Source organism: Oncorhynchus mykiss, chromosome 19, assembly GCF_013265735.2.
Source record: "Oncorhynchus mykiss isolate Arlee chromosome 19, USDA_OmykA_1.1, whole genome shotgun sequence".
Classification (NCBI taxonomy): Eukaryota; Metazoa; Chordata; class Actinopteri; order Salmoniformes; family Salmonidae; genus Oncorhynchus; species Oncorhynchus mykiss.
In genome coordinates, this window is record NC_048583.1 from 36,722,607 (window position 1) to 36,866,785 (window position 144,179).

The 144,179-nt window shown below is 42.3% G+C and overlaps 3 protein-coding genes across 5 annotated transcripts in view; all 3 read right to left on the reverse strand.

The window, feature by feature from the left end:
- The window catches only part of LOC110497751 (transmembrane protease serine 9), a 19,709-nt gene extending 2,686 nt beyond the window's left edge, over positions 1-17,023 (reverse strand). The window contains exons 1-8 of one of the 3 annotated variants that reach the window (XM_021574087.2): positions 16,913-17,023; positions 11,553-11,573; positions 11,268-11,427; positions 10,877-11,145; positions 10,530-10,675; positions 10,094-10,310; positions 8,091-8,268; positions 2,330-2,586 (exon numbers count right to left, since the gene is read on the reverse strand). In XM_021574087.2, the coding sequence (XP_021429762.1) occupies positions 2,330-2,586; positions 8,091-8,268; positions 10,094-10,310; positions 10,530-10,675; positions 10,877-11,145; positions 11,268-11,427; positions 11,553-11,573; positions 16,913-16,979 (1,315 nt within the window). In that variant the 5' untranslated portion in view covers positions 16,980-17,023. Of the gene's footprint in view, positions 1-2,329; positions 2,587-8,090; positions 8,269-9,910; positions 10,311-10,529; positions 10,676-10,876; positions 11,146-11,267; positions 11,428-11,552; positions 11,574-16,912 lie in introns of all 3 variants that reach the window. The other 2 variants (XM_021574085.2, XM_021574090.2) reach the window with 2 other exon arrangements.
- Positions 17,024-26,246: 9,223 nt separating this feature from the next.
- Positions 26,247-34,878, reverse strand: fam98b (family with sequence similarity 98 member B). The gene is made up of 8 exons (XM_021574091.2): positions 34,614-34,878; positions 34,156-34,304; positions 30,534-30,662; positions 30,202-30,368; positions 29,948-30,028; positions 29,711-29,827; positions 27,211-27,378; positions 26,247-27,061 (listed from the first exon to the last, which is right to left on the reverse strand). The coding sequence occupies exons 1-8, from the start codon at positions 34,649-34,651 to the stop codon at positions 26,783-26,785; spliced, it is 1,128 nt and encodes a 375-aa protein (XP_021429766.2). The 5' UTR covers positions 34,652-34,878; the 3' UTR covers positions 26,247-26,782.
- Positions 34,879-42,098: 7,220 nt separating this feature from the next.
- Positions 42,099-118,194, reverse strand: LOC110497753 (sprouty-related, EVH1 domain-containing protein 1). Its single transcript, XM_021574093.2, has 6 exons — positions 117,491-118,194; positions 72,841-73,054; positions 59,924-60,092; positions 53,686-53,729; positions 46,609-46,773; positions 42,099-46,420 (listed from the first exon to the last, which is right to left on the reverse strand). The coding sequence occupies exons 1-6, from the start codon at positions 117,520-117,522 to the stop codon at positions 45,725-45,727; spliced, it is 1,320 nt and encodes a 439-aa protein (XP_021429768.2). The 5' UTR covers positions 117,523-118,194; the 3' UTR covers positions 42,099-45,724.
- Between the last annotated feature and the right edge of the window lie 25,985 nt (positions 118,195-144,179).

Below are 144,179 nucleotides of genomic sequence, written 5' to 3' on the forward strand. Positions count from 1 at the left end.
TTGAGCTGAAAGCCCGATTTTCCCCCAAGGAGCAGAGCTTGGTCCTGGGGGCGTGGAGGAGCAGGCCATCGCTTGACCTGAGGGTGTGGGTGGGGTTATGGTATTTGAGAAAAGGAGTGGGATATCCATGACTATGCTGGAAAGTCAGCAAGAGGGTTTTAAAATTAAATCCGTAGTGAGATGGGGAGCCAGGGCAAAGATGCCAGGATGGGGGTGATGTTTCTTCACTCTCACCAGGATCCTGACAGTGCTGTTCTGGATGTAGTGGGGCTTTTGGAGACTCCTGCCAGGGATCACAATGAAGAGTGTGTTACAGTAGTCCAGGCTTGAGGAGATAAAGACATGGATGAGACATATGCATCAGACGGACTTGGGGTAGTTTTTACATACAGCTGGGTGTCATCAGCATAGCAGTGGAATGAGATTCCATTCCGGCTAATTACATGACCATGTACAGGATGAGCAGCATGGGTCCAAGAATAGATCCTTGTGGGACACCGCAAGTGACGTGGAGGGTCCAAGACCTGGATGCAACGCACCATCACTACCAGTGTGCTGCATTAAATATACAGCAATACAGTAATTTGTTGAATTGTATTGAAAAACTGCAATTGCTAATGGTGAATCCAGTGATATTACAGCATATGAACTTACAGTTTATTAGGTACACCACCCCATTCACAAATGTTTTGCTCCTTCAGACAGTGAGTCACATGGCCGTGGCTTGCTATTTAAAGAAGGCAGAGGCAGTGCTACTGTTCAATTCAACGTTAGAATGGGCAAAACGAGTGACTTAAGCGACTTTGAGCATGGTATGATTGTCGATGCCAGGTGCGCCGGTTCCAATATATCAGAACTGGCCGGCCTCCTTGGCTTTTCACACACGACAGTGTCTAGGGTTTATCAAGAATAGGGTAACAAAACAAAAAACATCCAGTCAGCGGCAGTACTGTGGGTGAAAACAGCTTGTGGATGAGAGGTCGAAGGAGAATGGCAAGAATCGTGTAAGCTAACAGGCAGGCCACAAACAGGCATAAAATGGCGCAGTACAACAGTAATGTGCAGAACGGCATCTCGGAACGCACAACGCGTCTGTCCTTGTCACGGATGGGCGATTGCAGCAGACGACCATACCGCGTTTCACTCCTATCAGCTAAAAACAAGAAGAAGCAGCTCCAGTAGGCACATGATCACCAACGCTGGACAATTGAGTGCATTGCCTGGTCTGACAAATCCCAGTTCCTGTTGCGTCATGCTGATGGGAGAGTCAGGATTTGGCGTAAGCAGCATAAGTTCATGGCCACATCCTGCCTGGTGTCAACATTACAGGCTGATGGCTCTGGTGTGGGGAATGTTATTTCCTGGCACGTTCGGTTCATTGACGCCAATAGAGCAACGTTTGAACTCCCCACCTTGTAGAATCCATTCCCCAAATAATTCAGGCTGTTATGGAGGCAAATAGGGGTCTGACCCGGTACTAGATTGGTGTACCTAATAAACACAAAACACTATATTTGGTGTTTTATGTCACTTGCACTTTATGCCTTAACAAAGGCTTCTATGCTGACAGTAACTACAGGCCAAAACAGATCAAAAGGACATGGCTAGCCATTCAACTATTAAAGGTTTGAGACTTGCTGCCACTGATTTGTCCCCTCTATAAATGAAATTGTTAGGGGACCACTAAGACCTACAGTTAAATTCGTTCAGGATTCACCCTGACGGGTGCAACAAATATAGCTCTTACAAGACATGCCTAAAAATATGTTAGTCAGAAACACAATACCATCCACCCACTATTGTTCAAAAGGTTTTTGGTGCTCCAAAAATGATGTATGGTCCAGGATTCTGAATTACAGTAAATAACTGTCAATTTTCAGGACAAGATTTGTAAAATTCCTAAAATGGAGTATATTACTGTATTCTGTGTACAGCATTCTCACTCACAGGTGCAACAAATATAGCCTCTTACAATGCACGCCTTCAATATATTTATGAGCCAAAGACAACTTTCCCTGCCCACAACATTTTCCCACAATGCACGATAATTACTGTGTATTATTCTACAGTGTTTTACTGTTGAAATTACAGAAACATCTTACAGTGCAGCCAGCTCCTACCCTAGGCATTTGTGTAGATCTGAGAGGCCTGGATAGGTTATAAGCAATATGGTGAAAATCTCACCTATCCTATCAGAAGACAGGTGGACCTACTACCATTGCTTACCCAATTATTTCAGATCTACACAAATGCCTTGGTGCTATAGGGTTTGTTTCTGAACAGGGAACATTTCTCACTAACACACAAAGACAGTAGTCCTTACACTCACCGCCACCCTGACCTGTTGCCCAGCCAGCTACCCAACACGGAGTCCCTGTGCTGAAGGTTCTGGTTCCCTTGTCCACACAGATAGGCTGGATGTAGTCAGACAATGTGGGTTGGCTGGCCAGTCGGAGGATGGCCACGTTTTTGCCTGTCACATTGCTCATGGTGATGTTGATGACGTTCTGGGTTACCTCGTGGGGATTGGAGCCGCTCTGCTTCAGACGACCCAGAATCACGGTCCACTCAGAGGCGTTGGCCTGGCTAGAGAGATAATGAGTTGCATCTCTGTTTAGTGATGTCCTGTGATCATTGGCGGTCAGTGCCCTTTAAAATGAGGAGGGCTATTTTCTATTCATGAGCATGGCCTTATTTTTCTATTACAGCATATTGGATGACTCATTCATATTCCATTCACCCAGTTCAATGTAACAGCGATAGGTTTAGGCTACTACAGTTGAAGTCAGAAGATGACATACACTTAGGTTGGAGTCATTAAAACTCATTTTTCAACCACTCCACAAATGTCTTGTTAACAAACTATAGTTTTGGCAAGTTGGTTAGGACATCTACATTACATGACAAGACATTTTCCCAACAATTGTTTACAGACAGATTATTACACTATCACAATTCCAGTGGGTCAGAAGTTTACATACACTAAGTTGACTGTGCCTTTAAACAGAAACAGAAACAGAAAATTATGTCATGGCTTTAGAAGCTTCTGATAGGCTAATTGACATAATTTGAAGTGTACCTGTGGATGAATTTAAAGGTCTACCTTCAAACTCAGTGCCTCTTTGCTTGACATCATGGGAAAAACAAAATAAATCAGCCAAGACCTCAGAAAAAAGATTGTAGACCTCCACAAGTCTGTTTCATCCTTGGGAGCAATTTCCAAACACCTGAAGGTACCACGTACATCTGTACAAACAATAGTAAGCAAGTATAAAAACCTTGGGACCACGCAGCCGTCACACCACTCGGACGGAGACTCGTTCTGTCTCCTAGAGATGAACGTACAGCAAAGGACCTTGTGAAGATGCTGGAGGAAACAGGTACAAAAGTATCTATATACACAGTAAAAAGAGTCATGTATCGACATAATCTGAAAGGCCGCTCAGCAAGGAAGAAGACACTGCTCCAAAACCACCATAAAAAAGTCAGACTACGTTTTGCAACTGCACATGGGGACAAATATCATACTTTTTGGAGAAATGTCCTCTGGTCTGATGAAACAAAAATAGAACTGTTTGGCCATAATGACCATCGTTACGTTTGGAGGGAAAATGGGGAGGCTTGCAAGCCGAAGAACATCATCCCAACCATGAAGCACGGAGATGGCCGCATCATGTTGTGGGAGTGCTTTGCTGCAGGAGGGACTGGTGCACTTCAGAAAATAGATGGCATCATGTGGCAGGAAAATGATGTGGATATATTGAAGCAACATCTCAAGACATCAGTCAGGAAGTTAAAGCTTGGTCGCAAATGGGTTTTCCAAATGGACAATGACCCCAAGCATACTTCCAAAGTTGTGGCAAAATGGCTTACGGACAACAAAGTCAAGGGATTGGAGTGGCCATCACAAAGCCCTGACTTCAATCCTATAGAAAATGTGTGGGCAGAACTGAAAAAGCATGTGCGAGCAAGGAGGCATACAAGCCTGACTCCGTTACATCAGCTCTGTCAGGAGGTATGGGCCAAAATTCACCCAACTTGTTGTGGAAGGCTACCAGAAATGTTTGACCCAAGTTAAACAATTTAAAAGCAATGCTACCAAATACTAATTGAGTGCATGTAAACTTCTGACCCATAGGGAATGCGATGAAAGAAATAAAAGCTGAAATAAATCTCTTATTTCACATTTCACATTCTTAAAATAAAGTGGTGATCCAAACTGACCTAAGACAGGGAATTGTGAAAAACTGAGTTTAAATGTATTTGGCTAAGGTATATGCAAACTTGCGACTTCAACTGCACATGATACTGGAATTTTCCCTATACCCATCATGAGGTTGCTACAACCTAGTTCATGAATGAAGGTTTACAACTTAGGTGCACACAGGTCGAGAGACAATTTGAGGTGACAGACAGTGACATTCAATACCGCCTTTCACACGCTTACCTGCACCTAGCTGATATTCGGTGCAATCATTAAAACCTGTTATGGCTAGACGTGGTGCTAGCGACCCACCTCAACAACATCTGGTGAAATTGCAGAGTGCGAAATTCAAATGGCAGATAGTCATATTTAATATTCATGAAAATACAAGTGTCATACATCAGAAAAAAAGCTTAACTTCTGGTTAATCCAGCCGCTGTGTCAGATTTCAAAAAGGCTTTACGGCGAAAGCACACCATGCGATTATCTGAGGACAGCGGCCCGCACACAAAAGCATTAAAAACATTTTTCAACCAGGCTGGTGCGCCACGAAAGTCAGAAATAGCTATAAAATAAATGCCTTACCTTTGAAGATGATCTTCTGTTGGCTCTCCAAAAGGTCCCAGCTACATCACAAATGGTCCCTTTGTTCGATAAAGTCCTTCTTTATATCCCCTAAAACTCAGTTTAGCTGGCGCGTTTCATTCAAAATGAGGGAGGGCTATCCACCGGTTTCCCTCCTTCAAAATGCATACAAAATTAATCCCAAACGTTATCAATAAACTTCTCCAAACAAGTCAAACAACACTTATAATCAAACCTCAGGTACCCTCAGGTACCCTCAGGTACCCTAATACGTTTTTGACATGCTTTTTTTTCTGGATTTTTTGTTGTTGTTATTCCGTCTCTCACTGTTCAAATAAACCTACCATTAAAATTATAGACTGATAATTTCTTTGTCAGTGGGCAAACGTACAAAATCAGCAGGGGATCAAATACTTTTTTCCCTCACTGTATGCATATCTGAGTAACAGGCAGTTTACTGTGGGCACGCTTTTCCTCCAGACGTCAAAATACTGCCCCTAGTCCAAAGAGGTTCCAACAGTTGCAAACAAGAGTTTACAAGCCAAAACTCTACACACAGCCTACTTCGTTGTCACCATATTAGCTAAAGTAACGTCATAGTTAATAGAACTAATGCGTTCGTATAGCTGCTACTATCATGCAGTGAAGTTAGTAAGCAGTTACACCGACAGGCCCCGGTGACAATAAATTAGTAATACCAAAAGCTTACCTTGATTTGGAAGAGTTCCAGTGTTGTGTTGGATAGTCATAGCCAGCTAGTTAACGTAGCATCCCTCTGTTTGAGCAGGGCGTTTCAGTAGGCTAAACTAGCTAGCTGCATTTGCTAGCTAAGTAAGTGAAACTGTCTTTTTCGATCTCTTTCTCTTCCTTCATTTAAGAATAAATTCATTTGTTAAAATAACTGTTCAACTATTGCCTTTCTCTGAGTTAACTACTCACCACATTTTATACACTGCAGTGCTAGCAAACTGTAGATTATGTTTTCAGTGCTAGATTAATTATCTGATCCTTTGATTGGGTGGACAACATGGCAGATCATGTTGCAAGAGCTCTGATAACTTCAGGAGGGTGTCCTCCAGCCTGTCATAATTACTGTGTATATCCATGGAAGGGGGTGAGAACGTGACGTGATTATATTTAGTATAGTTTCATCTAAAAATTATATAACTTTAATGTTTTACAATTTACATTTTTATAAAATTTACTGATGAGGATGGTCCTCCCCTCCCTTCTCTGTGGAGCCTCCACTGCCTGTGACAGACTAGCGTCCTGTCCAAGGGGTGTACATCAAGTGGCCTCACCCTGCTACTTTAGTGAGGGATACTAAACTCTTCATTCCAATTGTCTTATTAAATGTTTATTTATTGCTTATGTAATATGTATGGGTTATGTATGTGTTATGCCCTAGGTAGGCACCCTTCATACTCAACTCTTCATTCATGTTATCATCATTTGACATAATTCATTATTGTACTAAGTTGATATTTTCTTTGTCTTGAAGTTGACGTAATTATTAATTAAAGGGAAATTCAGACCTGAATTAGTCTTGTGCTGATCTAATTTAAATGAAAGCTGCACAATATTTAAATGGATTTGTTTGAGATAAACAGAAAAACTAATTGAACCAAAACTTTTTAATTGAATTACATTTATTCAGTGCGAACAAGGGAGCCACACCAGCAGAGCTCACTACCCCCCTGCACAATTATGTGGACACCTGCTCGTCGAACATCTTGTTAAAAAAAATCATGGGAATTAACATGGAGTTGGTATAACAGCTCTTCTGTTAAGGCTTTCCTCTAGATGTGAACATTGCTGTGGGGACTTGCTACCATTCAGCAACAAGGGCATTGTTGAGGTCGAGCACTAATGTTGGGTGATTAGGCCTGGCTCGCAGTCGGCTTTCCAATTCATCCCAAAGCTGTTCAATGGGGTTGAGGTCAGGTCTCTGTGCAGGCCAGTCAAGTTCTTCCACACAGATCTTGACAAACCATTTCTGTATGGAACTCGCTTTGTGCACGGGGGCATTGTCATGCTGAAACAGGAAAAGGCCTTGCCCAAACTGTTGTCACACAGTTGGAAGCACAGAATCTCCTTGAAAGTCATTTTATGCTGTAGCTTTAAGATTTTCCCTACGGGCCTAGCCCGAACCATAAAAAACAGCCCAAGACTATTATTAATCCACCAAACTTTACAGTTGGCACTATGCATTCAGGCAGGTAGCGTTCTCCTGGCATCATTTAGCTTTACACCACTCCAGCCGACGCTTGGCATTGCGCGTGGTGATCTTAGGCTTGTGTGCGGCTGCTCGGCCATGGAAACCCATTTCTTGACACTCCCGACGAACAGTTATTGTGCTGATGTTGCTTCCAGAAGCAGTTTGAAACTTGGTAGTGAGTGTCGCAACTGAGGACAGATGATCTTTATGCGCTTCAGCAGTTGGAGGTCCCGTTCTGGGAGCGTGTGTGTCCTACCACTTCGCGGCTGAGCTGTTGTTGCTCCTTGACATTTCACAATAACAGCACTTACAGTTGACCGGGCCGTTCTAGCAGGGTAGAAATGTTATGAACTGACTTGTTGGAAAGGTGGCATCCTATGACGGTGCCACGTTGAAAGTCACTGAGCTCTTCAGTACAGGCCATTCTACTGTATGGATATTGCATTGCTGTGTGCTCTGTTATACACGTGTCAGTCGAATCCTCATACTTTTGGCCATGTAGTGTAAGTCTGAATACCAACTACTGAGAAGTGCTTAAATCAAAACACGTAAAAAGTCATAGATATCCTAAGTCTGAATGGGCCACTAAATTCCTTGTGAAGGTAGCAAAACGTTAAACTGTCCAGCTGATTAGGATGGTAAAACAGTAGTGTGGAAGAGATGTTGGCTGGTGGCTCCCCCCTCTGGTACACTAGAGTAACTACTACAGTAAGTGCCTGTTGAGCCCATGGAGTCACCCAGACACTGGTTGGCATGATGATGACACCATAACCATGCTTTCTGAAGCCAAGGTTGTGTAAAACATGGGTGTTGTTTATAGACAGCTACCCCTCCTAGAATTTTCAGTAGCACAATGATTGTACAAATGTCATACGTATTCATCTTGGTTAACCTTTGCATTAGGGTTGAAAAGGAAACATTTCTATACGTCACTAACTGTTAATGTAATGGCACTGTAAAAAAAATCTAAATCCAATCAAAATGTAGGTTCTATGATTAGATTTCCTTAGAATCATGTAAGGAGTGACATTTCAATCCAGCTACTAACTCTCCCACTTTGACATACAGGTAGAGTTAACTTACCTAGAAAAGCAGCTGGCATCACTCATGACAGAGTCTACCGCCACTAAAGTGCCCCCACAGACGTGCGCTCCGTTAGTCTGTATGCTGGCTATCCAGGGCCACAAACCTGCTGTCGCCAACGAGCTTCCGCCACCAACATGGGAGTTCAAAGAGGAGCTAGCGCTGCCACACACCACAGCTGCAGAGGGAGGGAGAGACAGAAACATTTGAGAGACAAATAAAAGGGAATAATTCAGTAGTCAGATATGTTACAAAAGTAAAGATTCACATTAAGTTGTAGCCATAAGCACAAGTTAGTCTATACAGTGCCTTCGGAAAGTATTCAGACCCCTTGACTTTTTTCACGTTATGTTACAGCCTTATTTCAAAATTGATTAAATACATGTTTTTCCCTCAGCAATCTACACACAATACCCCATAATGACAAAGTGAAAACAGGTTTTCAAAAAACAGAAACACTTCATTTACATAAGTATTCAGACCCTTTGCTATGAGACTCGAAATAGAGCTCAAGTGCATCCTGTTTCCAATGATCATCCTTGAGATGTTTCTACAACTTGATTGGAGCCAACTTGTGGTAAATTCAATTGATTGGACAAGATTTGGAAAGGTACACACCAGTCTATATAAGGTCCCACAGTTGACAGTGCATGTAAGAGCAAAAAACCAAGCCATGAGGTCGAAGGAATTGTCCGTATAGCTCTGAGACATTGTGTCGAGTCACAGATCTGGGGATGGGTACCAAAACATTTCAGCAGCATTGAAGGTCCCCAAGAACACACTGGCCTCCATCGTTTGGAACCACCAATACTCTTCCTAGAGCCGGCTGCCTGGACAAATTGAGCTATCGGGGGAGAAGGGCCTTGGTCAGGGAGGTGACCAAGAACCGGATTGTCACTCTGACAGAGCTCCAGAGTTCCTCTGTGGAACGGGAGAAACTTCCAGAAGGACAACCATCTCTGCAGCAGTCCATCAATCAGGCATTTATGGTAGAGTGGCCAGACGGAAGCCACTCCTTAGTAAAGGGCATGACAGCCCTCTTGGAGTTTGCCAAAAGACACCTAAAGACTTTCAGATCATGAGAAACAAGATTCTCTGCTCTGATGAAACAAAGGTTGAACTCTTTGGCTTGAATGCCAAGCATCTTGTCTGGAGGAATCCTGGCACCATCCCTACGGTGAAGCATGGTGGTGGCAGCATCATGCTGTGGGGATATTTTTCAGCGGCAGGGACTGGGAGACATGGAGGGAAAGATGAACAGAGCAAGGTACAGAGAGATCCTTGATGAAAACCTGCTACAGAACGCTCAGGACCTCAGACTGGGGCTAAGGTTCACCTTCCAACAGAACAATGACCCTAAGCACACAGCCAAGACAACGCAGGAGTGGCTTCGGGACAAGACTCTGAATGCCCTTGAGTGACCCAGCCGAGCCCGGACTTGAACCTGATCGAACATCTCTGGAGAGACCTAAAAATAGCAGCAACGCTCCCCATCCAACCTGACAGAGCTTGAGAGGATCTGCAAAGAATGGGAGAAACTTCCCAAATACAGGTGTGCAAAGCTTGTACCGTCATAACAAAGAAGACTCAAGGGTGTAATTGCTGCCAAAGGTGCTTCAAAGTACTAAGGGTCTGAATACTTATGTAAATATGATATTTCCGTTTTATATTTAAAAATGTCCAAAAACCTGTTTTTGCTTTGTCATTATGGGGTTGATTGAGGGAAAAATATATATATTTTAGAATAAGGCTGTAACGTAACAAAATTTGGAAAATGTCAAGGGGTCTGAATACTTTCTGAAGGCACTGTAGGTATGTACATGCGGTTGTAGGGGCAGTTGTGGTGGTAGTGGTGGTTGTAGGGGCAGTAGGGGCAGTGGTAGGGGCAGTTGGAGTGGCGGTTGTAGGGGCAGTGGTAGGGGCGGTTGTAGGGGCAGTTGTAGGGGCAGTTGTAGTGGTGGTTGTAGTGGTAGTGGTGGTTGTAGGGGCTGAAAGACCAGTACAGAAGACACTGAGGTCAGAGTCAGTCCCACTGGAGGAGAAGGTGACAAAGCCAGGCTGGTCACTGCTGATCTGGCTGTTGATCCAGGTCTGGTACTGGGACACTCTGGTGTACACTCCTGGGAATTTTGCCAGGGCACAGCCTTTGCCGAAACTCACAACACCAGACTGGATCCAGCGAGTACCCTGATTGGTTACCATCGGACCTCCGGAGTCCCCCTATGCATAGACAGATTTACAGTGTCACTGAGATTGCATTTTCACAGGATTATGAAACAGTCGGTTTCCCAGATGAAGCACAGTCTCAGATGAGGAACCATTTTCAATGTGAACATGCTTTTTAGACTAGGATTAGGTATAACCTGTGTCCGGGGAATCGGACCAATATGTAATTGACCCACAATGTAATAAACAAAAAGGATAACCAAGAGAATTTACCTGACAGGAATCCTTTCCTCCTGCTGCTAGACCAGCACAGATCATGTTGTCTGTGATTGAACCTACTCCATAGTTAAAGTTACACTGCCTGTTTCCCACTACTGGCACATCCACCTCCTGTAGGGTCTTTGGTGAGGGCAGGGACACTGAGGAGATGGGAGACACATTCAGACAAGTAAAGTTAGTACAACATGATTTGAAATGCATTACTTGATTGATTCATTTTGAAGGTTTATTTGAGGAAAAGGTATTTTGTTACAATTGATCACTCCTATTATATTACAAATCTATTTTACATATTGACTATTGCCCATGCATTAGATTTAATCTCTCCCATCAGATCTCACCTCCACTGCGGATGGTGCCCCAGCCAGTGACCCAGCTAGTAGTGCCGGCATGAAAGGAGCTGCCTGGTGCAGCTAGGCAGACTGGCCGGATGTAGTTGGTAAAAGTCACAGGGGAGGAGAGCTTGAGAAGACACATGTCGTTGTCATTAGTACTTCTGGTGTAGTTGGGGTGGGACATGATCTGAGTGACCCCGCGGTTCACCTCGTTGGGGTTAGAGCCCTTCTGGTTCTGACGACCAACGTAGACCACCAAATTTGATGTACTGGGGCTGAGATAATATATGTATAAAAAAGATAACAGAAATGCTGTAAAAGGAGGCTCAATTGAGTTATGATTAGGTTTGGTGTAAGAGTTAAATGTTGGGATTCTAGCAATCATGCAATTCCTCACCTGGAGAAGCAGTGAGCAGCAGTCAGCACCCACTCTTTGTTGATGAGGGATCCCCCACAAAAATGCCTGCCAGATCTGTGCAGACTGGCCTGCCATGGCCAACTCCCTGCAAGAGCATCCTGACCCCCCACAATCCTAGTGTTGAGAGGGGTTCCGCATACTAACAGAGACACATATGGATGAAGGTTTACGAAATGGAGCACACAAAGGAAGTGAAGAGATTGAAACCTCACTAAGTTAGTGAATAGGTGCATGGTCATGTCATTCAATTAGAAAAATACTTACCATCCAACTGAGAGTGAGACCCTACAAACAGGAGAGGAGAAAAACAGTTGAACAGTTTGGTTTTGGCACACTGTGGGAAAACATGTAACTTAACTCTTTGCACCCTACTGGTTTTACAATAGCAACCACATAAGGAATTAGAATAATTGAATAGGATCTCTATGGTAGTAACATACAGTCTTAGAGCACAGCCAGCAAGCCTGTCTATCAATTAGTCAGTGCATTTAGTGTTGCTCCATAGTTTCCATGTGAGTGAACTTTGGATGCTGGATGCTTGTCATGAGTCTGTGGATTGTTTGACAAAACGCCATCTGTCAAAACGAATTTAATCCCTGTGTATGTTACCGAACATTACTGTACACTTAACATGATCCCGAATGTGCGTTTGTAACGTAATACACTGTGAGTCCGGAAACAGGTGCAGAAGATATGCTTAATAATAAGTCAATGCAGAAGAACATATGAGAAGCGTATATAAAGCGTAAATAAGGCCTTTATGGTAGAGTGGCCAGACGGAAGCCACTCCTCCGTAAAAGGCCTGCTTGGAGTTTGCCAAAAGGCATCTAAAGTACTCAGAACACGAGAAACAAGATTCTCTGGTCTGATGAAACTAAGATGGAATTGTTTGGCCTGAATGCCAAGCGTCACGTCTGGAGGAAACCTGGCACCATCTCTACGGTGAAGCATGGTGGTGGCAGCATCATACTGTGGGGATGTTTTTCAGCGGCAGGGATCGGAAGACTTGTCAGGATCGAGGTAAAGATGAACGGAGCAGAAAGATCCTTGATGAAAACCTGCTCCGGAGGGCTCAGGACCCCAGCCTGAAGCGAAGGTTCACCTTCCAACAGGACAGCAACCCTAAGCACACAGCCAAGACAACGCAGGAGTGGCTTCGGGACAAGTCTTTGAATGTCCTTGAATTGCCCAGTCAGAGCCCGTAATTGAACCCGATCAAACATCTCTGGAGAGACCTGAAAATAGCTGTGCAGTGACCCTCCCCATCCAACCTGACAGAGTTTGCGAGGATCTGCAGAGAAGAATGGGTGAAACTCCCCAAATACAGGTGTGCCAAGCTTAAAGGTGCTTCAAAAAGTACTGAGTAAAGGGTCTGAATAGTTATGTAAATGTGATATTTCAGTTTTGTTTTTTAATACATTTGCAAAAAATATATACAAATAATGTTTTTGCTTAGTCATCATGGGGTATTATGTGAAGATTGGTGAGGGAAAAAACAATGTAATCAATTTTAGAATAAGGCTGTAACGTAACAATATGTGGAAAAAGTCAACAGGTCTGTGTACGAATGCACTGTATATACATTTTAGGTGGTGTTAATGTTATGGTTAACTTTGTGCCAAACTGTTCATTCAGGTTTTTCGTCTGGAAACATTTCATCCAAACAAAACAATAACAAGAAGAAAAAAATCACAATCATCCAACAAAGGAAGCGTTGTGGTCACAACAGAGTCATCGTGGCTGTAGGACTATATGGGGATTTCACAGAAAAGAATACAAAGAAGGTAACCCAAATTGCCCTTCTATTGCCTCTAATGTTTTGAATCTTCCAAAGTGGCTTCCTCTCCTCGGATCTGAAAGAACTGGACAATGTGAAAGCAACCCTGGTAAACTTCTGCCTTAATAACACTTTCAACTACTCTGTCTTTTCATACCAGTGCAACTAAAGGAGAACAGACAAGGTGAGGGATCCACTGGACTGCTGATATTGGCAACCAGAACCGTGAGAGACTAGTGGACTACTGATAAGCACCCTAGTTCTGTGTGCTCTGTGGGTGTGTCTGGCTGGCTGGCTTCACATTCAGTCCCCACCCACTAAATTAAAATCAGGTAATGTTTTTTTTCACACAAAGAGGCAAACAACAATCGACAAATCAGACTTCTCTACTGCAAAATTATACATTTCTACAAATTCATTGCATGAAATATTGCATTACATAATGAACATATCAAACATTGTATTCCACCCAACTGTTGTGTGTGAGGACAAACATTTTGATTTGAGGCACAACTTTCCTGTCGACACCAATTTTGATACACTTTGGAACCTCAATTTCCTCCCTGTACTCTGTCCTTAAGATAACGACAACAAGCATTGATTACATTGGTGACTCAAGCTAACTGTTTCCAGTAAGATGGAATTGTCAGCTGAAGGTGAAGCATTTCCTTGACGTGTTGAAAAGCCATTCTATGGTCTTGCTCAACTCTCCATGCGCTTCAGAGGGAATGTTGCATGCACACAAAAACACACACACACATCAGTGATAGGCCTAATTAATTAAAGGTGCCTTTTTCACATCAGTTCCAGTGGCATAAACAGGAAGAAGTGTCCATCATTTTACAGGTGCACTGGCTTTACAGCTGTATTAGATCTAAGAACTAACCACCGTCATACAGGCCACATATGTGGTCCAAGTGTCAATATACATATATGTATTTTTTTAGAATGTACAGTTGAAGTCAGAAGTTTACATACACTTAGGTTGGAGTCATTAACTCGTTTTTCAACCACTCCAATAATGTCTTGTTAACAAACTATAGTTTTGGCAAGTCGGTTAGGACATCTACTTTGTGCATGACACAATACATTTTTCAAAAAAATTTTACAGCCAGATTATTTCATTCATAATTCACTGTATCACAATTCCAGTGGGTCAGAAGTTTACAAACACTAAGTTAACTGTGCCTTTAAACAGCTTGGAAAATTCCAGAAAATGATGTCATGGCTTTAGAAGCTTCTGATAGGCTAATTGACATAATTTTAGTCAATTGGAGATGTACATGTGGATGTATTTCAAGGCCTACCTTCAAACTCAGTGCCTCTTTGCTTGACATCATGGGAAAATCAAAAGAAATCAGCCAAGACCTCAGAAAAAAAAAATTGACCTCCAGAATTATGGTTCATCCTTGGGAGCAGTTTCCAAACGCCTGAAGGTACCATGTTCATCTGTACAAACAATAGTACGCAAGTATAAACACCATGGGACCACGTAGCCGTCATACTGCTCAGGATGGAGACGCGTTCGGTCTCCTAGAGATGAACGTACTTTGGTGCAAAAAGTGCAAATCAATCCCAGAATAACAGCAAAGGATCTTGTGAATATGCTGGAGGTAACAGGTACAAAAATATCTATATCCACAGTAAAACAAGTCCTATATTGACAACCCGAAAGGCCGCTCGACAAGGAAGAAGACACTGCTCAGAAAACGGCATAAAAAAGCCAGACCAATGTTTGCAACTGCACATGAGAACAAAGGTTATACTTTTTGGAGAAATATCCTGTGGTCTGATGAAACAAAAATAGAACTGTTTGGCCATATTGACCATCATTATGTTTGGAGGAAAAAGGGGGAGGCTTGCAAGCCGAAGAACACCATCCCAACCGTGAAGCACGGAGGTGGCAGCATCATGAGGCTGGAAAATTATGTGGATATATTGAAGCAACATCTCAAGACATCAGTCAGGAAGCTAAAGCTTGGTCGCAAATGGGTCTTCCAAATGGACCCAAATGACCCCAAGCATGCTTCCAAAGTTGTGGCAAAATGGCTTAAGGACAACAAAATCAAGGTATTGGAGTGGCCATCACAAACCATGACCTCAATCCTATAGAACATTTGTGGGCAGAACTGAAAAATCGTGTACGAGCAAGGAGGCCTACAAACCTGACTCAGTTACACCAGCTCTGTCAGGAGGAATGTGCCAAAATTCACCCAACTTATTATGGAAAGCTTGTGGAAGGCTACCCAAAATGTTTGACCCAAGTTAAACAATTTAAAGGCAATGCTACCAAATACTAATTGAGTGTATGTAAACTTCTGACCCACTGGGAATGTGATGAAAGAAATAAAAGCTGAAATAAATAATTCTCTCTACTATTATTCTGACATTTCACATTCTTAAAATAAAGTGGTGATCCTAACTGACCTAAGACAGGGCATTTTTTTACAGGGATTCAATGTCAGGAATTGTGAAAAACTGAGTTTAAATGTATTTGGCTAAGGTGTATGTTAACTTCCGACTTCAACTGTAGGTGTCTCTACTTGACAGTGCTTTAGCTTTTTTTTCTTAGGCTGTTCTCAAATGCAAATTCTCAGTGCATTTGTCTGGCTGGCTAGGAGAATCTTAGTTTGTATAAAGGTATACACATGACATGTAAAGGAACATTGCCTGTGGTCTTTTTTATTTCAGGGATTGCGTATCTCCTTTATGCCATCATCAGAGTTCATGACACCCTATAATCAAAGTGAGGTTTCATGCAGACCCTTTTCCTTTCGTTTCTTTCTTTCTCTCTCTCATAAACATTTTACTTAGCGTCAGATTGTAGTTTAATGAGTCTCATTACTTGAATGAGGAATGCTTTTAAAATGTTTTACTGTTTTTAACCTTTTTTTATCCAAGAAGTCCCATTGAAGTCAGCCTTCTTTTACGAGGAAGACCTGGCCAAGAGTTACTCTGTTACTCACCGGTTTGTATTTTTTCTGTCCCTAACTTAAGTTCCTTGTACGATTAAACTTTCATCTCATTAAATATCTAATTCTGTCCCTTTAACTGCTTTGAAAGATGACTTCAGCTTGTCCACTTCAACACTATACACACAGAACATTTTGCAGTGTACTTCAGTCATGTTCAATACCATTTCTGTTGTGTTGCTATGATGCTCATGTTAGACAAATGTAAACGTTCTGCCTCATTGCATGCACTGCGGCACCCTCAAGGCCCAAAACAGTCTAACAGGTCTCTCTCCTGTGTCATAAGGCACATGACATTGTATTGACTTTGACTGTCTTTTTTGGCTATGCTCACGGCCATCACCATTCCATAACCTGGCCAACTCCTTAAAGGGTGAGTGCAAGATTTTACCAAGCGTCAGATTAACTCATGGGATACCGTTTTTATGTCTCTGCTGTTTGAAAGAAGTTGTAGGTCGTTTTGCAAGCCACTAGGTTAGCACAATGACTGGAAGTCTACAGGTAGGTGAGAGTGGGGTAAATTGAGCCAAAGGGGTAAGTTCAGCTACCCTTGTTTCTAAAAGTCTGTGAAGGAAAAAGTGGTAAGCAAGTTAGGTAAAAAGAAACTTGATTTTCAACAAGTCAAATTAATTTGTGTTCGAGGTTACATGCATTCCAATTATTTACAGGGATACACAACTACCTGATATATAAGTAGATATCGTTTTTTTTAGAAAGAAAAGGCCTATTATTTTTTCCATGATGTAGTGATGCTGAACAGCTAGCATGGTCTCCCCTACAACTAGCATAATCACACTATCCCTTTAACTCCAGAGTCACCTGTAGAACTGTCCATAGACGTAAAGCAGTGGAATAATGGGAATCGTGTCTCTTACCTTTTGAAAGGAATGCAACTAGTAGATTCATCAAACAGAGTGCTTTGTAGACTTCCATTGTTTCCATGCCCACCACAACAGCCTGTTCTGTTTAGTGTTTATACTTTTGTACTCATCCCTGCCTTCACTCCTCCCCTATATATATATATATATATATATATATATATATATATATATATGTCTATAAAGTACCAGTCAAACGTTTGGACACACCTACTCATTCCATTTTTAATTTTTTTTTTTTTTTACAATGTTCTACATTGTAGAATAATAGTGAAGATAACAAAACTATGAAATAACACATACGGAATCATGTAGTAACCAATTTGTTTTTCAACAAATCAAAATATATTTGAGATTGTTTAAAGTAGTCACCATTTGCCTTGATGACAGCTTTGCACACGCTTGGCATTCTCTCAACCAGCTTCATGAGGTAGTCACCTGGAATGCATTTCAATTAACAGGTGTGCCTTGTTAAAAGTCCATTTTTTTGGAATTTCTTTCCGTCTTAATGTGTTTGAGCCAATCAGTTGTGTTAAGGTAGGGGTGGTATACAGAAGATAGCCCTATTTGGTAAAAGACCAAGTCCATATTATGGAAAGAACAGATCAAATAAGCAAAGAGAAACAACAATCCACCATTACTTTAAGACATGAAGGTCAGTCGATACGGAAAATTTCAAGAACTTTTAAAGTTTCTTCAAGTGCAGTTGCAAAAACCATCAAGCGCTATGATGAAACAGGCTCTCATGAGGACCGCCACAGGACCAGCATGGCTACCACAGCATTCTGCAGCGATACGTCCTCCCATCTGGTTTGTGCTTAGTAAGACTATCACTTAGTAAGGCTGTGTAAGGGTTATTTGACCAATAAGGAGAGTGATGGAGAGCTGCATCAGATGACCTGGCCTCCACAATCACCCGACCTCAACCCAATTGAGATGTTTTGGGATGAGTTGGACCGCAGAGTGAAGGAAAAGCAGCCAACAAGTGAACAGCATATGTGGGAACTCCTTCAAGACTATTGGAAAAGCATTCCTCATGAAACTCGTTGAGAGAATGCCAGGAGTGTGCAAAGTTGTCAAGGCAAAGAGTGGCTACTTTGAAGAATCTAAAATCTAAAATGTATTTTGATTTGTTTAACACTTGTTATTTCATCATTTTGATGTCTTCACTATTATTCTACAATGTAGAAAACAGTAAAAATAAAGAAACACCCTTGAATGAGTAGGTGTGTCCAAACTTTTGACTGGTAGCGGGGAGGGACAGGCGCCCTTCTCAAAATAAACAGTAATCTGTGGCGCTCGGTCATGTTGTCATGAAGAAACACACATCTATTTTCCATACCATATTTGTTCAAAATTCCAAACTAGTTTTTATTCGGAAGACAGATGAAGCGTTTTTCAAAAGCAATCACTTTTCGCAGGTGAAAACAGAATCCTACTTATTACTCCATGTACTTAACCTAAGTAACTTTTGTTTTGAGCCGACATCGCGGTTGGCCATGAGTGGGGCTCATGGCTGGGAGGTTCCAAAACGAATGCAATCACTTATCACCCAGTGCAAACTTCTTCCACTGGGGCAACCGGTGCCATACAGACACCCGTAAAAGACGCTCCCCATCCCGATAGACCTGTTCGTTCTCCGTCTTTCCAAGTCAAACGCTCTAGAACCGTTGGTTGTCACGAGGGCAAGATCATTGGTTTTCCATTGCTGTAATCTGTGATCATGTTTCCTATCTATCTATAGATCGGTAAAAGATATCTAATCTATTGAGCCTATTGTAATGTACCACGCGTTGCTCAGTTGGTAGAGCATGGCGCATGCAACGCCGTGAGTTGTGGGTTCGATAGCCACGTGGGACCAGTTAGAAAAAGTGTGAGAAGTGTATGCACTCACTAGTGTAAATCGCTCTGGATAAGAGTATCTGCTAAATGGGAGGGTGTGTTGTGCCATCATGTTCTAAGAGCGCACCCAGAGTAGGCTATCGCTATAGCGAATCATACAAACTTTGTAACAAAAGTTTATTTTTTAAAGTCAAATGACTAAAGTTGCTCAAATTGCTAGATAACCTCCAACGAATGAGAGAATATCTCCTATTTGACTTGAGTTTATGATTATAAAGATAGCAGATCAGCTCATCAATAACGGGGGGTTTGAAAAAGGGAAATTGTTTAAATATCAAGGTATTTTAACGGGGACCAACTCTGTTTAAAAAAATACCATATATCTACTCTCATACAGTTTGTTGATCACTGATCACACATTCTCTACCGAAGCTCTCATGGGAAGCAATTACAAGACAGCGCAGAGAAACGGGGGAAATGTTCAAGCTATTTTTACATACATAGGCGACATGTGCTTTGATAATGTAACCTATGTATTGCAGAATAAAGTTATGAATCGGGACAGGAGTCAGGATTTGGGGTTTCAGTGGGATTGGGACGCTAGGAAAATAGTACAGGCTCTATATAAAGCTATAAAAGGCAACAACGTGAGTCAATATGTGTGTAATATGTGTGTAATGATACACTTGATTTAGGCTACATTATTGCATGTTTATGAGCAGTGATAGATGAGCAAAGGAATAAACGAGCTCTTCCACTTGTCAAACCAGAGATTAATTCTATATAAAAATAGTTTTACCTGTATTTAACTAGGCAAGTCAGTTAAGAACTATTTCTTATTTACAATGATGGCCTACACCGGTCAAACCCGGATGACGCTGGGCCAATTGTGTGCCGCCCTATGGGACTCCCAATCACGGCCGGATGTAATACAGCCTGAAATCGAACCAGGGACTGTAGTGACACCTCTTGCACTGTGATGCAGCGCCTTAGATCGCTGCGCCACTCGGGAACCCTTTCGTTCAGAACCGAAAATGTACCTGATTTGAACTTCCTGGAAATACGTATTTTCATCTTTCATTCAGAACCTAAATTGAGTCTAACCTCAACGTCTGGAAAATATGTATTTCTTACATATTTTCTCTGTAATATCACTTACTGGGACTATTCTACTCTAGTTTTGTCCAGGGTGCAATATTTGTATCTTGCCTAGGGCAGCAGAATGACTAGGAATACAGGAGTAGTAAAGGCCCAGTCCACAACTTTTGTGAGAAATGTTTTCCCCTCCACTGCAGATGGCTCTATCGGTCTGCTAATACACAAGTTGTAAAGGCCCAGCGCTCTACTTTTGATAAGAAAAAAATTGAATATACATATTTTTTTGGGGGGGGGGGTGTATTTATATATATTATTTATTTATTTACCCCTTTTTTCTCCCCAATTTTGTGGTATCCAATTGGTAGTAGTTACAGTCTTGTCTCATCGCTGCAACTCCCGTACAGATTCAGGAGAAGCGAAGGTCGAGAGCCATGCGTCCTCCGAAACACAACCCAACCAAGCCGCATTGCTTCTTGATACAATGCACATCCAACCCTGAAGCCAGCCATACCAATGTGTTGGAGGAAACACCATACACCTGGCGACCTGGTCAGAGTGCACTGCGCCTGACCCGCCACAGTAGCCGCTAGTGCGCAATGAGACAAGGATATCCCTGCTGGCCAAACCCCCGTAACCCGGACAACACTGGACCAATTGTGCGCCGCCCCATGGTCCTCCCAGGCGCGGCCAGCTGCGACAGAGCCGGGGCTCGAACCCAGAATCTCTGGTGGCACAGCAGAGACCACTGCGCCACCCAGGAGGCGTATTTATATTTTTTATTTCTATTTTTCAGTATCACTACTTCCAGCAGCTATGGAGAGAAGAAATTACTTGAAGGTTGTGATGGGATGAAACCTGAAGGAGGAAAAATAAACTTGCCCTGTAACATTTCTGTGTCCATGATATTCTCTAAAGACTGAGCCACATATACACATTGTTTTTCTGTGACCCTCTTTGTTTCCCTCTTAAAGTAATTTCTGACAAATCTATTCAAAAGATTCCCCTACAGGTAGCAAGGTTTTTTCCCGAGCATTAGGCGTGTGTTGGTATTGTATGAGTTTGAGACAGCCACCATTCTATGCATCCGAAGTGTACTGTACATGGTACAATACTGTACCAGGGCTGAGGCCATTTTATTCAGGGAATTAATTGGAAAATCAATCGTTATATTGAGAATATTCTCATTGGAAATAATAGGGAATTCACTGATTTCGAAATAGTGATTTAATCAGGTGAGTGAACTGAATTGCGATGCATCTTATTGTGTCACACAAATCAGTCAACCTGAATGTGTTTCTGTATCACCCCTCCCTTTTCCTTGAACATAACAGTGAAGTGAATGAGGAAGGTATACAGATGAACAAGTTTGCAGTGAGCCAGTACTGAACATCTTCAAGTCCACTTTTCCTCTCCAGAAGTGAAGCGTTAACAGACACACTACCATGCTTTCCTTTGTTGTGCTGTAGGGAGTTAGACCCAAAATTGATATTGTAGAAAAGATAACTCCCGTACATGTGATTTTACCTCTGCCCATTTACTATCAATATTTCAGCCTGAGAAGGCCTTTCTTTATTTGTTCCATATTCCTGTCACGCCAGTATTTACAGTCCAACCCCTCATTTCCTCTGCTCAAATTCAAACTAAAAACAAATATGCTGTCGCTAGCTAGATCAGTTATAGAATGACCATGAAGCACCTTGAAATATGCTAGTAGGTGGTTCCACCACCACCAACAACCAAGGTACAAAAAGTTAATAGGGGCCTTTCTGGCCCTGTCACATAAGACAGAAGTTGAATGCCACGACTTTCGCTGAGATGACATCTGTGGTAACCTTGTTGTGACAATATAGTCCACTTTATGGAAACTGTGACAAGTCTTTCTGTTGACCTAAAAAGAGAAGTGAAGCATCGTGGGGGTTATTGATGGGTCCTGAGGAAAGACAACAGGTGGCCCGGTCACCTTCAAGGCACAAAACGTAAAACAAACAGCGTAACTTCATTGTCTACCCGTGGCTTGTTGCATCAACTTGGATCTTATAGCCTCCACCAATCACAGCACTAACCCTAAAAGTGTTCATTGTGCCATATGCACACCAGACCTGGGTCAAATATGTCAAATACTTGAAAGTTGACTACTGGGGAAACTCAAAATCGAGCGCAGCTCTAATATTTGACATATTCAGGTATAGTGGACACTCCACATCAACAAACATGATTTATTAACCATGATTCACCTTCACCGTATAACCCCTAGCACTACAATCCCATTGGCCATATCAGTCCAGAGACCCCAGAAAAATCTACTTTTTATTTATCTGACGTTCATTTATCTGCATGTCCAGCCCTTATATTTAGTCTCACAATGAAGTGTTTTACATGTACCCTGAAAGTGCAAACTCATCCTGGCATCATTACGGAAACAAGGAAACTGAGTTTGGGCAACAGACACGCTTTGAGTGCTCCACATAATGGAATATGTGTGTTGACAAACATCTCATCAGAAAAGATTTTTGGTATTTTCAGCATACTCAACATTTCCATGTCAACTGCACTGATATAAGTGTGTCTTCAACAAACTGTCCAAAATGGATTTTATGCATATGTTGCAGATCTGTGAAACTTAGTGCTTGATTCAATCTGTATCGCTGAAGTTCAGCATTATAGCGCAATTTAAATATAAAGCTAATTTTCAATTGAGCCGACATTAGCAGCTTTTACCGTGAATACAGTCTCCGCTAACGCAGGATCATTGCCTTCAAATGTCAATCACGCTACAACGGTGATCTTCAGCCCTACTGATTGAAACAAGCCCATACTCCCCAGCTTGAAGTGTCGCCCGTCTCGCCATTGAAATATGCCTTTTTCTGATGGTAAAGAACTGTGACATTGCATTAACACCAGTTTATAGAGTACAGCAGACCAGTGCAGATCACTGATAACTCAAGGTAAAAACCATGATCTCAGTTGAGCCAGGCTGTAACAATGGATAGGTGGATTAGACAATTTGAGGGATTTGCGTGCCATTGACTTCAGATGATTAAAACGATGATTATGACATGTCATTCATAATCTTGATTCAGCCCCTCAAACAGTTGCATAAATGTTATAACTTTGTTATCTTCTGTTTGATTAACAATATTGGGATGTTGACAAATTTGTTATTTGATATAAATAAAAGTGGGACACAAAAAAAGGTAGTGTAGAACACCGTTGCCCAAAATGCATTGCTCCAATAACTTTCAAAAGATTGTTCCGAAGTTTTCCCCCCCTAAAAATGTTTTCCTATGAAGTTGCACAAAAATGTGTTGCACAAAAAGAATGAAGTTACACTAAAATGTGTGTATTTTCCTACGAATTAAGTTGTACTAAAATGTGTGTATTTTCCTACGAATTAAGTTGTACTAAAATGTATTTTCCTACGAATTAAGTTGTACTAAAATGTGTGTATTTTCCTACGAATTAAGTTGTACTAAAATGTATTTTCCTACGAATTAAGTTGTACTAAAATGTGTGTATTTTCCTACGAATTAAGTTGTACTAAAATGTGTGTATTTTCACACAAATTAAGTTGTACTAAAATGTGTGTATTTTCACACAAATTAAGCCACACAAAGACAAAATCTGCTGAAATACTTGTACATATTTGCATGAATTGAGTGTGAGATTGTGTTACACCAGCACAGCCTACCCACTGTACCTGCGAGCTGTTGGCTAGAGCGCGCGTGCCAAGACCATAGTAGGCACATTTGCTATTTAACGCAACAGTTTTTGTGACAACAATTTTGTGTGTTTGTTGGCTAAAGCCCACCCCTCAGTAAATTTTAAACTGTCCCTAACACTTTCCATTGCTCTTGGTGTCCTACCGCTCTCATGCAGTTTAACCCCGGGGCTTCATGTGTTTGGTTTCCCAGGGAGCAGAGGGGAATATCAAGGTTAGCAAGCTATCTTGCCTGAAAATTCAGAAATAACTTTGTAGTTTTTTAGAAAGATAAGCTTGAAATGAGAATGTTCTAATTGACTTAACAACCAAACACACATACCTATGTTTAGCTTTCTTAAGGAACCAGAAAATCAACTGCTATTTCTGGTTGTTTATCAAAGTTAGCTGGCAAACTCATTGTTCCTGCTTCGTAGTATACCCCTCTGGCTTTCTTGGCTCACTACAAAACTCCCTAAAGTTTACTGTATGCTTCCCAGTCTAAAAAGTTTGCACATAGGCCTATATTATGACATTTTGTGACGTTGTTTCTAATATCAGAATCCCATCCATAGTGTTGTTGTCATTCAATGAGAGAGGACTTGTTTTCATGCAAATTCTTTCACTTGAGAAATACTGCACCAAATATCTTAGATATAAAATTGCACGACTAAGACCTCCTTTGCAAAAATGTCAAAATTACAGATTTTTCTGACTATTTTGAGGAAGTGTTCTGGCAATGTTGTTGCTATGGTGTCTTTCTGAAGGATAGAGAGATTTTTTCTAGCTTTTCAATCAAAGGTCTTTTAAGGGAGTATGCCAGCTTTTGCCTATTTAGGTTCTACTAGGAGCAGTAAGAACCTAATCTGCAGGCGCCTTTAGCACACTTGGTCTTGGGGATTTTGGCAACTCAGCTCAATTGATGGAGAACCCTCTCTATCGTGCTAACAGTCAGTACAGTATATCATTACTCATACTGTACATTCTCTGGTTTAAAGTAAACAAGGTATCCTTAAACATGTCTCCCCCCGGGCCAATTGGTGGTATGTACAAAATGTCATGTCATGTCATGACTGTAGCTACAACAGGACAGGAGATATACTTGTTCAAAGTTTGGAATTTCAGTTGATTACTACAGCACCCCCATTGGGCCAATCAGTGTCATTTTGTAAATGCCGGATTTCTATGACAAGACACTTCATACACCCACGTTTTGTCAAAATCGGGCCAGCGCTGTCTGAGATATCGTGTGTGACTAACGTACAAAGGCAGATCCATAGTCGTCCCCCCCCCCCCTATTTTATATTTGAGATTCTTCAAAAAAGACACCCTTTGCCTTAATGATAGCTTTGGACACTCTTGGTATTCTCTCAACCAGCTTCAAGAGGTAGTCACCTGGATTGCATTTCAATTAACAGGTGTGCCTTGTTAAAAGTTCATTTGTGGAATTTCATTCCTTTTTAATGAGTTTGGGCCAATCAGTTATGTTGTGACAAGGTAGGGTGGTATACAGAAGAGAGCCCTATTTGGTAAAAGACCAAGTCCATATTATGGCAAGAACAGCTCAAATAAGCAAAGATAAACGACAGTTCATCATTACTTTAAGACATGAATGTCAGTCAATACAGAACAAGAAGTTTCTTCAAGTGCGGTCTCAAAAATGGGCACTGTGATGAAACAGGCTCTCATGAGGAACGCCACAGGAAAGGAAGACCGAGTTACCTCTGCTTCATTAGTTAACTGCACCTCCGATTTCTGCCCAAATAAATGCTTCACAGTCCAAGTAACAGACATCTCAACATAAACTGTTCAGAGGAGTCTGCATGAATCAGGCCTTCATGGTCGAATTGCTGCAAAGAAACCACTACTAAAGCACACCTATAAGAAGGGACTTACTTGGGCAAAGAAACACGAGCAATAGACATTAGACCGGTGGAAATCTGTCCTTTGGTTTCATGTGTCCAATTTTGAGATTTATGTTCCAACCACTGTGCCTTTGTGAAACGCAGAGTAGGTGAACAGACGATCTCTACATGTGTGGTTCCCACCTTGGAGCATGGCGGAGGTGGTGTGATGGTGCTTTGCTAGTGATACTGTCTGATTTATTTAGAATGGACCACAGAGTGAAGAAAAAGCAGCCAACATGTGCTCAGCATATGTGGAAACTACTTCAAGATCGTTGGAAAAGCATTCCAGGTGAAGCTGGTTGAGAGAATGCCAAGCGTGTGCAAAGCTGTCATCAAGGCAAAGGGTGGCTTCTTTGAAGAATCTAAAATATATACACTTTAATTGATTACTGCATGATTCCATTTCATAGTTGTGATGTCTTCACTATTATTGTACAATGTAGAAAATAGTAAGAATAAAAACCCTTGAATGAGTAGGCGTGTCCAGACTTTTGACTGGTGCTGTATGTAACAGTATGTTTATGTATATTATTTTATATTTACCATGTTAAATTATCATTGTAATTGTGCACACATTGACGTCAGACATGCACCTACCCCCATGCTCGGTTGCTGATGACTTCAGGAGCAGGACAAGACACCCTCCTTTTAACTGATATAAGGGCATGTACGTGATAGGCCTATCTGGCTTGTATGATAATATGGTCATAATTTTTCTTGACAGTGTCATAAAGTGTATTTTCTTAGTCCAAGTAAAATAAAACAGGATGGTCCTATATCTTCATGACTGTCATAAAGACTATTTCCTACAAGTTAAAACATTTATTAAAAAATACATGACTAAACAAAAACAAAGAGGACATTTCTTGGCAGGGAAAATCTAATTTGAATAAATGTGGGTTTTGACACTTATGTAGGTGTCATAACCAGCAATAAAATAGCGCAATGTCACAACCGGTGTAAATATATGCATCATCACAGTATTATAACAGGTTATGACCGTGTCATAACGTGTTAACACTGGGTGTCAAGTAAAGTGTTACCAAAATAATAAAATAAATCTATAAAAAAAAATGGCCAGTGAGTTTGACTCGTTGCTTCTACAACGATCCTCAGCAGCACAGTTCATAACAGCATTGAAAATGAACACAAAAATGGGTGACAAATATTTGGGAGTGTTCCTACAGTAGCATTCTGTAAATCTCAGTCAAGTCCACATCACTCCAAATAAACAATGCCTTAGTGTTGCCCTTAGCGAAGCAGGTACACATGAGTAGGTTTCAGTTAACACTGTTTGGCTTTTCAGTCAAAAATAAATCATTGTTAGTATTGATAACGTCCCCTCTTTCCTCCGTGACCCCAACCAGCGCCCCCTCCTACTCCACCCCCTCCTCGCCAGCCACTCTTACCCCCTCCCCAACTACCACCCCCTCCCCAACTACCACCACCTCCCCAACTACCACCACCTCCTCGACCACCACCACCACCACCACGACCTCCAAAACCTCCGTCTTGTCTCTTCTGCCAGGCTGGCATCTCAGGGAGGGGGGCATCTATCTCAGAGGGCCGACCACCGCGATCTGGCACTCTCCCCATCAGGATCTATAGAAGTGAAATACAAATGGTAGGTCAATGACAGGACAATGGCTGGGGACCATGGACCCTCATTTGGTCAGTTACAATGCTTTGTCCTAAAGACAACACTCAGACATTTGTGCACACAATGAACTTTGGGTCTCATTCCACAGTACCTTATTGACGGCACAGGCAGTATTCTCTCTGCTTGAGCCACTGCTGGTCTTCACCACGTTGCATATGTCCTCCCTGGCTGCCAGCAGGTGAGCCATGCCCACAGACGACATCTGGGCCAGGGAGTGTCTCTTAGGCTGGTAGGCCCTGGCCATACAGTCAACTCTCTCCTAACAAAAAAGACAGATGGGTAGTTTGTTGAGCATAGGACATGCACAATGAGATTCGTCATAGAGAGCAGAAAGGGTGTAGCCTGCCAATTAAGGACAGTATCACCAGTAGCACTGTGTCCTGATGAGGAAAGGGCGTCACTTTAGACCAGGGATGTGCAGAAGGCGCCCATTTTGTTGGCCTGAAGATCAAACTTTTGAGGGGTGGGGGAATTGGACACACCTACTCATTCAAGGGTTTTTCTTTATTTTACTATTGTCTACATTGTACAATAATAGTGTAGACATCAAAACTATGAAATAACACATATGGAATCATGTAGTAACCAAAAGTGTTAAACAAATCAAAATAGATTTTAGATTCTTCAAAGTAGCCATTCTTGCCTTGATGACAGCTTTGCACACTCTTAGCAATCTCTCAACCAGCTTCACCTGGAAGGCTTTTGAAAGTTTCTTCAAGTGCAATCGCAAAAACCATCAAGCGCTATGATGAAACTGGTTCTCATGAGGACCGCCACAGGAAAGAAAGACCCTGCGTTACCTCTCCTGCAGAGGATAAGTTCATTAGAGTTAACTGCACTTTAGATTGCAGCCGAAATAAATTCATGTAGCAGACATCTCAACATCAACTGTTCAGATGATACTGCGTGAATCAGGCCTTCATTGTTGACTTGCTGCAAAGAAACCATTACTAAAGGACACCAATTATAAGAAGATACTTTCTTGGACCAACAAACACGAGCAATGGACATTAGACCAGGGGAAATCTGTCCTTTGGTCTCGTGAGTCCAATTTGAGATTTTTCGTTCCAACCGCTGTGTCTTTGTGTGAGACAGAGTAGGTGAACGGATGATCTCCGCATGTGTGGTTCCCACCTTGAAGCATGGAGGAGGTGGTGTTATGGTGTGGTAGTGCTTTGCTGGTGACAATGTCTGATTTAACCAGCATGGCTACCACAGCATTCTGCAGCGATACACCATCCCATCTGGTTTGCGCTTAGCGGGAATATGATTTGTTTTTCAACAGGACAATGACCCAAAACACACCTCCAGGCTGTATAAGGGCTATTTGACCAAGGAGAGTGATGGAGTGTTGCTTCAGATGACCTGGCCTACAAAATCACTCAACCTCAATCCAATTGAGATGGTTTGGGATGAATTGGACCGCAGAGTGAAGGAAAAGCAGCCAACAAGTGCTCAGCATATGTGGGAACTCCAAGATTGTTGGAAAAGCATTCCAGGTAAAGCTGGTTGAGAGAATGCTAAGAGTGTGCAAAGCTATCATCAAGGCAAAGGTTGGCTACTTTGAATAATCTAAAATATATTTTGAGTTGTTGAACACTTTATTAGTTACTACATGATTCTCTGTGTTATTTCATAGTTCTGATGTCTTCACTATTATTCTACAATGCAGAAAATAGTACAAAGAAAGTGAGTAGGTGTGTCCACTCCAAACTGTTGACTGGTAGTGCAAGTATTCAGACCCTTTACTCAGTACTTTGTTGAAGCACCTTTGGCAGTGATTGCAGCCTCAAGTCTTCTTGGGTATGACCCTACAAGCTTGGCACACCTGTATTTGGGGGGTTTCTCCCATTTTTCTCTGCAGATCCTCTCAAGCACTGTCAGGTTGGAAGGGGAGTGTCGCTGCACAGCTATTTTCAGGTCTCTCCAGAGGTGTTAGATCGGGTTCAAGTCCGGGCTCTGGCTGGGCCACTCAAGGACATTCAGAGACTTGTCCCGAAGTCACTCCTGCATTGTCTTGACTGTGTGCTTAGGGTCGTTGTCCTGTTGGAAGGTGAACCTTCACCCCAGTCTGAGGTCCTGAGTAATTCTGGAGCAGGTTTTCATCAAGCGACGAGTATGAAGCGAGGGCCAGCCAGGGTCTTGTAGATGACCTGGAGCCAGTGGGTTTGGCGACGAGTATGAAGCGAGGGCCAGCCAACGAGAGCGTACAGGTCTCAGTGGTGGGTAGTATATGGGGCTTTGGTGACAAAACGGATGGCACTGTGATAGACTGCATGCAATTTATTGAGATGGGTATTGGAGGCTATTTTGTAAATGACATCGCCGAAGTCGAGGATCGATAGGATGGTCAGTTTTACGAGGGTATGTTTGGCAGCATGAGTTGCGAAATAGGAAGCCAATTCTAGATTTAACTTCAGATTGGAGATATTTGATGTGAGTCCGGAAGGAGAGTTTACAGTCTAACCAGACACCTAGGTATTTGTAGTTGTCCACATATTCATGTGGTTATTTTTTTGTGGCCCCCACCCCCATCAAAGTTGACCATGCCTGCTTTAGACTATTGAGATGCACCCAAAGACTCCACCTGCCTTGGCTCTGTCTGACCAGCCGAAAGACTGCACAGTGACGTCCAGACGTTTGATCAGCAGCCTCCGCCGACACTCATACTGTGAGGACAGGACCGTGTTGATCTGCTCCAGCCTTTCCTGTGGATACAGACAAGGCCCAGAGTCAATGGACACACTTGACATCTCCTCATGCCTTAGCAGGAATTCTGAATTTTGCCTGCACATAAATGGGTTAAAGTCTGAATGCAGTCTGCTTACCCACTGTTCACTGTCGAGATTGTTCTTCAGCACAGGCTTTCCAATGTGATCATTTGGAAGCTCTTGAAACACTGCGTTTATCTGGAAATACAGATATACAATGCATTTGTTGAATACAAAGATAATGATAAAATCAAAGGCTATGCATTCGGCACTTTCTCACAGACTTTCTATTGGGTTAATGAAGGCCCTTTTTATACCAGATCTGAGCCTAGGGAGGAAGTATCGGGTGTGCAAGACTAACTTAGACACACCTTTTGTTCTATCCCGGAGAACAGCTCTACTACTTCCTGCCCTCTTGGCTGTGGGAGCTTCAGTGTTTCACAGATTGCCTGGAGATCATTTCGGTCTTTGTGTTGTTTGTCCTCAACAAGTCGGCTCTTCACAATCTGTGCAGCTTGTACCTCTGAGCTTAAAAACACTGCAGAATAAAGATATGAGCCACAGGTAAAAATCGCATTCATGTAAAATGGAAACTGTAAAATATATGTCAGAACCATGGCAGATCAGCAACACACCAAAAGGGTATCATAACATGAGAGTACTCAGACCCGTTTTCTGAACAAATGGTCGCGTCAGTACTTACATACTAGCTTTAGATGGTCTTCTTTATTCTGCAGCCCTCCCTGTAGAATCCCGGAGACAAGGCCTTGATAGGGGCACTCCAACTCCTTCAGCATACCACTCATCTCAAACCGAAGGCCATCAGTATCACCTAAACACAACGTGAAATGTTGTGGGCATTTAGTAGAAATCCACTTTTTCGAGCTGAAAGACGATGGCCAGAGCTTACCCATGATGTTGCACAACAATTTAAGTCAATAAGTCTGAGTTGTAGTCAAAGTATGATATATTTGAGCTTGAAGTGACAAATCTGAACTGATCACTTGGTGCAAATCTGTGAATGTGGTGTCTTTCCCTATGATATTACAAATTGTTTTCAACCTATATTTCGTTTCAGGGATGGGTTTTATTTAAATATTACCACCCACTAGCATGGCATTGTTTAATAATCAGAAACAGCTGTAATGTTATTCCTATTTGCGGCTGAGATGAGCCAATAAGCAGTGTTGTGTTGGAAACCACCTAAATCCAGACCGATTCCAGACCAAGACCAGAGCAAATCGAGTCCAAGCCAAGAACGGAGGGGGGAGCCGAGAGCGATTTAAGACCGAGAGGGGTCCAAGACTAATTCAAGACCATGATTGTAATTTTGTCAAATCACCACCATAATAAGAGTTCAAAATGTCCAGTATGTCGGTGTTCATATTTCAGAACATATGGATTGTTTAGACATTCAGAAAGGTTAAAAAAAAAAATGCATGCTGAGGGAAAATAGAGACACTAACCCAAATACAGTGGGGATGTTTCTGATGTCCTAGCCAATGGCTGACTTAGCTAGCTAGAATTGGTCAGATTCCGATGTATTGTATATTCCTAGTTTTTACCAAATGAACTACATAACATCGTAATAATTTAGTTGAATGGTAGATCTCTATTGATAAACTGGGTAAATCAAGTTGTAACCTAGGCCTATTATGATTGCATATTTATGATTGCATATTTAATAGGAGTGTGTGCATGCATTGCGTCCATTTGGGAATTATTTTATTGAACGGATCAACAGCATTTACAGTTGAAGTCTGAATTTTACATACACTTAAGTTGGAGTCATTAAAACTATCTTTTCTCTTTTTAACAAACTATAGTTTTGGCAAGTCGGTTAGGACATCTACTTTGTGCATGACAAGTAATTTTACCAACAATTGTTTAAAGACAGATTATTTCACTGTATCACAATTCCAGTGGGTCAGAAGTTTACATACAGCTTGGAAAATTCCAGAAAATTATGTCATGGCTTTAGAAGCTTCTGTTAGGCTAATTGACATAATTTGAATCAATTGGAGGTGTACCTGTGGATATATTTCAAGGCCTACCTTCAAACTCAGTGCCTCTTTGCTTGACATCATGGGAATATCAAAAAAAAATCAGCCAAGACCTCAGAAAAAAAACTGTAGACCTCCACAAGACTGGTTCATCCTTGGGAGCAATTTCCAAATGCCTGAAGGTACCATGTTCATCTGTACAAGCAATAGTATGCAAGTATAAACAACATGAAACCACGCAGCCGTCATACCGCTCAGGAAGAAGACGCGTTCTGTCTCCTTGAGATGAACGTACTTTGGTGCGAAAAGTGCAAATCAATCCCAGAACAACAGCAAAGGACCTTGTGAAGATGCTGGAGGAAACAGATACAAATGTTTCTATATCCACAATAAAACGAGTCCTATATTGACATAACCTGAAAGGCCGCTCAGCAAGGAAGAAGCCACTGCTCCAAAACCGCCATAAAAAAAAGCCAGACTACGGTTTGCAACTGCACATGGGGACAAAGATCGTACTTTTTGGAGAAATGTCTTCTGGTCTGATGAAACAAAAATAGAGACAGATTAAGTGAATTAATAAAGTTTTGGTGGCAATCAGCTTTGAAATCAGCGTATTTTGCATTATGGTTTGCACAAAGTACCAGGGTAGTGAATTGATGATAGCTTCAGCTGTAAGCCAACAAGAAAAGATAGCTTGGTTATCGTCGCTGCACAGCTATTTTCAGGTCTTTTTAGAGAAGGCAAAGTGTGGCTCAAACATAAAATCTATTTAGATTTGTTTAACACTTTTTTGGTTACTACATGATTCCATGTGTTATTTCATAGCTTTGAAGTCTACAATATTATTCTACAAAGTAGAAAATAGTCTAAATAAAGAAAAACCCTTGAAATAGTTGCTGTGTACAAACTTTTGACTGTTATTGTACATAGAGAAATTATAATTTTGACCACACAGGATTTTGTAATAATAAAATTGGTATATAAACTCTCCATCACATTTCCCCAAGCCCAACATGTCTCCGTCCAACCCCCCATATATATGTTTTGCTGCAGTGCTGCCTGCCAGCAGTAATCGTGAGAGATTCAATAAACTGTCATTGTTAAGTAACATAGTAGATGCAGTGAACAGTTGGGAGCTGTGAGTTGATGGTTCGGATTACGGGATGCCAAGGTCATATTTTCAGATTTTTCTGGTCCAGTTAAAGAGTTGTTCAGATTCACTTAGATCTGTGGACCATACTTTTGGTCAGAATATGAGATTTTCAAAAGTTGTTTATATATTATAGAGATCAGTCCTTTTGGGAGCCCAGATAATTTAGTTAGAAATCCCATCATTAGATGGTTTAGTAGTTGGGTTTCCCAAAAGACTCCGTACACCAGCATAAGCAGACCTAAATTGTAAATATAGAAAAAAGGAGTTGCCAGATAATGTGCGTGTCTTTCAAATCTTGGAGTGTGCAAAGCTGCCATCAAGGAATCTCTAAGTTAAATTATTTAAACACTTTTTTGGTTACTACATGAGTGTTATGTTTTACCCCCGTCAAGACCCAGGGTCTCAAGCTTAATGAGGAGTTTGGAGGGTACTATGGTGTTGAATATTGGGCTGTAGGCAATGAACAGCATTCTTACATAGGTATTCCTCTTATCCACTGCCCTATCCCATCTGGACAAAAGGAATTCCTATGTAAGAATGCTGTTCATTGACTACATTAGCTAGCTATATAAGGTTAGCATGCTAGCTACACTGACAGTGCCCTATTTGTTGGTGTTTATTACTTTAACATGGCAATCACTAAAGTATGAAATAACTGGAGACGTTGATTGTTTTCAACCTAATCTAGTCATGATCGCATAAACCGATTCATGGACCGTCTATATCCGGGTTGCATCCGGTTAGCACGGCTCAACTTCACAAGCACACTAGCGCTCAGTGCGCACAGGGAGCAGCACTGACGTGCTCATTATCATCCAAAAACACGGGAGACATTGGATGAATATAAAAATGGTATATCTTTGGCTGTGAATGACAGGGGAATAAAAAATAAAATAAAAAAATGGATGTTTAGTGCACAAAGGTAACGACTAAAGTGTTTAATTTTGAATTTTCAAACCTGACTTCTCTATGTGGTCGTCTATGGAAATTGTCTTTCTGGGTCGAACTTCAGTTAAACTGCAGTACTGAGCAAGACCGTATGTGCAGTCGAAACCATGCTTCTAGACCGGAAGCCTGGCCCATTGGTTACATTAACTGGGTAGTATGTGATTTAACAAAACAGTGAGAGGCAGTGAGAGGTGATGATGTCTGATGGTATTTTGGCTCACCATAACCTGATGTACTGCTCTCTTCCAGGTCACATAACGGTGTCAGACGGGATTTAAACCACATGCAAAGGTTGATATACTCAGGTGATGACAGTCCACCTTCACATGCTTTGACAAGCGTCTCCTCATCCTGCAGAGGTCCGTCATACCTGCGTACCAAAAGACAAATTTAGCTCGAGAACCCAGGGCGGCATACATACGTAATTTACTTCGTAATGCGCTAGTATTAGCATACCGAACATGCATGGATGGGAAAGCAAGCTAGCATCGAATCATGATAGGACTTGGATTTTGCATGGATGCATTTGTGAACTAATGAGCATATACTTTGAATACCACTGTCTAGGACGAATACACTATATTGACAACAGCCATGTACATTTGCTAGCTAGCGGTTAATAACTGATTGAGAAGCGTAATCCATGATGCCATCAGATGGCGGAGTGTGGTTTGCTTACCCGATTTGTTCCAGAACATCTAAAATATCACGTTCCATTGTGGCAGACAACAATATCAGCAGATTCCTTCAAAGTTATACATGTAACCGATATAAACGTGAGTGTATTGACATTGTGAGACACAAACATACATTATTAGCTTAATTCATCGGCTAGCTAAAACCATCCCGAGAGTCAGAAGTAACGGAAATTAAATCCGTAGTGGAACATTCATGTTGGTTACTTTTGTTCCGCTCAGTGTGTTCCCTTCATAGAGATAGATAGAGGACTCTACTGCCCAAAAGCCTGCTTTAACATGGGAAGGGTTTTGAAGTAGTCAAGTGGGACTAGTGTGTTATGAATAACATTAGCGTGAGCATGAGCAACAATAGGGGAATCGCTGATTTGCCGTTAAAATAAAAGTCCCCCATTGAAACTGACGCAAACTGATGGAAACATGCCACAGTTGGACAAGATAAGGCTAAACAAGACTGGAATGTTGTTATATAAATTAAAGAAAATACAATTATTAGTTAATCTGACCAAAGAAAATCTGTTTAAATCGCACTGTGGATGTATTTGGCTTCAGAATTGCATTGGAGGCTTACTTGTGGGATATTAGCCTACTGGTCCAACTCTCCTTGTACTTTAAAATGACCCTCCCCCTTGTACTGTAACATAAATTGAACACTCTCCCCCCTCATATAATTAACTCAAAATAATGTTTATGACCAAAAATAGCAATAACTGTAGCAACCCTGTGTTTATAAATGTGGAATTCTTCAGCATGCTTTTGTGGCACAGTTGATGCTACACAGGGATACAGGCCAGAAAGTTGAGGGTTCGCCGGCCTCCACATACGAGCTCACGCTCCCTGCCTCTTTCCTTACACTTCGATCATAGCCAGCTGCAGACATTGATCAGCTAGGGGGAGGGGGGCTTTTATTTGGAAGGCGAACTGCCGATTCCACTATTGTTGCTCATGCTAATGTAGTTCACAACACATGTTCATCTGGGTTGAACTTCCTATGGGTTAAAGGGATTCTCTGATACTTTTGTATACTTTTTAGCCAGTAGTTCTGAAAATAGTCTGACGAGCCAAAAGTTGTGCCTGAAAATTGCATACTACATCACATATGTGCAGATATGTGCACCACGTCATTGCTCTCTGTCTCACTCTGCTGTGTGTGCTTCTTGCTAGCTGTCACTCAAATGACGAGGGGCTGAAGCTCATTGACTAGAACTCGAATTGGGGGCTGGCCCAACTGGGGTAAAATGTTAGCTTTCAGAAAAACAGTCGCTTTCCAACTTGGGATTTCTTGGCTAATTAAATGTAACACAGTAATTTTGATCATAGATTATGCATGTATGAACTATACATTGATACATCAAGCCCAAAGTGGGAGGATAAAAAAATACTTAGTAGTCTAAAGGACTGTGCATTATTTATAATGAGGGATACCTGGAGAAAATCGGATCTCTCTGAAATGAAAATGGATGGCCATTGGCTATTGTTAAAAAAGAGGATAGTCTTAACAGTGCTAAAGTTGTCTATCAACTGTAAAAATGTAGGCAACAGAACCAGTTACAACTGAGGTATCTGATCATCAATGAATTCAAGAAAAGGACATTAATTGTTTAACACAGCAGCCACATATCCTCAGATATCCTCAGATAGGCCTACATGCACTTGTGGGGGAAAAAACTATAATTTTCTAATTTATTACATTTTATTCCACTATATTGTTGTTACAAAATAGATTTGTGTTGACTGTGATTAGGGCATGGGAATATAAGAGCACCTACTAGGCTAAATGAACAAACTAGGTATGCATAGCTCACCACATGATACTCAAACCAGGATGGCCACACTCGTGTTTCTAAAAGTGAATTCAAAGACACTGTAGAATGACCGTATGGCCTAATAAGGCATTTTCATTTCATTATTATGTCATTCTAAGTATGTAATGTTATACAGCCTAAATGCTAAATGCATAGGCATGTTGTTGAAGTGCTGTTCTTAATAAGTTGTTGAAATACTAAGCGCTCCTGCCAGCCTGTACTGTGTCACAAATGCTCCACAATTGGTTTCTTAAATGGCAGACTATATCCTTGAAATAATAATAATAATTTCCTTCTTAGGTTACCTGGCTTGGTCCTGACTTATTTAGACTTAGTATGTTGTTTGATAGCCTGTTACGACGCTCCCGCACTTTTTTTTCAATATGAGAAAAGCCGAGACCTTGGTGAATGGTCAAATTATTTCTGTAAAATTAATTCAGATAAATTCTAAATACATGATATTTAGGGCTAATTACCAGTAACATTCCATGAAAACGATACAATTACATTCTAAATGAATATGTAGTCTATAGCAGCCTAGAGGTAGGTAGCCTAAATGGTGGTTTCTTCCCTTTATTCTCTCTCTATGGCGGTGGCATGAATGATGAACTAACTGTTTGCTTGTGTGCAGAGGCGCGTCGCTCGGTGGCGTGACTACTTTGAGTGGGCCAAATCCGACATAACAAGAATAGCCACAGACGGAAAACTCTACCAAAGGGTGGCGAAAACGGCTGTCCTCAAAACAGTCTTGTGCGACGCACTTACATTTTCCCTACTCTCCGAGTGCTTAGCTTACAGAAACGTACCACCTCTATTGTACATGCAGACTATCTGATCTACTGCATTGACCTTACCATCACACCAACGAGATCTAGGCTCCAAATCCACTCGTTTTTGCCATGATGTTCATAAAACTCCACCGACCACCTTACGGATTGGAACCCAGAACGACACGTGACCGCTGCTGTCCTTTCAGCACCACAATTCGAAGGGCGCTCACGTCACTCAAAATAACCTTTAAGGTGTTGCCTTTGTCTAATTAGTCCAACTCATCACTTATTATTATTATTGTTGTTATTATTATAACAACTAGCAGATTATCACATCACACAATGGTACTCGTTTATTCTTATCTTTTTATTTAACCTTTATTTTGACAGTGGGTTATTGCTGTCATATTTTTTCTCCAGATTAGCCCTGTATAGCACCACAATACACTTTAGTTTGGCAGGATATATTAGCACGAGTGTTGTTAGGCCCAAGATGAAGTCGAGGGCCGGCAAACCGTGCCAATATATCCTCAAAACACCGGCTTTGAGGCCATTATCACTTTTATACAATAGGTTATCAACTTATTCAAATACTGTTTTACATATTTTCATTAAAAACGTTATTTTGATTAATGTATTCGTATTTCATTCTTCCACAATATATAGTCCTGGCACAAATCTAGGGTTGCTTCCCAAGCCAGCTGGTCGGTCGTTCTATTATTCGGTTGCCAGAGACTCGATCCAGTCGTTAAGTATTTTTGTTCTGTATCTATTGACGCGACCCATCTGGCACTGTGCTTATTCCTTGCTCACTAGCTAGCCAACTACGGCTAATTTACAGTCACGTCAAACAGTGCAGCCATAATAACAACAAAGTATTTGCGTTTGTATTTGTTTAAGCTGTTTTCTAGTGACATTTATTTGGTTACATCCATAGCATTGAGCTAATGATGCACAAATTCACTTGGCATAGAAAATGTGCTCTTTTGTCAGAACACTGTTGTCCAGAGGAGCTAGCCAACAACACAGCTAACACAATCACGTCACACTGGAGCTGGAAAGACTCCAAACTAGCTGCACTTCGTTTCGTTTGACCTGTTATCTATTGACATTTCTTTGTAAATATTCAGAAAAATCATGCTGATTCATGATTTTGACTGGCCGAGAAAAGCTGCCTGGCTGTCTGTCTCATCCAGACTTCCAACCCCTACACATTCATTATTATGGATGAGATTGAGATCGAATTTCAATACTGAAACAATTTTGCAGATGTCAGAGACAGACAGCAAGGTTTATACAAATCTCCACTATTGAAAACTCATTCCTAGTCTAAAATAAATGGGAGATGTCTAGATGCTTTTTTACAGTGGAAATCAAGTTTCTAAATTGTCTGGCTGGGTTGAAGAGACAGTGGATTGCGCTGTGAGATGGAACAGAGTCAATAGGCATTTCAATGTCATAGTGTTCGCCGGTGGTAAATTGTGGAATAGACATCGACTGGAATGCGGTTTTAACGAATCAGTGTCCAGGATTAGACCCACCCGTTGGATAAATTGAAATACAATAAACACATTAAACTACACAATAAAATACACATTATTATACACGACAATACTCGAAAAGCAAAGCACAATCATGAAAAACAGACACATTACTCAGTAAAAAGTTTCCCTAACAACCATCTAAAATGTCCTAGAGGCACCAATTCCTCAAATTTTAAAGTAGATCATTCCACAGGTTAGTTCTGTCTGTCAAACAGATAGGCCTGTCACTTATTTATTGAATACGAAGAAATAGGCTCCAACACAAATCACTCTTGTTGTTAGTAGCCTAAAGTCAAATTAAAATGACGTCTGTTTAAATTAATTTGGCCTTCTGGAATTAGCCTACTTTCAGCACCCATGCGCTGTCCATCTCCATGGTTGCTGTGTCATAGTAATGCAAATTATGTAGATTACTCGAGTATGGCTTATTGTGAGGTCAATAATTCTGACAAATAGCTTCATTATGGGCAACGAAACATATTGTTTTTCTTAAAATTAATTATAGCAGTAGGAAGCTTAGGACCCCAGGTAGAACTAATGGGTATCTGGAATAAAATACCATCTTCATGCTCTCCTTCTTAAACTGAACAAGACATCAGTAGGCCCAGTCCACGCACACAGATATAGCATTTTTGAACAAATCGACTTGCCTAGTGAAGTGCCACCGTATACAGCACAGTCATTGGTTAGGCAGTACAAAAGGGTATATTTACATCAACAAGAGCAGGGCAGGCCGGGGCTCTTGATTGGGAACTCATATCCATTGCGGTGTGTAATGCAGTTTTGCCTGGTTTAAATACACCATCCCACCAGCGCAAAAACTCTGGAAGTACATTTTCTTAGAAATATAACTTTGCCCTGTGCTTCTCTGAGCATGCTCTTCATATAGCCTAGGTCTATAGCCTACATGATCATTTGATTGAGACCACACTAGGCGCATTATACTTTGAGCCCAGCAGAGAATCAGGGAAAATATGAAATACTATAATAAGCAACTCATTCTTAAACCCTGATTAACATGACACTTAATCGATTACAAATTACATGACCCTCCCCTGGACTAAATTTAAATAAAAAATTACTACTCTCCCCATGCCTGAAATCGAGAAAGCATGACCCTCTCCGGGTTACAATGGTGTACATTTCTCTCCCTAAGGAAGAATCACATGATTCCATCCGGGTTATCAAGAAGGATTAGCAGATTAATTATACTGGTGAGCAAACATTCCAGAACTGCAGGTGGCGGTAAATCACCAACCTTGGCTTTATACCTGTTCAAACAACACTACCATTTTTAATTTTGGCCATTATTTTAGATTTAGTTTTCGTCCTAGTTTTAAAATATAATTTAGTCTTAGTCACATTTAGGTAATTTCATCCTTAGTTAGTTAATTATCAGTCCACTAATACTCTGGACAGTTTTTGTCTAGTTTTAATCCCAGATATTTTAGGTTTAGGCTACCTTTTTTTTTTAGGCTACCTGTAACTTCCATCATGTGCACATTCAGATAGCTCTGTCCAACTAGGCCTACTGTCCTCTCGTATACATTAGCTGGCAACATTGATATTGTGGCAGATTGTAACCAATGCCAGCCATAATTAAGCATACACGTTATAAAGCCTTGGCCACAGGTTGAACAATTTACAGCTCTGATTTTCTCTCGATCATAACCATCAATGGGGGTAAATAAGTGGTTTCTTTGAAAAGAGGAGAATTTGAGCTTGCCAAAAAATGCCAGAAGTATTACTTTACTCATAATGTGCAACAAATAGCATAAGCTTTTCACATAGGAAAAAAGCAACTGCAACTCGCATATGCGGACTGCAGTGCGAGAGCAGCAACACAGCGCATATAGGAAAATAGAGCTTCTGATGTGATCAAAGCAAAAATAGCCTATACATGAAAGTAAGAGAGAGAGAGTATTATTATTTCTAGTTGAGGTTATTTAGGCTTACAAGTGAAGCGGTCTGGTTTAGCATCAGTTCAGATTGTCGAGTGACTGAAGTGAAAGGCAGATCAATCCATAGAGATAGATAGAGGACTCATCTTTTTGTCTGTGCCATTATAGCGTCAGTGACAGCATGGTCAGTGACAGCATGGGCAGTGCCCTTGAGGCTACAACCCATAAGAATCCCCACCCAGTTGACTACTTTAAAAAGGTGGAAGGATGGTGGAAGCCCTCAATGGTGCTGCCCATGTTAAAACCCCCTTTTGGCCAGTAGAGGCCTTTATCATTCACTATAGTTCAATTAGACCTTGCAACTGAACTGTCAATTCTTCCAATGAGAGGATTGCATGCAATATTGTGCATGCATTCATTCTTATGATTGGAAAAAAACAGACGAAAATAAGCTTCTTGTCAACTTAAATGTCCATTAGTCTCGTGAAATTCTCGGCTCACATTTTCATAGACTAAAATGAAAAGTCAATTGTAATGGTTAATATTTTCCAGGGCTTATTTTCCCATTATCGTCATAGTCAGGAAAAATAGGTTGTTGACAAGTATTTTGTCATAGTTAGAGGAAATTTAGAAAATGGTCTACTTTAAAATGGAGACGGCCTCAATGGCGTTGCTCATGTCCTCACAGACGCCATAATGGAAAATCTATAATGATGTGATGTCTAAGTATGGTTCCCGCTAATAACCTCCCGGCACAGGTTGGTGGCACCTTAACTGGGAGGACGGGCTAGTGGTAACGGCTGGAGCGGAATGGTATCAAATCCATCAAACACATGGTTTCCATGCGTTTGATGCCATTCCATTTGCACTGTTCCGGCCATTATTATGAGCCGTCTTCCCCACAGGAGCCTCCCGGGTTTTATCTTCATATCTTACGTGGACTGAAAAGCATAATAAAATCATCAAAAAAATACTATTTGAAAAGAGTTACATGACATTCTGAAATGTTATTCTTACCATTCAAGTATGTGAATGAAACGTGTAATTTGTGTACAGCCATGACCTATGGATAATGTTATTAATCTTCTATATAGTCTAACCATAATTATATGTCAAGTGATTCAACAGAATACTATTATAGTATATGTGACATTCACATGGGGAAAACATTCTGGGATGAATTTCACTTGGTCCCGGAGAAGCTCAAATGGAAGGTGCTGTCATAAACTCATCCTGCTGATGAGCGTCTTGATATTTTCTCAGTGAAAAATAACATTAGCACTAGATACCACTAGCTAGAGGATAATACGTGAGAAATACTCCTGCCACGTTACGTAGAATTTGGATGTAGATATGCAAGGTGGCATCTCCCCCATAGAAATATAATTATATTACCTGAGGTGGCAAGATAATGATAGTGAAGTCTTGAAAAGAATCCCACAAGACAACAAGATTAAAACTCACCATTTTATTATGATAATGTTATTTGATATGTCAAATTACAAGTGTATGATGTAACAAAAACAGTTACAAACATATGTATGCATATTTACATGATATATTTATGAAAAGTAACAAGCTACATCTGTATGAAGAAAATACAACTATGACATGAGTTATTGAACTATACATTTTACATCATATACTTGGAATTTTCAAACCATGATAGAAATAGCTAGACATATATAAACCAATATAACCAGGACAAGAGCTGTTAAGTTTTAGATGGAAACTATGATGGACGTGAGGCACTTTTTTCCCCCCGATGGTTGTCAGGGTGTGAAGCCAATGGCACTAAGAAAACGAAAGAAAAGATGCACGAGAAAGAAAATAAACAGGCAGTGTTTACAGAACAACTAGAGTACCATTGTTACTGCAATTTTCAAAAAAAAAAACACAAATGTTTCCCACTATTTAGAACTAATCACATAAAATGTTACATCATCAAGCGCCGTAAGAAGGAGAAAAAAAGTCTACATATATCAGTGCACCAAAGCATCGGAGAATGTAAAAGTGACCACTCAACTGCTGTGAAAAGTACCCTTTCTAAGCAACACACTGAAGAAACACGTTTATATAGGCATTTCATTTGAACCGAGACAAAGTCGAGAATGTACATTTTGTATGCATTCCAAAGATATCCAAACATTAAGATTGAAGGAAAGAATAATAAGACTAGCAGCAGTGGTTAGAAACTGAAGTCTTACATTTGCAAAGTTAACTGACAGGTAAAAAAGATATATATTAAAGCAGACAGACGTTGCATATATAATACAGTACATGATAGCGAGTTGCACTGTGCTGGTTAATGCAGAATGAAACAGGCTATTTCAGTATCTCGCAGCTATACTTGTATAAATGTACATCCTACATTTTGCTTCTCAGCCAGCAAGTTTTTAAATCAGGTTCATCAAACCTTGGTTCAGCTTGCAATATGCAGGGCAATCCAAATTACAATATGGGATGAGAACAGAAAGGAAATGGACAAACAAACCAAAACGGGTGAACACACGCACACGCCTAACACACAAGAACACACACTCGTGGTCATGGTTATATGTTGTCAGAGAACTAGATATTGTTTTAACAGTCTTTCAGATCAGATCTTTCTCTCCCTCCCAACACAATAAACTTAGTGATTGTATCTAGCAGCTTTATATATAAACTTTTTAAAAATAAGTGGACTGCCACTACTTTGACACGTTAGCCCTCTAGCCTTCCTTCCTCGGTACAAAACTAGAAAGAAACTCTATTCAACGCGCAATAGTCATTTCAATCCTCAACGCCCTCTACTTTTCAATGTGAAGTAATACTAAAAGGTGACCTATGTGCATAATGCTGTCAATTGAAGCTACAGTATATGCTGACAGCAGTGATAAATACAGCTCTATCTTCATTTCCAAAAAACTAAAACGGGATTATTATCAGCTATTTCAATATAGTGTTACATATTTACAGGCATTTGGATTTTGGTACCTGGGTAACATCTATATAGCATTATTAAAGTGTCCTCTCACTGACTCAGTGTGGAGAGAGGTCTATATGTTTCCCATGGTCAAGAGTTTGCATAGAAAGTAAAGAGTGCCCAGCATGGGGCATAAGGGTGGGATTTGGAAGAAGTTGACTGCCCCCGTCCAGTCTGGAGAAAAGACCGAGTTGCCACTTCCTTTTCTGGAGGAGTGGCGGGCCGAGGGATGGGGTTCATATCTACTGGCCAAGGTACAGGGCGGTAATGACAAGGTTTTCAAATTGGGAAGGGCGATTTTCTAATCCATTTGATCTAAATGATCAAAGAAGACTCTTTGTACTCAAACATTATTCAGGTGCACAGGCAGACAGTCTAAAATCAACAGTTGATGCTGTTGTGTGGAATTAGCAATAACATACTGTCTTTTTGAGATGCAGCATCAAATTAATACAACTGGGGGTCTGTCTACAGTCATTCATTGGTTGTTATCGTGGCTATTGTTCTTCTGTGTGAAATACGGATTTGAACAAGGACCTTCATATCTACCAATCAGGCTTCAACCAAGTCTGTTTTGTTACAACTAGTCAAAACAGATAGCAGTTTCTACGATCCCTGTGCTTATGCAACAATCATACTCACATGCTTTAATAACCTATTTCCAAATGTACTTTCTTTCTGTGACCTTTAAAACGATGCATCCATTCATTCACGACTGGACAAATGTTAAATGATGTATTCTAGGAGTTACCGTGAACAAGCTGCAAAATGACCTAATAACAGCAGTACATTAAGACTCATTCTTACAAATGCTTCAATCACAAGGGGACAGACATACAGTACTTTTGAAACTTGGAGATGGTGCTGTAACCAAAGCTTGGAGCCCAGTGCTTTCAAGGTGGGTTTTTTTAAATGGGTGATTTCTTGTTGCCGACTAATTCAAAAACATTTAGTTTTCCCCAAAACTAGCCTAATTTTAGTCACCAAAATTACATGTAAAAACTTGCTGGTTGAGTAAAATTTCAGCTTTATAAATTCAAAACATAAAATGAGCAAGAAAAACAAAACAAAAAAAACACCAGTTTCACCACGAAGCAAACATTTGATTGAGTCAACATTGAAAATCTGGTTAAGTACATGGAATTGTGAAGTATTGGTCTCATTCGTGTCAGGTGATTCAAGGAGTGTTAACATTAACTCTTGACTTGGGAAAAACATTTGGAGGGGGGGGGGGGGAATACATTACCATGTTTTCCCTTCTGCTCATGGAATCGATCCCTTTATGTTGGAATGCAAATAAGTGGTCCAAATCGCCTTACCAAAACAAGGAAATAATTCTAACATTATCTATGGTGAACGTCAAAATCTATGTCATACTGTACCCGTCTAAAGATAAACGCTCTTTTTTTGTTCAACATTCGATGAATAGTACAAAATAAGGAAACACGTACACATCCACCACAGCAACATCTCTGAACTGTTAAATGACTCTGTAAGAATGGTCTTATGGTTAACGTACCATTAGAATTGTGTGAAGTTTACCTTTATGGGGGGAGGGGGAGGATAAAACATGTCTGGTGCACTTTCTCTGTCTAATAATTACACTGTCGGCCAATGCTCGAGTCAAAGAAAAGGCCACTGTTACCCAAACGCAATTTCACAAAAATGCAAGAAAATATCCCTTTCAGCATACTGGAACACTAAGTATGTTTTCTTTCCTTTTTGTCGTCATTTGTTATTCCTTCATAAAGTTACACATTACTTTTAGAGAGAGTCTGACATGGTGGCCTGCCTGTGTGTATTATGTACGAGTGTGAGTGTGTGTTTAGTAATATCACCATGTCTGTTAATCACAATGCCTTCTCCTCGCGTTCAGCTCCTGAACTTAACTTCACACTCAGAACCCGTAAAGCACGAGGTCGGTCTTCCGTTGCTCTCTGCGTCGGAGGACACAAACATCTCCAAAAGACATCCAGAGCCAGGGGTCTATAACAACATGTCACCCCCCTTTGAGAGGTGAATGGAAAAACAAGCTTCCGCTTTCCTGTGTTAGCTAGCTGTGTTGTGGGTAGGTCGTCCCGGGTGAGGGGGGGGTCAGAGTTCAGTCAGGTCACCCGGCGGCCTTGTGCTTGCCCCCGCAGCATCGACAGGCCTCCCCACAGTGGTGGCAGGCTCTCAGCGGCAGGTAGCAGCACATACAGGGAGCGATGAAGGACAGTGCCGTAAGGGCCAGCCAGCGCAGGCAGAACTGCTCGTCGGCCGTGTCACACGAGCACGGGTCCGAGAAGTCTCCCTCAGAGTCGGACATGCAGTGGTACAACATGCTCTCGGCACACAGCATGCAGCTGACTTTATAGATGCACTGCTTGATGGGGTCTGGAGCGTCCTGGCACTGCCCCCGCCGGTTGTCCTCATGATTGAACATTTCCCGACAGTAGATACAGCGTGAACGCTCACCATCCTCCCGCCGCCGCCGCCCTTTTTTGGACTTGAGCAGCGGCGAGGGCTGGGTCTTGATGGAGGAGTCTTTACCCAGCCCTCGCCCTGTGTCCATACCCATACTCCCAGGGCCCGAGTGGGACTCCATGCCCGGCCCCTCGGGGAAGAGGTACTCACACTTCTTGGTGTCCAGTTTGTGGAAGGAGGCGGGGAAGTCAGGGTCCTCTCGCTCCACATCATGCTTCCACATGAAGGGGTGGCGGTAGTCCTCGTAACCGCGGATCAGAACGTCCTTACGAGGGTTGATCCTAACGATCTCCTCCTCGTCCATGTGAAAGCTCACGTGGCGCGTCGACTTGAAGGAGACCTAGTGGAGACAGTTATTATAGTATTTGTATATTCAGTTCAGGAGGGTGCACAAGACATTTTAGCATGTATGCATCTTGACTGATCTTTACTGTTCTTCCATACTTAACTAGGTTTAATCTCCATCAGTGATAAAGGGCGAATGATATACAATAATATAGAGTAAGTCTAGAGACGTTTGATACTGACCTGAGGAGGCAGGTAGCGCCGGTTGCTGGAGGGGAACTCGTCAAAAGGCTGAGCGCGGACATAGCAGCCTCTGCAGGGCTCAGTGGACACCACACTGTGGACACTCAGGGGGGAGAAGGGCTCCTTCATGGGTGTACAGATGGAGGGCGGCTCCTCACACAGGGGCTGCAACAGAACCACACACAACCAGTCAGACATCGGCCACATTTATCAACTTCTAAACTCAGCAAAAAAAGAAACGTCCTTTTTTCAGAACCCAGTCTTTCAAAGATAATTCGTAAAAATCCAAATAACTTCACAGATCTTCATTGTAAAGGGTTTAAACACTGTTTCCCCATGCTTGTTCAATGAACCATAAACAATTAATGAACATGCACCTGTGGAGCGGTCGTTAAGACACTAACAGCTTACAGACGGTAGGCAATTAAGGTCACAGTTATGAAAACTTAGGACACTAAAGAGGCCTTTCTAAAGACTCTGAAAATAAAAATAAAAATGCCCAGGGTCCCTGCTCATCTGCGTGAATGTGCCTCAGGCATGCTGCAAGGAGGCATGAGGACTGCTTATGTGGCCAGGGCAACAAATTGTTATGTCCATACTGTGAGACGCCTAAGACAGCGCTACAGGGAGACAGGACGGACAGCGGATCATCCTCGCAGTGGCAGACCACGTGTAACAACACCTGCACAGGATCGGTACATCCGAACACCACGCCTGCGGTACAGGATGGCAACAACTGCCCGAGTTACACCAGGAACGCACAATCCCTCTGTCAGTGCTCAGACTGTCCACAATAGGCTGAGAGAGGCTGGACTGAGGGCTTGTAGGCCTGTTGTAAGGCAGGTCCTCAGCAGACATCACCGGCAACAACGTTACCTATGAGCACAAACCCACCATCGCTGGACCAGACAGGACTGGCAAAAAGTGCTCTTCACCGATGAGGAGTCGCAGTTGTCTCACCAGGGGTGATGGTCGGATTCGCGTTTATCATCGGAGGAATGAGCGTTACACCTAGGCCTGTACTCTGGAGCGAGATCGATTTGGAGGTGGAGGGTCCGTCACGGTCTGGGGCGGTGTGTCACAGCATCATCGGACTGAGCTTGTTGTCATTACAGCCAATCTCAACACTATGTGGTACCCTTCCTGCAGGCTTATCCTGACATTGCCCTCCAGCATGACAATGCCACCAGCCATACTGCTCGTTCTGTGCGTGATTTCCTCCGAAACAGGAATGTCAGTGTTCTGCCATGGCCAGAGAAGAGCCCAGATCTCAATCCCATTGAGCACGTCTGGGACCTGTTGGATCAGAGGGTGAGGGTTAGGGCCATTCTCCCCCAGAGATGCCTTGGTGGAAGAATGGGGTAACATCTCACAGCAAGAACTGGCAAATCTGGTGCAGCCCATAAGGAGGAGATGCACTGCAGTACTTAATGCAGCTGGTGGCCACACCAGATACTGACTTTTACTTTTGATTTCGACCCCCCCTTTGTTCAGGGACACATTATTCCATTTCTGTTAGTCACATGTCTGTGGAACTTGTTCAGTTTATGTCTCAGTTGTTGAATCTTGTAATGTTCATACAAATATTTACACATGTTAAGTTTGCTGAAAATAAACACAGTTGACAGTGAGAGGACGTTTCTTTTTTTGCTGAGTTTATATTAAACACATCTTATTCCAACTTATACAAGGCGTCTTTATTATACTTCTAAATAAGAAGCGTAACACTGACTCACATTAGCTACAGATGCCACTGATATCCTAACTATATGAATTCCAACATTTGTCCACCAGGTGGCAGCCAGAGCCCACATTTCTCCCTGTGCTTCTGCCTGAGATGACTCAAGCCCCGTCTGTTGAGAACTCAGAGTTCCTATCAGCCGCCCATGTGTTCCCACAGGCATTTTTATTGCTGTGAGATCTACAAACATGGGCCTGATAAACACATAGCCACTTCTAACCCTGTAGCCAGTTTCGCAGTCCCGTGTGGCTCAGTAGGTAGAGCACGGCGCTTGCAAAGCCAGGGTTGTGGGTTCAACCTCCACAGGGGGACCAGTACCAAAATAAATGCACTCACTACTGTAAGTCACTGTGGATAAGTGTGTCTGCTAAATTAAAAAGTAAAACATTCCCTCCTCTTTAAGGCTAAATGTGTCCTCAAAGGAGTCTTTTTTTTCCCTTTGAAAAATTTGTCTCAGAAGGTATTAACGGCATCATCCACAGACAGCTCCTAGTCAACTGAAAATGACAAATACTGTTAATAACTACGTAACATACACACACCAAATACATTCATACATGTTCAGACACACACCTGTTAGGTGACAATGGAGTATGAGCCCAACCCCAGCAGGAGAGGCAGAAAGGTATGGAGGAGAGGAGATGGATAGGCAGCCATGACAGAGAGAGGCCTTATGGCCAGCACATTTCAGCACTCACACAAGCATGGTATCCCATCTGTGCACATGCCAGTACACGCATGCAGACACAGGCACACAAATTCTCACACACACACACACAATATATATTAGTACGCAACCTTACACGCAGTCACACAAAGATACATATTCTCACACACATAAGCATACACTCCCTGGCTCCATCCAGGCTTGTCCATCTCTCCCTCCCTCTCTCTCCCTGCGTGTGGAGGAGGCTGCTGGTTAGTCAGTGCACTGTGTAAAGTAGCCCACGCCAGTGTTTTAACGCACAGCGGAAATCTGGTTTGCGCCCAGCTGCTGTTACAGTAATTACTGTCCTGTGGTTGCTAAGAGATGCCTCTCTCTCTCAACAAAGTGTGTGCGTCTTGTTTCCTCTCTGCTTCTCTGAATGTTAAAATACTGTGTCACACACACCCAGTGTGTTAGACGTCTGAGCAGGAAGGACAGACTAAGAAGAGGAGTGGAAAGAAGAGAAAGAACAGAACAGGATAAAATAAGTGCGTGTACGAGAGCATATGTATACGTATGTATGTATGTATGTATGTATGTGTGTGTGTGTGAGAGAGAGACAGAGAGCACGGCCAACGAGTCTGCCGAGAGAATGTCATAAACCAGCTCCAGCTGGAGAAATGCAGCCCATAACTTAAAAAGACAGATGACAGCTGTGTGTGTGTGTGTGTGTGTGTGTGTGTGTGTATGTATGTGTGTGTTTTAGGGGAGTGAAATGGGAACCAGATTTGGGCTTCCTTTTAAAGCACTGGGCTGAGCCCCACCATTCAAAGGCATGCGTGGGGGCCAATCTGGTTCTGATCTGACCCCAGAGATGTCGAGGGGGAGATGGCGGGGAGCAACTTGGCGCAGGACCAACATCAGAGCTTCAAGCGCTCCCACCCTCCCAGGCACACACACGGGGGAAGGGGCTTGGCTGCTCCACATGCTGGAAACCCCATAAGGCACAGGTGTGTTGAATCAGCGACTCATAAGGAGTCACAGGTCCAGGCATCTGCATGACGACCTCTGAAATATCTGGGTCCTCTGTTCACAGTATTTCATTGTGAAACATCCCAAGCAAAAACCATTCAGATGTGTGTTAGAGAGAGAAGCAGAAGGGGAGAGAGTGGGATTGCGTATGACGAGTTCTTCAGTGTCACAGACGATGACTCATTCCTAGTATGAATCCTTGTAAACGCTGCTCAGCCCTGCTCTACACTGATTCTACGGGGGGCTTCTCTTCAGTAAGCTTTCTCCTCAACCAAACTACCTTACTTGGACTAAAACATGCACCGTTTGACCACCCACCACTGGGGTTTGCTTCTTTAATCTCTCTTGAACTATATCACCCCACCTCCTCTCAAATACGTGGCTGCATCAAAATCTCTGCAAACACAAACTACATCTCCCACAAGTCCTATCTTCTACATCCATTTGAGATAAGGAAAGGCTCATCCATCCCCCTCAGCTGAGGTCATGCAGTAGATGTGGTTTTTCTTCTTCATAAATCTGTCAAATGTTTCATCTAAACAAGGTTCTGCAAAGGCTAAGTCAAGGACAGCAGCATCTTGTCAATGAAGTGTGTGAATGGCTATGAGAGTGTGTGTGGGTGGGGGTGGGGGCATTTTTGCAGTATGTCAGCCTTTGACAGTGTCGACTGTGCATGTGTGTGTGTGAGAGAGAGACTGGCAGTGGGTGTGAGGTGTCAGGGTGAGGGAGGGCAGGATGTGGGCTGATGAGGGCCCTACACCACACACAGGCATACACAAGATACAGAGCCGAGCATTACACACACACACACACACACACACACACACACACACACACATCTGGACTGGGGGTTAAGAGGTTCCAGATACCAAGAGACCTGGATGGCCATTGATGTCTGCATATGCTCGGAGTTTCAGAGTATCAGGGGAAAACCAGACATCCTAAAACGCTCTACATGGCAGACATGTTACAAGTCCCGTCAAGCTCATAGAGAGTGACTAGGCTAAATCCAATGAAAGGCCAAACAAGCCTCCAAAGTGCCCTACCTCCCGTGTCAAAGTGCCCTACCTCCCGTGTCAAAGTGCCCTACCTCCCGTGTCAAAGTGCCCTACCTCCCGTGTCAAAGTGCCCTACCTCCCGTGTCAAAGTGCCCTACCTCCCGTGTCAAAGTGCCCTACCTCCCGTGTCAAAGTGCCCTACCTCCCGTGTCAAAGTGCCCTACCTCCCGTGTCAAAGTGCCCTACCTCCCGTGTCAAAGTGCCCTACCTCCCGTGTCAAAGTGCCCTACCTCCCGTGTCAAAGTGCCCTACCTCCCGTGTCAAAGTGCCCTACCTCCCGTGTCAAAGTGCCCTACCTCCCGTGTCAAAGTGCCCTACCTCCCGTGTCAAAGTGACTCGTCTCAAGGATCTTGGCTGGGCTACAGCACAAGGTCACTTTCAGCTAAATCAATTCATGTCAGAGTTTCGACAAAGAAATTCAACTGGACAAAACCCAACTTATTTCTATGGCTTACTTAGTCTGCGCACACACAGTTCTCGCCGTGCGAGTTAAATTCTGGGATGGAGCACAGCACATAGTGATGGCTGAAACGTGTCCAGTTAACGTCACACAGTAGATATGTTTCCAGTAACTTGTCCAGTTATTTATTTGTAACTTTTAAAAAGTTTGCGTAGAAAATAGATGTGACAATTGCCTGCTAGGGTGCGTTTCCATTCAACCCTCTTGTGTCGATGAAAACAGCTGGACGTAATGACATCACACCTACAAATAAATAAAAACATTTGCAGTGGTTGAAGGGCTTCCATTAGCTATTTAGGTCAATTGCGCATTAATAAATTGGCAACAAACAGCCTGTTTGCCCTTCCACCTATCCGCTTCATGTCTCAGGTAGCCCGCGAAAGCCAGCATAAAAAAGACTCATATTTGACATGTTCTAATAATCCTCATGTGCCAATGTGTCGCCACGGTCGATGTCTTGGTGAAACCTGCACTCCTGTAGAGCTGAAATAATTGGATGGTGAAACTTTCCAGCCAACCAGAAAAGCAAGAAGAAGCAATTCAGGCCTTCTTGAAAGTCAGGACAATCCTTGTCCTGCAAAGAAACATGATTTTTATACTAAAAAATGTTTTTTGCAAGCAGTAGACAAAATGAAATGTTGGAGTGGAGCTTTATAGTTAGGCGGTGACATCACGTGCGTCATCACCTTCAAAATGATTCGGCAAGGATAAATATGTTGTAGATCTTAAGAACGTTTCTCCTGTATCTGCCGTTTCCATTACACATACTGCAAAAACTGTTTTTTAGTTATTTATTTTACGTTGCTTTTGTCAAATAAACCTGGGTCAATGGAAGCTTGCCTAGCGTGTGGTGGCATTTGAGTCGAGTGTTAGTTAGCTCCATCTCTTTGGCTGCGTGGCTTGGTGTGAGAGTGTGACTAGCCTCACAGTTTCTCGCCCGTGTAGCCCACTCCCAGGTCTCAGACCGCAACACTCTGATGCCAAATTACCATGGCGACACCCTCGGTTGCTCACTTACTGAACCCCCCCTGCTCCTCCCACCCACCCACCCACCGGCCGCCCGCCGGCTCCTTTGCTGCCTGGCAACAGCTGTCATTGGACTTCCTGTACGGCTGATTTCTTAAAGAGGAAGCTGCTCTCCACAGGAACAGGAACAGATCCTCTCGTTCCTCTCACGCCCTCTGACCTTCTCTACTCCATTCTGTGAATCAGGTCAGATACTGTGGGGTCAAAGGTGATTGCAGCCCAGCCACCAGGTCACTGGTGGACACAAAACCCCCAGATACTGGGAATTAAAGAGCAGCAAGGGATACTAAATCATTAGCTTAGCAGGTCATCTGAAACAATGCCTTTTGGAAAGAGGTTCAGTTTGCCATGTATACTTTCACAAATACAACACATTGGCCCTTCGTGTCACAAATCTGATAGGTTTGTCTACTTGTGGTGTTTCATAAGCAAAACTTGAGCAAGGAGCAGTGGTGTTTTTACAGCACACTCCATATCTAAAGCAAAATCAGCTTGGGTGTGCAGGTCTTTACCTTCACTCCCTGTTGATGAGATTGAGAAAACTTTGCTATCTACACTGCCGAACAGTACCAGTAGCTTGTAAAAGGTCATACTAAGGAGGACAAAGAGAGCCAACTCCTTTATCAACTTACCAACACACTACACCTCAGCACAGCTCAATCTATCAAGAGATGAGGAAATACGAGTGGTTTCAGATAACCCACAAAGACAAACTGGAGAAACGTACCATGTTGACTTTTTTTGTTTTTTTTAGGAAACTTGGTTCCCAGGTATCAGTTTTGACCGGGTGACAGATATGCACACCTAAGCCGTGGGCACACTCGACAACTCCCCAGCAATGAAAGGTAAGGCAAGACCCTGGCTGTTCCAACAGACCCATATCCTAAAGACAACTGTCAGAGGAAAAGACAAAGGGCCTGAAGCAGTACTGGGATAGAGTGTCGTGTTGAGCCACTGCTCAGATTTACCTCGGCCCTGCGTCCTTGAATCAAGCACAGGCAACAGAACTGAATTACACTAGACTGGTGGGAAGTCAGGTCAGTCCGACAGAAATCCGTAGTGCTACCAAATAAAGCCATGGAGAATATACGAGGACCCTTGTCCCTGGACTCACCTGTAATCCATCCAGGGAGTCCGAGTCACCAAACGCAGGACAGCCTGAAAAGAGAAGATTGATTAAAGTCAGAAATTCAATAAGAATTCCAGCATGTAGCTACACAGACACAACAGACAGTTCACATAACATACTGTACATCCCCACGTCACCACGTCCCTTTCTATCAAAAGTCCCTAAAATGTTATAAGTCCCCAGACGTCACACATCCCCACAAGCATGCCACTGGTGATAGATGGGAAGAGGGAAGCCATTGAGGGAAGTATGGTAGGCCCAGACTTACATTGGCCATCACAGCTAAATGGGGAAATGAAAGCTACTCTGTGTTAGTAAGGCACATGGCCTAATGAAATCTGCTCTCTTCTTGTATAAGTACAACTCGGGTCGGGGATAAAAAGCCATGACGATTTTGAAGAAAGTAGACTTATGATAAGAATACTACATTAAACAAAAATATAAAATCGCAACATGCAACAATTTCAATTGAAATTCATTCAAAATCTATGGATTTCACGACTGGGAATACAGATTAGAGGTTGACCGATTAATCGGAATGTCCGATTAATTAGGGCCGATTTCAAGTTCTCATAACAATCGGAAATCTGTATTTTTAGACACCGATTTGGCCAATTTAAGAAAAAAAATCTTTACACCTTTATTTAATCTTTATTTAACTAGGCAAGTCAGTTAAGAACACATTCTTATTTTCAATGATGGCCTAGGAACGGTGTGTTAACTGCCTTGTTCAGGGGCAGAATTAAATTTTTACCATGTCAGCTCGGGGGATTCAATCTTGCAAACTTACAGTTAACTATTCCAACTACCTGCCTCTCATTGCACTCCACGAGAAGACTGCCTGTTAGGCGAATGCAGTAAGCCAAGGTAAGTTGCTAGCTAGCATTACATTTATCTTATAAAAAACAATCAATCAATCATAATCACTAGTTAACTACACATGGTTGATGATATTACTAGTTTATCTAGCGTGTCCTGCGTTGCATATAGTCGATGCGGTGCGTATTGTTGCTCCAATGTGTACCTAACCACAAACATCAATGCCTTTCTTAAAATCAATACACAGAAGTATATATTTTTAAAAATGCATATTTAGCTAAAAGAAATCCAGGTTAGCAGGCAATATTAACCAGGTGAAATTGTGTCACTTCTCTTGCGTTCATTGCGCGCAGAGTTAGTGTATATGCAACAGTTTGGGCCGCCTAATTTGCCAGAATGTTACGTAATTATGACATAACATTGAAGGTTGTGCAATGTAACAGGAATATTTAGACTTATTGATGCCACCCGTTAGATAAATACGGAACGGTCCCGTATTTCAATGAAAGAATAAACGTCTTGTTTTCGAGATGATAGTTTCCGGATTCGGCCATATTAATGACCTAAGGCTCGTATTTCTGTGTGTTATCATGTTATAACTAAGTATGATTCGATAGAGCAGTCTGACTGAGCGGTGGTAGGCACCAGCAGGCACGTAAGCATTAATTCAAACAGCACTTTTGCGCGTTTGCCAGCAGCTGTTTATGACTTCAAGCCTATCAACTCCCGAGATAAGGCGTGTGTAACCGATGTGAAATGGCTCGAACCAGGTGGGGTGCGCGCTAATAGTGTTTCAAACGTCACTCGCTCTGAGACTTGGAGTGGTTGTTCCCCTTGCTCTGCATGGGTAACGCTGCTTCGAGGGTGGCTGTTGTCGTTGTGTTCCTGGTTCGAGCCCAGGGAGGAGCGAGGTGAGGGATGGAAGCTATACTGGCAATACTAATGTGCCTATAAGAACATCCAATAGTCAAAGGTTAATGAAATACAAATGGTATAGAGAGAAAGTCCCATAATAACTGCAACCTAAAAAACTGTTAAAAGGAACCACCAGCTTTCATATGTTCTCATGTTCTGAGCAAGGAACTTAAATGTTAGCTTTCTTACATGGCACATATTGCACTTTTTTATTTTTGCATTATTTAAACCAAATTGAACATGTTTCATTATTTATTGGATGTATTATATTAAGTTAAAATAAGTGTTCATTCAGTATTGATGTAATTGTCATTATTACAAATAAATAAAATAAATTGGCTGATTAATCAGTATCGGCTTTTTTTGGTCCTACAATCGGTATCGGTGTTGAAAAATCATAACCTCTAACACAGATATGCATCTGTTGGTCACAGATACCTTAAAAAAAAGGTAAGGGCTTGGATCAGAAAACCAGTCAGTATCTGGTGTGACCACCATTTGCCTCATGCAGTGCAACACATCTCCTTCACTGAGTTGATCAGGTTGTTGATTGTGGCCTGTGGAATGTTGTCCCACTCCTCTTCAATGGCTGTGCAAAGTTGCTGGATATCGAAGGAAACTGGAACACGATGTCGTGCGCGTCGATCCAGAGCATCCCACACATGCTCAATGGGTGTCTGGTGAGTATGCAGGCCACGGAAGACAGGGACATTTTCAACTTCCAGGAATTGTGTACAGATTCTTGAGACATGGGGCCGTGCATTATCATGCTTAAACATGACGTGATGGCAGCGGATGAATGGCACAACAATGGGCCTCAGGATCTCGTCACAGTTGCTATGTGCATTCAAATTGCCATTGAGAAGATGCAATTGTTTTATGCCTGCCCATACCATAACCCCACCGCCACCATGGGCACTTGTTTCACAACGTTGACATCAGAAAACCGCTCGCCCACACAACGCCATACACGTGGTCTGCCATCTGCCCGGTACAGATGATACCGGGATTCATCCGTGAAGAGCACACTTCTACAGCGTGCCAGTGGCCATCGAAGGTGAGAATTTGTCCACTGAAGTCAGTTACGACACCTAACTGCAGTCAGGTCAAAACCCTGGTGAGGACACAGAGCATGCAGATGAGCTTCCCTGAGACAATTTGACAGTTTGTACAGAAATGACTTGCTTGTGCCAGCCTCACAGTTGTCAAGCCCCATCAGCTGTCAAGTTGGCTGGTCTCACAAGATCCCGCAGGTGAAGAAGCAGAATGTGGAGGTCCTGGGCTGGCGTGGTTATACGTGGTCTGCAGTTGAGGCCAGTTGGACGTACTGCCAAATTCTCTAAAGTGATGTTGGAGGCGGCTTATGGTAGAGAAATGAACATGAAATTCTCAGGCAACAGCTCTGGTGGACATACCTGCAGTCAGCATGTCAATTGCACGGTCACTCGAAACTTGAGACGTTTGTGGCATTGTGTTGTGAAAAACTGCACATTTTAGAGTGGCCTTTTTTGTCCCCAGCAAAAAGTGCAACTGTGTAATGATCATGCTGTTTAATCAGCTTCTTGATATGCCATACCTGTCAGGTGAATTATTATCTTGGCAAAGGAGAAATGCTCACCAACAGGGATGTAAACAAATATGTGCACAACATTTGAGGGAAATAAGCTTTTTGTGTGTATGGAACATTTCTGGGATCTTTTATTTTAGCTCATGAAACACTTTACATGTTATACGTTTATATATTTATTCAGTGTAAGTAATAGTACTGTTGAACTTGTACCCAACTCTTAACAACAACATGTCTAAAAACAAGCTTTGATTGAAATGTTGGGGGAAAGAAAATTTGTCCAAAGTTAAATGTTGGCAGTAGTGTAGAAAACAGAGATTAGCTCCTTTCCACTGGGACGGACGAAGAGGAAACTGTTTGTACCTACGGCATCAAGAGGCTCTTTTAAGACTCCCAGTTCACTTAATTAGGATCACCAAGATCTCATTTAAAACAAACCAGGCAAGCAGCAGGAGAAGCCAGGCAAGCAGCAGGAGAAACCAGGCATCTGTCTGTCTCTCCGTCTCTAGTTTAGAGAAGAAGACTGTCGGGTGGAAACGTAGCAGAATCAAACTGCGGAAGCATTCAACAGTGTGCGTGTATCTTTGTGTCAGTCTCTGTCCATTGTTAATGTTATTTTTTCCCTAACCTTTATTTTTCCAGGCACGTCTATTAAGAACAAATTCTTATTTACATTGATGGCTTGGCCAAACGTCTGTCTGTAGCACATTGAGACAGAGACTTTCTGCAGCACGACTCTGCCAGTGCTGGGCCATGGAGCTGCCTGAACCATGTACCCACCGTTGTCATGGCAACAGAGGACTGCAAGGTTGAGAGACACACACACACACACACTCAAACACACACTGCAGTCCGGCAACAGAGCGATGCAACGGGAATACAGAGGAACCTGCCTGTGTGGAGGAGAGGCATTACACAACACTGGAGGAATACAGAGGAAGACAGAACACAACAGAGGATACAGGGAGGAGAGGAGCAGAGTAGAACAGGCACTGGGAGCCAGGCAGCACTCTTATTATACAGCCATTCCTGACAAGACCAAAGGCATAGGCATGTGTGCTAATTTACAGCAATGATATTTCTGCTAATACACTAGTATTGACTGTTATTTCTACTGGTTTATCAGTACCTAAGACATTTTGAGATAGAGTTACATACACATTTTGGTATAGGCTAGCAACCCTTTTTCATGTTGTTAGACCCCATCAGTTTCCCCCCCAGGTCTACAGGGCCAGGAGGTGGAGGAGGTATCCATAGCACCCAAGCCAGGTTTGAGTCTTGAGTAACACAGGCCAGGAGGCTGGATGGCAGATTGCTGAGCTGGCGCCTCTCCTGCTAATTGGATGCCGTTGCTACCTCTGGCACTACCTCTACTGGAAACTCTTATCAGAGCCCCGAGCTGCTGTATTAACATCTGCCCATCTCCAAACACTTAGCCCGGCCTACACTAGCCTCAGCCCATCTGTAACCAGGTTGGCCTAGCAAAAACCAGGTTAGCCTAGCCCAGCTTCTGCCCACCAACAACCAGGTTAGCCTAGTCCAGCTCCTGCCCATTAACAACCATGTTAATCTAGCCTATCCCAGGTTCAGCACATCAACAACCATGGTAACCTAGCCCATCTCTAACAATGCAAGCCTCACTCTCAGCGGAGTCGGTAGAAAGTGGTTACCGTTTTTTTAGGGATATTTTCAACCCAACTTCTGGAAGTGGGGACTCCGCTATTCCAAACTCCACCTAGCCTATTCCAAACTCCACCTAGCCTATTCCAAACTCCACCTAGCCTATTCCAAACTCCACCTAGCCTATTCCAAACTCCACCTAGCCTATTCCAAACTCCACCTAGCCTATTCCAAACTCCACCTAGCCTATTCCAAACTCCACCTAGCCTATTCCAAACTCCACCTAGCCTATTCCAAACTCCACCAAGCCTATTCCAAACTCCACCTAGCCTATTCCAAACTCCACCTAGCCTATTCCAAACTCCACCTAGCCTATTCCAAACTCCACCTAGCCTATTCCAAACTCCACCTAGCCTATTCCAAACTCCACCTAGCCTATTCCAAACTCCACCTAGCCTATTCCAAACTCCACCTAGCCTATTCCAAACTCCACCTAGCCTATTCCAAACTCCACCTAGCCTATTCCAAACTCCACCTAGCCTATTCCAAACTCCACCTAGCCTATTCCAAACTCCACCTAGCCTATTCCAAACTCCACCTAGCCTATTCCAAACTCCACCTAGCCTATTCCAAACTCCACCTAGCCTATTCCAAACTCCACCTAGCCTATTCCAAACTCCACCTAGCCTATTCCAAACTCCACCTAGCCTATTCCAAACTCCACCTAGCCTATTCCAAACTCCACCTAGCCTATTCCAAACTCCACCTAGCCTATTCCAAACTCCACCTAGCCTATTCCAAACTCCACCTAGCCTATTCCAAACTCCACCTATCTTAAAGCCCAAACTCCAAATTTCACCAGACACAGACTGCTGCAATTTTGAGACTGCCCCTATCCTCTAACTCAACTGTCTAGGCTGCCAGTCTGTACAGGAAGTGGTGCCCTTATCTCCTTCACAACTGGCAAAGATAAGATAGGAGGGCCAATCATGGGTGAGTGAGCAGGGAGCAGGGGAAGTTGTCACAGCTAATCAATGCTATGCATCAACCACCTGGAGAACAGGTCAACCATTACACGCCAGATATAAACCAACATAGAATCACACGCAGAAATGTACACTTTCTCACACACACACACACACACTAATTCATACAAACAGACACATACACACACACACTAATTCATACAAACAGACACACGCATAATGTCAAAGGAAAGGAGTCTACAAAAGCACAAGTTCCGTGAGGTGAGACTGTACTGAACTGAGGTGAACAAAAGCTCAGGGATTCTTCCTAACCCACCTTGGTTGATGTCCTCGATGGCCCTGCGGATCCCTCTATCAAAGGCCCTGGCATCGGCAGGACGCTGGAAGGTCAGGCCAAACTTCTTGTCGTTGATCCTCCAATGGTGGAATATGGGGTTGACCTTGTTGTAGACCAGGTCCTTCTTTAGAATACACTCCAGAACAACCTGACCACACAGACGAAAATCTCTGTTAGTGACTTGAAGTTCCCAGATAGTAAAACGTTGGTCCCACAACTTTAATGCAAAAAATAATATGATACAGAAGCACACAGATCACAATCTAGTCTAGCTATCTCCAGAAGCAGAAGAAAACCCCCAAATAATGTATATATCCAATAAGCAAAGCCATTCATGGTTAAAGGGATACTGCGAGATTCTAAGGTTTTATGCTACTGTACAAGGTACCTGTGGACTTCGTCATTGCGCTAACGCTAATTAGCATTGGCTTGCAAAACAACCTCTACCATCACACTGCACACATGGGCAAAGAAAACAGTATCCACAAGTTCACCTGACTCGAGGTTAGTAGAAAAATGTCTGAATTGCCAGAATCTTGCAGTCTCTCTCTTTAAGTAGAAATCCATCTTGAGAGGAGTGTAAAATCACTAAGTGGAAACTTCGTTATTTATCCCTGTCCGAGGGAGCCTTTGAGGAACAGACATTAACCGCCATCTTACTCCTCACCCTAAGACGCATAATTGTCTCGTTCAAATACAACACCGAAAAACGAAACAAGTGGAGAAAGAAAAGCCCCAGTCCTGTCCCGACACTGGTTATGAAACTTCGGAAAAATATAAACAAGTCCAACAATCATTTTAGACATCCCCCCCCCCCCCCCTCATAAATGTGTAAAACACATAACATAAATGGGGTTTAATTACAAATTATGATAAAGCAGTAGAGGGGGGTAAGTTTTGCAGGCATCCACAGAAACTACAGAGCCTTCAGAAAGTATTCACAAATCTTGACATTTTTGTTTAACATTTTTTTTATGACTACCTCATCTCTGTATCCCACACATACAGATAATTGTAAGGTCCCTCAGTCGAGCATTGAATTTCAAACACAGATCCAACCACAAAGATCAGGGAGGTTTTCCAATGCCTCACAAAGGGCGGTGCCTATTGGTAGATGGGTAAAAAAAATAAAAAGCATTATTATTCTTTTGAGCATGGTGAAGTTACCAATTACACTTCGGATGGTGTATCAATACACCCAGTCACGACAAAGATGTAGGCATCCTTCCTAACTCAGTTGCCAGAGAGGAAGGAAACCGCTCAGGGATTTCACCATGAGGCAAATGGTGATTTTAAAAAACAGTTAAGAGTTGAATGGCTGTGATAGGACACAACTGAGTATGGATCAACAACAATGTAGTTACTCCACAATAAATGACAGAGTGAAAAGAAGCCTGTACAGTATAAAAACATACATCCTGTTTACAATAAGTCACTAAAGTACAAAAATATGTCAAAGAAATTTACTTTATGTCTTGAATATAAAATGTTTTTTGGGGGGCAAATCCAACACATCAGAGTACCACTCCTCATATTTTCAAGCATGGTGGTGGCTGCAGCATGGCATGCGTATACTTGTCATCCGGAAGCCTAGGGAGTTACATGTTTTTATTTTAAATTCAGAATAGAGCTAAGCAGAGGCAGAATCCTGGAAGACCTGGTTCAGTCTGCTTTCCAACAGACACTGGGAGACAAATTCACCTTCCAGCAGGACAATAACCAGTGTTGTAGTACTTGAGACATGTCTCGGTCTGGTCTCTGTGTAGGACAGTGAGGACTCGTAATTTCTTCCAGAGACCAGAGTAGTAAAAAACAAAATGATCAGCTTCCATTCAGAAAGCACATAAAATCACTTTGCGAGCCCAAATATATACACTCCTTTCTTTAAACATTAATAAAGTATTCTTAACAGCCTTTATATCTATTGCAAACATGTTTTCACAGTGGCGAACCTATGACCTTCAGTGTGTGACAGGTTAGCACAGTGGTGAACCTATAGGCCTTCAGTGTGTGACAGGTTAGTACAGTGGCGTACCTATGACCTTCAGTGTGTGACAAGTTATTACAGTGGCGTACCTATGACCTTCAGTGTGTGACAGGTTGGTGATTCTGAAAGGACAGCAACCCTAATACCAGCACACTCATGTAGGAGAGTGCACTTTTTGTAAAACACAAAGGGCCAGTGATGTAGTGGAGGCTATATACACACGTATAGGCCCTACACTCACTTTCTTTCAGTGGGTATTGTGTATTTTCACTTCTTAATTCCTACTGATGTGTATCAAAGTAGTGTAGTGGAGGTATACAACTTATTAATGATGTAGTACAATAGAGAAATCTTACACAAAGTAGCCTACACAATCCCAAAGCATGCGAAATATATTCACGAGCGCCGTGAAACGGCCTAGATTCAGTAGAATATCATCTGCTAGCAGCAAGTGTGCAGTTCAACTGGTTTTGGCATGGAGCGGTTCACAAAAGAATAGCATCGGTAGCCAGTAGGATAAGAAAGACGTTTCAACTTATCTACCAGTAAATGCTAACTAAGGCAATAATGGGTATGCAAACCAGATACTGAAAAAGTTTAGTCCGAAGTGTTGGTTAGTAGGCTATTTGTGATGTGCAATTGTCATCATGTGCTGTTTGCATCAGATGCATAGACATGGACAGAGGCCAACCCAATCAGATGTATGTTGTTTAAGCTTTGTTGTGGACTTCAAATTTTTGTCTTTTTTTGAGGGTAAAAATCTGAAACATCTATAGGAAAACTAATTTTTTTTAAACATAGGAAACATAGGATTTTTCACACAGGGTGCCTTTCCTGGGCGGGCGGTTAGGGAAACCTTTTGGAAAAATGTGAGTATTCCCACTTCTCCAGGCACCACTGCATAGGGCGGGTGGAAAGACAGCAGTAAGACACAGCATGATGTTAAAGGATAAGCAGTCCATAAACTCAGACATAATAAGCCAGTAGTTCCAAATCATAAGAATACTAAAACACAAACATTAAGCATTTCCCAATTGAAATGTACAACTATAACTTCCCAACGCAAAAAAACATTTCATGTTTAGCACACAAAGTAACCAGTGATGTAAAGTTTAAAGTGGAACTGACAGAGTTTAAACTACTTTGCACAAACAGACATAATCACATAATATCAAAACATAATATCAGTCAAAAAATATTCAATTCCCAGTTTAAGCTACAACACCAACTTTATAAGAGGTTTTAAAAATGGGATCTATTTGACTCAAAGTTCCATGATGTACATTAAGGCATTGTTGGCAGAATAGATGGATCTGGTTCAATTCATGAACGTCCCAAAAATATTGCTATCAGGTTGTAAATCACAGCTGGCATTGTTTGCTGTCTGCATTCGGGATGTGATGCACTGTTTTTAGTGACTCAAAATTCTGGACAAAAACGGAAGAATATAACTAAGTCTGGGAATGTCAATACAATCAAACTAGCAAGGGCAATGATCACAAGTCAGTCATAACGTGGCTAATAGGCTAGCGTATCTATTTATGTAGCAAGCTAAAAACACGGAGCTTAACGTTAGTTAGCTGCTAGGAGGATGTCATGCCATTGGAGGAGTAGTTGAGTGACCAACCTTTTCCCCTCAAGCTTTCAGTGTCTATATGCAGCTAGAGATGCAGGAGTCATTCGGTTAGCTAGCAAGAACTTGAACAACTGTTATTCATTTAGCATCTCTTGCGTTGGCTAATTCACTCTGGCTATCTACCCCAATTTCAGAGCACTCTCGTCTGAGTGTGCCAGAGCGGAAAACAATTGATGAATTTACAAACGCGTAACACTTGTTGAATATGACCAGTGTCAGTAAACGTAGACAAAAATAATAATATAGTTAGTCAAGAACGCTCTAGATAACCAGCTCTGTTACGGAGAGTAAAATTGTCAGTGAAGTGTGCTCTCATTTGTGTCTGGAAGCTAGCCAACAATGCAATTATCAATGCAATTTTGACGGCCAACTAGCTGAAAAAGTTTGAGGGTTTATATAATGTTCCTTCGTTAGATTTTAGCTTGCTCTGGCTAGCATTAGTTGTTGACCTTGTTGTTTATTTGCATAACTGAGAGAGAGAGAGAGAGACTACCTTTTCATGCTTGCTTGATCAATAGGACTGTAAAGTTCCCAAATGTAAGAGGACTCTGGCGGTGTTTACATATTTGCAGAAATCCATTCAGAAGTATTTTGTGGCTTTTGGCAAATGGTTTCAAGTGATCTAAAGTCGCACTGTTGCAACTGCCTGTAAACACACAGTCCAGTTCAAAGTGAATGATGGCAGGCCCATGAGGCAAATGGCTTGTTGTACAAAAGGGCTACTGTAGCTCTGACTGGCTAGACCGTGGGAAGACTACTGCTTGTATTTGGAGCTGTGACTATGTTGGCCTTCAAGAAGGCAGAAGTTTCCATATGGTTTTGTAAAAATGTTCCCATCCATTAAGTCAAAATGTGATTGGATGATTCAACTGTCAGTCCAAAATGTTGCCCTAATATAGTTGAATGGCAAATGCCTTAATCTAATTTTTGATGGCCTAGCCAATGGCTGACTTTGCTAGCTAGATTGATCTCCCCAGAGAACAGCAAAGAAAAATCTTTAAATCAGATCTTTTTTTTCTCCTCTTCAGTGTTAACCATTTCCTTTCCAATAAAAACGGAATAGATTAATTCAGAACATCATTGAAAATAATGTAATTATAATTGCTATAGTGCTATAATTACTATTTCATAAATTCATAGCCCTTATCTGAAGGTGTAGAAGGCCCATTGTGTGTTGAGGTTAGTAATATTTTGTAGAGTGGCTCTATTTTCTCTGAATTTTTTGTCATTCTGAAATATGAGCACAGAATTAGTGGGCATTTTTAACTCTTATTATGGTGGTGATTTGACAAAATTACAATCATGGTCTTGAATTAGTCTCGGACCCCTCTCGGTCTTAAATCGCTCTCGGCTCCCCCCTCCGTTCTTGGCTCGGACTCGATTTGCTCCGGTCTTGGTCTGGAATCGCTACCGCTTTAGGTGGTCTCGAACACAACCCTGACAATAACCTAAAACACAAGGCCAAATATATACTGGAGTTGCGTACCAAGACAACATTGAATGTTCAGTTACAGTTTTGACTCAAATCGTCCAGAAAATCTATGGCAAGACTTGAATATGACTGTCTAGCAATAATCAACAACCAACTTGACAGAGCTTGAAGAATTTTAAAAAGGCTAATGTGCAAATATTGTACAATCCAGGCGTGCAAAGATCTTAGAGACTTACCCAGAAAAATTCACAGCTGGAATCACTGCCAAAGGTGATTCTAGCATGTGTTGACTCAGGGGTGTGAATACTTGTGTAAATTAGATATTTCTGTATTTAATTTTTCAATACAACATTTCTAAACATGTTTTCACTGTCATTATCGGGTAAGATAATTTTTTTGTTTTAATCCATTCAGAATACAGTCTGTAACACAACATAATGTGGAATAAGTCAAGGGGTATGAATACTTTCTGAAGGCACTGCAAGTGTGTGGCAGAAAGTCGGATGCTTCCAAAAGCCCATTATTAATCAAGCGTGCTGGACGGCCTCCAGCCCTTCCCCTGGGCCAGTGGTCGCCAATCGACTTGCCGATCTTGAAGGCATTCCTAGTCGATCACCAAACATTTCTGTAGAAAAGCGAACGATAAAGGCTTGCTCTGTTGGCGGTAGGTGCATTTGATTCAGAAGTCCTGCGCACCAGGTAAGAAAAGTGTTCCCATTTTGAACCATTTAATTTGTCAGAATATACAAACTCCGCCTACCCAGCAGACTGGGATATCGGTGGCTAAAACGAGTGCGCCTAATGCGCTGGCCAAATCAGATAGCTCAAATCTCCATGCATACAGAGCTTCCACAACCTGGCCACAGCAAACTTTGATACTAGCCTCTATGCAAGATTGAATTCATTTTAAAACCATGATCACAGAGAGACTGACAAAGAATACAGAAAAGAGCTGCTGTTTTTACAAGTTACTTTAAGTTTTAATTTAACACTATTACAAAACATAAAACGAGTAGCCAAGTGTAGATAGCCCTGCGTTATTATTGTTAGCAGCTCGTCGTGTCTATTTTAATATCAAAGAATATTTAACTTTCTCTGGTCATAGGAACAACATGAATTTGTGCATGAGGCAGATGCGGTGCGACTCGAGATTCGCCATCAGGTGAAAGACGGTGTTCCTTCTCTCTGATCAGTCTCCCCGGAGGAAAGGAAGTAGAGGGCAGGGCCCGTCGTGACAGACGGAACCTCTGTTGCTCCCTGCATAGAGACTAATGCAGTGTTCAAAACAACTGGAAACTCTGAAATCTCTGACTTCAGACTACGCTGCATTCAAGACAACTGGGAACTCGAAAGAAAACGAGATCAGACTGCAAAAAAATAGTTTTGAACAATCATCCAACTTGGAATTCCACGTAGGAAACTCAGTCATCTTTATAGAGCTCCAACTTTCTGACCTGAAGATCACTGACGTCATGATTTGACCTAGTCCCCCCCAAGTTCCCAGTTGTCTTGAAAGCACCGTGTGGCATCAGATGCAGGTACCATCAGTACAGTAAAATAAGAACGCTAATTGTTTACATTTATGCTCCACAGTGCCTCTGCTACACCAACTGATCTATTTTGTTGTCAAAGCTCGAGTTTTTATATATAACATGGTCTGAGAATAACAATATTGGCAGGCCAGGCATATAGCCAATTTGCTGTGATAATGTATTAGGCCTGCTGCACAAACCTTATTTCCTACAGAACTGGTTATATTAGGTTAATGTTAAATTTTTTGTTAAAGTATTGTTCAAATAAATAATCTGAGTGGTAGATCTCAGCTTGCTGGGAAAGTGACCTTGACACAGAAAAGGTTGGTGACCACTACCCAAGGCAGATTAAATGAAATGAGGTGGCCATTGGTCTGAGGTTGTGTGCGAGCGTGCACAACGAAGAGGGCCAAGTGAGTGAGACGGGGCACGTGCACCTGGGGTTGGATCAGAGAGGGAAGGGAGGGACGACACCTGGTAACTTGTGCATTCTGTTTGATGTGCATGTTTGAATCCCTTATATGGGAGCAGTCTATAACATGGTAATCTGTGTTGATGGTATTTAGTAAATGAGATGAATCAATAAAACAAATAAGTGAAATATTCTTACCAACGCAAGAACAATACTATAGAAACCCCTAAAACAAATCAACATTCAAAGAAAGTCTAGCCCTAATTGCACCATGACAGTCGCTATCTAAATCACTGTCAACCTGTGCACCTTTGTCGATGTTTGATAAGAGTGCATACGTGGCAGCTGTATGTGACGGCATGTGGATGTGTGATATACCTGGTGTGTGACTGTGGTCACATGAATAGGCAAGGAAACATATTTGGTGAGTTTGTGAGTGAGGGAGTATGACATTAGTGCATGAACACATTCCCAACAGGCCTAGCAGGTGTGTAACAGACAAGGTGTGTGTGTGTCGCTCCCAGGGAAAGAGAGGAGTAAGAAAGACAGGGGTAAGGGTTAAGCCCTTGTGTTCACAGAGCCTGCTGAGGGATAGAGGGAGGGAGAGAGAGAAGAGGGGGCAAGAGGTGTCTGCCTCTGGGGCTGATTGTGGGAGGCGAGACTGAGCGGAGCCGGAGTGGGTAAGGTGAGCCCGGGAGGAGGAGGAAGTATCTCCACTAGGAGGAATGACGACAACGCATTCTACACAGGGGAGATAGAGCGAGAGGAAGAGAGGTGACGCGAGAGAGAGAAAAAAAATAGGAGACAGGAAGCGAGAGAGAGAGAGAGCGGGATCAGGAAAGACAGTGAGAGATGAGTAAGGAGCGAGAGGATTCATGGAATTAAGATGGTCTAAACAGATTTGGGGAGTTTAGAGTTGCACTCTGGCTTTTGTGACAGGAGGAGGGGGACTGATTCCACTCCGGGATGTTATCAAAAGGACAGGACTGTTTCTCTGTGTGAGAGCAGACACCAAACAGCAGACACACACCACACAGAGATGGATAGATACCACATCCATCCATTCAGGTATCCCTTTGGTAATCTACCAAGCAGCAATGCTAGCTAAAAACGAATTCCAAAAACAACTTCCGATGCACAGAGTACCTGGGGCTGAGTCCTCTTAGATCGTATGATCTATTATTTGTTTTCATTTATCAGTTAAAGTGAGTGATGGTTGCTGATAATGGGCCTCTGTACACCTACGTAGATATTCCACTTTTTTTTTATTTTTTTATTAAAAAACTTTGCTGTTTCCAGCTACAATAGTCAATTACAACATTAACAGTGTCTACACTGTATTTCTGATCAATTTTATGCTATTTTAAATGGACCAAGAAAATGTGCTTTTCTTTCAAAAACAAGGATATTTCTAAGTGACCCCAAACTTTTGGACGGTAGTGTACAGAGGGGCAAAAAAGTATTTAGTCAGCCACCAATTGTGCAAGTTCTCCCACTTAAAAGATGAGAGGCCTGTAATTTTCATCATAGGTATACTTCAACTATGACAGATGAAATGAGAAAAAAAATCCAGAAAATCACATTGTAGGATTTTTTATGAATTTATTAGCAAATTATGGTGGAGAAAAAGTATTTGGTCAATAACAAAAGTTTCTCAATACTTTGTTATATACCCTTTGTTGGCAATGACAGAGGTCAAACGTTTTCTGTAAGTCTTCACAACTTTTTCACACACTGTTGCTGGTATTCCTCCATGCAGATCTCCTCTAGAGCAGTGATGTTTTGGGGCTGTTGCTGGGCAACATGGACTTTCAACTCCTTCCAAAGATTTTCTATGGGGTTGAGATCTGGAGACTGGCTAGGCCACTCCAGGACCTTGAAATGCTTCTTACGAAGCCACTCCTTCGTTGCCCGGGCGGTGTGTTTGGGATCATTGTCATGCTGAAAGACCCAGCCACGTTTCATCTTCAATGCCCTTGCATCAAAATCTCACGATACATTCATTCTTTCCTTTACACGGATCAGTCGTCCGGGCCCCTTTGCAGAAAAACAGCCCCAAAGCATGATGTTTCCACCCCCATGCTTCACAGTAGGTATGGTGTTCTTTGGATGCAACTCAGAATTCTTTGTCCTCCAAACACGACGAGTTGAGTTTTTACCAAAAAGTTCTATTTTGGTTTCATCTGACCATATGACATTCTCCCAATCTTCTTCTGGATCATCCAAATGCTCTCTAGCAAACTTCAGACGGGCCTGGACATGTACTGGCTTAAGCAAGGGGACATGTCTGGCACTGCAGGATTTGAGTCCCTGGCGGCGTAGTGTGTTACTGATGGTAGGCTTTGTTACTTTGGTCCCAGCTCTCTGCAGGTCATTCACTAGGTCCCCCCGTGTGGTTCTGAGATTTTTGCTCACCGTCTTGTTTGTCTTCCATTTCCTAATAATTGCTCCCATAGTTGATTTCTTCAAACCAAGCTGCTTACCTATTGCAGATTCAGTCTTCCCAGCCTGGTGCAGGTCTACAATTTTGTTTCTGGTGTCCTTTGACAGCTCTTTGGTCTTGGCCATAGTGGAGTTTGGAGTGTGACTGTTTGAGGTTGTGGACAGGTGTCTTTTATACTGATAACAAGTTCAAACAGGTGCCATTAATGCAGGTAACGAGTGGAGCACAGAGGAGCCTCTTAAAGAAGAAGTTACAGGTCTGTGACAGCCAGAAATCTTGTAGGTGACCAAATACTTATTTTCCACCATAATTTGCGAATAAAGTCATAAAAAAATCCTACAATGTGATTTTCTGGATTTTATTTCTAATTTTGTCTGTCATAGTTGAAGTGTACCTATGATGAAAATTACAGACCTCTCATCTTTTTAAGTGGGAGAACTTGCACAATTGGTGGCTGACTAAATACTTTTTTGCCCCACTGTATATATGGGGGCAGGGGTGTATGTATACCCATTGATTCTTGGAGAATATAACTATACACCCAATAACATTCATTTATAAGTCTAAGTATTAACTAAGTATTCTAGCTTTAAGAACTACATCGGTTAAGGAAGAATGACTTTTTATCTTTCTTAAAACACTCCAATACAAAAGTAGCCTATTAGGCAGGCTACACAAATAGTAGACAGAAATAGGAAGTTAGGTTCAATCTAGCAGTGGAGAAAGAAATGTATTAAGAGTCAAAAAGCTTAAAACTCTTTACATTCGTGGGAATTGAAACATTTCTTCCAGAAAAAATATGAAAAGCATATGCATAACCATTGTAGCAATTGAAAGGGAACAATTTGGAGATAATGGGAACATTATTAGAAAATACTCTGGATAACATAAGACTATTCATGGAAAACGTGGGGTAGGCGCAACATAACATTTAGAAAGGTTTGAGTGAGAGGGCTAACTGGAGTCTCCAAGTGGCACACACCTCTCCAAAATGTGCACAGTTCTTAAGCAATTTCACTGCACTTATGACTCACAAGAAGTCTTCAACTATAAGGTACTGTTTTGAGCTCTCCTAGCTGTGCCGCTGAGGAAGCAGAGCAAGCACACTTGTAAATGTTACATTTAAAAACACTCCCCTGCATCACCAAATTACTTTTGTAGTTTACGCAATCCAAAAATGGTCAAGTAAAAATCTCGATCTGGGTCAGGCGGGCATGATTTCAAAGCTTTTTCTATTGCCAACATGACTAGCTAAGTTCTAAAATAGGATCTGACAGTGCTAGGCTTGCACAAGGCAGTTCAGAGAAACAGACTAATGTTGGTGCGTATATAGAAAGGGGTCATGAGTGTATTCAGGTGCGTGTGCCGCGCCAAATATTCTTCACAATGAACAAACAACGGCTCAACTCTGTTCAGAACAACCCAGGGTTTGACAACACGTCATCTTGTAACTGTACAAACATAGTGATCATAAACGTTGACACTATATATGACATGGGTTTTATGATTTGGAAATGTGAAGAGCCCATTTGGACTCACAGGTGTTTGGCTTGCTCGTATGACATCAAAACTGTATTTATTATAATTCACAGTGTCTCATCTTTCAAAACACATGGTCCTCTTATTTACACTATGCCCCCAAAGTTGCCCAATTACAGGGAGGGAAGGTGACAGCTTCTTGTCGCACATCAAATCAAAGTTCATTTGTCACGTGCGCCGACTACAACAGGTGTAGTAGACCTTACAGTGAAATGCTTACTTACAGGCTCCAACCAATAGTGCGGAGGAAAAAACGTGTGTGTGTGTAGGTAAGTAAAGAAAAAAAACAGTAAAAAGACATTTGAAAATAAGAGTAGCAAGGCTACACACAGACACCGGTTAGTTTGGCTGATTGAGGTAGTATGTACATGTGGGTAGTTAAAAAGAGAGCGCTGTTATAATCTGAGACCTGATAATTCAGCAGCCAATTAAAGCTGTGTTCTTTAACACACACACAAAGAGAGAGAGACCACAGAGAGAGAACAGAGAGAGAACAGAGAGAGAGGAGGCCCATTGGTGGCTATATCAGGAGCCAGCTGACTCATCAGTACACTCTGTGCCGCATCACTGCACTGATAGCCAGATCCCCCTCCAACATTGCAGTCACCACCTCTTCTCTCTCTTTCCCACTCCTTCTCTCTTTCCGTCAAATGTTTTGTTCCACTACCTCTTGCAATTTGACTGGCCATTTCGCTCTCATCCTTCTCTCTTTTTCCCTCCTCTCCATCTCTTTCACTGCTCCCTTCTTTCTCTTGTTTTCTGGCTCCAACTCTTCCCATGTTTCACCCTCTTCCTTCCCTCGATGCATTTCTCTGTGCCCCTCTCGCTCTCTAGTGTCCTCAATCTGCTGGTGGCACAGTGGGTAATGCCAGCTGACACCCTGGCACTGGGTGGCATGCCCCAAACAGCCTACATATGGTGGGGTGTTTGTTGTGGTAGCCGGGGAAGCCATGTTTTACTACATGAGCCACCCAAACATCTGAACTGAAGACGTGCTGTAGGTCTGACTGTACAACACTCCGAGAGCACGCCCTGTCCCACCGCGTAAACACACACGGGGTGGGAACTATGAGTGTCAGTCTGAGGTGGAAGGATTGTCTCTAGTAAAACGGCGGGTTGGACCTCCTGCTTTAACAAGCCACTGGGATTGGTGACATCACCATATTCACGCTCCATGTTGCACAGTGGCCCAGGCTCAGAATAGACAGTTACACTTGAAGTGACATGGCAGGGAGGAGCCACGTATCCGCAAAAATGAATTAATACAGTCATCTCTTAATTCTTGTCAAAGGAAATATATGTTTTTTTACATGAAAAAAGAGAAAACGGTATCAGAGTTTTAGGGCAAGAGCATAGGTATATATATAGTCATGAATTGAAGCAGTGCTCAGAGCATGACTATCCATTCATTCATTTATTTCCTTCCTTTTCCCTCTGATATAGTTTAACGTTTAATTTCCTACATCCCCCATTCTCTTCTCCTGAGCAGTCTGTCCTTCTCTTCTCTCTGATGATGTCAGCATGTATCACACACTCAGTCAGCCCTGCTCCTATTTACAGATACCTGCCTTGCAGTGGAAGAAAGACAAAACAATCACTTCCTGTGTGTGTGTGCGCGTGTTGATCTCATCCCACGACCCCCTCAGTGGTCGTTGCGTCACAGGCTGAGTCGGTGCATAGTACATAGCGAGCATCCTTGCACTCCATTGTGAGCGGCGAGTGTTAGGTGTGGGTGAGGTCCTCAGAGTGAGCAAGAGTTGCAAGGTGAGGAGTGTGAGGTGTGTATAAAGAGTGTGTAACCCCTTGAGTGGAAGGTTGGTATAGTTTTATAAGAATCGCAGGCTACATGTCATACATCTTAAATGGGGAGAGTTGTGCTTGGTGTGTGTGTTTAGAAAGCCAGTTGGACCTTTACCGATTTGTCTTTCAGCCTCTCCCCCTTGATGAGGAAGTCTGCTGTGGTGTTGGTGGTGGTGGTGTTTGGGTCTGTGGTGCTGCTGTTGCTGTCCGCTGTCTGGCTGACTTTGTAGACGGTAACGCAGCTGAGGCCCCCGCCTCCCAGAGGCAGCCACCCACCACTGGAGTCATCCCGAGTCATGACCACTGCTCTCACACGCGCATAACTGTCACTGCAGAGAGAGAGAGAGGGAGAGAGAGAGAGAGAGGGATAGTTAGGGTGGGACCGCAACAAGACCATGGCATCAACTACCTCCACATATAGAGAGAAGTTGAACACAACCATGTTGCCTCATGAATATAGGGGTGCCATTGCACACAGACAGAACATGGTTAGACATAATGACTGCAACACATTCCATGACCACTGCTTGAACACACACTTTATAACTGACCGTGATGTGACTCTCTCACAACTGTCAGTAAGTGAGAGAGGGAGAGAAAGAGAGAGAACCAGAGACAGGAAGACAGAGTTTGAGGTGTCAGAGAAAGACAAAATCATTTGAGCAGACGGGTCATAAAAACAAACGTTTAAACATCTTGGCCATCTATTGTTATAATCTCGACCTGGCACAGCCAGAAGAGGACTGGCCACCCCTCAGAACCTGGTTCCACCTCTAGGTTTCATCCTGGGTTCATGCCTTTCTAGGGAGTTTTTCCTAGCCACTGTGCTTCTACATCTGCATTGCTTGCTGTTTGGGGTTTTAGGTTGGGTTTCTGTTTAGCACTTTGTGACAGGGCTTTACAAATACATTTGATTGATAAAAGACAATGGCAGGAGGACCTGGGAACCCAACACACCCCAAAAACAACAGGATATTAAACTCTTGAATAACCATTTACAACCTCCATATCCCATGGGCTTCACTGACATGATTTTGACAGGACTTATCCTACTGGTTAGAGTTGAACAAATGGTAATAGCCAAGGATACCCAACCACAATCAATAGGTATTGGAGAGAAGCAAAAAATGAAGCATAAAATGCAAATCTGTTAGAGTCTATAAAGATACCAACTGAAAACTCAATCCCAGGTTACCATAAACTAAAACGCACTATGGTTATAACTAACTAGCACCACATTAAAAAGGCCCCTACATATGACAGAGGCAGAAAGTCGGTCTTTTGTGTGTGGTGTGCGGTATGTGTGTGTTGGGGGGGTGTCAGTCAGTGCATATGATGTGTCCCGCCCCTTTCAGGTCAAACAGTGGGTGAGTGACCACGTGGGCAGGCTACAGTACCAGGCTCATGCTGTGGCCTCACCTTTCCCCTACAGCAGGCCAGGCAGGTAGTTACTGTAGTGTAGTAAATGTATCCAGCCCTCTCCCTGTGCTCTATGGCTGCCGTCTGATGGCTCTCTGATTAGATAAGAACATTCCACTGGGCCACCGGAAACGACAAAGGTCAAAGTGTGCTGAGGGTAGCACTTTACAGATCCTACTAGTAACATATTAAAGGCTGGGAGGAAGAGAGAAATGAGGGAGTTTGACCGCGAGACGTCTCTCTGTGGCACGGTGCACCCTCACCGAATGATGACGCCAGTATGGAGGACCAAACCTGCCATAATTAAAAATAAACAAATAATGAAAAAAATTGACACAGAGCAACGAAATACGAAAACTGACCCAAATTAAATGCATTTCTCTCCACATACCTGTATGTATTCAATTATTGATCTATTATCCAATTATTTACACTTTTCATTTCTGTATGATAATGACAGGGTGTCAATGACAGGGTGTCAAATGTCTGTGGGTGGTATCTAACACACCATTGGTTGTCACGGCGTGTTGCTGTATTGCTTTTGCCTGGCTCTGATGGTCCACAAAGTAAAACTACACATACTTGAGAGACCAACCAGTAGATAGCTACAGTAGCCCAGTTCTTCTGGCATGTAGTATGGCTGCAATCAGATGAGCGGTAACCAGAGACTTGGCGGTGCTGGCTAACACTGCTGAAAACATTACCTCTCCAGATGAACTGTTTTCAGTGTGGAGGCATGCATTAAAAAATTGGGTCAGCTAGCTGCTACAACAGACAAAAGTGAACGCGTTAGTTCTTAACAATTTGAAGGAAGTTGCCCGAGGACTTCAGATTCTGGCTGAATGAAAGCAAATCCCTGCAGCAATGTTTCAACATCTAGTGGAAAGCCTTCCCAGAAGAGTGAAGGCTGTTAGCAACTAAGGGGGGGACCAACTCCATGTTAATGCCCATGATTTTGAAATGAGCTGGCCGACGAGCAGGTGCCCACACACTTTTGGTCATGTAGTCTGTTTTCTTGACACCCCCTTATTATCATATTGGAAGAAGAAATAAGGCAATAAATAATATCAATTAATAAAATGAATTAGTGGGATTACATTCTTTAAATCATTATTGATCCATTGGTGTGCATTTACTCATCTATGTATTCATCTATTTGTGTGTGCATTTATTTATAATTATGGCAGGTTTGATCCTCCATTGCCAGCGCCACTGGGTTTGGTTGGGAACATGTATTTACCCCCTCCTGTTAATTGTGATCAATTGTAGTAGTCAGTGAGCCCGGAATGAGAGAGGAAATGCCAAATGACGCTTGATGACTGAAAATGTACAAAACGTTTACAAAGAGACTGCCTATTCAAGTACTGTCAAATAGGCTAACGGTCTCCGTCAAAAGACAGTTCCTGTCCGAGTTCCGTTTTCTCCACTCATACCAGTGTAAAGTCTCTCCACTGCAGCAACAACTCAAACAGGTGCCCTTTGCCCTGCAGCCACAACTCTTGGCAAACCTTTATGCCAAGGTTATTAGTTATCAATTAATCCATTTTAGTAATCGAGCTTAAACATATTTTTTCCTTGCATCCAAACTTAGGTAGACCTGCATACAAATGCTAGCCAGCCCTGGTAATAGTTGACCAAAGTTCCTTCCAGGATCAATGACCAAAGTTAATAACTACAAAATAAATTAACTAACAAAATAGGAAAGTTGGTTTAAGCAGCCTTGAAGCCAAACAGTCAATTCTGGTCCCGGTGGAAGGAGGGATGAGAGGTGGGAGAAGGCCTACTGCATTACATCACTTGTGCACATAATGTCGTAACACACTCCTGGTCATGCTAATCAAAAGTAGCCTTCCTTCCTAGGAAGATGGATTCATACAAACATTAGGGCTTGAAACAAACAGGAGAGATGTGAGCTAAGATTTTTCCTGTGCGAGCATTTGGCTTGAAGAGACAATTCTCTTTACATTCCACTGCTCAGAGGGGGTTCGAATCTAGGGGTAGAGTCGTACACTACCTACGGGGGTAGTGTACGTGACGTGAGATATGAATCAAGATTTGCTTCTTTACAATACAGTAATATTTCTATACCAGTGTTTCCATTAGCTGGTAATAAAATTGCCCCCAGCCAATTGTCTGGGAGAAGAACAAACATGCAATATATGGCACTTTAGCCTGTTCATTGACTGAAATATGTCAATGTAGCACGAGAGCTGCTGATACAGCTCAAAACAATGGTTGTTACTGCTGGAGTAAAATGTGCTTTAATAAGCCCAATCATTGAGTAAAACCATTCTAAAGGCAATTGCACGTGTAAAAAATAAAAATAAAAAAAAATAATAATAATATAAAAATAAAAAAAACTATGGCCACGATTAAGCGGTACTATTTTTTAAACTGGTAATTGACACTTCCCATTCAAGTGCAGAGACAACTAGGCAGGCTTCAGCGTGTCACACACCACTTTGCAATGAGCTGGAGGCAGTATGCATTTTGAAAACATATACATAATTTTTTAAAACCTGAATGTTTTACTACATATTATGATGCATGTCTTACCTTGCTTCAAAGTAGCCAAGCCAAAATCTAACCAAACGTGCAGGCAATTATTTTATACAAATATTGAAACAAGTAGCCCCCCCTTTATGCTGCTGCTCCTCTCTGTTAGTATCTATACATAGTCACTTTAATAACTCCACCTACATAGTACCTCGACTAACTGGTGCCCCTACACATTGACTGTACCGGTATCCCCTGTATATAGTCTCGCTATTGTTATTTCACTGCTGCTCTTGAATTATTTGTTACTTTTATTTATTTTTTTGTTAATCTTTTTCTTAAAACTGCATAAGGGCTTGTAAGTAAGCATTTCACTGTAAAGTTCACTGTTGTATTTGGCGCATGTGACAAATAAAATGTGATATGACGTCGCAGGTTACTACTTCACAGGAGAGCCATTTGAACGTTAACTTTTTTTTGCTGTTGATCAAAATGCGTTTTTGGGCAGAAATGCCTTCTGGAACATGTGAACTTTCATGTGCCTTAATAACAAACATGTATACCATCTGTAAATACGAATACAAATTGTTAAATTACGATTCTAGTAAAGCAGAAACCTTCCTGCTAATGAATGGACTGGACATGCCGAGAGATGAGTTCAGATGGGTCTGCCTTGTAGCACCTTCTGTTTATAACATGATCTGCTCTGTACATGTAGATAATCCTTTCTACTGCAGCTTTCTTGAATGATGATATGGAGAACTGCAAAAGTGTTTCTCTGGATTACATCTTCAAACTAAAGGCAACCATGGCATCCGTGACAAAGCGGGAGAAAGATCAGATGACATTGGCATTGCACACGGTCAGTGTGAACCAGAGTGACTTGTACAAGAAAGCTGTACAAACAAAACGGAAATGACAAAGTACGTGATATTTAATGAAAAGGGTTGCAGTCTGCTGCGAAGCGTTCATCCATGTATACAGGTAAGAGTCTAGCTACATTTTCAGATATAAAAGTTTCTCATTTTGCCAGAAAGCTATAAAAATCGGTTTGTATTGCTAGTACTCCATGGATTGGGATTATAGTTCATTATTTAGCTAGCTAGCTAGCTAGCTGTCTAAACAAAAAGACTCCAACTTAAAGCGTACTGTTAGCTTGCTAGCTAATATTAGCTGGCTGGCTCACTAGCTAATGTTACATGTGTGATCTGTGAAGCAATATTATTCGTATCTCAGGAAACCATTCACATTGCTAGTTATAGCCTAATGTTAGCTAGCTAACTAACATTGAACCTAGTTGGGTAGCTTTAGCTAGCTATGACAATCGGTTTGTATTGCTAGTAATCTATGGGTTGGGATTATGGTTCATTGTTTAGCTCGCTCGCTAGCTAGCTACATGTCTAAACAAAAGACTCCACTTCGCCAGATGACATAACCCATCAAATTAGCCAGGAGTGTCTGGCGGTGATTACGGCCATTTATTGTATAATAATGCTAATGTATTTGCACCTGGAATTTGTCTTTCAGCATCAATAGAACACGCCCGACTCTCCTCAATCATTCATACAAGGAGAATGGTCTAATGCCTCCCATCAATAGAGCCGGCCCAAGCAAGCACAGGTTCCACCTGAAGCATGGGGAACTTGCAGCGAGTTGTGAACTTCATCAACAACTATGCAGAAGATTATTATTATTACCAGGACACCACCCAGGAAACAAACCCTTTGGTGGAAAGCTGCTGCTATCTCATGTGACAAAATCAGCGGTGTAGTGTCTACTAGGGATATGACAACACTTGCATAAAGCATAAACAAATATTTTGTTTATTATTTTACCTTCAACATGATTGGCAATACTTTTCTAGATCTCAAATTATTTGTGTAGTCAGGCTGTCTTCCTTCAGGAATCTGTGAAGAGACTGCTGGTGTAGTGAAGGACAGCACTGTGACAGGGGTCAACATTCCACAGCTAGGCCTCCCGGGTGGCGCAGTGGTTAAGGGCGCTGCCAGCTTTGCCATCAGAGTCCCTGGGTTCGCGCCCAGGCTCTGTCGTAACCGGCCGCGACCGGGAGGTCTGTGGGGCGACGCACAATTGGCCTAGCGTCGTCCGGGTTAGGGAGGGATTGGTCGGTAGGGATCTCCTTGTCTCATCGCGCACCAGCGACTCCTGTGGCGGGCCGGGCGCAGTGCGCGCTAGCCAAGGTTGCCAGGTGCACGGCATGCCAGCTTTGCCGTCAGAGTCCCTGGGTTCGCGCCCAGACTCCGACACATTGGTGCGGCTGGCTTCCGGGTTGGATGCGCGCTGTGTACGGCTGGTTGGGTATCGGAGGACGCATGACATTCAGCCTTCGTCTCTCCCGAGCCCGTTAGTTGTGAGTTGTAGCAATGAGACAAGATAGTAGCTACTACAACAATTGGATACCACGAAATTGGGGAGAAAAAGAGGTAAAATTCAAAAAAATATATATATAAAAAAATTAACATTCCACAGCTGGATGAATTTTCATTCCATCGTATAAGGTTATTCTTATTATTATTATTATTATTATTATTATATTAACTTGGGTGATGTTATGTAATGTCTTCCATTTTTTTGTCTATTTCCTGTTGTTGCCAAGGAGCGTTCGGACTCAGTCAGTACCAGGTTTCAGCTGCTGCATATAGCTGATGTCTTTCCTCCCATAGATGATCTGCCTGTACAAGCACCACCTGGACTGGACACAACTAGACAAACTTATCTTTTTGAGAAGATCGGGAGTTGTGCGACAAAGATGGACATCACATACCCTGCACCAAAGTCAAGGGCAGAACAGAAACAGGCTCTCCGAATATAGATTCCCTTGTTCATACGTGGTGTGAACGGACGGGTTCATCACTGGAGGCAAGTTCCCAGTCATCCGGACTATCTTCAGTGCCTCTATGCAAATTACCATGAATCTCTAACATAAACATAAAAGTCATACGTTGCTGATAATATTTGTAATATCCTGCTGCTCAGCCACTACCTCTTAATGTATGCATATAACTGAACTTGTCTCACCAGTTTCACTGAGATCGTTATTGATATTGTTATTGTACATACAGTATATTATTTTGTTCTTTCTCTACTGGCATTGACACTGTTTTTACCATTTTTATATTGACACTTTCTATTCTTGATATTGCTAGTAATCATTTCACTGTACCATTTAAACCTTCTGTAGTGACCCATTTCCCTGAACAAGATGTGGCTGGGGGTTACATAATTTCCTTCACATGACCCATCAATTTAGACAAGTGTGTCTGGGTAAGCGTCATCTAAGATCTATAAAATATGTTTATCTGGACACTTTTTGATATTGCTACTATGCAAGTAACCATTCAACTGTACAGTTGACACTTTCTGTAACCTGCGCATGTAACAAATACTTTGATTTGTGTTTTTTTATATACCAGAGACAGTAATGTGAACAACAACATGACCAGCACCAAAGTTAGATTAGGATATAGGCCAAGTACTAGATAGTTTATTTCTACCTGGAGTTTCTTTTTGTAGGCTACTATTTTTAGTCTTAATCTTTGGTTGTTTACTACACTTTTCACTCTGTTTAGCACATGGCCTCACATGTGAACCCTTAAGGAGATGGGTGGGACTAAGGCTTAAGAGGGTGTGAATGATGCTGAAAGGGTGTAGACAAAGAGCTCTCCAGTAGGTGTACCATTTTCTCAAAAGTGGGGTTACAAGTTTATCAACTATAAAAGCAGAATGACTTTCCCATTGTTCCTCAACTGCAGTCTATGATATACCATTTTGTAGCTTTGAGTCTTTGCTTCTATCCAATGTAAAAACCAAAATTGGTCAGTCACATTTTTTGCTGGTCACAAATGACCATTTGAGTTATGCCGGAAACCTGGTAACTCAATATCACTGAATAATGCAGATGGTTTCATAAACCGAAGAACATCCATATTTCTGGAGGTATCACAATCAGGTGCTACACATACACTCGCTCTGCCCTTCAACCGCTTACTAAAGTGTTGTTCCAATTCATTTCAATCACTTTTTAACCGCAGCCCTTTTGATTTGAATGAAACTTGCCGTACATATTTGCCCTTGGTAGAAGTAGTCAGAAAGTTACTGTTTGTACCTGAATGCCAAAACATTTTAGGAGATTGAGTAGAGCTAGATGATATGGACAAAATATAGCACTGTATTTTTCACATTTGACGGTATGACAGTATTTTATGTTTTGGAACAAATTTGCTTTGAGTAGTGTGTGACCCTAGGGTGGAAACAAAGTGATTTCAATGGGTCTATCTCCATTTTGATTGGTTCATGTTGAATTGAACAGTATAAAACAAAAATATCAATTTCTGCATTTCCTGCACTCATTTGAGATCATTTACACACTGGCATTGTATTTCCAAACAAATGTAATGCACTTTTGATTAAATCTTCAGCGCTCATTGACAATGCATTGAGTAGAATGCTCAGTTGGGCATCAATTAGGGATGCACGATATATCGGTGAACACAGCATTCCTAACTTAGCCCACAATGTCTGCTGTGTGGATCGAGCAGTCAACAAGTCGATCAGTCATTTGAAAGAGTAAGAAAGTTTGAGCGAGACAAGTGAAAGGCGAAATCCATTAAAGCCAATATAATGGAATTCATTGCCCTTGACAACCATTCTGTCGTGGGTGATGTTGGCTTTCGCCGACTGGTCGAGTACCAGTACACACTACCAAGTGCGCTACTTTTCAGATGTTGCCCTACCGGAGTTACACAGTAATCGTGTCACTGCTATTAGCTTCACGACATACATACTATGGAACGCCGTTTTTGCAGTCATTTTCATTATACATAGCAATGATTTAGGAATCCTTGACAGTAAGTATTAGCTAGGTTGCCACGTGTTGTTTGCCTATTGAAATGTAACTACAGTTCATGAAAATAAATAGCTAGCCAGCCACTTAACCCCGTTACCCAAAACTAAGGTTATATGCAGCCAGTTAGTGAGGCTCAACCGGACCGGGTTATGTGTTGCGAAGCTAGCCACAATAAGGATTAGGCACAATAGTGGAATTTGCGGTTTGCCTTCAAAATAAAAGTGTCATTGACAGTGATGCAAATGAATACAAATAGCAGAATTGTGCCATACTTTTATTTTGAAGGCTAACCGCAAAATCCACTCTTGTGGCTAATCATCGGGGCTCACTTCACAGATTGGTCTGACTACCATCAATCAAATAAGAACTGTCTTATAAAATTATTTTAGATGACACCTAGCTATATAGGTAGCTACTGAAACAGCTATAGCTACTGAAACAGATATCGTTTTGCTATGTTTTTGGGGAAGATCATTGTTTGCATCCATGAGCTAGCTAGCTTTTCTTTATGACCAGCACTGTAGGTGCGCTAGACAACTACCAGCATCATAGCATATGCATCGATGAATCGATGAATCGTTGTGACATATGAAATACGAGTGATAGTGTAATCAATGTGTAATAACTACATTAAAATTATGAACGCGTTAAATTATTATGCGACGTGCAGTCATATTCAGGTCCTGATTGGTCAAATAGACACGTCAAATAGTATATATTTTGACACGCAAAGACCCAAACGGCGTTTCATAGAAATCCTGGTTGAGAATGAAACGACTGACCAAATGAACAAAGAAACAGAACAGCAAATAAGTAAAATAAATAGGTTTTGATTATGTCTTACTGGTACTGGGAACATACGTAAATGCCAAAAAAAGTACTTTTTGTTCAGTGTGGTGTGCGTGTGTGTAACCTTTATTTAACTAGGCAAGTCAGTTAAGAACAAATTCTTATTTACAATGACGGCCCAGACGACGCTGGGCCAATTGTTCGCCGCCTTATGGGACTCCCAATCACAGCCTGGATGTGATACAGCCTGGATTCAAACCAGGGACTGTAGTGACACCTCTTGCACTGAGATGCAGTGCTTTAGACTGCTGCGTCCATGTTTGTGTTTTAACTATTTAACTGTACTAGAATGCTTAAGGCAAATAACATTTTTAATATTGTTCATCGGTTTCGTTTTTTTGGCAAGGAAAATATTTCGGATATCGGCCAAAAATGTAATGTCGGTGCATCATTAGCATCAAAACAATATTGTGATGAAACATGCAACCCATGAATAGTTAGAATATAAATAATAGTGGGCACTTTGAATACGAATGAAAATATACGATACACATCGCATATCACATTTAATAAACCAAACATTCAAATACTGTTATAGAACATCAAGTAAAAACCCAAACCGGTCCGTGCATCAATATCGGAACATAGTAAAACACGTTATACCACCCAGCCCTAAGATTGAGGTGCTTAAAGTTGACCCATTTTGCATACCCCACTCCACCATGAGACATCTATGTCTTCATCACTGGAAAATATACACAATTGATTTTGATATAATTTAAAAGCTTCCAAACACTAACAATTCCTTGAATTATAATTTTTTTAAATAAAGAATTATATCATTATTTTAACATCAATTCGCTAAAAACGCGTCAACTCTGTTTTTCACATTGTAAGTTAAACCCTATTTGACATCTGAGGTGTTTGTGTTGTGCCTGTCATCAGTTGAGACACAGTATACTCTTGAATACAGGTGGGTGTCATTTCAAACATTTAAATACAATGAACATAGTGCATTCAGAAAGTATTCAGACCCCTTCCCTTTTTCCATATTTTGTTACGTTACAGACTTATCCTAAAATTGATTAAATAAATGTTTCCTTAATCTATACACAATACCCCGTAATGACAAAGCAAAAACAGGTTTTTAGACAGCTTTGCAAATTTTTATAAAAATAAAACAGAATGACCTCATTTACATAAGTATTCAGACCTTTTGCTATGAGACTCGACTCAAATTGAGCTCAGGTGCATCCTGTTTCCATTGATCATCCTTGAGATGTTTATACAACTTGAGTGGATTCCATCTGTGGCAAATTCAATTGATTGGACATGATTTGGAAAGGGACACATTATATAAAGGTCCCACAGTTGACAGTGCATGTCAGAGCAAAAACTATGCCTTGAGGTTGAAGGAAAGGCCGTAGAGCTCCGAGACAGGATTGTGTCGAGGAACAGATCTGGCGAAGGGTACAAAAACATTTCTGCAGCATTGAAGGTCCAAGAACGCATTGGCCTCCATCATTATTAAATGGAAGAAGTTTGGAAACACCAAGAAGCATCCTAGAGCTGGCCGCCAGGCCAAACTCAGCAATAGGGAGAAAAGGGCCTTGGTCAGGGAGGTGACCACAAACCCGATGGTCCCTCTGACAGAGCTCCAGAGTTCCTCTGTGGAGATGGGAGAACCTTCCAGAAGGACAACCATCTCAGCAACACACCATCAAACAGGCCTTTATGGTAGAGTGGCCAGACGGAAGCCACTCCTCAGTAAAAGGCATGACAGCCCGTATGGAGTTTGCAAAAAGGCACCTAAAGGACTCTGACTATGAGAATCAAGACTCTCTGGTCTGATGAAACTAAGACTTAACCATTTGGCCTAAATGCCAAGCGTCACGTCTGGAGGAAACCTGGCACCATCCCTACTGTGAATTATGCTGGTGGCAGCATCATGCTGTGGGGTGGTTTTTCAGTGGCAGGGACTGGGAAACTAGTCAGGTTTGAGGGAAAGATGAACAGAGCAACGTACAGAGAGATCCTTGATAAAAAAATCTGCTCCATAGCACTCAGGATCTCGGACTGGGGCAACGGTTCACCTTCCGACAGGACAACAACCCTACCAAGACAATGCAGGAGTGGCTTCTCTGAATGTCCTTGAGTGGCCCAGCCAGAGCCCAGACTTGAACCCGATCGAACATCTCTGGAGAGACCTGAAAATGTGCCACATTTTTCTAAAAACCTGTTTTTGCTTTGTCATTATGGGGTATTGTGTGTAGATTGATGGGAAACATGTATTTGACCCGTTTTAGAATAAAGGTTGTAATTAGAGGATGACCGATTATGATTTTTCAACGCCAATACCGATTAGTGGAGGACCAAAAAAAAAAAACGATACCGATTAATGGCCGATTTTTATAATAATGACAATTACAACAATACTGAATGAACTTTTATTTTAACTTAATATAATACATAAATAATAAAATCTACTTAGTCTCAAATAAATAATGAAACATGTTCAATTTGGTTTAAATAATGCAAAAACAGTGTCGGAGAAGTAAAAGTGCAATATGTGCCATGTAATAAAGCTAACGTTTCAGTTCCTTGCTCAGAACATGAGAACATATGAAAGCTGGTGGTTCCTTTTAACATGGAGTTCAATATTCCCAGTTAAGAAGTTTTAGGTTGTAGTTATTATAGGAATTATAGGACTATTTCTGTCTATACCATTTGTATTTCATTTACCTTTGACTATAGGCTGGCCAGCCTAACCTCGGTTGTTGATAGGCTTGAAGTCATAAACAGCGCTGTGCTTCAAGCATTGCGAAGAGCTGCTGGCAAACGCAGGAAAGTGCTGTTTGAATGAATGCTTACGAGCCTGCTGCTGCTTACCACTGCCCAGTTCGACTGCTCTATCAAATCATAGACTTAATTATAATAAACTCAGAGAAATACGAGCCTTAGGTCATTAATATGGTCAAATCCGGAAACTATCATTTCGAAAAACAAAAATGTTTATTCTTTCATTGAAATACGGAACCGTTCCGTATTTTATCGAACGGGTGGCATCCCTAAGTCTAAATATTGCTGTTACATTGCACAACCTTCAATGTTATGTCATGTCATAATTATGTACAATTCTGGCAAATTAATTACAGTCTTTGTTAGGAAGAAATGGTCTTCACACAGTTCACAACGAGCCAGGCGGCCCAAACTGCTGCATATACCCCGACTCTGCTTGCACAGAACACAAGAGCAGAGACGCAATTTCCCTAGTTAATATTGCCTGCTAACATGAATTTCTTTTTTTTGAATTTTACCCCGTTTTTCTCCCCAATTTCGTGGTATCCAATTGTTTTAGCAGCTACTATCTTGTCTCATCGCTACAACTCCCGTATGGGCTCGGGAGAGACGAAGGTTGAAGGTCATGCGTCCTCCAATACACAACCCAACCAAGCCGCACTGCTTCTTAACACAGCGCGCATCCAACCCGGAAGCCAGCCGCACCAATGTGTTGGAGGAAAGACCGTGCACCTGGCAACCTTGGTTAGCGCACTGCGCCCGGCCCGCCACAGGAGTCGCTGGTGAACGATGAGACAAGGACCCGGAGCCGGCTCTTGATAATTGAGACCATATGCTGGTGCGGTTGGCCCTGGGTTCCTCCTAATGCAAGACAATGCTAGACCTCATGTGGCTGGAGTGTGTCAGCAGTTCCTGCAAGAGGAAGGCATTGATGCTATGGACTGGCCCGCCTGTTCCCCAGACCTGAATCCAATTAAGCACATCTGGGACATCATGTCTCGCTCCATCCACCAACAGTTGCACCACAGACTGTCCAGGAGTTGGCGGATGCTTTAGTCCAGGTCTGGAAGGAGATCCGTCAGGAGACCATCCACCACCTCATCAGGAGCATGCCCAGGCGTTGTAGGGAGGTCATACAGGCACGTGGAGGCCACACACACACTACTGAGCCTCATTTTGACTTGTTTTAAGGACATGACATCAAAATTGGATCAGCCTGTAGTGTGGTTTTCCACTTTAATTTTGAGTGTGACTCCAAATCCAGACCTCCATGGGTTGATACATTTGATTTCCATTGATCATTTGTGTGTGATTTTGTTGTCAGCACATTCAGCTATGTAAAGAAAAAAGTATTTCATAAGAATATTTCATTCATTCAGATCTAGGATGTGTTATTTTAGTGTTCCCTTTATTTTTTGAGCAGTGTATATTGTTCGCTTTCTGCCGTGGTTGAGAAGGCCAAGCCCTTTGGATGAGTTATCTGTACAGCTGCCAATGCTTGATTTCCTTGCATTTTTCTCCCGTCTGCTCCTCCCCCTCTTCTCCAAGCAGAGCAGGCAGGCCCATTGCCCTAGCAACTCCAGACGCCACACAGACACAGCGTGTACACATGCTGCTTCAAAGCCTGTACTGTTGGTCCTTCAGACTAGCATGCGTCAAAACAAATTTAATTTGCACAATGTCTCTCGTTCACATTTGCTTGTAAATGTCCAAACGCACCAAAAATGACATTCGCATTCGGTAGCTCCTACCTATACATGTATAGCTTTATGAGCTGGTTTGCCTGTCTTTGCAATTTGATTATTTTCATTTGCGCTCTTTAGCATATTTAGGTACCAGCGTCCATGCAAATGTGCTATTACTTTTGTTAGCATTCTGGTAATAGACAGCCAATGGCCTTTTCTTTTTTTGGTGCCCCCTTGTGTAGTACTAAGCCAGTAATACTGTAAATCCCAGGATGTGAGAAGGACTGTATTACAATATGAAATTCAGGATACCACCCAACTCTACTTCAGACCACTGCAATTTAGCTGGTACATCATTGAAATGTACATTGAATTGAAATGTTTACTTCCAATTACTACCACAAAGATGGCCATCAGTCCACCTACTGTCAAATGTCAACTTAAAAGGGGAATGCCTATTCTATTATATATTTTTCTATGACTTCAATAGGCTTCTTATGGAAGATTGACAGTATAATTTAAAACAGTTGATATTCTCATCCAAGTCAACATTCTCTGATGTGTGGACCACCAACCACCTTTGTGCTACCATTTGAAAGTTACATTTCAAATTGTATTTATCAGCCAAAACATGACACCCACCCTGTATTTAAGAGCATGCTGTGTCTCAACTGATGGCCGGCACAATGCAAACACCTCAGATGATGTTAAACAGGCTCTAAGCTACAACATATGCGAAAATGAAAAATATCTATTTTTTAACGCTTTTCTTGATAATTGATGTTAACCTGTTGATCCTACTTGAGACGCAGACGTCTCAAGTAGGCACCTGGAAATGCAAATGCGCTACGCTAAATGCTAAATGTACTCGTTAAAACTCAAACGTTCATTAAAACACACATACAGGGTATTGAATTAAAGCTACACTCGTTGTGAATCTAGCCAACAAGTCAGATTTTTAAAACGCTTTTTGGCGAAAGCATGAGAAGCTATTATCTGATAGCATGCAACACCCCAAAATGCCTGAAGGCGACGTAAACAAAAGAATTAGCGTAGCCGGCGCTACACAAATACAGAAATAAAATATAAAACATTCATTACCTTTGACGAGCTTCTTTCTTGGCACTCCTATATGCCCCATAAACATCACTATTGGGTCTTTTTTTCGATTAAATCGGTCCATATATACCCAAAATAGCCATCTATGGAAACTGTGTAATTCAGAAAAAAACATTGTTTCAAAACGCTGCGTCATTTTTTAAAATTAAAAAAGTTGACGATAAACTTTCACAAAACACTTCGAAATACTTTTGTAATCCAACTTTAGGTATTAGTAAACGTTTATAATCTATCAAAATGATCACGGGGCGATGTGTATTCAATAGCTCCACGTCTTCAAATCATGGTCGAAAATCTCTCCTCCAAAACATCCTGTCGGAGACCGGAAGAAATGGAATCTCTTTCCTTTGTTTGACCAAGAAATAACTCAGGAAAATGACGACAATGGCGACATCGTGTGGAATCTGTAGGAATTGCATCCTTGGCCCTATTTAATTTGGTGTCCTTTAAACAATACATGCAGGTGGCGCATGGATATTATTTTCAGCTTTCAGTGAACAGTTTTTCTTGCGCTTTTCGATGAAACACACGCTCTGTTATAGTCACAGTTTTAGAAACTTCAGAGTGTTTTCTATCCACACATACTAATCATATGCATATACTATATTCCTGGCATGAGTAGCAGGACGCTGAAATGTTGCGCGATTTTTAACAGAATGTTGGAAAAGGGAGAGGGTAGACTTAACAGGTTTTAACGGTTTAAAAATTATATCTTTTGAATCCCTTTATTTTGAATTGTATGTTTAAATAGTTTTACAACACTGTTTGTCGATGATATCAAACTCAACTGTTTATCTTTTACAGCAGGGATGGGCAACTTTGATGGGGCGGGGGCCGCAAAATCTGAAATGATCATGAGGGGCAGCAGTGGCTCGTGGGTCTGCGTACCCACACATGCAGTCAGAGCCGGCTCTAGCGTTCTATGGGGTCCTAGGAAAAAATGTGTTGCCCCCCCTCTCATACCTTGTGAGCAAAACATTTTAGCAGACCCCCTCTTGATAGCTGAGAGAAAGTTTTTCAATTAATTTCCTGCAATTCTACACATTTTGCCATAGGGTAGAGAGAAATATTTGCAGTTTTTAATGAGATTTGAGTCAGACTGGCTGACAAAAATCAATGGGGGCCCCTCGACCATGATTACTATACGTTTAAATAGCTGGCCGCTAGACTAACTTTTTTTTGCTGGCATGGGCTAATTGATTGAATGTCAGTGACTGACATAAGAGAACAACTGCTGATACACAACCACATTTCACAATTGCACCTTCTGTATTCTACAATTTTACAACATTAAAGTTGAGACTGACTGATCCGTGGGCCTGCAAAAGTGGGTCCCACCCATCCCTGTTTTGCAGTGATGGTAGAGTGGGGTATATAAAAATGGGCAAACTTAGAGCACCTCTCCCCTTTAAATGTTTGGGCATTCAGGTCCAAAAAGTTACTCTGACCACTTCTATTGTGGGCAAATATGTATAGAAAGTTTTGTTCAAAGCAAAAGGGGTGTGGTCAAAAAGTGATTGAAATCAAATGGAACGGCCCTAAAGCAACATGACAATGAGCAGCATTTGTCTGGAAAAATAGGCCTTGCACTGTCCAGACATTAAAAGATCTACAAATTGATTCACTTCCTTTCATTCCAATTCAATTCATATTTCTCCTCTCATGCAACAACTCCTACACCCCTGCTTAAAAAGAGAAACCCACAATCTGCTAAAAAAGCACGTGCTAAGCCTAGACACCAACTGCTCCACTGTCCTCACACACACACACACACAACCCTCCTGTCCAGAGCGGGACGGTCTGTGGAGACAAAGGTTGGGCGCCGTGCTCCTCACTGGGTGCACACAGTCCACTGGACATACAATGAGAGCGGAAGCAGATCAGCTGGCTCAGGCCTGCAAGGAGAGAGAGAAAGAGAGAGGAGCCCCCCCATTCCAAATTTTCTGCTGGATGACTGACTTCATTTCCGACAAAAAGGAGAAGAACAAAACAAGGGAGTGAGTGAGCCCGGGGTAGAAAGAGGGTGTGGGGGGGAGAGAGTCTTCAGCTCTCTTCCGGATTTAAAACCCCTCAAGTTCATCACCAAACTAGGACATGGGTCTCCTCTTCTCATGTGAGGGCATACATGTGCATTTCAGGATTATATCATCTTCCTCAATATAGGCTAGCCAAACAGGTTTGTGTAGTCAGGTCATTGAGAATGTTCGCTCAAAACAATCTTGTTGGATGTGAGATTTGAAACCCAAAATAAGGTTATTTTACTCCAAGGTTTGGAAACTATGTATTTGTCAACAAAAAAATGCATAACTTCAAAATATGTAGATCTCATGTACTGTCAGTAAGGCCTTACATCCATAGGTCAATTTATGAATTTGAGTGGTTACATTTCTTGAGTCTCTCAGCCAAAGTTCCCTCTTATCTATTGCATTGACAGGCACAAGCAGTCAGGAGTGTTTCATGGGGGTAGGTGTAGTCAATGATGCGGTATTAGAAGCCAGAGACCATTTGCTTTAAAGATTATTTTCTGCAATTCTTCGCATTTTGCCATCAGTCTAAGAGAACATTTTAAAGCTAATTTCCTGCAATTCTACACATTTTGCCATGGGGCTGAGAGCATATTTGCAGATTTAAAACCAGTTTCCTGCATGGCTTATGCTGTGTTCTTATGCGCTCTGAGTGACTCCAATATAAAAATCAATGGTATGACAATTTTTGAATGTTAGATTCTCCCTGACTGTCTAGTTGTTTTTTTTTACCCCCTTTTCTCCCCAATTTTGTGATATCCAGATTGGTAGTTACAGGTCTGCAACTCCCGTACGGGCTAGGGAGAGGCAAAGGTCAAGAGCCATGCGTCCTCCACTAACTTGTCGGAGGAAACACTGCATAACTGGCGCCCGAAGTCAGAGTGCATGTGCCCGGCCCACCACAAGGAGTCGCTAGAGTGCGATGGGACAAGAACATCCCAGACGGACAAACCCTCCTCTAACCCAGACGATGCTGTGCCAATTGTGAGCCATCTCATTGGTCTCCCAGTCGCGACCGTTAATGTTATGGAAAAGTATATTGTTCCATTATATTTCTATATTATTTTTTCTAAATATTTGGTTTAAGTTATTTAAGTTTACACTGAAAAATATTAAGTATTTTTTTATACTTTTTTTGCATTGGCAAACAATTGAGCAGTGGTGAGATGTCAGCGCGAAAGCCTCATGCGTGTGCTCAATTCTTTATATTCTTTGCTAGTTAATGAGTCATTAGCCCTATAATTTCTGGTCAGCAACGAGGGAATGATTGCCTCCTACAAGAGCACAAAACTTGTTTTATTCTAGCCATCTTTGAAAAGCGAGTCAGGAAAATAGCTTTTTTTGTTTTAAAAAGGCAGTGTTGCATTTTGAGACGGGCTTGAATAAAGTAAGAGGCCAATAGGCTGAGGGTAACATACAGTTGTCTGATTCTTTGTTATAAATCAGTCCCTTCAGGATTCCACAGGAATCTTGTGATATTTGTGGCCAAAAATGCTTAATTTGTCTCCAGCAAATATCTGACATTTTGCATTGGAATATGCAATGATTTTGTCAAATTTGTGGGGGAAATGCACTGAAGAGGGATTTTTCTTTTTGTGTGGCTTGATTTAACCACAATGGTAAATGTGCATTGATTTGTAGAAATTGCGAACCCTCTTTTTGTACTGCGGTGATGGGTCAGTTTTATGCAATAATTTTGCTTTGATTTGCCTGTTGTATGTGAAAATAGTGAAGTGATTGGTGAAATTTGCAAGCACTCATAACATACAGGGAATTGTTGATTTTGGTTTCTTGCATCAAACAACATTTTCAGTCACCTCCTTGTCTGAAGGACAAGTGGCTAAACAGGTTAATGTCAAGACCTGCATGTTTTCAGAAATCTCGTGGAACATGGGCCCACATTGAACACCACACATTGGCTGCTACTGCAGGCTGTATCATAGAACAGTTTTTGCCATGTTAAAAAGTAATGGTATGCATTTTCTCCATAGTTTTTGGTGGTAGGCCACTCAGGAAGGCCTACATTATGAACTTCTGTAGGCTAAGGCTGTACTTGAGAGCAAGCACGTGCTGGCCAGGCCTGTGTCCAGAGGGCCTGGCTGCTTCAGTGTGTGGTGGAGAAGGGGGATCCTGGGACAGCCATTTCCTGGCCTGACAAAGTGTCCGTTTGTCTGTGGCCCCGGCCCGTGGCTCACAGAGCTCCAGCATGCCATCATGCTTTGCTTCTGCCTCAGCCCTCTGGCTTCCCAGCCCCTGAGGGGAGAGGAGGGGGGTGAAAGACAGGAGAGAGAGAGTGGAGGAAGAGTGGGGGAGGAGGAGAGGGACGATGTGGCCTGAGCCCTGGGTGCTCGCCAAGTCACCATCCCCTCCCACCCCTATCCATCACCCTCCCCGACTGCCTCTCTCTACACAATGGCCGCTTCTCTGCTGAAATTTCACGTTATTGGATCCCGGGCCTGAAGTTTTGTACTCTCACAATGTCCAGGCAGTGGAGCATGCTGCAGGAGAGACACACTCTGCAAGCTAAAGGCGGAAAACCGTTCCTCTTTTCATTAGCATCAGAAAAGGGGAGAGATGACCCTCCCCAAATTCCCCCTTTTCTACCTCCCTTGTGCCCAAACCGGAGGAAGGCCGTCAAGCTCCAGCAGTCCACTTTGGGTAAAATAAAAATAATAATTTGCTAAATAAACAAGCTACTTACCCCAATCGGATTCTATAGATTATCCTTCTGCAGAGTGGGAAACGAACCGCTTGCTTTTCACAGTGACTCATTCTTTTTTTGTGGCTGAATCGTCTACCTTCTTCCACACAAGCCAAGCTACCGTTAAAGGACAAATATATAATCACACATCTTTATGCTTCCAAAAGACAAATCTAGCCTACTGTTTACATTTTGTTTACAAATAGGCTACACAACAGGCATTCAGACCCAAAACAAAAGACCAACACAATCCTTTGGATGTTGGACAAATGACTGAATTCCACCATGACCTTCTAAACTAAGGCTTCTAATTTAGCGTAAATATCAAATAGGCCTACACACATCTATGTACAGCAAGTATCAGGTTAGTTAGCAATGAGCCTAGCTATCCTAAAAAAAGGGATAATGAAAGGTGTCCTAGCCACATATTCTCTCAACATGGTAGCTAGCTACCTCAGCCTGGTGCTAGTGGTGACTCATCTCCATCACTACAACACTGCTTAGCAGAGACAGAAAAATGCAACGTGCCTTCCGCACAAGAGCAAATCTACCCATCAAGGTGAGTATAAATAGGCTAGAAGAGTAACAAGGAAAGAGAGTGGTTGAAGGCCACCCTTTGTTTACGCCTAATCACAGAAAAACAGCCAAATAATTAAAAAATAAACCAGAGCGTCATGTTAAGCTACACAGGCAACGCTTTTTGTAACATTGATTTTATGCCTTGCGCCGACGCTAACCAACCTTTCATTGCAGGATTGGGACTGCAACCCCAACAACAATGTTCTGGGTACCGCAGCGCCAGGGTAGTGTAATAAATCAAAAATAATCCCACATGTGTATCAAAAGCCCCAAAACTATTTGTCAAACATCAGTCAAAGCCCCACATATTGAGATGATCTTAATTCGAACCGCAAGCATTTGGAAAATTAAAACCTTGCACTCACCATTACAAAAAAAGAGGAACCGCAAATTTGGACTGCTGCGGCGTCTCCGGGGCGGCTTTGATGTGAAAGTAGTCTCTGGAGACCCTGCTTCTAAACGTCATAGTTACAGTCTGAAACGCAAGACTGGGGACTGTTGGGAAAGAGTACCATGACAAGGCTGAGAAGAAGCCATCATTACAAGGAATCCACCATGCTGTAAAGAAGCCATCAACCATCCACCATGGCTGTAAAATCACAGAAATGTAACTATCTAGGTTGCAAACTATCCCTGTAATCCAGACTGTTCCAGCCATTCGCGCCACCCTCAACTTCCGGACTTGTCTGTGCTGTTGTGCGGTGTGTTGCTACTTGGCTAACTGCCAAACCTTTCTAATGTTACTTTTAATACATTTACCAATGTCTTAGTTTTTTCATCGCTCGAAATTATTCATTCAACTTTTTCACCCCAGACGCTTTATCTGGACATGGTTCTACAGAACCTCCACCAGCCAAAAAAGCTAGGTAGTAACATTAACACGATGCCATCCAATTGCAGTCACTGTACTCATAATATACAGGAGAACTATCGCCTTATGGTGAGGATAGCCATGTTGCAAGCACAGTTTCAGATGCAATTGTTAGGCAAGGGTCATGTAAGTGCAGGAAAGGATGAAACAGTGTCTGTAAGTACAGGGAGTAGTTTAAATCCCCCCCGCACAGTCCCCGCAGCTGGACAATTTTCCTCAAGTCTTCGGGAAAGAAATGCTGTCAGCATGCTCAACCTGTGTCGCTCATTCAGCCGACAGAAACTTTCAACCGGTTCTCTCCATTAAGCAACAAGTCGGAGTCAGAGGCCGGGCCTTCTTGAGTCTCTCCTCCTCCCGTTACGGGGTCTGACCAGCCGAAGCCTCCCACCATTAGCTTGGACAAATTAAAAATCCTATTCATTGGTGACTCCATTACCCGCAATATTGGACTTAAAAAGAATCATCCGGCTATCATACACTACCAGGGGGCAGGGCTACCGACGTTAAGGCTAATCTGAAGATGGTGCTGGCTAAGGCTAAAACTGGCGAGTGTAGAGAGTATAGGGAGTATAGGGATATTGTTATCCACGTTGGCACCAACAATGTTAGGATGAAACAGTCAGAGGTCACCAAGCGCAACATAGCTTCAGCATGTAAATCAGCTAGAAAGATGTCGGCATTGAGTAATTGTCTCTGGCCCCCTCCCAGTAAGGGGGAGTGATGAGCTCTACAGCAGTCTCACAACTCAACCACTGGTTGAAAACTGTTTTCTGCCCTTCCCAAAATATAGAATTTGTAGATAATTGGCCCTCTTTCTGGGACTCACCCACAAACAGGACCAAGCCTGGCCTGCTGAGGAGTGACAGACTCCATCCTAGCTGGAGGGGTGCTCTCATCTTATCTATGAACATAGACAGGGCTCTAACTCCTCTAGCTCCACAACGATAGGGTGCAGGCCAGGCAGAAGGCTGTTAGCCAGCCTGCCAGCTTAGTTGAGTCTGCCACTAGCACAGTCAGCGTGGTCAGCTCAGCTATCCCCATTGAGACTGTGTCTGGGTTGAGCAAAACAAAACATGGCGGTGTTCGCCTTAGCAATCTCACTGGAATAAAGACCTCGTCCATTCCTGTCATTATTGAAAGAGATTGTGATATCTCATCATAAAAGAGGGCTACTTAATGTTAGATCCCTCACTTCCAAGGCAGTCATAGTCAATGAACTAACCACTGATCATAATCTTGATGTGATTGGCCTGACAAACATGGCCCAAGCCTGATGAATTTACCATGTTAAATGAGGCCTCTCCTCCTGGTTACACAAGTGACCATATCCCCCGCGCATCCTGCAAAGGCAGAGGTGTAGCTAACATTTATGACAGCAAATTTGTATTTACAATGTGAGCTTCTAGTCATGAAATCTATGCAGCCTACTCAATCACTTTTTATTGCTACTGTTTACAGGCCTCCTGGGCCGTATACAGCGTTCCTCACCGAGTTCCCTGAATTCCTATTGGAATTGTCCTTACAACAAGGCAAGCCTGCCTCCCTACAAGCTATGGGTATTGATCATGTTCCGGCCTAAATTAGAAAAGGGGACCATCTTAAACAGCTAAACCAAAGGGAAAGTTTTGAGATTTACAAACTACAGGCCACTAAATACCTTGGTTTAAATTAAGATATGGATTTCTCACCTTTCCTGTAGGGTCGCGAGAGGTCCATTTGCTGTCATCTAGTGGACTTTTTGCTCTATTGCCCTCAGCTATGTTTAGACAGTTGTGGTCCACGTTTGCTGTGTTCTAGTGTACAATAAAATAGATGGCGCCCCTATTCTTAGCACTTTGCCTAGTCATATTCAAATCTAATTTATAAAGCCCTTCTTACATCAGCTGATATCTCAAAGTGCTGTACAGAAACCCAGCCTAAAACCCCAAACAGCGAGCAATGCAGATGTAGAAGCACGGTTGCTAGGAAAAACTCCCTAGAAAGGCCAGAACCTAGGAAGAAACCTAGAGAGGAACCAGGCTATGAGGGGTGGCCAGTTCTCTTCTGGCTGTGCTGGGTGGAGATTATAACAGAACATGGCCAAGATGTTCAAATGTTCATAGATGACCAGCAGGGTCAAATAATAATAATCTCAGTGGTTGTCGAGGGTGCAACAGGTCAGTACCTCAGGAGTAAATATTCAAGGTTAGAACTACCTTTCAATGGGCTCTGCATTTTTATAACATATCTACAGTGTTTCACTTTTGCATGTGTATAGTATTGCTGACTAGGTATTGTCCAATGAATTATGTAACCACTCCCTCTTCAAAAGAGGACATTGTATTATCACATCTTTGTACTCCCTGACGAAGGCCATGCAGCCGAAACGCGCCAGATTTTTTAATCTTTGTTTCCATTAAACATGCAATACAAATTAGAGGTTGACCGATAATGATTTTAACACCGATACCGATTAATCGGACGATTCTTTTTATTTGTAATAATGACAATTACAACAATACTGAATGAACACTTATTTTAACTTAATATAATACATCAATAAAATCTATTTAGCCTCAAGTAAATAATGAAACATGTTCAATTTGGTTTAAATAATGCAAAAACAAAGTGTTGGAGAAGAAAGTAAAAGTGCAATATGTTCCATGTAAAATATGTGCCATGTAAGAAAGCTAACGTTTCAGTTCCTTGCTCAGAACATGAGAACATATGAAAGCGGGTGGTTCCTTTTAACATGAGTCTTCAATATTCCCAGGTAAGAAGTTTTAGGTTGTAGTTATTATAGGAATTATAGGACTATTTCCCTCTATACCATTTGTATTTCATATACCTTTGACTATTGGATGTTCTTATAGGCACTTTAGTATTGCCAGTGTAACAGTATATCTGCCGTCCCTCTCCTCGCTCCTCCCTGGGCTCGAACCAGCAACACAACGACAATTAGCGCACGCTAACTAGCCAGCAATTTCACTTCGGTTACACCAGCCTCAGCTCGGGAGTTGATAGGCTTGAAGTCATAAACAGCGCAATGCTTGACGCACAACGAAGAGCTGCTGGCAAAACGCACTAAAGTGCTGTTTGAATGAATGTTTACGCGCCTGCTTCTGCCTACCACCGCTCAGTCAGATACTTGTATGCTCAGTCAGATTATATGCAACGCAGGACACGCTAGATAATATCTAGTAATATCATCAACCATGTGTAGTTAACTAGTGATTATGACTGACTGTTTTTTATAAAATAAGTTTAATGCTAGCTAGCAACTTACCTTGGCTTACTGCATTCGCATAACAGGCAGCCTCCTTGTGGAGTGCAACGAGAAAGAGGCAGGTCGTTATTGCGTTGGACTAGTTAAGGTTGCAAGATTGGATCCCCCGAGCTGACAAAGTGAAAATCTGTCATTCTGTCCCTGAACAAGGCAGTTAACCCACTGTTTCTAGGCCGTCATTGAAAATAAGAATGTGTTCTCAACTGACTTGCCTAGTTAAATAAAGATTAAATAAAAAGGTGTTAAAAAAATATATTATTATTCATTTTTTTAAATCGGTGCCCAAAAATACAGATTTCCGATTGTTATGAAAACTTGAAATTCCGATTACGATTAATCGGTCGACTTCTAATACAAATAAAGGCATTTTTATGAAATATATGAAGAGTGCCTTGGTCCTCCATTCTTTTTGAGGACCTTGTAGTCATGGCAGATATTCACATTTTTAGTGACTTTAATATTCACTTGGAAAAGTCCACAGACCCACTCCAAAAGGCTTTTGGAGCCATCATTGACTCAGTGGGTTTTGTCCAACATGTCTCCGGACCTATTCATAGCCACAGTCATACCCTGGATCTAGTTTTGTCCCGTGGAATAAATATTGTGGATCTAAATGTTTAACGGAAGTGGAGTTTGGCAAGTGTTTTAAACTCAGACAAAACAGAGACGCTAGTTCTAAGTCCTAAGAAACAAAGAGATCTGGTGTTGGATCTGACAACTAATCTTGGTTGTACAGTCGTCTCAAATAAAACTGCGAAGGACCTCTGCGTTACTCTGGACCCTTATCTCTTTTGACCAACATAGAGTATCAAGAATATTTCAAGGACAGCTTTTTTCCATTTTTGTAAGATTGCATAATCTGAATATTTTTGTAAAATAAATGGATGCAGAAAAGCTAATCCATGCTTTTGTCACTTCTAGATTAGACTGCAATACTCTACTCTCCGGTAACCTGGATAAAAGCACTAAATCAACTTCAGTTAGTCCTAAACAAGGCTGCTAGAATCCTGACTAGAACCAAAAAATGTGATCATATTACTCCACTGCTAGTCTCTCTACATTGGCTTCCTGTTAAGGCTAGGTCTGATTTCAAGGTTTTACCGCTAACCTACAAAGCATTACATGGGATTGCTCCTACCCATCTCTCCAATTTGGTCCTGCCGTACATACCTACACTACGCTCACAAGACACAGGCCTCCTTGTCCCTAGAATTTCTAAGCAAACAGCTGGAGGTGGGGCTTTCTCCTATAGATCTCAATTTTGATGAAATGATCTGCCTATCCATGTGAGCGAGGCAGACTCGGTCTCAACCTTAAGTCTTTACTGAAGAGTCATCTTCAGTAGGCCCTACGATAGAGTGTAGTCTGGCTCAGGGGTGCGAAGTTGAAAGGCACTGGAGGGACAAACTGCCCTTGCTGTCTCTGCCTCGACGGCTCTCCACTGTGATTCTCTGCCTCTGACGGGGGCTAAGTCACTGGCTTACTAGTGCTCTTCCATGCCGTCCCTAGGAGGGGTGCATCACTTGAGTGTGTTGAGTCACAGACGTGATCTTCCTGTCCGGTTTTGCGCCCCCCTCAGGCTCTTGCAGTGAAGGAGATCTTCGTGGGCTATACTCAGCTTTGTCTAAGGGTAGTAAGTTGGTGGTCGGTTGATACCCCTCCAGTGGTGTGAGGGCTGTGCTTTGGCAAAGTGGGTGGGGTTATATCCCACCTGGTAGGCCCTGTCCGGAAGTATTGTCAGACGGGGCCACAGTGTCCCCCGACCCACCTCGGTCTGTCTCCAGTATCTATGCTGCAATAGTCTATGTGCCGGGGAGCTAGGGTCAGCCTGTTACATATGGTTTAATTCTCCTGTCATATCTGGTGTCCTGTGTAAACTTAAGTATGCTCCCTCTAATTCCCTTTCTCCCTCCCATCCCAGATCATGCCTCAGGACTAGCTGGCCTGATGACTCCTCCTGGCCCAGTCCACCTGGTCGTGCTGCTGCTACAGTTTCAACTGTTCTGCCTGTGACTAGAGAACCCTGACCTGTTCACCAGAAGTGCTACCTTGTCCCGAACCTGCTGTTTTCGAATCTCTCTCCCTCGCACCTGCTGTCTCGACCTCTGAATGCATCGCCACTGAAAAGCCAACTGACATTTACTCCTGAGGTACTGACCTGTTGCACCATCTACAACCACTGATTATTATTTGACCCTGCTGGTCATCTATTAATGTTTGTTCTTCAAGATGTTCAATCTAGCCTTAAAATTGCCATGTACACTTATAATCTCCACCCAGCACAGCCAGAAGATGACTGGCCACCCCTCAGAACCTGGTTCCCCCTCTAGGTTTCTTCCTAGATTCCCGTCTATCTAGGGAGTTTTTCCTAGCCACCGTGCTTCTACATCTGCATTGCTTGCTGTTTGGGGTTTTGGGCTTGGTTTCGGTATAGCATTTTGTGACATCTGCTGATGTAAAATTGTAGACAAATTCTGTTTTATTGAAAATGTATGGCCGAATTATCTTTCTTTTGTCATAAGTACTATCTGTTTAAAATCAAAATACAATGTTAATGGTCTCATACACATATTTAGATGTTGTGTTTGTAGAGAAATGCTTGTGTTCCTAGTGCAATAACATTGAACAATTCACAACACACACAAATAAAAATAAAAAATGGAATTAAGAAATATAGAAATATTAGGATGAGCAATGTCGGAGTATGTGAGTGAGTGAGTGAGTGAGTGAGTGAATGAGTATGTATGCATGCATTAGTGCATTCAAAAAGTATTCAGACCCCTGGACTTTTTCCACATTTTGTTACGTTACAGCCTTGTTCTAAAATTGATTAACTTGCTTTTTTATCCTCAATCTACACACAATACCACATAATGGACAAAGGAAAAAAAATAGGCTTATAGAAATGTACATAAGTATTCAGACCCCTTACTCAGTACTTTGTTGAAACACATGGGCAGCGATTACAGCCTTGAGCCTTCTAGGGTATGACGCTACAAGCGTGGCACACCTGTATTTGGGAAGTTTCTCCCATACTTCTCTGCAGATCCTCTCAAGCTCTGTCAGGTTGGAAGAGGAGCATTCCTGCACAGTGATTTTCAGGTCTCTCCAGAGATGTTAGATCAGGTTCAAATCCAGGCTCTGGCTGGGCCACTCAAGGACATTCAGAGACTCTTCTTAAAGCCACGCTTGCATTGTTTTGGCTGTGTGCTTAGGGTTGATGTCCTGTTGGAAGGTGAACCTTCGCCCCAGTCCGAGGTCCTGAGCGCTCTGGAGCATGTTTTCATCAAGGATCTCACTGTACTTTTCTCCGGTCATCTTTCCCTCGATACTGACTAGTCTCCCAGTTCCTGCCATAGAATGCTTCACTGTGGAGATGGTGCCAGGTTTCCTCCAGATGTGACGCAGTCAGGCCAAAGAGTTCAATCTTGGCTTCATCAGAACAGAGAATCTTGTTTCTCATGGTCAGAGTCCTTTAGGTGCCTTTTGGTAAACTCCAAGTGGGATGTCATGTGCCTTTTACTGAGGAGTGGCTTACTTCTGGCAACTCTACCATAAAAGGCCTGATTGGTGGAGTGCTGCAAAGATGGTTGTCCTTCTGGAAGGTTCACTCCTCTTCACAGAGGAACTCTGGAGCTCTGTCAGGTCACCTCCCTGACCAAGGCCCTTCACCGACGATTGCTAGGTTTGGCCGTGTGACCAGCTCTAGAAAGAGTCTTTGTGGTTCCAAAGTTCTTCCATTTTAGAATGATGAAGGCTACTGTGTTCTTTTTGGTACCCTTCTCCAGAACTGTGCCTCCACACAATCCTGTCCCGGAGCCTTACAGACAATTCCTTCGACATCATGGCTTGGTTTTTGCTCTGACATTCCCCAAATACCGGTGTGCCATACTTGTAGTGTCACACCCAAGAAGACTCAAGGTTGTAGTCGCTGATAAAGGTGCTTCAACAAAGTACTGAGTAAAGGGTCTGAATACTTATGTAAATGTGATATTTCCTCTTTTTTTATAATTCTAAAAACCTGTTTTTGCTTTGTCATTATGAGTTATTGTGTGTAGATTGATGAGGGGAAAAAATGTATTTAATACATTTTAGAAGAAGGCTGTAAAGTAACAAAATGTGGAGAGTCATGGGGTCCGAATACACTGTACATATGAAATGAGTAAAACGGTATGTAATATTATTAAAGTGACCAGTGATTCAATGTCTATGTACATAGGGCAGCAACCTCTGGAGTGAAGGGTTGAGTAACCGAGTGGTAGCCGGCTAGTGACAGTGACTAAGTTCAGGGCAGGGTACTGGGTGGAGGCTGGCTAGTGATGGCTATTTAACAATCTGATGGCCTTGAGATAGAAACTGAAAAACAGCTTCTCAGTCCCAGTTTTGATGCACCTGTACTGACCTCGCCTTCTGGATGATAGCGGGGTGAACAGGCCGTGGCTCAGGTGGTTGATGTCCTTGATTATCTTTTTGGCCTTCCTGTGACATTGGGTGCTGTAAGTGTCCTGGAGGGCAGGCAGTGACGCGTTGGGCAGACCGCACCACCCTCTGGAGAGCACTGCGGTTGCGGTCGGTGCAGTTGCCATACCAGGATGCTCTCAATGGTGCAGCTGTAAAAGTTTGTGAGGGTCTCCGGGGACAAGCCAAATTTTTTCTGCCTCCTGATGTTGAAGAGGCGCTGCTGCGCGTTCTTCACCACACTGTCTGTGTGGGTGGACCATTTCAGATTGTCAGTTATATGTATGCCGAGGAACTTAAAGCTTTTCACCTTCTCCACTGCGGCCACGTCAATGTGGATGGGGCGTGCTCCCTCTGCTGTCTACTGAAGTCCACGATCAGCTCCTTCGTTTTGTTGACATTGAGAGATATTATTTTCCTGGCACCACTCCGCCAGGGCCCTCACCTCCTCCCTGTAGGTTGTCTTGCCATTGTTGGTAATCAGGCCTAAAACTGTTGTCGTTTGCAAACTTGATGATTGAGTTGGAGTCTAGGATGAACAGGGAGTACTGGAGGGGGCAGAGCATGCACCCTTGTGGGGCACGTGTTGAGGATTAGTGTAGTGGATGTGTTGTTTCCTACCTTCACCACCTGGGGGGCGGCTCGTCAGGAAGTCCAGGACCAAGTTGCACAGGGCAGGGTTCAGACCCAGGGCCTGAGCTGTATGATGAGCATGGAGTGCTGCAGGGCAATAGTAATTTAGTTCAGTTACCTTTGCTTTCTTGGGTACAGGAACAACGGTGGACATCTTGAAGCAAGTTGGGACAGCAGACTGGGATTGGGAGAGATTGAATGTTCAGCTGGTCTGCACATGCTCTGAGGACACGGCTAGGGATGCCATCTGGGAAGGTAACCTTGCAAGGGTTAACACGCGTAACTGTCTTACGTCGGTGGCACTGTGTTATCCTCAAAGTGGGAGAAAAATGTGTTTCTCTTGTCCGGGAGCAAGACGTTGGTGTCCGCGACATGGCAGATTTATTCCTTTGTAAATCAGGAAAGGCAGGGTCTATTCCACATAAAACTTGTGATTATTTTATATCATTATTTTTTGTATCCCACTAGCACAGCAGCAGAGATGGGTAACAACTGTGCATGTGCACCCTCGTAAGGGAGACCCTGCCATGTAGAAACATCACGATATGCCCTTATATGGAGCTTGCAAGCTGATGTTCAGTCCCTGGCTGCACTTTATAGAGGAAACCAAGGAAAATAGGCACTAGATTTTACAGTTTCTCAATAGTCGCCTTGAGTATGGACTGGTTAACTTATGCTATGCTCCAAAATGTACATTTTCTCCCAGACTCGTGGATAGACAGCAGCCCTAGGCGATGAAGTTGGTTGTGCAGGAAGATTTTGAAAAGCCTAGCAATAGGGAAGGTTTTACATTATCATAATTAAATTGGGTGGCACATCCTTTATTCCTTTCTGGAGCTGGCAGAGGGGCTGTCAGCTCCAGAAACAGTTTAGTAAAATATGTTTCATTGCAAAAACCTTTTACTATCGATGTTCCCGGACAGATTTCACTTGGTTTTGCAAATTAAGCACTAGGCAGCTGCAGGAACAGGGTTGGAGAGCCCATGGCATACATAGGTTGGGCATAATATCACCTGTCACTCAGCGAGAAAATGCTCCTCAAACAGTGGTTGATGGGTGGAGTAAAATAAGTGTTCTTATATATTTATTTTTTCAGCTGCTTATATTAAGCGCATGCTCTGCTATAAAACCAAAGTAGCCTCCTGGCATCATTGAAAAATGGACGCGCAGATTCAATTCGCTATTAGAGTGCATACAGATGATGCATACAGCATCAGCAGGTCTCGAGATAGTTAATATAAACACATTTAGTAAAATAACGGTAAATTACCATGAGACCATCTTTTGCATGACACTAACCGGCTGACAACATTTCATGACCACCACAGCCATAGTTGAGTGACATGTTGTCACCTAACATTGCAGAATAGAATATCCCCAAAACATTGTGATATATAAACATAGGCAATATAGTGTTTTTGGCTAATGTGAAAGCATAAACCAACTAAAATAGCTAGTTCATAGAGGTTTGTGATAAGCGAATAAAGTAAAGTTTAGCAACTTACTTGTTAGATAAGTGTCCATTTGGACATTTGCATCTTCAATTAGTTTTTGTATTACAGACTTTTGTAAAACTAACTGCTCATCATTACATTCTTCCATTTCTAATTAAGAACTGTAGTCACGTACACAAATTATTTGCAGCAAAAACAACTGCACCACCAATCTGGTCTGTGTTGATCCTGGTGATGGGTTGGGGGTGTTATCCAGCTACCAGAATACCTCAGACGTTATCCGGGACTTCTCTCTACCTCTCCCTTTATCAGCTACGGTTAATAAAGCAGATTAAAAAATATATAATTTTCTGCTGTTTCCCCCACTCTAGTTGTCCTCGGATCTGTTCAGAACGGGTCTCTATATGTATTTATGCATATCGGGTACAGGTTGAAAAACCCCAGGTCCATTTTGGACCCCTGAAGGCCTTTATTAGCTACTGCTGCGGTGGGCCATCCATAGCTTCATTTTCCACAAATCTTTGTTTCAATACTCCGGCTCAAATAAATATGTTCGATGACACAATGGGCTCTCCTCCCATTGTTTTCTTCATGACTCTTGAATTTGTCACCAGACATATTTGTAGGTTGTTGTTGTTTACTGTAAAATAATGTGTAAAGTTAAACCTAGCATCTATGAATAACGGCATAATAGCAGTTTCTATGTGGCAGGGATTCCCCCACATGCGCAGTTGTTAACCATCTTCGCTGCTGTAATCGCAAATGTTTTAGGTGGAAGAGTACACATTTCCTGACTCAAAACGGATCCTACTTTGCTCAAAATAGCTAATTCGGCCATATGCTTTCAATAAAAACCAAATGTCCACACTTCGCAGATTTCTGAATCATGGATTCACTGGCAATGGAGCAGAGCGAGGACGGCATCCAGCAACGTCACCAGTCACGTGACCCGTTTTTGCAGCCGTTTCATGACAGCGCTACAGAGAGAGAGGGTGAGAGGGCAAACTCCACTGAACTAGTTTCAATGTATGGAATCACTTGGGAGTTTCTGGATTTTGGGTCAATGTTTCCTTTAATAGGCTACATACCCTGTTAAGAGTTTGGTTCATAAAAGATTAATTTTATAAGATGATGATGTGTTTGCTTAAATCCCCTCATCTAGCCTATACCTACCTATCTTTTATAGACACAAACACACTCACATACATAGTTGAGCACAAACACAGGCCTACACAAACCCACACACAGGCCCCAACCCCTTCCTGTTTCAAAGAGATTGGTAACTCAGACAGGGATTTAGGTCTGTGGCCTCGAAGGAAAGAACCGTCGTAACCCAGCTGCAGCACCATCCAACAAGGCTTAGCCTTCATGCTCCTGCATGCAGCAGTACAACTGAAAACAATATGTACAATTCAGACATTATACTGCTCAAATCAATTCTTAGAAGCAATGAGATATGGCCAGGGCAAATTAAAGAGAGACGGGCTCCTTGAAAAAAGACGTAACATTGTAGGCCAGGGATATTCAACTATATTCTTACGGGCCAGATGGACAAAAAAAAGAACAAAAAAAAAGAAAAGGTTAACGGCAGGGGCAGGTTAAGGTTAACGGCAGGGGCAGGTTAAGGTTAACGGCAGGGGCAGGTTAAGGTTAACGGCAGGGGCAGGTTAAGGTTAACGGCAGGGGCAGGTTAAGGGCAGGGGCAGGTTAAGATTAACGGCAAGGGCAGGTTAAGGTTAACGGCAGGGGGGGACATTTTCCACATGAGATTATACTTTGGAATAAAACTGTATAAAAAAGCAATGCACACACACACCAATAAAGCACTTAAATATTGCTACAAGTAATTACGAAAGAAGTGGAGGGCACTCAACCAACAAAAGTCGAGGCGCAAAAATAATATTTGCTAATTCAAAAAGGAAAAAGGTGCAACCCTCATTCACCATTTTAACTATTAAAAGCTTCTTAAAAATCTGAAAACTAAGCTCAATATTAACACAATGATAAGTCAAATCATCCAATGCCAAATTCCAGGAAAGTGACATTTTGGCACTGAACATAAGATTTTGGCGGGATTTTTTTGCAGATATTTTATTAATGTTCAGAATTGATTTAAGGGCCATTCTAAATGAATAACAGCCCAGATCTGGCCAGCAAACCGCTAATTGAATTCCCGATCTAGGCCTAACAAAAAAAAAAATGGAGGATTTTTTTAGTCTAAGACACAACATAGCCTAATCAGTAGCATTTTCAAAGGCAAAATGGGCATTTCATATGTGTTACCTATAATTTGTCTTCAATGTTGTGACCAACTAAATAGGCTAAAACATATTTCACTGCACAGTTTTATTTGAAGGAATACTGTGCTTTAAGAAAATAAAAAATCTCCAAATACACTGGGAGACATTTACAAGTTTAGTAATAAGTCTGCTGCTAAAATACTTTTAAGAGGAAATGAGAATTACAAGAGGGAAGTGGCTCAGGTTTAAAATATACTGCATTATAACTCTGGCCATGGGAAGATAACAGCCAAACCAGACAACATTTATACTGTACAGGGCCTGCTCAGTTACACAGTAACACACGGTCAGTAACAAACCATCCCATTTGCCAGAGAGTTAGAGGATTGTCATTAATCATGCAAACAATTCAACACCCTCTAAAAGAACAAACTAAACCATAAATAGCCGGTACATGGGTTCATTTCACAGATTATGAAACTGCTCATCTCCATTACCAATTCTTAACATATGGTAATTAGTTAAGAACAAAGGATGATATTGTGGCAGGAAAGATTGACAAAAAAATTCAACATTTGACAAAAGAGATCGAGACAGTTTAAGTTGGAAGTTTACATACACCTTAGCCAAATACATTTAAACTCAGTTATTCACAATTCCTGACATTTAATCCTAGTAAAATCCTAGGATTGAAGTCAGGGAAGTCACATCTATTTTGTGAAGTGCTCCACTCCCTCCTGCAGCAAAGCAACCCCACAACATGATGTGTCACCCACGTGCTTCACGGTTGGGATGGTGTTCTTTGGCTTGCAAGCCTCCCCCTTTTCTCTCCAAACATAATGATGGTCATTATTGCCAACAGCTCTATTTTTGTTTCATCATACCAGACAATATTTCTCCAAAAAGTACGATTTCTGTCCCCATGTGTAGTTACAAATCGTAGTCTTTTTTTAATGGCGGTTTTGGAGCAGTGGCTTCTTCTTCGTCTTGGCTGATTTCTTTTGATTTTTCCATAATGTCAAGCAAATAGGCACTGAGTTTGAAGATAGGCCTTGAAATACATCCACAGGTACACCTCCAATTGACTCAAGTTACATTAATTAACCTATCAGAAGCATCTAAAGCCTTGACATAATTTTCTGGAATTTTCCAAGCTGTTTAAAGGCACAGTCAACTTAGTGTATGTAAACTTCTGACCCACTGGAATTGTGATACAGTGAATTATAAGTGAAATAATCTGTCTGTAAACAATTGTTGGAAAAACTACTTGTGTCATGCACACAGTAGATGTCCTAATCTACTTGGCAAAACTATAGTTTAACTTCTTACGGATAGTTGGGAAGCTAATGTCCCATCTCGACAACATCCGGTGAAATTGCAGAGTGCCAAATTCAAATTACAGAAATTGTAACATTACAAATTCATGAAAATACAAGTGTCATACATCATTTAAAAGCTTAACTTCTTGTTAATTCAGCCGCTTTGTCAGATTTCAAAAAGGCTTTACGGCGAAAGCACACCATGTGATTATCCGAGGACAGCGCCCGGCACACAAAAGCATTACATACATTTTCCAACCAAGCAGAGGCGTCACGAAAGTCAGAAATAGCGATAAAATCAATCACTTACCTTTGAAGATCTTCATCTGGTTGCAATCACAAGGGTCCCAGCTATATAACAAATGGTACTTTTGTTCGATAAAGTCCTTCTTTAGATTCAAAAAAAGTATGTTTCAATGGCGCACTTAACTCGGTAATCCACCGGTTTCCCTCATTCAAAATGCATACAAATGAATCCTGTACCAATAATCTTCTTCCAAACATATCAAACAATGTTCCTAATCAATCCTCAGGTACCCTAATATGTAAATAAACTATAAAATATAAGACGGAGAATACCGGAGACCATTACCGGAGATAAACAACGAAGTGCACGCCCTCACCGGAACGCGCAACAAACACTACAGCTAAAATGGGAGCCACTTAGAAAAACTACAAATTCTAGCTCATTTTTCAAAAAAACAGCCTGAAACTCTTTCGAAAGACTTGACATCTAGTGGAAGCCCTTGGAACTGAAATCTGGGAGGTCTTCATGTTATATTCCCATTCCCAGCCATTGCAATCAAAGGTGAGCTGGGGAAGAAAAAAAACTATTCTGGATGGATTGTCCTCAGGTTTTCACCTGCCATATCAGTTCTGTTATACTCACAGACATTATTTTAAAAGTTTTGGAACCTTTAGAGTGTTTTCAATCCAATACTAATTATATGCATTTCCTAGCTTCTGGGCCTGAGTAACAGGCAGTTTACTTAGGGCACCTCATTCATCCAAACTTCCGAATACTGCCCCCTAGCCCGAAGTTAACAAGAAATTTGTGGAGTGGTTGAAAAACTAGTTTTAATGACTCCAACCTAAGTGTATGTATACTTCCGACTTCAACTGTAAGTGTGAGCTAGCTTTACGGCTGCACGGTTAATACATTTATCTAAATTGCAATATTGACATGCGCAATATCCATATCGCAAGAGGCAGTGACAGTTTCAAAACGCCACTAGGCCATCTGTAAAGCCTGTTTTTTGTTTGTTTTTTACTATTGATTTATTCCTTGAGTTGACAGAGTTCTCTCTCAGTACGTCTATTTGTCCGCTTCCCAGTCCTACACACACACCAATCCCCGCCACTCAAGCAGACAGTTCCTAGTGCGCAACATTCTCTTTGCATTTTTATTTTATTTCACCTTTATTTAACCAGGAAGGCCATTTGAGAACAAGTTCTCATTTACAACTGCGACCTGGTCAAGATAAAGCAAAGCAGTGCGACAAAAACAACAGAGTTACACATGGGATAAACAAACGTAGAGTCAATAACACAATAGAAAATCTGTATAGTGTGTGCAAATGAAGTAAGGAGGTACAGCAATAAATAGGCCATAGTGGCGAAGTAATTTCATTTTAGCAATTAACACTGGAGTGATAGATGTGCAGATGAGGATGTGTAAGTATAAATACAGGTATAAATACCGGTGAGCAAAAGAGCAGAAAAAAATATGGGGATAAGGTATGCAGTTGGTTGGATGGGATATTTACAGATGGGCTGTGTACAGCTGCAGCGATCGGTAAGCTGCTCTGACAGCCGACGCTTGAAGTTAGTGAGGGAGATATAGGTCTCCAACTTCAGTGATTATTGCAATTCGTTCCAGTCATTTGCAGCAGAGAACTGGAAGGAAAGGCGGCCAAAGCAGGTGTTGCCTTTGGGGATGACCAGTGAAATATACCTGCTGGAGCGCGTGCTACGTGTGGGTGTTGCTATGGTGACCAGTGAGCTTAGATAAGGCGGAGCTTTACCTAGCAAATAATTATAGATGATCTGGAGCCAGTGGGTTTGGCGACGAATATGTAGAGAGGACCAGCCAACGAGAGCATACAGGTCGCAATGGTGGGTAGTATATGGGGCTTTGGTGACAAAACGGATGGCACTGCGATAAACTGCATCCAATTTGATGAGTAGAGTGGAGGCTATGTTGTAAATGACATCGACGAAGTCAAGGATCGGCAGAATAGTCAGTTTTACGGGGGTATGATTGGCAGCATGAGTGAAGGAGGCTTAGTTGTGAAATAGGAAGCCGATTTTAGATTTAACTTTGGTTTGGAGATGCTTAGTGTGAGTCTGGAAGGAGAGTTTACAGTCTAGCCAGACACATAGGTATTTATAGTTGTCCACATATTCTTAGTCAGAACCGTCCAGAGTAGTGATGCTAGGCGGGCGGGTGCAGGCAGCAATCGGTTGAAGAGCATGCACTTAGTTTTACTAACGTTTAAGAGCAGTTGTAGGCCACGGAAGGAGTGTTGTATGGAGTTGAAGCTTGTTTGGAGGTTTGTTAGCAGTGTCCAAAGGGACAGATGTATACAGAATGGCGTCGCCTGCATAGAGGTGGATCAAAGAATCACCCGCAGCAAGAGCGACATTATTGATATATACAAATAAAACGGTTGGCCCAAGAATTGAACCCTGTGGCACCCCGATAGAGACAACCAGAGGTCCAGACAATAGGCCCTCTGATTTGACACATTGACATCTGAGAAGTAGTTACTGAACCAGGCGAGGCAGTCATTAGAGAAACCAAGGCTGTTAATTCTCTCCTTCTTTCTCTCTCTCGGAGGACCTGAGCCCTAGGACCATGCCCCAGGACTACCTGACATGATGACTCCTTGCTGTCCCCAGTCCACCTGGCTGTGCTGCTGCTCCAGTTTCAACTGTTCTGCCTTATTATTCGACCATGCTGGTCATTTATGAACATTTGAACATCTTGGCCACGTTCTGTTATAATCTCCACCCGGCACAGCCAGAAGAGGACTGGCCAACCCACATAGCCTGGTTCCTCTAGGTTTCTTCCTAGGTTTTGGCCTTTCTAGGGAGTTTTTCCTAGCCACCTGCTTCTACACCTGCATTGCTTGCTGTTTGGGGTTTTAGGCTGGGTTTCTGTACAGCACTTTGAGATATCAGCTGATGTACGAAGGGCTATATATATACACATTTGAAAATTTGAAATTTGTTGAGTCTGCCGATAAGAATACGGTGATTGACAGAGTCGAAAGCCTTGGCCAGGTCGATGAAGACGGCTGCACAGTACTTTTTTTAAAATCAATAGTAGTTATGATATCGTTTAGGATCTTGAGCGTGGCTGCGATGCACCCATGACCAGCTCGGAAACCAGATTGCATAGCGGAGAAGGTATGGTGGGATTCAAGATGGTCGATGATCTGTTTGTTCAGTTTGCTTTCAAAGACTTTAGAAAGGCAGGGCAGGATGGATAAGTCTAACAGTTTGGATCTAGAGTGTCTCCCCCTTTGAAGAGGGGGATGACCGCATGCATGGACCAAACAGCATGCAGTCAACAGAACGACGCAGCTTTCCACTTTGCTTGTTAATACAAATCCACGTTTTCTATATTATACGATTAGTTTTTGTAACTTGCTCTCTGCAAAATGCTAGTTAGTCGCTCTTAAGCTCTAAATGTGCCTAAAAAGAGTGTTAGCTCCTAATGCTAATTGCTAGCTAACAAGCTATCGAAATCCACTGAGCTAGGGCAAATATTGCTAGCAAACCTTTGCTTTAATACAGGCCAGTACCAGTGGAAGTATATCAGCACTGTTTGTGAAACAGCTTGTTCTTAATCAGAGAGAAAAATATGAATGTACTATTTAAAATGCATTTAAATAAATTATTTAAACCTAATTAGGGTCCCATGGGAAACACTGACCAACACTTTGATTCATACTCGGTCACAAACATCTCCTCCCTTACTTTTCCATTCGTTGTCACGCCAAACAAAACTACATTCCAAGTGTCCACTGTATTCTAACCATAAAATTAGAATGATCATTTTATTTATGACTCCATCAGTTTACCCAAGTGTTCCGATCTCTAAATCGCAAGTAAAAACGCAATATAATGGTAAAAAAAATAAAAAAATCACAATTAGATTTTTTTGCTCGTGTTGTGCAGCCCTAGCTAGTATCAGTGATCGTTTGACAATCTACTAGGACAGCCAGCTGACATAGTTACAAAAGAACAATTAGCTCTGACTGAAACCAAAGTGAAGTCTTTACGTAAGACCAAAACTTCCTTTCGACATTGTTTACAGAGACAAGTTCCAATTCAGTCAATACAGGGCAGTGGCCAAAAGCATTCAAAAAGGCGACTTCCTAAAAAGATTACAGAAGCAAAACTACAAACAACTGAGAACCTCTACTGAGCCTGACCACTACACACCAATGGATATTAGGCTCATACACCATGGCTATAGAACTAAAGGTGGTGTTACGTAGGCTATCCCAAAAATGTAGTTACATATCGCAATATTATTTTGTGACGACATTATATTGTTTTTGCTACTGTAGGTAGCGTTAGCTGGCATTAGTTGGCTGCGCCAAAACTTCTGTTTTTTTCATCCTATAGCTTAATTATCCATGCTCTTTTTAAATAGTTAAATTTATTTCCCTGGCTGATCTAAACTCATTCTCATGCTCTCTAGTGAGAAATATGTTTGCAACATACTGCGATTTGAATTCTATTGTATCGAATCGCAATACATATAGAATTGTGAGAATCGCAATACACATAGTATCGGCAACTTAAATACTTGCCTAAAAAGATAAGCATTATTTCACAGAGCAATTCCAACCATAAACTATTTGCCAAACAGTTGGAGTAGCTATGCGCTGTTGTCAAGACAAGATGCTCACATTCAAATCAGTGGTTGTTTGGGTTGAATGTGTTTTGGAAAGCCTGAAAGAAGAGATTGAGGGGCAGAACAGACCCCCAGGTGATAAGATCACAACAACCCACATTGACAGACAAACGCTGAGCTGTCAAATAAATCACCCTGATAGAAAAAAGACTGAGGAATCACTTGACTGGCGAACAACTACACTAAACAATCAAAATATTAGACTAACCCTAATCATTCAATGACTTTACCAATACCAGACATAAAACAAATAGCATCAAATGGCTAAACTTAGTAAAATTATTTTGGCTAACAGTAAATTTACAGTTTGTAGGTGTATATAGCCTGTAGGCCTATTTGTTGAGTTACAATTGTTAAAAAAAGGAAAATAACTTAGTGAATGAATGTTCAGCACAGTAGTACACAGACCTAGATACTCCCTCATAAGGATATGAATGAATGCTATTGTGTACATCTATAGGAGACACAACGGCATACACGTGACCTACTTGTTGTGTGTATGTACTGACAAGGCTGTGCAACTGATAAAAGCAAACACACACTACATGTTAAGGTTTTTAAATGTACGTAAACTGTAAAGTCTTGTCTGTAATGTCTTGGACCCCAGTAAGACTAGCTGTCGCCATTGCATCGGCTAATGGGATCCTAATAAAATCAAAGAAATATAATCAAGTCCAAGACAGCTAGACACACCCTGATTCATGTCCTTCCCTATGTTTGATTAAATTTTGCGTTTTTGGATAACTAGGCTACCTTCTTCAAACACACGTTATACCTAGTCCTTCCTCTTTTCAGTGCAACATGCAGACCGGATATTTAACATGGTGGTATGTATTTCACACTCAGGAAAAAAAGCTGTTAATCCTTAAGAGTCGATTGACGCACCCCAGTTATAGCTCTGTTTGTCAGACCAAGGAGACATCCCGAAAATCAGTCTTCTCACAAAAAGCATCTGAACGGTTTGGTGTAAAAGACAAGACTCTCACGAACACAATGGCGTTTTCCATGTTGCTCTACGACCGCCACAACCCCACGGGACTGAAGGTAGCCCAGTACCATTTAACTTTTTTATTTTATTTTATTTTTTTAGAAGTATGGAAGTAGTTTTGTACCCGGAAAAAAGGGGGTTAAATGTGTCTAAAACATATATACACTGAACAAAAATATAAACGTTACATGTAAAGTGTTGATCCCATGTTTCATGAGCTGAAAAGTTCTATACGCACAAAAAGCTTATTTCTCAAATTTGTTTACCTCCGTTAGTGAGCATTTCTCCTTTGTCAAGATAATCCATCCACCTGACAGATGTGACATATCAAGAAGCTAATTAAACAGCATGATCATTACACAGGCGCACCTTGTGCTGGGATCAATAAAAGGCCACAACAAGTTGAGGGTGCGTGCAATTGTCATGATGACTGCTGGAATGTCCACCAGAGCGGTTGCCAGAGAATTAAATGTGTCTACCATAAGCGTCCAACGTCGTTTTAGAGAATTTGGCAGTATGTCCAACCGGCCTCACAAACACAGACCAAGCCAGTCAAGGACCCATGTCCAGCTTCTTCACCTGCAGGATCGTCTGAGGGGGAGGGTTGGCGCTGAGGAGTATTTCTCTGTAATAAAGCCCTTTTGTGGGGAAAAACTCATTCTGATTGGATGGGTCTAGGTCCCCAGTGGGTGGACAGTCACGTGAAAACCATAGATTAGGGGCTAATGAATTTATTTAAATTGATTTATTTCCTTTTATGAACTGTAACTCAGCAACATCTTTGAAATTGTTGCATTTATATTTTTGTTCAGTATGTATATATATGTATATATATATATATATATATATATATATATATATATATATATTTATTTATTTTTTCCTGAGTGTTCTTATATCTTCTAGATATACGACAGACACTTCAAAACCTTATTACTTAAAAAATGTTGACGCTTTGTTCTGCTATTTCTGAATGAGTTATTCAATGCGTTTCTATGGGCAACAGTAGTAAAGGCCAAACTCAATATTATATCCACACATTGTTAAATATATTATTTATACCTACATGGGTCCTTAAAATCTAAATCAAATAACTACAATGATCAATGGTATAACCATCTTAAACCCCAACGGTTTAGACTTTTAGGGATTAATAACCTGTACGAGTGAGTCTTTGCAGGTGTCAGTGAGTAGCGCACATATTCCTATTCAACCACATGTTTTTCGTCAGACAGCTTTGTGCTATTTTGATGAAGGAAAAAGCTGTGGAACTTTATACATTTGCTATGCGTAATAAAAGCATATTCATCACACGTGACCCATGATGCGAACAGAGAAGGGTCAGCAAATCAGCTCCAAGTGATTTACATTTGGGAAATCTATTGTTTCAAAGTATTCCTACACGTAATAGAGATATGTGATCGTATACAAATGTAAACAATGTTTGAAATGACTATGTTTCAGTCAAATGTTATATCTGTTTGGGCTTCTTGATGTCAATTTGCAGTATACAAATTATTTGAAAATTATGTTCCGACCCCCTGACCATCCTTTAAGAAAAAAGAAATGTATCGTCCCGAGACGCATTGACATGGTTTACTATAATGGTACTGTGAGGAGAAACAGTAAGGTATACATGCTTATAACCTAAAACCACCCACCCATCCTGATACAAAAACACAGGGTTGTGTTGTGCAATTCCTTTTCACGGTGCGATTGCATCCAAAATTCTCCCCATCCTCTCAATTCAAACAAAACACCACTAATAGAAAACAAACTGTAAAATATATGAAAATGCAGACAAATAACAAAATTGGACTGTCAGTTTGTGAGAAGATGTGTGAATACACTGATCAGATCCATAACAGATGACATCAATGGGAAACAATATATAGGGTTAGGGTTCCCACACGGAAAACAGACATAAGACAGAGGTGTACCTGTGCTAATTAGCTATCTGTGTCTGTGAACACCTGTGAGTAAACAAAAGACAGGCGCCACAAACGTGTTGCCACTGAAAAATACTGTCGGCTGCAACTGTGTTAAAATAAGTTAAAACAGTTTGCAGTAAGTGTAGATTTAGCATTTGTGTTTTTTTATTTTGTATATATGAAAGTAGTACCGCAATTGAAAATCGATACTCGGTTTGATGGAGTATTTGGCCCTTTTGACTGCCAGAGCCAATTCGCCTCTACACAGAACATGGAAGGTCCATGGACAATAAGGAATAACATTAGGCTCCTGGCGGGTAGGAGCATTGGGTCAGTAACCAAAAGGTTGCTGGTCGAATCCCTGAGCTGACAAGGTAAAAAAAATCTGTCGTTCTGCCCCTGAGCAAGGCAGTTAACCCACTGTTCACCGGGCGCCAAAGATGTGGATGTTGATTAAGGCAGCCCTCCACACCTCTCTGATTCACAGGGGTTGGGTTAAATGCGGAAGACACATATCAGTTGAATGCATTCAGTTGTACAACTGACTAGGTACCATCCTCGATCCCTTTCCTTTAGTCCATTGTTGGGCTCGACTGATTGCTAATTCCAGCCAGCATGAACATAAAAAGGGATCAGGCGGGTCTTACTGATCCGTTCCTACCATCTTCCTTTACCTTCAATGAATAATTACCAAATACATTGGATCATATGTTGGCCATCTTATGCGCTGTGCTGCTGTTGTCACTAGGAAGAACAAACACACAGAACCACATACATCATGGTCCTCGCTTATGTAATATATTGAATATGAAACACATGCCAAGTTCAAGGACAAAGCCTCCCTGCAATATATCAATCAACTCGAGGTGTGCTAGGCAGAAAGATTGAATGGAGAACATCGCCGTCTTGGGGCACAAAACTGTGGAAATGTCAGCGTATGAACGCATTTCAACCGTCTAGAATAAGAAATATGGACGCCATTCTTTTGAGAGCATTGGAAGTCTGCAATAAGAGCGAAGCATCCTTGCCTTATCTATTTGTTTTTAAATTAATGGCCATCTGGATTAAGCTGATTCCAAATGCAGATAAAATGTTTGCGTAATCGCCAATGCGTTGCAAGACACTGTACTGCACATCGTACTGTGAATGGGCACCCAGGTACTTTATGAATGGAAGTGGTCACATGACCGCACCACCTCCCGACCAGATATTTCTCACTGACTGTCAACAAGCGCACGCAAGCGATCAGTCCATTAAAACAACACGGATTTACAGCGATAAATAATTGAAATGTACACAAATGACCCTATTTCAAGTTCACAATCACATAAATACTGCTTTCCGGGTTCAGGCCAGTGCATTTGGAACGTATTACGTCCATTACAAAATATATATATATGAATGAGATTGTAATATGCAAATGAGTGTGATTGAGAAAAAAATATGGCGTCTTCTACTTCTGGATTCTGACATTGCAGCAACCAGTTTACAGCCACATTAACATTGAATAATTTTAATATTGAGGGAATATTTTTTTAAACCACATTACTATTTTATGATACTCTCTTAGTACATGTAGAGGAGTTAGCGTTAACCTGTTATCAAATGCCAAGAAAACACTATCGTATATAATATTGAATCTTATGACAAGATCATTTTAAAGCGGATAAGCATAGGGTCTTAAATCATATGTACAAACAAATAATCTAGCCACAGTGACTATGTGTGACTACATCGTGTAATTTATTACAGTCTGAAATAGCAACATATTATCCAATTGCAGTCAAATCATAAAGGTATTCTTCAAAGACAATATTGATGAAACAACTACCATATATTGCATTAATTATAAGGCTATTGTTATAAAGTGGACTGTATACCATTTTCTGTACAGTTGTCAAAATTACCTATAGCATCTCTCGTTGCCATAATATAATAAGAGGCCTCTATTTCTATTAAATACAGTCCCAAAACACATTGGTTTATTTTATATTATCACAACAAACTAAATAGATGTTTGTCTTTTGTATTACTTCAATAGTAATCTAATTTAAATATGAACGTGAGTAGAACCAATGTGTAGAAGCAATGATCCTAGTGGAACAGAGTAGTCATTTAGAATCCTGCAAATCATTGCAGTGAAGATTAGACATGAAGGACATCGTTGCATTCTAGAATGTGGGGTAAAATGTACTCACTCGTTGTTTGGATTTGTCGAATCTTCGCTCATCTTTCCTCAAGGGGATCCAAATCCTGGCAATAGCATCGAGGACGCAGTGACGGCGGGGAAATAAACCGCAAATATCACCATTTTCTTTTGCATAAAACACCCAGATATTGGATAAAAGTAAATGGTCTTACAGTGGTGCATGCATAAGTGAGCTTTATTTCGGAAAACCAAGTAGCCTAGCTAGCTGTAACTAAATTGCCAGGAGGAATGACAACCGATGATTCATTTTATCTTCCCTGGAAGTAAAATCCAACCAGAATAAAATACACAGCTTCGTCATCCTCTTCGCCAACACGAAATCCAATGTGTTCAGATGCTACATTCTTTTACAAAATAAACCCGACATTTGGCACGTTATTCGTGTTTAGCTATCGAGCGTTCCCTCGCCAACTTCAGGTCCAGGACAACACTTGAAAAGCGCTGCAGCGTTGATCCGTCAATGTGTCGGTGTACGTTGAATTATAACCTCCACAACTGGGGGAAAAAGACAGGCCTACAAACTAATTTCAATGATGAAATTGAAGTACATTAGGCAAAAACGGTGAGTAAAATTTTCTCGAAGAAGTTGTTGGACATCTGCTTTAATCGAATTCCATTTTCAACTCGGGCAATGAACATCGGAAAACTGGGCGGAAGCGTCGACCCAGCTCGAGAATGAAATCCTTCCGCGTGGCCGCAAAAACATATATGTCAAAGGGGTCTCAACTATCAATACAATTGCTTACATCTACTCGAAACATATTTAATTCGTTTTCATGTTCAAATATGCCTGTGTCATTTGGCATATACATTGATTATTTATATCCAAAGTTGACTTAAAGTAGTCCCTGCACTTCCCGAACGAAGTTTCCTTTCAATCACGCATTGATACACAGAAAAGGGAAGCGTCTGTGTGATAGCACGCAAAATAGAAAATAATATGTAGGAAGGATTGTGTGTGACTGTGTGATAGCACCGCCAATATCAAGTGTAGATTATGTTAACTTGCGTTGCATTTCAAGCATTTAATATCACAAAAAACAAGCACTTTCAATTCTGGATGACTAGTGCTTTAAAATGGAGGAGATAGTTTGGACATACAGTATGAGCTGAATACATGGTGCAGCACGTGGAATTACATCAGATTCCCTTCATGATTTCAAATAGCAGAGAAGGATGGCTATAGTTGTATTCTTCAATCTGCTTCTCATTTATTGGCTGTAGGCTTGATCTTAAATTTAGGTCTGAGGCCCGATATGTGAATGGTGATTCTTGTAATTTGTTTGACTTTGAATTGTATACAATTATTGAATCATGTTCAATGCCAGGAAAATTAGGCCAGGAAAATTATCCTGAGTATATTTACTGGGACCAGAATATAATTTTCTCAAAACTGTTACCTTTTTTTCTTGGATGTAAAAAGGTGATAATAATACACAATAATATGATTTTTTAATCTAAATTATATTTGAAGACAGGTAATAATGTTAGCCAGGTATTTAAGCCCTTCACAGCTATGGCTTTAGAAAATAATAGATTCTTGAATGAAATTCCATTAACCAGCAAGTGCAGGCCTTTGAAAAAACCTACTCCACTCAGCATGTTTACAGATCTTTAACTTTATTATAAATATTGTATTGTTCTAGCCACATGTTTCTCTAGAAAATAGTGTGAATGTAGCATAATGTGCTATTACATTGGCATTCCGTGGACAACCATTGGAAATTGGGAAATATCTCTGAGCTCTCCCTGTTGGATTTCATTCGTGTATTTTGTGAGATAAAGACAGCTAGAAAACAAATGCAATACCAATTGACAAGTTAACTGCAAATCCATATGGCATGAATTCATCTTATTCACTAGACTAGTTGAAGATTTGTCATATGCAACCAATGGGGTGGTTATATAAGTCTTTATGCTATTGGATTTCTGTGCTGTGTGGAATGGCAAGAGATCAGGCTAAATGATTCTACCCGGTTGTCATAGTGACAGTATGTTGTGTGAGAAGTTTCTTTGTATTTTACTGGCTCCCATACAGCTTGTGCTACGGCCTATGTAGCAGCTGTATAAAACAGCCCCAATCAGTAGATAAAGTACATTGCTCTATCTAATGAGATGCATAGTTTAACGCATTTTGAACTGCTCTCAGGTGTTTGAAAATATTTCCTATCTGTCATGACAGTGGGGGGTGGAGCTTATCAGTGTGACACAATGGTCTGATTTGGTGGGTAGCTGCTGATATTCTTAGAACAAAGGTTGAGTTTTTTTGTTCAGGTTAATTTTCCAACAATATGGTGCAGTCTCGACGGCCAAATTATTTACAGTCTCATACGCATGTCGACGTTATCAAACAGATGTTGGTGGAAATGGATTCATAAAATGAACTAATTTTAAAAAGTCGGCTACAGTAGTGCACTTTTCACCCCTCCGTTCTTAAATAGAATCAAGCATCCTCATGCTTAGGCTTACGTCCACATGCCCAAATAAAGTGTCATTGGAGAAGAAAAACAATGACCATCTTTGAATTTTCCCACTAGCATGCCTCTATCCTTTGGAGTGTTCAGAGTTCAGGAAGTCAGTTTGTTTTCTCATCTCAAAAATATGAATTGCCTATATTGCATTTCCTGTGTTGTTCACTCGACACAGTGTACTGAGCAAAAGGGCAACAGGATGTTTAGCTCACAGAGAGAAGCCTTAGTGCGCTACTTCCCTCACAACGAGCAATAAGGGTCAACTGTTGAAGGAGATATATAACATAATGAATCAATAAGATGTTCAATGGTGACCTACTTACAGTACCTGAAGATTAGACCTATAACAGGGTTAGCTTCTCAAGTCTTAACCCAATGAGTCCCACCATAACGATGCATTTTAGGATTCTAACCCCTTTTAAACAAGTTTCAAGTTTTAATATCACATGCACAAGCACAGTGAAATGCCTTTCTAAACATTGTGTGTTTGAGCTACAGACTTCTGGGTTGTACCGTTGGATTTGTCTATTTCTTCTGCATCAGTAGATACCATTAGTCTGTATGTTTAACATGGGTTGAGCTAGAGTGGTGTTTGTGAGACAAGGGTGGATCCCGAAGGTGCCCTGGGGGCGGGTCTTTTTTCCAAAAACGTCTCTAGAGTCTGAATGGTTTGAGCTACAAACTTTTGAAAGCTAAGACTCTCCCACTCACAAGCTACACACAATAAATTAGAAGGTAAGGTGTTCTTCTACATAGAAGATCATAGAAAATCCCAGGACATAGTGTCTATAATACTGTAATAAGCTCACGTAGTTGATGTCAAACTCCACACAGTTGCCAATTCCCAGTGAGCAAACAATTTCTGTACAGCATTCATATAAATACATTTTTATCCGGCTTTTGCTTTGGCAGACCTTGTTTTTCTTATTGACATTTGTCAATAAACTCATGAATAAAACTGTTTATGTCAAATTGTTTTGTGTTCTACTTGTAGCCCTGGTTGTTATGAAAATAAAATGGTAAACCACTTCATTGTGAGGCTAAATATAAGGTCTGGACATGCAGATAAATGAAAATCAGATAAATTAAAAGCCATTTTTTTTCTGGTGTCTCAGGGCTGATAGGGTTAAGGGAGTAACAACTCATGGCAACGCATTTCATAGATGTAACAACACATTTTTTATAGATGCAGTAGATCTCTGTTAGACAAATAATTTACTCACACTGCAAAAATGCCCACCAAAATTCAACATTCCAAGGAAAGTGAGTTATGACACACATTGAAACACAGTCTAGGGACACAACGTGGCTACTGGAGGAAGATGCTCAAGGTGAAACATGTCCAAAGCTGTGTTCTATTCAAAGTAGTAGCAGCACCAGTTTCTCTCATGTATGACCACAATTAGGTGACGACCTCAAACTCAGGTGATCACAGGTAATCGCTATAATAAGCAGCAGAGTAGACAGACAATCTCTGGTCACAAAGGTCTCTCTTTGAATGAACATTATGGTGAGAACTGGATGTGCGTACATCATCAGACGTTCAGTCTGTGGAGACCTCCTGGAGCCCGTTAAGAGTAGATGATAAATAACACATCTTAAAGACACTAATCTAAGGAATCTGCCTTTTTTTTATATACATTGTGTCCCTCTCTCTTGTTTATTTGGTTTAAACCACAACGGGTTGGGTTCCCTTTATGTTCCTGTTGACTTCAATTTGCCATCTAACCAGACAATGTACTAGCCTAGTCTACAGGCTGGGACCCAACTCAACAGAGGTGGGGCGTTGAACAAGAGGTACTGTTTAAAGGGCTGCCAGCTGAACACAACAATGCATACCTATGATTAGTGCGGGTCCAGCCTCGGAAGCTCGTGGCTGTCAGGCACACTAATTGCTGGGTGTCGAGCGGAAAAGGTGTAGCTGCTCCAAGGAGAGGAAGTGTTAGGGGCCTTCAGGCATATTTGACTACTGCATATGTATGTAGACCTATGACTGCCTGTGGGACTTTTTCACCAGAACGTGACTAAAACTGGTTTAGAGTAGACAGTGACAACACTGCATGGTAATATTGAAGTACTTTTGAGGTAGTGACATGTGACTATGAGTCCATGTGTTGGACCTGTTGTTGACCCACCTAAGGAGAGTGTACTTATCTAGGAAATTGGCCAGTTAGAGAATCTGGCTAAATGGATGGGTAAAGTGTGTCATGCTTAGAGAGTTGAGGGATGTGCTTGACCAGATTGAAATAGCTCCTGTTTAGTTCAATAACATACTGCACTGTGGGCTTAAAATTGATACTTGGATTGTTTGTTTTCGTTTTTTAACTTACAATGGGCCTTTTCTAGTCATTTCAGACTAGTTTCTGTGGTTGTATGTTAGTGTTATTTAAACCTGATCCTGTTAAAGCAGGGAACTGTGTTTTGGGTGAGGTAGACAGGCCTTTGTTGCTTGGGGATGGGGGTGTTGGGGTGGGGGTGGGGGGGCGGTGGTGTATTTGGGCAGCGTCAGTTGAATTGGCTTCCCTGTAATCATCCGACCCCACAGGATAAAAGGGATTAATGAACACGTTGGAAAGGAAGTTACAGATGACTGTTTACTATTCTCATGGGGATGTTTCAAAGAGCAGAGAACGAGAAGGACAGACAGACAGACAGACAGGCAGGCAGGCAGGCAGGCAGGCAGACAGACAGAGAAAGAGAGAGGCACATAGAGGTTTAAAGGTTACCCTAATTGTATTGATAAACCCCCCCCCCTATTGATTATCTATGTGAATATTCAGTGTATACACTCCTACAATGTACTCAGTGGATTGAACCATTGTCGTCTCACAACTCTCACTGTGTATGTGGTTTTCAAGCAGTCAGACAGCCAATATGACAAATGAATTGACAAACACTGCAGAGATGAATCTGAAATGAGTTATGAATGTGGTGTGTTTCTGTGAAAACTGTTTTAAATTTCAGTCCCCCATTGCCTAACCTGGCCCGGAGACTTTTCCAGTCTCCCTCAAACCCGGAGGAGGAATCACTGATGGAAAGCTCTGAGTCACACATGACTCCCCATCTTACTCTTTGCAAGAATATTTGAATATTTTTTCTCCCGTTGAGCATCCCCCAACACTCACCCAGACACCCACCCACACAACCAGTGACAATATGGTCCCCACTCCCTCCCGACTTCAGCTGTGTGACCCCCCCTTCCTCCCCCATCCTCCCCTTAATCCTTCCCGCTTCATCTGGGAACCACCAGTACCCCCTCCATAAAGAGGCGCATTGTGCCCAGATTATTTGATTGTTTTCAGATGTCAGAGCTTTTCCTACACAAAAGAGGAAGAACAGGGGCCTGTCCAGAAAAGCCTCTCGGGGCTGCTTAGCCCCCAGGGGTGGGTGGGGCGGGGATGGCGGGGGTGGATGGAGAGACACAGGGGGATCGGCGGCGGGCTAGGAGAGCGGACACACGACTCAGGAAGTGACCCCTGCGATGCAAGATTACACACAATCTCACACAACTTCTTCTAGTCCTTTCGCTCGGAACGTACCAAGTGCCGAGGCAGCCAAAGGGGTGGCACGGGAAGAGCGAAGGAAGGAATCCTCCTGGCTGCTCTCTTCAACATCCATTCAGAAAAGCTTGATGCTGGGTGGGGGCGGCACTTCAGGGATGAAAAGTAGCCGTATGGAAATGGATGAGTAGTAGGCAGGGGTGAGAGGTGAGGGTTGGGGATGAGGTGGGTGTTGGCCCGCTCTACCAGCAGATGTGAACAGGGATGGAGGGCTGGAAGGAGGGGAGGGGTGGAAGAAGAGGGGAAGGTGTGGGGAGATGCAGGAATAGGGTGAAGCAAGCAGAACCACAAAGGAAAAGGTATAGTCCACTATGCTAGGGAATAATGGGTGTGATTCAGGGCTTTTTAAGCATGGAGTCCCGTGCCTGTCAAATAGCATGTAACCAGCAGCTTTTTTTTCTCTGTGTGTGTGTGATGGTCGAGTAGTGTGGAGGGGAAGCAGCTCGCTAACGCTGAATGGCGCTTTTGTTCCGGGGTCGTTGCGTTTTTTTACATTGGACCGAGACTGCAGATACAACTGTCTTTGCATGCGAGGAGCAATAAAACGTGGTCTCTTCCTACACCCTCCCTCCATCCCCCCTCTCTCCCCTTCACCCTTTCTACCTGTCCTCCTCACCCTTGAGAAGAGGATAGTGTCATTGGGCTCTTCAGAGTGCGACTGAGTTTGTCCAGTGAGAAAAGAAGGAGGGATTTGTGAAAATATGGAGGAGAGGAGAGGAAGTACATATCAGGCCTTTGCCATATGATTCCTGCAGAGCTCAGAGATGGAGGGAGCAAACCTGATGATGAGAGAGCAAATGAAAAAAGGACCCGGATGATGGTGCCACACCATCACCATGATGGTGACACACTCACACACACACACACACACACACACACACACACACACACACACACACTCCACCCCCATCCGCACTGTCCGTGTGTGACTCACAGAGCAACAGCAGCAGCACCGTGAGAACGCGAAGCTGGCTGTACATTCACAGTGTATTCAAACCCTGCTCTAAATAGCTGTGCCTCCTATGAACAGAAAAATCCATGCATTCGAAATGACTGAACCATACATTAATTAAATATACTTTTTCACGCAGCTCTCAAAGGAGCGCTGCACAGACAATGGCAGTTTGTCTCTCCCTTGCCTACATACCATATGTGTATGACTCATGGGAATGAGTCAGACTGTATGTGTGCAACTATGTATGTATGTATGTATGTATGTATGTATGTATGTATGTAGATGTACTTAAATGTGTTTTACATGATATTGTGTGTATGCTGTGTATACTGTATGATACAGAGTTGAATGTTCATGGCTAATGTTATACCGACATAGTGCAATAATATTTTAGTTTGAAAAAAAAAGGATGTACTATTTGTTTTTGTATGTGTATATATTGGTGAGCATATGTGTATGTTCACCAATAGATGTTTACACATGGGGTGGGAATAAACATGTATGTGCATGTTTTAAGTGTGATTGAGCATGAATGTGAACATGTGTGTTTGTGGGGTGGTCTCTGTGTGTGTGTTTGTTTGGGGGATGTTCTGTGTGTGTGTGTGTGTGTGTGTGTGCATGTGTGTGTGTGCTTGTGCATACATGCATGTGTGTTTTCATGTGTGTGTTCTGGCCCCCTCCTCACAGAGCAGAATGCACCTGGCCTGACAGGAAGGCGGTGGAATGCTGCTGGCCCGTCTCTCACCCAGTGAGGCTAGGCTGGAATGTGGCCCAGGCCCTCTCTCTTTCTCTACACTGAACAGAGCTCCAGGTTGAGGTATACCCACCCACCCACACCCACACACACACACACACACACGGTTGCACTCACTTCTATCAGATCTCATAGTCCTTAGGCCAGGGTCAGCCTGCAGCCAAGGGCTCTACATGCACCTGTGTGTGTGCATGTGTGTGTGTGTGTGTGTGTGTGTGTGTGTGTGTGTGTGTGAGAGAGAGAGAGAGAAATAAACTGGGTGTGTCTGATCGAATGTGCCTGCGTGCCTGCCTGTGCGTGTGTTTGCTCGGATGAACAAATGTATCTGGAGTGCAACCTGAGAGCAATGAATTTTTCCTTTGGAGCAGAAGCTGTGTAATTTTTATTGCTTCACGCATTGTTATTAAATCGTTCCATGGTGCTGCAAATTCCAACCAACAAAGTGAAGAAACTGAAACTGCCAGATCTCTCTCCCTGGTCCTTCAACCTCAATCCCCACTCCACTTACCCTCAGCCTCTACTTTCTAGACCCGGTAGTTGTGTGTGTGTGTCTGTGTGCGCACGCACTAAGTGTAACAGAATATACATTCTTAGAATAAAAGGTGCTATCTAGAACCTAAAAGTGTCACGGTTCCTCCTGGCAGCAGAGGGTGGCAGACTTCGCCCTAGAGACTTTGATTGGACTCAGGTGTGTCTTATGATTTCATGATTGTGTCCCTGTTAAAAAATATGTATTTTCTGTGGTCCTTTGCAGAAGCTTGAATTGTTTACCGTGTGCTGTCGGTTCCTGAGTTAGTTTTCGCGACATAGTGTTTGTTGTTTTTTCACGTGTACTGTGATCCTGCGGCTAACGTTTCTCAGTAAAGTATTATGTTTATCCTTAACCACTGATTCCTTGTCTGGTCTCTTCTCTGCATCTGGGTCCAACCTTATCACGTCACAGCAAGCTTTTGCCACAACATGGACCCAGCAGAGATCACCCAGATCCGGAATGTGGTAGCCCACTAAGGAGCACTGTTAGGACGGCAGCAAGGACAGCTCTCCCAAATCTCCGGGACCTTTCGGGCACTTGCCGAGTCCCTCCAACCACAGCACACCCCATACCTAGGAGGAGCCAATGCCCAGGTCTCATCGCCCAGTGCTACAGACATCGTTGTTGTTCCTCCAGGGAGTGGTATGATGGCCACCCGGGAGGATGCAATGGGTTAATCACTTTGTGTTCTCCAGTGTTCGATCTACAGTCCTACTCGTTCCACACCAATCAGGCCATGATCACCTACATCATCTCTACTCTCGGGCAATGCCCTGGTGTGGGAAACGGTGGTATGGCAACAGCAGCCACCATCTTGCAGATCGATAGTAGCCGCTGCGACGAGTCTTCGACCACCCAGTTGGCGAACGAGAAGCGGCCAGCCGACTGTTCAACCTCCTCCGAGGGACCAAACCAGTGGCTGACTTTGCCGAGAGTGGGTGGAATATGTAGGTACTGGTTACTGCTTTCCACCAGGGTCTGTCTGACTCCATCAAAGATGAAGTGGCCACTCGGAAACTGGGAGAGGACCTTGAGTCCCTGAAAACGCTGGCAATCAGGTTTGACAACCGCATCCGGGAACAGGTGAGAAAGCGCCCTTTTGACACCACTCCAGCATTCCGGTTTCCTGAGAATCCAAAGCCCACCAAGCCCAGCATGGAGGATCCAATGCAGCTGGGTTGCGCACGTCTGAGCCCACAGGAGCGTGACAGGCAAATGCGTGAAGGCTGCTGCCTCTACGGCGGAGATCTCGGCCATTTCTGTGCTACCTACCTAGAGCTGGCGGGAAATGCCAGGGCTCGCCACAACAGAGGGAGACCCTGACGAGCTGTGCAGTTACCTCCCAGCTACCCAGTCACCATCTGTTACTACCCACAACCCTCCACTGGGACAAACGTCAGCACCAGATTCAAGCCTTTCTGTCATGGTTCCTCCTGGCACCAGAGTGCGGCAGACACCGCCCTAGAGACTTTTATTGGAATCTGGTGGGTGTGTCTTATGATTTCATGATTGTGTCCCTGTTAAAATAGATGTATTTGCTGTGGTCCTTTGCAAAAGCTTGAATTGTTTACCGTGTGCGTTTGTTTCCTGAATAATTTTTCGAGACTTAGTGTTTGTTTTATCAAGTGTACTGTGATCCTGAGGCTACTGTTTCTCAGTAAAGTATTATGTTTATCGTTAGCCGCTGAATCCTCGTCTGGTCTCTTCTCTGTACCTGGGTCCACCCTTACCATGTCACAAAAAGGGCTCTTCAGCTGTCCCCATATGAGAACCCTTTTTGGTTCCAGCTAGAAACCTTTTGGTTTGCAGAAGGCATGAAGACAGCAGATGTGGCCAGGGCAATCATTTGGGAAGTTCGTACTGTGAGACGCCTAACACAGCGCTACAGGGAGACAGGACAGACAGCTGATTGTCCTCGCAGTGGCAGACCACGTGTAAGGATTGCACAGGATCGGTACATCCGAACATCACACCTGCGGGACCAGTACAGGATGGCAACAACAACTGCCCGAGTTACACCAGGAACACACAATCCCTCCATCAGTGTTCAGACTGTCCGCAATAGGCTAAGAGAGGCTGGACTGAGGGCTTGTAGGCCTGTTGTAAGGAAGGTCCTCACCAGACATCACCGGCAACAACGTCGCCTATGGGCACAAATCCACCGTCGCTGGACCAGACAGGACTGGCAAAAAGTGCTCTTCACTGACGAGTCACAGTTTTGTCTTGCATGCAAAGACAAAACCGTTGCATGCAATCTCAACACTGTGTGTTATACGGAAGGCATCCTCCTCCCTCATGTGGTACCCTTCCTGCAGGCTCATCCTGACATGACCCCCCAGCATGACAATGCCACCAGCCATACTGCTCGTTCCGTGAGTGATTTCCTGCAAGGCAGGAATGTCAGTGTTCTTCCATGGCCAGAGAAGAGCCCGGATCTTAATCCCATTGAGCACGTCTGTGACCTGTTGGATCGGAGGGTGAGGTCTAGGGCCATTCCACCCCCAGAAATGTCCGGGAACTTGCAGTTGTCTTGGTGGAAGAGTGGGGTAACATCTCACAGCAAGAACTGGCAAATCTGGTGCAGTCCATGAAGAGGAGATGCACATCAGTACTTAATGCAGCTGGTGGCCACACCAGATACTGACTGTTACTTTTAATTATTTTTACCCCCCCTTTGTTCAGGGACACATTATTCCATTTCTGTTAGTCACATGTCTGTGGAACTTGTTCAGTTTATGTCTCAGTTGTTGAATATTGTTATGTTCATACAAATACAGTGGGGCAAAAAAGTATTTAGTCAGCCACCAATTGTGCAAGTTCTCCCACTTAAAAAGATGAGAGAGGCCTGTAATTTTCATCATAGGTACACTTCAACTATGACAGACAAAATGAGAAGAAAAAAAACCCAGAAAATCACATTGTAGGAATTTAATTGAATTTATTTGCAAATTATGGTGGAAAATAAGTATTTGGTCAATAACAAAAGTTTTTCTCAATACTTTGTTATATACCCTTTGTTGGCAATGACAGAGGTCAAACGTTTTCTGTAAGTCTTCACAAGGTTTTCACACACTGTTGCTGGTATGAAAATTACAGGCCTCTCTCATCTTTTTAAGTGGGAGAACTTGCACAATTGGTGACTGACTAAATACTTTTTTTGCCCCACTGTATTTACACAGTGAAAATTTGCTGAAAATAAACGCAGTTGACAGTGGGAGGACGTTTCTTTTTTTGCTGAGTTTAGAACCCTTAGCTGTAGAACCCTAGTAAACATATTCCAGCATGACAACCATATGGTAAAATCTATTCAAGTCCTGGATGTGTGTTTTAGTCCCTGTTGTACTTTAACCATACCCATGGTAGAGTATAATTTACCATCTCCACTCGGGCAGACATATTTGAAATACGTATTTTAATTACGTCTGAGTATTTTTGTACTGTATTTTTTTATTTTCTAAATACTTTTCTATAACAAATGTTTTTATTTAGTGGTTCACATTTTGTGGCACCCCTTTTCACCCTGCATTGGTATCAGAAGTTTGATAGTACTATGGTGTAATAAGACCATCTTCTAAACTAACTAAATATCAATGTACAGTTGAAGTCGGAAGTTTACATACACCTTAGCCAAATACATTTAAACTCAGTTTTTCACAATTCCTGACATTTAATCATAGTAAAAAATTCTCTGTCTTTGGTCAGTTAGGATCACCACTTTATTTTATGAACGTGAAATGTCAGAATAATAGTAGAGAGAGAATGATTTATTTCAGATGTTATTTCTTTCATTACATTCCCACTGGGTCAGAAGTTTACATACACTCAATTAGTATTTGGTTGCATTGCCTTAAACAATTGAAACTTAGGTCAAACATTTTGGGTAGCCTTCCACAACCTTCCCACAATAAGTTGGGGGAATTTTGGCCCATTCCTCCTGACAGAGCTGGTGTAACTGAATCAGGTTTGTAGGCCTCCTTGCTCGCTCACGCTTTTTCAGTTCTGCCCACAAATTTTCTATTGGATTGAGGTCAGGGCTTTGTGATGGCCAATCCAATACCCTGCCTTTGTTGTACTTAAGCCATTTTGCCACAACTTTGGAAGTATGTTTGGGGTCATTGTCCATTTGGAAGACCCATTTGAGACCAACCTTTAACTTCCTGACTGATGTCTTGAGAGGTTGCTTCAACATATCCACATAATTGTCATTCCTCATGATGCCATCTATTTTGTGAAGTGCACCAGTCCCTCCTGCAGCAAAGCACCCCCACAACATGATGCTGCCACCCCCGTGCTTCACGGTTGGGATGGTGTTCTTCGGCTTGCAAGCCTCCCCATTTTTCCTCCAAACATAACGATGGTCTTTATGGCCAAACAGAGGACATTTCTCCAAAAAGTACAATCCTTTTCCCATGTGCAGTTGCAAACTGTAGTATGGCTTTTTTTATGGCGGTTTTGGACCAGTGGCTTCTTCCTTGTTGAGCGGCCATTCAGGTTATGTCCATATAGGACTTGTTTTACTGTGGATATAGATACGTTTGTATCTGTTTCCCCCAGCATCTTCACAAGGTCCTTTGCTGTTGTTCTGGGATTGATTTGCACTTTTCGCACCAAAGTACGTTCACCTCTAGGAGACAGAACGAGTCTCCTTCCTGAGTGGTATGTTGGCTGCATGGTCCCATGGTGTTTATACTTGCATACTATTGTTTGTACAGATGAACATGGTACCTTCAGGCATTTGGAAATTGCTCCCAAGGATGAACCAGACTTGTGGAGGCAGATTTATTTTGATTTTCCCATGATGTCAAGCAAAGAGGCACTGAGTTTGAAGGTAGGCCTTGAAATGCATCCACAGGTACACCTCCAATTGACTCAAATTATGTAGCTCATCAGAAGCTTCTAAAGCCATGACATCATTTTCTGGAATTTTCCAAGCTGTTTAAAGGCACAGTCAAGGCACAGTCAAGGCATAGTCCAGCTAGCTACAGTTTCAAATATTACATGTTTCATGTTTGTAATTTGACAGAAAGAGCCATTAGCTTGGCTTGCTATAGCCTAAAGTTAGCTAGCTAACATTGAACCTGGTTGGTTAGTTACCTGCAGATTGATGCAGGGTAGTAACGTCATGAGCTGTGATTATGGTTAATTGTTTACCTAGCTAGCTAACGTTAGCTGGTTGGCTCGCTAGCTAACGTTATGTCTATGACCTTAATGTTTTTATCTCAGAGCTATTTGCCTGGCTAGCTATAGCCTAATGTTAGCGAGCTAACGTTGAACCTGGTTGGTTAGCTACCTGCAAATTCATCAGGTTAGTAACATCATGGTTCACACAGTTGTGATTATGGTTCATTGTTTACCTAACGTTAATATAAAAATGAACAATTAAGCTCTAGCCCGTAACAAGGCCAAAAGTAATACCCAATGTTCATTTTCACATATACATTTAGGTCATTTAGCAGATGTATTTTAATAAAATACATTACACAATACAAGTACTTTGTACACTGAACAGAAATACAAACGCAACATGGAACAATTTGAAAGATTTTGCTGAGTTACAGTTCATATAAGGAAACCAGTCAATTTAAATACATTCATTATGCCCTAATCTATGGATTTCACATGATTTGGAATACAGAATACTGTTGGTCACATATACCTTAAAAAAAAGGTAGGGGTGTAGATCAGAAAACCAGTCAATATCTGGTGTGACCACCATTTGCCTCATGTAGCGAGACACATCTCCTTCGCATGTAGTTGATCAGGCTGTTGATTGTGGCCTGTGGAATGTTGTCCCTCTGCTCTTCAATGGCTGTGTGAAGTTGCTGGATATTGGCCAGAACTGGAACACGCTATCGTACACGTTGATCCAGAGCATCCCGAACATGCTCAATGGGTGACATATCTGGTGAGTATGCAGGCCATGAGAGAACCGGGACATTTTCAGCTTCCAGGAATTGTGTACAGATCCCTGTAACATGGGGCCGTGCATTATCATGCTGGTGAGGTGATGGCGGCAGACAAAGGGATGTAAAACACATTTGTGCACAACATTTGACACAAATAAGCTTTTATTTCAGCTCATGAAAAATCGGACCAACACTTTACATGTTGCATTTATATTTGTGTCTAGTATAGTATATTTTGATACAAAATACCATAAAGATCAATGTATCTGTGTTTTGTCATTTGTCATCTCTGCACTCGGCGTGTGAGGCTAGTCCCCTTTGCCGAAGATCTATTTTGAAGACTTTTTGAGGATGTCAGAGTTTCCCCTTTGTTCCTCTGGTGTGCTGGTGGGAGGCTGCGTGAACACACCCCGTGAGCCCCCTCCAGTCCATGCTTACAACACAGCAGCAGGATCAAAGTTGGGGGAAGTTGTCCCTCACTAGTTTATGTGGCTGTCTCCCACGAGCATGCACAAAAACATAGGCCTCTTAATTGATTAGGAGTAATTTGTCTGTTTCCTTCAGAGCAGATGGAGGAGGGGGTGAGAGGAGGGGTGGAGAGGGAGTTTCAGGGTCCTGACAAATTTGATTATCTCCAAAAAAGTTCAGCTCTGCTTGGAAGAACTCATTGGATTCCAGGGAATATGTTTGATTGCACATATAGAAATAAAGGATCTGATTCTTATTCATACTTGTAATGGTTACGGTTAGGTTTGGGAGTTGGGTAATCGGACCCTAGATCTGTGGTATTTGGACAAGTTCTACCTAAATGTACACTTTTTTTGGTAATTTTAGGATGTGGATATTGGATGTGGCAAATAAGATAGCACAAATAGCACCAGACAGTATTCTGCTTCGAATGAAGAGTCCCTCCATCCACATGATTCAAATGCATTTCAGTAAAGACCTTCTGAACTCTGTTCTTCCCTCCTAAAATATTAGTTTTATTTTTTGAAGAGAGGAGCTATAAAAAGAAAGCCTTCGCATAGTGCCGTCTTTCAGGGGCAATTTGCTGCATGGCAGTCTTGAGACTTGCAGAGCCAATTGATTTTTGTGTTGCTTTTTGATCTCTTGCACAGCATCAGGATTTCAGGATTTGTTTTCTCAAACGGGACAAATAAGCAGGGTCTGTCTGATTATTTGGGATGGCAAAAGAGGGAGGAAGGGGGAGGGGGGGTAACCTGAGGGGAACTCCATTCTTGGGCCTGTTGCAATGACTCTGACCGTGGCTAGAAAGCAAACTCAAAGCATATCCTTTCACATTTAAAGTGGCTTTATGTGGGCTGACAGTAGTGCTGGGCTGACTGACATTAGCTTGGTGTCACACAGAACCAGTTCAGACCCAACACAGCCCCCAGCTCCCCCAGTGCTGGAGCCTAGTGGGGCTCATTCTCTCAATTCAGGTTTCAGAAGGGAAATAGCAGATTTCACTGTTTAGTCAAATGTAGTGAGTGTGTGGGCAGGGATATTTACACACATGTTAGGTGTGCCTGTGCTTGTTTGTATGTGCTTTTGATGAATTGCCTTTGCATGTGAAAGGGGGTCACGTGTGCTGATACAGTGACTAGATAGGTAGGTGTGTAGATGAACAACCAGTAGCACTATTGCTAGGTTAAATATGAACAATTTTGTTGTATATGGCTGTTTTATGGTCTCTCCTGTCACCTAGTGTACAGAGAACGTAACTACAGTAACGTTTTTGAATCGTCAAAATTCTTGCCCATAGACTGTATAAAATAAGAATGATGTAGGTTACTTATGACCTTTTGTCCATTTGCTTTTTAAAATATCCTTAGAATTTGGGAAGATGGCTTTTAATTATTGTACAGAGGGGTGATATACTGAGGACATTGTTCCTAAAGAGGGTTCTCTGGATCTCCATAACAATTTGATTGTGTAAGTAGGTATAGATATTATCAACGACCATACTAAAGGCTTATGACCAAACTGAATGCTTAATATTGAGTGTGTAAACTGTACCAAATTCATGCAGTAGTCGTGGCCTTGATGAGTCACCTTGCAGTGGCTTGCACTGCATATAATATCCAGTAGAGGTTGCTAATTCACCCAGTTAGTGCCAGACAAGAGAAACCGTCATTGGCTCTTGCAACCTTACTCTAATCCCCTGATCATTAAAACCCACTTCCTGATCTGAATGCACCATTCAGCGTTTTTCATTAGATGCCACTGACCAGATTATTATGTTATCATCCTTTTATCTTGTATCCAGATAATATTGTTCATCCAATGTTAAGGGCCTTGAGTATTTCCTGACCATGTGACTGTGTATAGGGATCTACCATGCTCTGTGTATGCATCCTATGTAATGGTTATCATAGCATTAATCATCACTCTGAATACCTCTTCACAGAGTGCAGGGGGTACCTCTGTCTTGGCACTGTGGGTCTGCCCCAGACCTTTTGACTGTGTGTGTGTGTGTGTGTTAAGAGTGAGTGGGTAGATGTATGCATGTGCATGCATGAGTGTGTGTCCGGTGCATGCATACATTCCAGTTACTGCTCACTGCTTTGGGCCTTGGGTGTGAAGGACTAGGGGCGAGGTACCAAGCAGGAGCAAGCATGCTTATGTCCCAGACAAGCAGACGATCCAGGCACACTCACATGCTGTTGGGGTTGAGGTTAGGGTTACACATGACATTCTGACTTCCCTATGCCTGTAGACATCACAGGTACGTCACGAGAGAGAGAAAGCCTGCTGCAGCTACATGATCCTGACACAGTCTAGCCAGAAGACGGTGCCAAAGATACCCTTTTTTATCATATCACACAATTTAGGAAAAATCTCACCAGAAATAAGAGGCAGGCATACCATCTCTGTATCTCCACACAAATGCCATACATGATGATGGTAACACTTTACTTGACACCCAGCATCATGACGTCATAACAGCTCACGTAACTTGTTAGAAAATGGTCATAACACTGTCATGGCATATGTTAAGACCTGTTGTGACATCAATTGTGTTATTTTCTAGCTGGTTATGACACCTAAATAAGAGTATACTAACCCACAAAACCTACCACTGGAGTTATTTTATGGCTGGTTATGACACCTACATAAGAGTATACTAACCCACAAAACCTACCACTGGAGTTATTTTATGGCTGGTTATGACACCTACATAAGAGTATACTAACCCACAAAACCTACCACTGGAGTTATTTTATGGCTGGTTATGACACCTACATAAGAGGGTCAAAACCCACAAAACCTACCACACAAGACAAAACATTGCTTTACACCATAGCTTACAAAATAGAATGTTTTATGTCATCTTTTTTTTATTTTTATGTACCATATTCAGTTATAATTGTACTTGTGAGCGCATTGATGTCAGACATGCAACTACCCTAATGATTATGATGATCATAATGCTTCTTGATAGTGTCATGAGATGGTTATAATTCTTCTTGAGTGTAATAACGTGTATTTTCTACAAGTTATTTAAAATGATGGGGGAAAAAACACGACTGTAAAGAATTCATTACAACAACAACAAAGCAACAAAGGTTTTAAGAAACAACCTTTAAAACTGAAGGAAAGTTCTAGGAAGGGAAAAACTCATTTGAATAAATGTGGGTTTTGACACGCTTCTGTAGGTGTCATAACCAGCCATAAAATAATGCAATATATGTCACAACAGGTGTAAATATATGGGTCATTAGTGTTATGACCATATTATGACAGGTTATGACACGTTATGTCAGCTGTTATGACCGTGGGTGTCAAGTAAAGTGTTACCCACAATACTTGAATTTGAAGTGGACAGTGCACACACACGTTAGGTGTGCCTGTGTGTGATTGTGATTCATTATTTTTGCACACAATACTTTCATTTAAACCTTTGTTTAACCAAGTCAAAATACACCTTTCACAAGGGAGACCTGGCATTATACAGGCACTATAATCCTTCTCAAAGATGTAGCCTATTAAATTAGGTTAGGTAGGCTACATCACAAACAACACACAAGGCATTGCACAATCAACAGACAAAGACACCTGGCATGTGTTTCCTCCTGTCTTGTAGATCTGTCAGTCAGTCAGGTTTCCTTCCCCTCCAGCCTTAGAGGATGAGGTGTGAGGGCGTTGACTCACTCTTCACACTGAAACCACCAAACCATAACACTTACACTACAACGTTTCACACATAGCTCCTCAGATCTCAGCGCACAGAGATCCTATAAATCTGAATATAATTCTGAGTTTCATGTGGTTTCATCTCCCAGCACACCTGAAAATATGCAAATGAGGAGAGTGTGTCAAACATTAGGGTTTGGCATGGGCAGTGATGGTGATGTAGCATGTCAAATATGGAGGCATATACACTGAGCATGGACAAATTGATCGTGTTTGACTGTTTTGTGTGGGAACTTTTGAGTAGCATTGAGGAAAACAACCATAACATGAAAGGTTGGCTTTAAACATTTCTGTCCTGTAAAAATGCTATCTTTTTTATTTAGAACTATTGATAGACAATGTTTTAGATCAAGATTATCACGGAAACGCAGAGTTTTGTAATCTACCTAATCATCCAAGGCTCAGAAATGACAGCCATTGCTAGCAACAGTAAGCTAGCTGCGTTGTTACCTAAAATACTGAAATTGTTTTCTATCGGCCCAAACCACTGTGAAAATGAAACTCTGTGAGAGTCTAATGTTGTTTTGCTCAACTCCTGCATCCTCTCTCCTCCGTCCTCTCTCTCCTCCTTTTGAAAAAGGTCAAAGGTAATTGAGAGGCGGCGATGAGAGGGAACATGGATGAAAATGGCTTTCATGAAATGAGACTCTACTTCTACACTCACGTGACATCAGGCAATTGACATTTACAAGCTTGGAATCCCAAAATAAATGTGTAAAGTGATAAAAACAAATGTAGCTAGTTGTGCAAGACATTTTATAGATAAAAGTGTTATATCTCGTGGGTTTCATGACCACGTTGTTTTGAAAATGCAATAATGATTAGACGGGAGACAGGAATCAGTTCAATCATTCATCTAGAAAGTGGGTGTCTTATACACAACATTACCCATGATGCCCTGTGCATACAAATACGGTAAGAGGAGGTACAAAAGGTACCACCTTAATATATAACATTTCCTCCACTCTTACATAAATTTTTCCCATTATGAAACAACAGTGGGGGACATAATGGGGACACACTTTTTTTTCATGTTCTTTTCACAGCTTTTTCAATAACCCACATGAAATAAACAACATTTTAATGTTGAACTTTTCAAGATGTATTTTCTGTCTTTTTATGTTCAACCATAACTCAAACTTGGGAATGATAGTAGACTATCTCAAACCTGGACTATACACATGGGGATTATTCTGCCCCAGATGAAAGGGTTAGTCTGTTTATTCACAAGTTCAAGCTCCTCGGTGTCCGCCTATCGCTCATAGGGTAACGGCAGTCAACTTGACACTCAACAATGTCTCTAGGCTGTGGTATTGACACAGGTGTAAAAATGTGAGTTGCCTCACATTCTCGAGGGATGTGTCTAGTCACACACTTGAGTGGGTGCGGCTGAGTCAGTATCCTGAGAAGGTGAGCTCCTAGGTGAGCGCCAGTAACAGTTCTGAACAACCCACGATTGGTGGTTCTGTAGGCGTTTCTTTACTCAACAGTAACTGATCTGTGTGCCTGTTCCAGATTACGTCCTCAAGTCTGGACAGTGTAGAACCAGTCTGAGCAATGACTGTAGTAGGAACCCACTTTGGTCCTTTGAGGTAGTTCCTTGCTAAGAAAGTTACTCCAGGACTCTGTCCTTTGCTCTCGGCTCACAACATTAGACTTTGCTGTCCTGTTGACATTGCACTGTCTCCTTTGCGTTCTGAGGTTTGATAGGTCGAAGCATGTGCATAGCTCCCTGTTCATGAGTAGCAATGCAGGCGAAGCTTTGGTGGTTGCGTGTGCCGTGTTCCTTTAGGATAGCAGGAAGTTGTTCAAGCGTTGGTGCAGTGTCCCTTGACCCTAAGACACTTTTATGGCATGTGTCATGGTCTGTACAAACCTCTCCACCAGCCCTTTGGTAGATGGATAATATGGGGTGGACCTAATGTGCTGTACGCCATTCACCTGTAGGAAGGTGGTCATTTCTTGTACACTAGCTGCGGTCTGTTGTTGCTAATGAGTTGGAGTGACAATCCGAACCAACTAAACACTTCCCCAAGCTTCTCAATGGTCTTCTCTGCAGTAGTAGACCTCATGGCAACCTCTGGACCTGCGAAGTTGATGTGTATTTGTTGCGTATGTGTTGCCACGCCTCCTCCGGCCAATCCCACAGATGAAGAGGTGCAAGTTCTGTTACGTTGTGAACCTTCTGGCATGAGGACTGTTTTTGCTTTCTCTTCAATGCTTCCATCCAATCCAGGCTGCCAGAAGTAGCTTTGTGCGACGGTATCTAAATTGTCATACCTTCATACTGACCATGTGCCATACTGGGATATTCAGTAATACCGGCACTAAAAACAAGGGGCTCTATGTTCACACCCCACAGCCTAACCCGAAGGTTAGCAATGCTAACAAGTACATGTAAATCCCATAGAGAATTCTAACTAAATGCTAATGAGCGCCTTACAAACATTTTATTTAGTTTCTGACCTCAACTATTTGCAGGATAGACATCCCAGCTCATACAAGTAACTCAGCAATGCTCTATTCACAGTTTGCTGCACGCACAAAACAAATATTAGACAGCAAGTGTAACGATTGAGGAGTAGTAGGAAGGATTGGAGGACCAATGCGCAGCGTGGTAAGTGTCCATATTGTTTAATAAGAACAATAAACGACAACGTGAAATAACACAGTTCCGTGTGGAACAAACACTGACACGGAAAATATAATCACCCACAACTCAAAAGTGAAATCAGGCTACCTAAGTATGGTTCTCAATCAGGGACAACGATTGACAGCTGCCTCGGATTGAGAACCATACCAGGCCAAACACAGAAATCCCAAAACATAGAAAAAGGAACATAGACAACCCACCCAACTCACGCCCTGACCATACTAAAACAAAGACATAACAAAATAACTAAGGTCAGAACGTGACAGCAAGGCTCTTGACGCAGGAGGAGATTCTCTGCTGTTACCAAGTGAAGCTTGATTACCAACTAGCTACCAAATTAGCAAACCAAATGCACAACTGCAGAGCATTTCAAATCAAATCAAATGTTATTTGTCACATACACATGGTTAGCAGATGTTAATGCGAGTGTAGCGAAATGCTTGTGCTTCTAGTTCCGACATTTAGCACATTTTGGACAGTTAACTATGTAGTTATAAGATATCTAGCTGGCAAACACTTAATTGTAAATTCCATACTGTAACTAGATCACTTGGCACGTGCTGCACAACAGTGAGTGACTCACAAGGATCTGGTCTCTCTTTGTTGTGTGCTTGTAAACAAACACCACATGACTGGGGACTACCGGTAAGCTTTATTACAGTATGTGAAAGGTGAAATGAAGAACGAGACCTTCTTTATCTCCTAACGTATTGCACAAGTTGATTGAAGGTATTTACTTAAAACGTAGCTACAAATATTCAAATTCAAAGAAATAGTTTCAACGGTATTGACCGTATTGAAAAACCATCCTGTGGCTATTTCCAAATATATACAGCCCAAGCCTGGCGGTTTACCTTTGATGATGATGTCCATCACTTCAGAGAACACTGGGTCATTTCAAGGTGCTTCTCCTCACTTGTGTTGAAGTGACTGGTGCGTTCTCCACTTATTTGAAGTAGAAAATGTCCACTTGGTGTGACTCCTGCTTGACCACAGGTATGGCAACGTGGAAAGTTCACCTACATTGCAGTGCAGTTCTGAGTTGCGTTACTTGATGCCGTAGATGTGTGCTGACCACAACAAAGCCCACCTTTGCATTCTGCTTGCAGCAAGTGACGGAATCCCAGTGTGCAGTCCAAAGATGACCAATAAGAAGGGTGAATTTCCTTCCATACTGGTGAAACGTACGCACTCCAAAAACTAGGCTTAAGGCTTCCTGCTCTATAAGTGCATAGTTACTTCCTGCAATTGTTCAATGTACTTGATGTGAAAGTGATCGGCTCCTCTTCACCGAAAGGCATATGGGACACAACTGCTGCCACACCATAGGGACCATAGGGACTAGCATCACAAGCTAGTTGGATCGGCAATGATCAGTCAGTGTCAGTGCCTCAGATTTCAGGACTGTTTCCTTAGTTTTCATGAATGCTTCCTTGGATTGTTTCGTCATTTGAATGTTTTGTCCTGACAAAGCAACTAATGTAGTAGCTCCAGCTTCATTGCTAAACTCAGCATAAAGCGTCCGTAGTAATTCAGTAACCCCAGGAAAGAGGAGTAGGAGAATCTAAGATAGCCTTGACCTTGGGCGGAGCCTTATGGCGGCAATGACGTGTCCGAGATATTGAACCAATGATTGGAAGAATGTACATTTGTCCTTACGAACTCGCAGTCCGTAGTCCTTCAATCACTGTAAGGTCGCATCCATGTTCTGGAGGTCCTTTTCGTCTTACCCAGTAACGAGAATGTCATCCAGTTAGCATTGTACTCCTGGCAATCCACTCAAGATCTGGTCTATCGCCCTCTGGAACAGTGCTGGCGCACTTGTGATTTCAAATGGTAGACGACAGTACATAAAGAGCCCCCTGTGTGTCACAACGGTCAGCAGTTCCTTTGACTTTTCATCCACATACATGTGCAAGAACGCCTGGCAGAGGTCGATCTTGCTGAACTTTTGACCCCAGCTAATGTGGTCGATATGTGGTAGCGGATACTGCTCAGCGGAAAACACAGGGTTAACTATGCCTTTTAAAGTCTCCACATATCCTGATTCCACCAGCCTTCTTAAGGACCTGTACAATGGGTGTCGCCCATTCACTCACTTTAACCGGCTCCAGTACTTTGTTCTTGACTTGAGGGTCCAAGTCAAACTTGACTTTTGATCTGATAGCATAAGGTACGAATCGTGCTTTCAGAAACTTTGGTTTGCTGTCTGGCTTAATGTATTTCATGCTACCCATGTCACGCCCTGACCATAGAAAGCTTTTAATTCTCTATGTTGGTTAGGTTGGGGTGTGACTAGGGTGGGTCATCTAGGTGAATTATATTTCTATGTTGGCCTGGTATGGTTCTCAATCAGAGACAGCTGTTTATCGTTGTCTCTGATTGGGGATCATATTTAGGCAGCCATTTCCACTTTGTGTTTTGTGGGATCTTGTTTTTGTGTAGCTGCCTGTGAACAGCCCAGAACGTCACGTTTAGTTTTTCTTCTGTTTTGTTTGGTGATTTTATTAATTATTAAACATGTGGAATTCTACGCACGCCTTGGTCCAATCATTATGACGATTGTGACAACCCAGCTCTCCAATAAAGACTTATCTTTGTTTGTTTAAGATGGCGGGGAGGCCTGTGTCTCCATGTGTCATTGTATGCACTAATGGCCAGTCCAGTGTGAATTTCTCCAGCCACGAACGTCCCAGTACTTATTGTGATTGAGTGGCTCCATCTGCTGGCCAGGAGAGAGGGTGGCCCAGAATGGTAAGAGCCTAATTATACACACCTGAATATAATTTGCTTGGAGGTTGGGTGGTGGATGTTTCAACCTGGCTTGTATTTCTGTTTTCTTGTGCTACTTCACACCTCTCGTCACTTGTTGTAATACCAGAACATTGAGAACCTCACCAAGCATCTGACGGATGACAGTCCACCTTGACATGGACACTGAGTTAATTACAGAGCAAAGGAATCAAAATGCTAGGTTGCTGGCCGAACCTACAGACCCTCCCTGCTTGGGCTCCACAGGCAACCTCAGCCAGTGGACCCAACCCGGGAAGGTTCCTTTTGAAAATGACAGAGGCAGATGATGTGGAGGCCTACCTCTTAACCTTTGCGAGAACCGCAACACGGGAGGGTCGGCTCGAGAGCACCTGGGCTGCTTGGACCCTTCTTGGCATTAGAAGCCCAACGGATTTAAACATTGTTTCCCATGCTTGTTCAATTAACCATAAACAAATAATGAACATGCACCTGTGGAACGATTGTTAAGACACTAACAGCTTACAGACGGTAGGCAATTAAGGTCACAGTTATGAAAACTTGGGACACTAAAGAGGCCTTTCTACTGACTCTGAAAAACTCCAACAGAAAGATGCCCAGGGTCCCTGCTCATCTGCGTGAACGTGCCTCAGGCATGCTGCAAGGAGGCTTGAGGACTGCAGATGTGACCAGGGCAAGAAATTGCAATGTCCATACTGTGAGACGCCTAAGACAGCGCTACAGGGAGACAGGTTATCGTCCTCGCAGTGGCAGACCACGTGTAACAACACCTGCACAGGATCGGTACATCTGAACATCACACCTGTGGGACAGGTACAGGATGGCAACAACAACTGCCTGAGTTACACCAGGAATGCACAATCCCTCCATCAGTGCTCAGACTGTCCGCAATAGGCTGAGAAAGGCTGGACTGAGGGCTTGTAGGCCTGTTGCAAGGCAGGTCCTCACCAGACATCACCGGCAACAACATCGCCTATGGGCACAAACCCACCATCGCTGGAACAGACAGGACTGGCAAAAAGTGCCCTTCACTGACGAGACACGGATTTGTCTCACCAGGGGTGATGGTCGGATTCGCTTTTATCGTCGAAATAATGAGCTTTACAGCGAGGCCTGTACTCTGTAGCGGGATCGATTTGGAGGTGGAACTTCCCCAGTAGAGATGAACCCAGGCCCACTGCACACTCCACGGATCCAGTTGGGGGAGGCCCTTCACTTAATGACCTCCTGTTGGGCAATTAAGGAGACAACAGCCCCCACAATCCCAACCACAGTAGATGGAAGAGATGCGGAAGCCCTGTTAGACTCCGGCAGTATGGTGTCATTGATACAGCCAAATCGTACCCCAGAGAATCCCGTGGCAGTGTCCTGCATTCACGGGGACACTAAGGAATATCCCACAGCAGTGGTGAAGCTTACAACCCCTCAAGGGAACTGTCAACTTCAAGTAGGCCTAGTCCCCAACATCCCGGGACCCCTTCTTGTGGGTCATGTTTGTCCTCTCTTTTCTAAACTGTCGGGGAAGCAGGAGGTCTGGTGCAACTGTAAGAAAAAATCCTATCTGTGGCTCGGAGGAAAACCAAACAGGCCACATAAGAACCCCTCCAACAGTAGACAAACCCCAATATTTGCACTGCCCAGGGGAACCCGGATGGGGCCTCCACTGAGCCAGGATCAGAGGAAGAGTTAGCAGGACCTTTTGATCCATTCCCAGACTGGGAGCTGTCAGAGGAAGATCTCGGGGAGGTGCCCCTCGTTCTCAACCTCAAAGGCCAGTTCAGAACGGCCCAGATTATGAGGCAGCTGTTGTATTATGCTAAGGAAGTAAATTCTAAAGTTAACTAATTGTTGTTGGTCCCAAAATGGTATGTCCCCACCGTATTGCAGTTAGCCCAATCACATGTCCTTGGAGCCCACCTGGGCTCCTGAAGGTAAAACAAATCTGCACTTCGGATTTGGTATTTTATTAGGATTTTTCTTATCTTATTTCACCTTTATTTAAACAGGTAGGCTAGTTGAGAACCAGTTCTCATTTACAACTGTGACCTGGCCAATATAAAGCAAAGCAGTGCGACCCAAACAACACAGAGTTACACATGGAATAAACAAATATACAGTCAATAACACAATAGAAAAAGTCTATATACAGTGTGTGCAAATGAGGTAAGATAAGGTAGGTAAGGCAATAAATAGGCCATAGTGGCGAAATAATTACAATTTAGCAATTAAACACTGGAGTGATAGATGTGCAGAAGATGTAGAGATACTGTGGTTCAAAGGAGCAAAAGAAAAAAAATAACAGTATGGGGATGAGGTAGTTGGATGGGGTATTTACAGCTATGTACAGGTGTAGGGATCTGTGAGCTGCTCTGACAGCTGGTGCTTAAAGTTATTTTTACAATTCGTTCCAGTCATTGGCAGCAGAGAACTGAAAGGAAAGGCGGCCAAAGGAGCAATTGGCTTTAGGGGTGACCAGTGAAATATACCTGCTGGAGCGCGTGCTACTATGGTGGGTGCTGCTATGGTGACCAGTGAGCTGAGATAAGGCAGGGCATTACCTAGCAAAGACTTATAGATGGCCTGAAGCCAGTGGGTTTGGCAACGAATATGAAGCGAGAGCCAGCCAACGAGAGCATACATGTCGCAGTGGTGGGTAGTATATGGGGCTTTGGTTACAAAACCGATGGCACTGTGATAGATGGATCCCCATTAGCTGTTGCAAAAGCAGCAGCTACTCTTCCTGTGGTCCACACAAAACATGAAACAATACAGAATGACATAATACAGAACATCATTAGACAAGAACAGCTCAAGGACAGAACAACATACATTTAAAAAAAGGCACCCATATCCTACATATCAATGCATACACACAAAC

Excerpts from the sequence above, each read along its gene's own strand:
- fam98b (XM_021574091.2), bottom strand. The coding sequence starts at position 34,651 with ATGGAACGTGATATTTTAGATGTTCTGGAACAAATCGG. Across the intron at positions 30,663-34,155 it reads GAGCAGTACATCAGGTTATG|GTGATACTGATGGCCTTCGG; the intron begins GTGAGCCAAAAT and ends CGTTGTGTTTAG. Across the intron at positions 29,828-29,947 it reads ATCTCGACAGTGAACAGTGG|GAAAGGCTGGAGCAGATCAA; the intron begins GTAAGCAGACTG and ends CTGTATCCACAG.
- LOC110497753 (XM_021574093.2), bottom strand. The coding sequence starts at position 117,522 with ATGAGCGAAGATTCGACAAATCCAAACAACGA. Across the intron at positions 73,055-117,490 it reads TCGACAAATCCAAACAACGA|TGACAGTTATGCGCGTGTGA; the intron begins GTGAGTACATTT and ends CTCTCTCTGCAG. Across the intron at positions 46,421-46,608 it reads GGCGCTACCTGCCTCCTCAG|GTCTCCTTCAAGTCGACGCG; the intron begins GTCAGTATCAAA and ends TGTCTCCACTAG.